Source organism: Caloenas nicobarica, chromosome Z, assembly GCF_036013445.1.
Source record: "Caloenas nicobarica isolate bCalNic1 chromosome Z, bCalNic1.hap1, whole genome shotgun sequence".
Taxonomy (NCBI): domain Eukaryota; kingdom Metazoa; phylum Chordata; class Aves; order Columbiformes; family Columbidae; genus Caloenas; species Caloenas nicobarica.
The window spans coordinates 47,474,468-47,618,646 of record NC_088284.1 but is presented as its reverse complement, the minus strand read 5'-3'; the positions used below and the strand labels follow the sequence as shown (position 1 = coordinate 47,618,646).

The following is a 144,179-nucleotide window of genomic DNA, read 5'->3' as shown; positions in this document are numbered from 1 at the left end:
GAGCTTTATCCTGCAAAACAGGACTAATTCTACTTCAATAAAACTGTCTGCATGAATTCTCACAGCTGGGTGATAAAAAGAGAAGGAAGAGAGGAGATGGAGAGGAGCTCAGCCTTTCTTGAGTTGTTTATGCACCTAATGCAACAACTGGGGGGACTGATCCAGTAAGTACCATATGGGTGCAGCATGTCAGACTGATCTCTGTGCAAAGAGCACTGCACCCCAAACAGCTGGTTTTGCTCTTGTGTTCATGTGCTTCATTGACGCCATTTCAGTGTCTCTCTCTCCCACTAAGCTGAATTTCAGGGACAGAAGATATGACCACAGCACTTTTGTGAGATAATAAATGAATGCCTGGTTATCAAACCACAGACCACCTAACTAGTTCTAAAGTTTATAGTGAAAGGAGAGTGGATTTTTTTTTAATTGCCCCATTATTTATGTATTTTGGTAAATATTATTTCTTATTATTGTTGGAAGTTGATAACATCACTGCTGTTCCCCCACTGATGGCCTTGGAAGTCAGGGACACCACAGAAATGAGCAGTATATGAATTGATTTTCTTCTAACACACATATAAAATTTGAAAAGGTAATGAAACAGATGTTATGGATGGGTATTTAGGTTCCTTCATACTTCACATGTCATGTTCTGATAGTCTTTCATAATATGACAGACATAGAAACTTCACTGCATTTCTCCAGATTTTTCCAGAAAACAAAAAAACAAACAAACAAACATAAAACAAACCAAACCAGAAAGAATGTGGATTAACTAATTTTTGGAGGATCTTAGCAAGTACAGCACTAAACAGAATGAAACTAAATGCTTCACCTAAGAAAAATCCTTGCAAGCAATAAATATGTTTAAACAATATTCATTGCAGATTTTTTTCTTTACTAAATAGGAAACATCATTCATTGACTTCATACCAGAGAACTTCTTGGCCTTAGGCCTCTCCTGATTTGTCCTCTGCCGGGAGGTACAGATGACCTCCATGTGAAAACACTCACTATGTCTCTTCACTCAGTACACAACATCTGTACACCTTTACAGATGTATAGGTGTACCCTGTCTAACAGGAAGGCAGAAAACTGGCTGCACTAAAGCAGTCACAAGATAAGGGCTTTGCCCTTTGGAGGCAGCCATGACAGAAACTGCAAAAGGAATCAAAGACCAGTAAAACAGCTTCTTCTCATATGGAAGAGAGAAAACAGTATACCACTTATAGCACCAGAGAAATACAATCAGTTTGAAAGACTGCGGATGTATGTACAACTATGCATGTGGGACACAGGAAGGTCCAACCTAGACACAGCAAGTCAGGAACCAAAAGTTGTGGAATACTGTCTCCTGTGAAAGAAACTTGAGGTTTTCAGGACTCCCAATTGTATCTGTACGGGCCCAGGTGTCCATTTTCAGGCACTTGGAATAATTTTTGAAATCTAGCCATGTCAATGCAGGAGATTATAGTCCCCTGCTGCAGACTCCCTCAAGCAACACAACCCTTCGGTTGTGGTGATAGAGATATTCATCTGGTATGTCTTCTCCTGTTTCTTTTTTTGTTAAAATAAGTGGATTCAAGGCACATCCAGTACCTAGTCAGTTTACAATAGCACATCAGATTTCAAATGAGGCAGGTTAAGTAGCTGTTGTATGAGCAACGCAGCAGCTTTAAGCAAATGGTACTCTCTGGTATGAATGTAGTGATGAACATCCTTTTTCACAATAAGAGAACATGAGAACGTGGATGTGAGCATAGTGCTTTGTTCTTCCTTCAGGAATAACAGTGGATTAAAAGTATTTACAGTAAAAACTCTTTGAATGACAGCAGGACTAATTAAAAATAAATAAATAAAATCAAGAAACTACCATCTTCCCTGGGATGTCTCCAGAATTTAAGTGTGCAAAAGTTACAAAACAGGGCTGTGTGATTCTACAGTGACATATAAGAAGTAAAAGCTGGAAAGAGAAAAGTCTTAATATAATCGTAAGCAGCTACAGAAACTATGTGTCCCAGCTGTGATCTCAGGAGAGCCATATTAACATAGGGGTATTGCTAAATGTATAATGTGTCCCAAATAGTTGAGACCCATGGAGACCAGCATGAGACAATGAGCAGAAGAAGGTTAGCAATTGCTGAATACAAGTAGAAGTAGCACAGCCCTCCGTGTATCTATCTGCATACCACCTATAAAACTTGAAGTACATTGAACATAACATTTAACTTTGGCTGAACTTGACAAACAACTTGAACAGGGCAAGAAATGCTTAAGTAGCCTCTCCTGCTTTCTGTGTTAACCCACTAATAATTCAAACATATTTAGGCAGTTTCAACTGCAAGGCATCTTCAATATGTCCTTAACCATTCCAGTGCTAAATACTATGGCTCAGCTTTATGACAGTATTTATGCATGCAACTCCCACTGGAGTCAGGGCTGTACATCTCTGGGTGTCTAGCTACCTAGGTATTTGTATTGATTTTTAGGCCCAAATTTCTTTTTAGAACAGACTTTTTCACAAAAGAGGAATGATGTATAATACAGTGGTAAAATCAGAAAGAAATCAATATAGTTTGCTTTTGGCTAATGGCACATTGTATTTATATATATATATATAAAATGTAAAGGTTATTTCACCTTGGTTTTCAGCTCCTCCCTCATCCACATACCATTTTGCCTTTTCCTCTGCATTTGCATATCTTTCATTATCTCCTTGAGGGGGAAAGAGAGGAAGGCAGTAACTGGGAGCATTCTGGTGAGCATGGAAGACAGCAGAACCCTGTGCAGAACCATGTCTCAGAAGTAAGAGGATCCATGTACTGCTTAAGTGCTTTTTCAGGAAATATTGCAACGGAGGTGTGCCTTTGAATTTTCAGTCCAGATTTGTTATTAAATTGCCCGTTCATCCATTTTTAACTTGCTAACACATACCTAAGCCCTTTCACAAAAGTACAGTTTTTTCTGGGCTGAAATAAGGGACAGTAAATGATAAGCATGAGATGGTTGCTTCTAAACCAGTTTTTCAAAACTTTTGAACTTTTAAAACTTCTGTTTCTTTCCAGTCAAACAGATGAGGTTAAGCAGTTTTAAAATACTTTGTTCAGTTTTGTACTAGGAAGAAGCTGAAGAAGAGGTAAATGCAGACAGAAACAGATTTCACCTGTGTGCCAGGTGACTCCTGCACTAGCTACAAGCAGGCAACCTGCAGCTGAAATCAATATCCAGACTCTATTTACTACAGCTGATTAAAGTGAGTAACCTTCATTTTTCCCCCAAAGCACACAAATGAGGACTGCTAAGGCAATCTCATCTGTCTTCACACTTGGTGAAGTGAGTGACAATTTTTTTTCCTTACACTTCAGAGCTTTCAGTGGGGATGTGATAAATCACTGTCACTTTTAGACACTTCAAAAGCATAATCTAGCAGATCTGTCTTGACCAGAGGTCCAGGCTACGTTTTAGTAGACTGAAAATTACGAAATTATTTTTATAAAACTAGTTACCTTAGTTGCATTGTTCCTTAAAAATTTGATGAATTTTGGTCTCATAAAGTAAGGGTGTCTTCTCTTTCAGTTGCAGCAGTTCCTGGAATACAGGTCTACATAAATTCACTGAAGCAGGGGCTTAAACGTTTTATGTTACTAGTAGCTTTTTTTTTATGGTGTCACTGAGAAGAGGGGAAAACAGTTTAGAAAAAAATAAGGAACCCATTTTACCTCCATGACCTGAACATTCATTCTTTTCTCTCATGCCAGACCGAACTCTCTCGCAAACTTGGATATATTCGTTTTCCTGCCATTATTTTTCATTGTTGTATGCTTCTGCACTGAGCCAGCTGAGAATTTAGTGACAGATGAAGCAGAAACAACTGTGAAACTACAATAAATATATTGTATGTCAAAGTTTTCCAGGGAGAAGGAAGGCACCAACAGGCAAGGTAAGCTTTAGTGGTGAGCAAAACCATCAATTAATATACAGTGACTTTAAGACATTAAACAGTTATATTTTTTAAAACTGTTTGTTTACAAAAACCATGTTAAATAGCTTTGAAATATATGACACAGCAGAAGCTCTTAACTCATTAAGATCAGGAGAGATTTCTTCAGCATAAACCAAATCTAATAGTGTGATTTGTATTGATCCAGCTAAAAAGACAAGAAATAATTGAATTCTTTAAGAGGAATAAATCAGTCTTTATGTAATTATTTATTAAACCTTGTCTTCTGTTTTGTTTTATTTTCTCAGAATTCCTTACAGAGGAACACAATATTTTAATATTTTTTTAATATCTAAAACTGTTTATCCATTTTTATCCATGAAAAATGGGTGAAATGATCCACTCAGAGTTAAAAATTTGGAAGTAAAATCATACCCTTCGTGATACCAGTTATGGTTTTTTCCCTCTGAGTTCGTTTTATCCTAGACGTGGAATTTTTCTGTTTTCTGAGCCCAGTTGTCTGTAACTGAGCACACATTGCAGGATGCTGTGTGTTATAGGTAAGTTATTTATGAAAAATATCCGCCACTTACCTTTCTTACTCAGAATAAATTCATTCAGAGGAGGACATTTTATGGAGTTTTATTGTCTTCTATTTTGTTATTTATCTTTAAACTAGCTGCCTAGAGGCTTGGGGCTCTGCTTGTGCTGTTCCAGACTCAGAATCAGGACCACCAATGCACTTTTTTTTTCCTTACAATAGCAATGCTAATAAAGAGGTAAATCATGGACTAGAATACAAGAACTGAGAAAATAACTTTTGATACAGTAACAGTGAAGACTAAAAGAGAAGACTACCCAAGGACACTATTAATGGCAAGACAAAAAAAATGATGCTATTGATGAAAACAAGATAGTAGGGGTGAATAGTTTCACCTCAGGTAGGAGGAGGGAGTCAAGTGCAGTGCTGTAAGATGAACACAGAAATACCAGTAAGTTGGATGGAACAATACCAAAAAATGAAAACAGTTATTGTCTATGCTCTGGATTACTGGGTAAACCCAAATTCCCCAGTCACCATTCTCCCAACACAGACATTTTCCTGAAATTAGAGGAGGAGAGCTAAACTCTTTCATCTTCCCTTTAAGTGAAATCTGGATGCAAAGATGAAAAAAATGGCTTAACAAGAAGTTCACTTTACTGTATAATGAGTCATATATATATATATACACACACACATACATACAGCCCTGCATTATATACAGACGTAATTACTGGTTTTGTATCTTGTTCCAACATGCAGGCCATTTGCTGAAATGAAACACCTAGGAGAATGATTGTAATTCATTTCATTGGTTAAATTTTTTTATATTTTGGTGAGTTGGTAGCCACCTTCATATCTCAGGCTGAAGCCCACAGAGCAGACTGAAGAGATGCTTCTTAAATCATGTGTCTTATTTTCCATTATCTTACAATTCTAAAAATTCTTTGCAAAAGTATCAGGAGATTAAAGAGAGAATTTCTTGTTTGTAAATTATACTTGCATTTATGGCCAAAATCACAGCCTTTAAATGCAGGTTCACAAATAGGATTCCCATTTGTACATATCAGGTCTTGTTCAGTCAATTCCAAGCTCTTTCAACACGTTGCACCATTTGTTCATTTCATACTTCAATCTCAGTGTTGTTCATTAAATGCTGTCTTAAGGAATTACCAAGTTTAGAAGGCCTTATATTTGATTTAAAACTCGACTTTCTAGTTTCTCATTAAGAAGAGTATTGTAGCCAGTGGGATGTGGTGACACTAGAGCAAGATCTCCTTCAACCTAAGCATTACAAGTAAAATGTTATGTTGCATTTACCCCCATTTTCAGTTTCTGTTCTTTTTCTGGACATGAACATTTCTTCCTAGGTTTAAATGTGGATTCAAGTTATATTGTCAAGAGTTTGCATACATGTATGACAAACAGCTCAAGGAGTAGAAATACTGTCCCATTGAAAATGTAGTCTTCAAAGTACTGTAAAAACAATAAAGCTGCTTTAAAGAATTTCCCTCAAATGCAGTTTGGAGAATATCTGGCATAATAAGGGAAAAAAAATCAGAATGGCAAAAATTGGAAGTATACAGCATCTCTTTAGTACACACAGACCTGAGACAATTCTCTCAAAGACATATTTCCCCTAAAAGCTGAATTTGCCAAAATTTTGACTTATACTTGCCTAGATTTAAATCAGTATCAGAAGATTCTGAAATAATATTAACTGTACTACTGATTTGAAACTGAATTTCTTTCTGCAGAGCTGACAATTTTAATACTTTTAATACTTAACAACTTTAAAGTTCACTCCCAAAATTCACCAGTCATTCTAATTATTTAGGATCTACCCAGTAGATGTTATTAGGTACCTCAGAATTAATAGTGAAAGGAAATTTTCCTTGTCTTCAGAAACAGGAACTGTCGAAGTCCAAAATATTTTGCTGCATTACAGAGAGATTCATTTATTCTTTCACAGTACACATAATAACTGTGAAGCCAAACAGCTGGAAGCCAGGCTGTGTGTATATGTCACACTCCATACGTTATTATTACCATCCCTGTTAACAAAGTACATTCTTTAACTAAGTCCTCCTTCTCTTTGACACAATGGGATCTATGTTCTGCCACCAAAGTTTATAAATGAAAAACAAATGATGAGGGTTTGCAGGATGGTGGCTGGAGAGTAATTTTTTTTGGAACGTTGATCCAAGTTATCTACATTTTAGTTGATCTTGTGCTATCATTTTATCTACATACTCAAAAAGCCTCATGGTAATTTATCACTAATAATACAGTAACGTGCCTGATATCTAAAACTACCCTGCAGTTTACAGGAGGAAATAAATTGTATACAATGTTTCCCTTCAATTTTCTAATTACATCATTGTAAAGGGGGTAAATGCACACACTTTTTTTCAACTGTTTGTATAGTGAGGAACTACTACTACGTTTAAGTGGAGGAAACAGTACAAAATTCCAATAAGAAGACTCAGAGGTTTTGCATTGAATTTGGATGCCTACCTAGATACCAAAAACTTGTCTAGAAATCCAGAAAGTATAGTGTACATCTAGAGACTTTAAGGACTTCCTACTCCTGACTGGGACACAAGCTCCTGGTCTGTTTTGATGGGAACTTTAGATGGATCAACTGTGCTGGGCAATGAAATCTCCAAGACGACCTCCTGCCTCTGATTTTAAGTGCCTTGGAAACTTACTGTCAACATAAAAATAAAAAGAGTTAAGGACAGAGTTTCTTTTTACTGAGTTATATTTTTTGTATGGCTTTTTTGCTATTTTCAATTTAATCATAGAATGATAGAATCATAGAACTGCTCAAGTTGGAAGTGACCTCAAAAGATCATCTGGTCCAACATTTTGTGGGAAAAGAAGCCTGAACGAGATTATATATCAGCCTTTCCAATTATGTTTTGAAAATCTCCAGTGGTGGAGACTGCACCGTGTCCCTGGAGAAGTTGTTGCAGTGACTGATTGTTCTCGCTGTAAAAAGATTATTACTTCTATCAAGTTTATGTAACGGTTTACTGTTTCTAATTTATTCTGTGAGGTCCTATCTGCCTAAAATCGAGATAAACACCATTCAAACTATTACTTATGTAGCTGAAACATAGCCCAAATCTAGACATTTATATGGCTAACACCCAGGAGGCATTACCTACGTCCTGAGAAGCAACATTTCACCTTTGTTAGTAATCGGCTCCTGCATCAGCAATCCAAAGAGAAGAGAAAACATTTTAGTTACCTCTGAGAGTAAAGAAGCAGCAGATTGTTCAGTTGTTTGCTTACAATGATCAAATAATTTATTTAAAATCAAAGTGGAGAAGCAGCATTCCTCATCAATTACATGTGAACTGTTCAGGATTGGATGAGTAATAAATACTTCAGTGGTCATATCATTCAGCTGGAAAGCTCCATCAGGATTTCAGAAGAATGGTGAGAGATGGGAAATGCTCTGAGATAATAACAACCTACTCATTCTTTCTCCACAACCTATTTTGCATTAATTCTCCCATTTCTCTCTGCTATGTTCAAAAGACAGTGTTCCAGAGTGCCCCATGCAGGCAATACTGCAGAGAATGACCATGCTGAGGGTAGACACCAGGCATAAAAGAGTGAAACAAGAGAGAAACTGCTTCAAAGACTGGAGGTGTTCAATGGCCTGGAAGTGTACAACGAAAGAACCTCTAACTTTACTTTTCAGGGAAAAGATATATGAACCACTGGGAAAAAACATTGACATTGTAGACAGTGGGAAAAGTACATTTTACATGTATGAAATTATGATTGCTTATTAATTTCTTTCTACAGACTCATCATCTTTCCTCAACACTTGACCTCAGTAAAGCCCTTGAAAACACAGTAATCCACAGGAAGAGGCCTGGAGATGTTTCCAGTGCCTTGATCCTTTTATTTTATTTCAGCTTGCATTATTTCTTGATTTTACATATGTCTGTTTCAACGTGTGCTGCTAAATTTTACAGCCTTGTTGGTCAGTGTCAACCTTTTTTCTCTAAATGAGTAATTCCTGACCTACCAACCTAAATCTCAACCCACAACAAGTTCGCTTGAAAACTGCTAGTCTGGTATGACCACAGCTCATTAAAAGACTACCATATTCATGGTTTCTTCCTCACTTCATCAGTGAGAGAATAACACAGCACAGTTCAATAAATAAATATGAAAAAAAAAATATCAAGTCCTTGTATCATGATCTAAGGCTTACACTATTTTATATGGTTCACATCCAGGTAAATTACAAGCTAAATTTTCAATACAGCAAATGCAAAAATAGCAGCTGTTTTCATGCTGTCTGCCTGCAGCTATCTAGAAGAGGAACACAAATAACAGCCATGGGGGAAAACATGAGTTGGAGAATACAAGTAATTGCAAATCCCAAATCTTAAGCTCAAAGTAGAAGTCCACTTTGGAGAGCTGTCCTTACAGGACTGGGTTATATGATATTTTGCTATGATCTTTAAAACAACAACAACAAAAATGATTAATAATTTTCAGTACAAAAGGATGCTGCTAATATTATTTACAGATCCAGTAGCAAAGGGTTTTGTTTCTATTTTCTTCTTTAGTCTTGCTCTCCTTGCAATCCCATATCAACCATTATGTAAAAGGTTCATATTCTTTTGCTAGCTTCCACATTCTCACTTCAGTTTGGTTATAGCATTACCCTATGCATTTTCATCTCACTATACAATCAAGGACATTGCATGGAGGATCTGTGCGTGGGATTGGAATGGTTATATTAAAAAATACTTAATTCAACATTGACAACTTCACCACATGAGGTCAAGAAGTGCTGACATAATATCCCCACAGGGCTTTTCGAAATAAAAAAGGTGAAGACAAGAGAATAGAAACAGTATGTCAGGCAGATAGACTGAACAAAAAGAAAAAGAGACTGTTTTGTAGAACTGATTTCCAGGGTTCAAACAATTACTGCACATCTAACTAGAATCCAATTGTTCTCATCCGTGATCTTTCAAGCATTTTTGCTTCTCACAAAAAGTTACCCAGCATATTTTTGTTTTCTGTTTTATAATCCTTGAAATCAAAAACACATGAATGAGGTTTATGCAATGACATATGGAAGTCATTAATGCTGCTTTAGTTCTCCAGTAAGTACCCAATCCTGTACTCCTTAAGTAAAAAAAGCTCTTACCGAGGTCTCTGAGAGTTTTTCTTGCATAAAACGGGCAAAAAACCCCCAAACAAACAAAAAACCCAAACCCACAAACAACTGAGTGCTAAACATAATTATCTGTAGGCTACTAAAATTGCCCAGTGATGCCCATATCAGTCCCTTACAATAGACACTCTTTTTTGCAGGATATAAATTCTCGCTATACAGTGAGTGACTGTTTTCTGTTCAACCGGGGACCAATTTAGCTTCCACAAAGTCAGATGCAAAACTCTCACTGACCTCTGTAGGAAGCAGGATTAAGACTTTTACATAGTTCCTTCATAACAAATCTTCTGTCTCAACAGGCTGTCACCTTCTCAGTTAGCTGTAGATATGAGTAAGCTGTTTTGTCAGTGTCAGTCACGTTTCTTGACGAAGAGAGTGCAGAAAAGCTTACCTGAACATTGTAAAGTGAAAACTGCAAAAATGAGAGACACTCAAACCGCCATATATTGTCTACATAAAGGCCCCTATCAACCTTTTAAGGAAATGAGCAAACAAAAAAAATCATCAGATACTTTTTTTTTTTCCAATTAACAAATGCTTCAAAGTACTATTCATCTCAACCTCAAACTCAAGCTCATGGAAATCAATGGCAAAATAAACCTCTCACAGCAGCAAATGGGAGTGGATTCAGAAGTATTTTTGCCTTCATGAAGTAAAACATATAGATAAGAAATTTCATTATCATTTCCAAGCAAAGACAGAAATACTGTTATGTGAAATCCCAGAATTCAATTATTCTGCATCAAATTCTGCTCACATTCTCTGTTATTCTAGCTTTTTATATTTGTATATTATTCTTCCACAAATAGGTCACCTTGATGATTTCTCCAAGCCATAAAATCTTTGACACTGGAAAGTAAAGATGGAAACTGAAGACTGGAAATAATTTTCAGTAAAAAGGATTAAAGAGAAACATGAGATGTCTTGACCTCCATGCATTCCCTGCTCAGCTGAACAACTGCATCTATGTATTTGTGATATAACACTGTATGTATGTGCAAAAGACAAATTTATAGACTTACATGGTCTCTATAGTCCATTAGAGTATTTAAACCTGTTTATTTTAAAAGATAAAGTATGTTCTTAGAAATTGGAAAGGGGAATTTAGATAACGCTGTGTTGCAGTACAATGATTACTTGTTCCAGTATTTTTCTTGGAACCGACTGACAATTCAAATCTCTGTGCAATCATTATCAGCTTTCTAGTACTTCAGAAATTCATTATAAGATTTTACAGAAATCAAGAGAGAGAAAAGAAAGAGAGGCAGAAAAATGGAGAGGAGAGGAGAGGAGAGGAGAGGAGAGGGGAGGGGAGGGGAGGGGAGGGGAGGGGAGGAGAGGGGAGGAGAGGGGAGGAGAGGAGAGGGGAGGAGAGGGGAGGGGAGGGGAGGGGAGGGGAGGGGAGGGGAGGGGAGGGGAGGGGAGGGGAGGGGAGGGGAGGGGAGGGGAGGGGAGGGGAGGCAAGTGACAACTAATTGCTATCTAATTATCTTTTATGATGTGTGACAGGAACTCAATCAGGTAACATACTGCATATCACTGCCACTGTAAGTATGGCCAAAAGCAAGCTAATAAAAAAAGTCAGTTTTCAATAGAATGTAATATATAATCTGGCTGGCAGTGAAAGAAAACAGCTGTGGGGGGGAGCAGAGCTATTATTCTAAGTGGAATGTAATGAATCATCACCAAGTTTGAAATAAACTCACTTGCTTCAACTTAATGAAAAGTGATTTTGTAGGTTACTTCATAATATACTGATTATATTCTTAGGAAATTCAATACTGAATGTCAGAATTTCATGGAGAATTAGATTTTCTGTATTCGCTAGTAGAGCAGTACACCACAAATTACACCAATTCCAATGTGCATTTCTGTTGAAATTTTAGTTTACTGAATTCCTCATAGTCGTTTGTCGTACAAATAATTCAATACATGTTCTTCTACAATTTGTCCTGGTTTGCGAGAATCAGATTCTGTCTAGGCAATATTTTGTAGGGTTCTGAGAATCTGAATGAACCAGCAATCCTTCTAAGGGGCCATAAATGGCTTGTCTTCTCCTCTTTGCTCTCTTCAAATATCTCCCAAGTGTGAAAAGGCAAGGCTATCAAGCAGAAATCCTCAGAAATTCTTGTGTTTAGCCTTACTGAGCACAATTCTTGACAGCGATATTTCTAGCTCAGGTTATCTGGTCTAATCTCCAAGCTCTCAATTAATTTATTGCCTACAGAAATTTTTTTGTTATACTGAGTTCAATCGTTCTGGTTTAGAATATTCTGATAGTAAAGCAGGGAAAAATACAATTAGTTTTTTCCAGATCAAATAATGCTGAACAATAACAACCCTTCATAGAAGAAAAATAGTCTGATTTATGATATTAACCTCCCAATATGTGTGAAGGCCACACATGTGCTATGAAGTCAATGATTAATCAAAATAAATTCTTTATATTTTTCTGAGCAGGAAAGGAGGAAGAAAGCCAATTTTGATTTTGTTTTCACTTTTACCTTCATCCAGCTTTAACAAGTCAAGCTACATAATAACACACATTTCAAAATTAAAGTGCCAATTAGCATTACAACAAAAAATATTTCTGGGCACTTTGACAAAACCACTAAATCTTTTAGTATTCTAGAGTCAGATTTTAACATAATTGTATACTGTTCTGATTGCATATTTGCTTAGATGTGAACTACACAGAAATCACTGGATAGGAAAAGGCCAACTCAAACAGTTTTCCAGCAACCTTTCCAAGTTAAATCAAAGGCAGTGTTTAGGTGACAAAGAGCTCTTTACTTTAGTAACCAATGCTTAACTACCTTAGGGACTACTGACTAAGATTCCTGTTTCCTGGTAGGTTTCTTGTAGATTTTGGACAGATGTTTCTGAAAGGTCACGAGAATGGTCATTACTAGCATGTGGATCTTTCAGAGATGTGAGCATGAAATGTCTGTAACTCCTACCATCTTCTCACTGTAATGAAAGGATTTTTTTTTTTTTAAGAATACAACTAAGTAGCAAATTAGTTATCAATTAACTTATTGTTAATGGTCTGTCAGTGGCATCTAAGAGATAGCATTTTATCTGCAACTAACAGTGATAGAAAACAAACCACATTTCTGACACTATGGAAGTCAAAGAGCTAATGTTTCCTCGATTTTAATTTTACTATGTGGTGAGAAACAGGAGGGGGTTTCCTACCCCAGCAGGTAGAATGGCAAACCTCAGCTGCTTGCAGTGGTGCCAGAAGTTTACCCAAGAAGTTCAATCAGAGGGGCAAGGATTGCTGGATGTATAGACTCCTTGTAACATTTCATAAGAAAATGCTATTGAACAAAGCTTACTTCTACTTTACTTAAGGTTTGCTAATGCATTGGAACTCTAACCTATGTTAAATGTGAATACAAGGTATAAAAAAATGTTCTTTCCATGCAGTCATTTTGTTTGCCTCATACATATGAAACCATTTCATGAAAAGTGAGTAAGTATAAATATTGAAAGAGAAGGTCTGGAGATCTCAGAGTGGATGTCCTGTTGTAGCTTAGGAAAACAGATACACTTACTGATTAAAACAGCACAAGATTTGTAGCACCACAAGTTCCCTTGGTCCTCTTGCAGATAAACCTTATCACCACTTTGTGGAAATAGAGTCCCATGATTGTTACCCAGGTGTAACTGGAGAATCCCTATCTGATGAAACTGGAGGTCAAAATATCTCAGGGGGAACTGGCCCACTGTTCAAGTCTGTAGTTATCTTTAAATTTCTATACATATGTATAAAAACATACGTGTATGAGTGTATGTATCTATATTCATATACATGCATAAATGTACATGTGCGTGTGTGTGCATGCTCCATGAAGCCCTAAGAAACTAAACTGCTATTTTCAATAATTCATCTCTTTTTCTTGCATTGCCAGGATAAAGTCTTCAAAAATATAATTGTGTTGTGCTCTTTTACAGACTCAAGTACTGAGATTGTGTTTTCCACTGCCAATTTAAGTAGAGGACTAAAACAATTTAGTACCCGGAAAGTGAGTAAAGATCATCATATCCCATGCATCACCTCTCTACTTCTACTTCTTAAATTAGATTATATCCAGTGTCTTTTCTCAGATTTCTTTTTCCTAAAATATAACAAAAGGAAGAGTCATAGCGAATACTTTGTGACAGTAGCTTCTACTACAAACATGAGAAGCATCCTATTTCTCATAGTTAAAACAGAGTTTTTAATGAGTTTTATTAGATTAAAAATTATAACAGGGGAAGGCAGATAGCATGTTCTATGTACTAGCAAATAAACAAGGTGAATATTCTAACGTGCAATTAGAGACAGTCATATTTTATATGACACATTCTGTAGAATTACCATGGACAAATATCATAGGAATAGATACATATGTATATTCTATATACAGAATGATAAAATATTTGTCATGGCTCTTGGAATACATGGCACACCCATAAAAAGATGGATTCAGCCATAAACAAACGGTTCCAGTTCTCATAAATTTAGCTCTGTGCATGTGTTCAGCTCAACTAGTGGTGTGTCATCATGGTAGCTTATCCCAAGAAAAATCAGTTCATGCCTACTCTCAGAATCACACAAAAGCTATTTAGGGACTGTAAAAGGAAAGGTTCTAGCTGATAAGCTATATATGATACACAGACGTCAAGAACTGACAGAAAATTTTAAAGATTTTCAGTAAATGCAAAAATACGCTTAAACCCATTTTTAGTATCCTGGGCAAAAGCATCTGTGCTGTAGCAATGAATCTATATAGATTATGGCAGACAGTTTATGGGACATATGTTTTAAATTGCTGTCAATACTTACTGTAAATGACTGGAATTATTCTGTATAGATTAAATCTAATGTAATGCAGATGTTGGATGTGTTAAAATTAGTGGTTTAGGCACAACGGTTTCTGAACACATTCTGTCAATGAACTTAATGCTCAATGAAGAGTTTCTACTGCTTGTCAAAAGAAATGGCATCAAATGTAACATCAGTATCCAGCAACAGATAGTTTAATATGAAGATTTATTAAAAAAATAAACTGTAACTGGTCAAAATGTTACACCTAATGGAAGTCTTATTTGAAAAGACATACTGTTTAGGCCTAAAAAATCTTCTTTATCAATGGAAGTAATATAAAATATTTTGTCTATCAGAGTTGTTTTGTTTGTTGAACTTTATCAGTTCAACATTTTCTTAGCAGTGTGGTGCACCATAAGACCTGTAATTCAAGGTGCTACTCTTTTTTTTCTGAGCCAAGATCCATTGAAAATTTGGTCTCCTGCAGTGCAGTGCATCCTTCCCTCCTACCAAGCCTTATCAAGGGTCTCATCTAGGAAGTATCATCTGCCAAGTACCTGCAGAATCGAGAAATGTTCCTCCATTAAATCTCTACAAAGGAGGAAAGGTGGTTCAGCAAGCCAAACAAAAACATTTGTAGATGCTACACACTTTTATTTAAATAGGAAGTCCATCAAGAGACATATAATGAATGGAAAGCTTCTGACACTTTTTCTAGGATTAGCATCCTGCGAGTTCAATTTTTCAACTTCGCTCTGCATGAGAACAAAACTATGGTACCTCAGAAGTCCCAGGTGAAATAAAAAATTCAAATTTTATGCCAGTTCTAGGTTTGGGCAAGCCAGTAAGAGTAGGTATTTTAACAAGCCTCCCATATTAAGCATAGTTAGTAAAAAATATAAAGCTTAAGGAAACCCACTTTCTCATATTATGTATAATATTTTAAGAGTTAAAAGCAAACTTTGGTCAATTGCTTCCATTAAACTTTTCACTCTAGAGAGGCAAATGTCTCAAACCCAATATCTCAGACCAACTTAATTTCCACTCCTCTTAGTGCTGTCACATCACCCTGTTGTTAATTTAGAGTCTTATTTTCTTCTTCGTAAGAGTATTCATTCACAGTTTACTTCCCTACCAAACGATCCCATTAAATATAATCCCATTTATTGAATCTCCTTTCTGAACAACCATTTTATCCATTGCCCTCTCTGCCAGTGTCCTGGAAGCCTTGCCTTGCCTGGCAGGGGTTGCAGTGTAGGTTAGAGCTTTCCACATGTGCTACTGCTGGAAATTTCTCCAAGGTAAAAATTGGGATTTGCTGTTCTTTCCTCCAGATATTGAGAGAGTCTGTCAGTAGGTAATGACAATTTTCCTGGACATAGGAGAAAGGAGTATTCTACTTTTATAGTTTTGATTACATTTGCTTTTATTTTTGTGCTGTTAGGAGAAACAATTAAAACTTGAGGCATTTAAAATAAGCCTGATAACTGAAAAGTACAGGGATCAATACTCCACTCTCTAATTCAAAAGTGATGGAGTTAGAGGAAAAGATCACCTGCTCTCAAGGTCATACCCTGTTAAATCCTTAAATCCACTTAAATCTATGGATATGTTTTCACTAGTCTAAGGATATATCCCACCATGGATAAAATACAGACAAAAGAAACCATTAGCATTCCTATAAATTATTCTTTAAAAACATACACCCTTTCACTGTAGCAAACTAAACTTCTAAAATAATTGATGTCTGCTGCCAAATGCAGCCAGATGACTCCCACCAAGTAGCAGGAAGTTTGTGCTCCTGATGAGAGCCCTTAGTGTGGAATTATAGCACCCTCGCCTGTGCTCAGTCTCTCCTCTGTGAGTTGGGATCTATGAGCTGTGAAACTATTAGTTTTGTGATCCATTGTGTTTCCCTCAATGCTGTTAAAAATTCATGAACCATTCAACAAAATTGACGTGTTCACTGTCTAAGACTCTGATCCTTGCAAATAAATCCATGCAGAATGGGTTAGCTTTATGCCTCTGTGAGTCCTGATGGTATCAGTGGGATCCTGCAGGGCTCCAACAGAGCAAATTCATGTACAGGACTGAGCATCCTGCAGCCTCTCTCTAACATAAGTCTTTATGTAATACCATGAGTTGTTCACATGCTCAGAAAGCTGTCTGGCAGGAGTAATTCTGAGGCCAAATCCTTTTTTTTTGTTTTTTTTTGCCTTATAATTACCTTCCTTAGAATGAGACAAATATTTGGAAAGACTTCTTTGATTATTTTCCAAAACAAAGGGTTTTATATATTATTGTAGCACATTTTGATGTTTTTATGGCAAAAAGCAATAAATTAAAGTAGTTCCCTGAATATTTTTGTAGTCAGGGAACCTTACCTCTAGATGCCTAGAAGACTGTCTTGTGTCTTAATTCTTTTGTGATATCTACAGATAAAAAATAAAGAATCAAATGCAAAAAATAAAACGGAAGTACTACAGTCAAACTACAGCTTCAGAGGTATCACTATCCATTTATCTGAATTCTCCTGTATTTAATATGCTGTCATCTGGGCATCTATTGTCAAGGCCTTGCAAGACTCAGTTTCAGTATACAACATTCAGATATTCTGATAGGAGGTGGGAACATCACAGAGACTAGATACCAATGAAGAACACAGGACAATAATATTTATTGTATCTATCCAACAGATTGGTGGAGTGACCTTTCACATCTGTCAAACCAAAAACAAATTCAATAAAGCATTTGAAATAATAAAATACTGTTATTCTCATAATTCAGTATACCAGGCCAAAGTGCTTTCAGCAAAAACAAGGAAGGAAGAAAGATGAGTGTTACAGGGATTTAACAGGTATTGCATAATGAGTAAAGGGTAGTAGAAGTTGACCAAAGATATGCAGGACTAATTCCCTTGAAATCACTGAAGTTTGTTCCTTTTGCAATGAGATTTTATTTAATCCCAGGTGCATTATTATGGCCAGTCTGAAATGACACTATAGCTAGAATGAATTCTGCTTTGGTACAGGTTGTCATTATTAGAAAAGAATAGCTTTTTGTCATAGTTTAGCCCCAACCCCACCCAGCTGGCAACTAAAACCACGTGCATCTCGCTCACCCATCCTCCACCCCCAGTGGGATGGAGAGGAGAATCAGAAAACGAAGGCAAAACTTGTGGCTTGGAATAAGAACAATTTAACAGAATAGAGAAGAAAAAAAATTAAGAAATGAACGAACCATAACAACAACAATAAAAGAACCTATAAAAGTGATGGGCATACAACCTGATCTGTGTGGCAGCACCCCCCTGGCAGTGTAGAAATTAACCCTATCTCAGCCAGCCCATCACATTCCACCCCTTATGCTATACCATTTATATAGTGCTCAGATCTTACACTTACCAATACATTCCAACTAACTACTACCACCTTAAATATACATATATACACACAGATATTTTATCCCTTAGTTCATGGCATAATCTCATTCCTTTGAAATGTTCACTGAGTCCACGACTTTTGACTTTATCAGGACAGTCTCCTGGGGCAGGAAAGATGGTGTGTCACGCTGGAGTGTATTGCTGCATGCATTTGGAACACATAGCTTGTGCTCATGGTTTGCATGTCAAAGGCATTCATCTCAGGGAGGTGGCTGGATATCAGTTGTTAGAGCCAGCTTTGGTTCCATCATTGCCACACTTGCTGAACTTTTTGAAGTTCATTCTTCATTAATCTGAAAGACACTCATTGAATATATTGTTAGTCCAGTGTATAATATGCAGCAATTACCATCATAAAATTCACATCATGGGAGTGTTCTCACTCAGAATCAAATCTCCCTGAGGTACACATCGGACTCCTCCATCTTTCAGCATTACCTACCAAGAGCACCCAGATCCCTGAGCAAAAGTAATCCAATGGATGGGTTTGCCTTTGCCCACGGCAGGAGTAACCCAGACTGTTTTCTCCAACACATTCTTCATGCACACCACAGGGACTTTATCCCCTTCTACAGCGTGTGGAAGCTTCAGCTGGGCAGGGCCAGCTCAATTGGTAGATCTCCTGGTGTTAACTAACTAGGTGGCCTTTGCTAAATTTGAATCCTGATATCTAAAAGTTCCATCACCCTTTGCTCTTAGTGTAGTCTTTAACAGTCGATTGTACCGTTCAATTTTTCTGAAGGCTGGTGCATGATAGAGGATGTGATATACCCACTCAATGCCATGCTCTTTGGCCCAAGTGTCTATGAGGTTGTTCCAGAAATTAGTCCCGTTGTCTGACTCAATTCTCATGCAGGGGCAAGGGGTACGGCATGTGTTTCCAGCCATCCAGTGTTTGTTTCCACGATGGTAAGCACAAAGTGCTTGCCATGTTGGGTTTATGGGAGTGTAATACGGTCAATTTGCCAGTCCTCCCTGTATTTATACTTCAGCCATCACCACCCAATCCACAAAGGCTTTAATCGCTTGACTTGCTTGATTGTAGTGCATGTTTCACAATCACAAATAACCTGTGCAAGAGTGTCCATGGTCAAGTCCACCCCTTGATCACGAGCCCATCTGTATGTTGCATCCCTTCCTTGATGACCTGATGGTCATGGGCTCACTGAGCTGTAAATAATTCACCTTTGTGTTGCCAGTCCAAATCTACCTGAGATACTTTAATCTCAACAGATTAATCTGCCTGCTGGTTGTTTTGACATTCTTCAGTGGACCGACATTCAGGTACATGGGCACCTATGTGGCATACTCTTACAGGCAGGTTCTCTAGTTGGGCAGCAATGTCTCGCCACAATTCAGCAGCCCAGGTGGATTTGCTTCTGTGCTGCCAGTTGCTCCTCTTCCATTGCTGTAACCACCTCCACAGGGCATTTGCCACCATCCACATCCATGGAGTCAGTATGGAATTAAAGCACCGGCCATTTTTCTTGTTCAGCAATGTCTAAAGCCAGCTGGATCACTTTTACCTCCACAAACTGACTCAATTCACCTAGTCCTTCAGTGGCTTCTGTGACTCGTCATGTGGGACTCCACACAGCAGCTTTCCACCTCCAATGTTTTCCCACAGGACCCATCAGTGAAAAGGGCATATTGCTTCTCATTCTTGGATAGCTTATTATGCAGTGGGGCCTCTTCAGCATGTGTCACCTCCTTTTCTGGCAATACCCCCAAATCCTTACCCTCTGGCCAGTCTGTGATCACTTAAAAGATGCCTGAGTGATCACAGTTCCCCATTTGAGCCCATTGTGTGATCAATGCAACGCACTTACTCCATGTGGTATTAGTTCAATGCTGAGCAGAGGACACCTTCCCTTTGAACATCCAGCCCAACACCAGCAATCGAGGTATCAGGAGAAGCTGTGCATCAGTACCAACCACTTCAGAAACAACTTGAACCCCTTCGTATGTTGCCAACATCCCGTTTTCAGTTGGAGTGTAGCAGGCCTTGGATCTTCTGTATGTGCATTTTTAACATCTTGTCCTGCCCAGAGTGTCCCAAGAGCTATGGCATGGGCTGTCTCCAGCTTAATTCATTCAAAGGCTTGCTGTTGCTCAGGGCCCCACCCAAAATCACTTTTCTTCTGAGTCACTTGATAAAGAGGACTCACAATCTGATTGTAGCTTGGAATGTGAATTCTCCACAACCCCACAACCCCCAAATAAAGTCTATGCTTCCTTTTCACTAGTTGGTGCAGACATAGCTACCATTTCATTGATCACATCCATCAGAATCGGACGACGTCCATCCTGCCATCTTACTCCTAAAAACTGGATCTCCTGTGCAGGTCCCTTGACTTGACTTTGTTTTATAGCAAACACGGCTTGCAGAAGAATTTGAATTATCGTCTCAGCTTTCTCAAAAGCTTCCTCTGCTGTGTTGCCCCACACAATGATGTTGGCAATGTACTGCAGGTGTTCCAGTGCTCTGCCCTGCTCCAGTGCAGTCTGGATCAGTCCATGGCAAATGGTGGAGCTGTATTTCTTTCCACCACTGGGGCAGTTGATTCCGGGTGGACTGGACCCCCCTCCAGAAGAAAGCAAACTGTTGGCTGCACTCTCCTGCCAAACAAATAGAGAAAAATGCATTAGCAATGTCAATTGTTACATACCACTTGGCTGCCTTTGACTCCAGTTCATATTGCAGCTCTAGCATGTCCAGCACAGCAGTACTTGATGGTGGTGTGACTTCATTCAGGCCACGATATTCTACTGCAAGTCTCCACTCTCCACTGTGCTTCCGCACTGGCCATATGGAACTATTAAAGGGTGAGTGAGTCTTGCTGATCACTCCTTGGCTCTCCAGTTGACCAATCAACTTATGGATGGGAATCAAAGATTCTCGGTTAGTGTGATATTGCCACAATATACTGTCATGGTAGCAACCAGAACCTGCTGGTCTTTGCCGTCAGCAATCCCACAACAGAAGGCTTCTCTGAGAGACAAGGTAGACAGCTGTTCAATACTCTCAGTGTCCACAGTTGCTATGCCAAAAGCCCACCAGTACCCTTTTGTGTCCTTAAAATACCCTCTTCTGTGGTAGTCTATACCTAGGGTTCACGGAGCATCTGGGCCAGTCACAATGGGGCGCTTTTGCCAGTCCTTTCCAGTCAGGGTCCCTTCAGCATCTAAACCAGTCAACTGTTGGGATCTACCCCAGTCACTCCAGAAATGCTGATGGGTTCTGCCCCTTCATAGTTTGATGGAATTAGAATACATTGGGCCCTGGTGTCCACTAGAGCCTTGTACTCCTGTGGTTCTGACATTCCAGATCATCAAATCCACACTGTTCAATAAACCCAGTTATCTCTTTCCTCCACCGCACTGAAGGCGGGGCCCCTCTAGTCTTGGTCATGGTACTCATGGCTTCTTTTCTGCAAGAATGAATCAGAACTCACTTTAAGAGGGTCGGAAGCAAGATCAGCTCTTCTACTGTCTCTGGGAAACTGCCTGCTGGAAAGCGGAGCGGCATTTTTCCTGGCAGAATCCCCTCTTGTGGTTGTCTTTCCTTGCAACTCACGTACCCATGCCTCTAGGACTGAGGTAGGTTTCCTACCGCACCTTCTCATATCTTCTCCATGGTCATGCAGGACAAACCGCAGGGTGCCCCATTTTGGTATACCCTTTATATTGTCTCTCTTGATTGGAGAGACACTCATTCCGAGTAGCTGAGACCCTAAGCCATGCAGGTAGGGAGCAGAACTAGTCTTCAAAATGCTGGAACTCTCAGGATAATTTTTCAGCTAGCACATCTGGAAGTTTTTCCACAGTCAAGACGCAGGCCTGGAAGGAGGAAGACAGACAACCCTCCTATCGTCTGAGCTGGCCAGCGAATTCATCCACCGTTCATTCCTTGCCATCTTTGCAGGCCACCACTGCCAATGAGCTGGCATAGGACAATGGTGCACTCTGCAGGAACTCCTGCCACGTGGGTTGTGTGCACTGGATTTCCTTGGGATCTGTGGGTAAATTCTCATTATTGAGGTCATTATAAATCAGCTCCAGGACAGCTAATTCCATCAAGTACTGGATACCTTTCTTCATGGTGGTCCACTTGCCTGGGTGAGAGGTAACATCTTCCTTGGAGTGGTATCTTTCCTTCACACTTGACAGAAGTCACCTCCAGAGGCTGAAGGTTTCTGTCTGTTGTCCAATCGCCATGTCAATGCCCCCTTCTCTAGACAGGGATCCTAGTTGCTTGGCTTCCCTATCCTCTAATTCCAAACTACCGGCCCCATTATCCCAGTATCAGAGCAGCCAAGTAACAACATGCTCACCATCCAAGCAGCTGAAATCCTTTTGAGTATCCCACAGCTCACCTGGGGATAGAGATTGGGTGATTATCTCTGGTTCTGCCTTCTCCTGTTCTTGTGATGGGACTGGGTCATCATCTTCCCTTGTATATTTCTTTTTCTATACAGGGGAAACTGATAAAGACACAAGTTGGTTCTCTGATTCAGCTGCAGCACGTGGTGCCTGGGTCTGGGTGGCCACAGTGCCTGTCACTGGGGTTTGAGCAACTGCGCATTTGTCGTGAGAGTGGGAGCAGTCATAGTGCCTTTTGGTTTCTTGTTCCTCTCTTTGCCCTGAGTGTGCTGCATGGTGTTGAGCAATGTTTGGTGGATACTGGCCAGAGCTCAGCACAGTGCAAGAAGTTGTGCTTCTTTGGAATAGCCAGAGTATTTTCCTTTTAAATATTCCGTCATCTCATCAGGGTCCCATAGTTGTTCAGGAGTGAAACTCCAAACCATTAGAGGTGAGAAATTCTCTAGATACCTGCCCATGTTTTCCCATATGCCATTTCACCCATGACTATCCAACCTCCGGGCAAGTCTATCTATGTGTGATATTCTTAACACAACCTTTTGTAACCCTGTATATGACCTGACACACATTCAGGAGGCATAGCAACAAGAGCACACTAGCTTGAATATCCCCAGGGTGTTCAAAATCTTCAAAAGCTGTTGCACCTAAGCTGAAGGAGAAAAGGGAGGTGAAGAAATGAGAGAAAATTCATGCCCCATCAGTTTCCTCCATAGAGTGGGTGTGATTACTAACCAGTTCCGAGAGATGGCGCTCGAGGTATGGAAATACCAAAAATATCTTCTAAAAATACCAATAAAGACATGTAAGACATGAAATTACGATCTCATATGTTGACATCCCACAGGGCAGGAAGATGATAAACCTAGTTCTGTTCCCAGATGTAATAAACAGTGCCACATGGGGCACACAACACATATAGGAATTCAAATGGCACAGCCACGTGGATGAACAAAGAAACATCATGACAACTTAACTAATACAGTTAAACATTAACACTCTGGTCAGCTCTGTCCTTATCCCAACCGTTTGTTTCTCCTGCCTGGCTTGCCAAAAAGGACTGTGGTAGTTTAGCCACAGACCTTCCCATCTGGCAACTGTGCCACTCGCTCTCCCCTCCCTCACCCCGATGGGATGGGAAGAAGAACCAGAAAACAAAAACAAAACTCATGAGTTAGGATGAGAACAATTTAATGGAAAAGGAAAGGAAAGGAAAGGAAAGGAAAGGAAAGGAAAGGAAAGGAAAGGAAAGGAAAGGAAAGGAAAGGAAAGGAAAGGAAAGGAAAGGAAAGGAAAGGAAAGGAAAGGAAAGGAAAGGAAAGGAAAGGAAAGGAAAGGAAAGGAAAGGAAAGGAAAGGAAAGGAAAGGAAAACAAACATACAACACACCAGAAAGAACACACAGTAACAACGACAATAACGAAAGAATCTGCAAAAGCAATGGACGCACAACGCAAGTTGCGCTGCACAGTGGTCCCACCATGCCACAGCACTGCAGGTCCCGCCCCCACCGAGGTGTTAAGCAGGCTCCCGCTGCAGCTCGCACTGAAACTCTCCCATCACCCCATCAACATTTTTGACCTTTTACTTCACAAATACAAATATTTGTTAATACATAACCTGACATTACAATGTTTTCATCTCTCAGATATGAGTAATTAATTATTGTGAAGCAAATTAATTTGTTCTGCATTTCAGTTAATGTTCTGAGATAATTACTTGGTAATTATTCTGCTACTAACAGCTCCATCTTTTGAGTCTCTGCTGAATATTGGAAGTAAGGCAGAAAAAGAGTCCTGCTCCTTCTTTGGGGCCTAAATCTTTGCTAAACACATGGTGTCTTGTCATAGAACATAGAACTTCCTATAACAGCTTTGGTGTTATGCTTACTATCTCTTATAAAGAAAATATTAAAAATTATTTCTTTGGATAATTTCTTCCAGTTTTCCTAAAATTCATTTTGCTTACCCTGCATTAACAACTTCAGCTCCTACCAGCTCTTAAAACTGTGATAGCATCTCCTGCATATGCCAATTTTTAAGTTTTAAAATTAATCACATAAGGAGTTGATCATTCTTTGTAACTTAATAGGATTTTGCCAAGATTTCCTGGTGGGACCACTCAAATTAACCATCTACTTCTGTTTTGCAGTTTCACGAGCCCTTTGTCCTGCCTAAAAGCGAAATTTATGAGAAAAATAAAAATGAAAATAATTCAGAATATTAGTTTCTGTTTTTCCTCAGGATGTCAAATTTGACCAGCTGTGCTTTCTGCATGGCTCTGAGGAGAAGACACAGAGCTACAGGAACATCTGAGGTGTTGATCTCATCCGATAAGATGAAGGCTAAAGGATGCTGGGATTCAACAAAGAGTTTGACATCAGAAGTCCATGAACTCTGTAGTGAGATGAAGACCGCATTTCCACTCTGAGCCAGGCAAAATAAAACAAATTACTGCTTGTATAAATTGTGTCACTTCCGTCGAAGATGTCAGCCCAGTCTCATAGTTCAAAAGATAATATATTTGCAGCTTTGCAACACTTGTAATCAAATGAGCCTGTTACTTCAGCACAGTGATTACTCTGATGAGTCTTAAAAATCATGTTGTAAATTTCTTTCCCTCATTTAACCTGCCATATTTCAGGGAAAAGGTCTCCTCAGGCAGTGCAGAGCTGTGTGGCCTCCAGGGCTGCATTGGAGACTAAAGGTTTTTGTCTCCGCACGTTGAAGACTGATAGCAGTAAATTGCGTTCAAAGTAACTAAAAGAAAACAGCTGTTAACCTTACTACCTTTGAAAAAACTTATTTCTGCAAGCACACAAAGGAACTTTATAGGTGCAATTATTCCCAGAGTTCAAGCAGATTCCTCTATATTTATCTGTAAATAGATACTAAAAAATGGACATCAACATTATGTCTGTCTTATCCACTGCAAAATTACTTACTGACATGATTTGAATTTTATTTATTACGCTTTTTTCTTAATATTTAGACATGCTGTCCTTAATACAAGCCAAGAAGAATATGTCCTGTAATGCTATATGTAAGACCTAATATAATAGAAGAAGCAAGGTATTGTGCTATATTCCTGCATTGCAAAGCATATAAGCAAAGGAGCAACACTCACCTGACACTTCCTGACAGAAGTGATACTTAAACAATGTTAAGTGTTTCTTAATTTTCACAACTGACTTAATTTTGAGTTACTATAAATGGAAAGCAAATATCAGTAAGTCTAGAACTAGTGAAAGGAGCAGGCACAGCTACCCAGCACTCTTAATAATATGGACCTTATCTAGGTAATATACTTTAAAAGGCAACTTTTTCTTCCTTATCTTGGATCGACATCAATATTAGTTAGAAGCTGAAGACAAAGGGAAGTCATCTAGATTGTCTATTTGAAGCAAAGTGATCAATGATCTTTTTTTTTCTTTTAAATTATTGTGCCAGATCCAAGAAAGTTGAAGAATACAATATTATTAATATAGGACAGGTGGATCAAATACAGCCATATTCAGATTTGCATCTGAACCTTTCTCATATCTAGAAAGAGCTTTTTTTACTTACAATACTGTTTATTCAAAGATATCGGGTGGTTTTATAAATCTCAGTATTATAACCTGAAAAGTAGTTAAAGATGTGGAATGCATTTGGAAAGATGAGAAAGTGATTTACATGGAACAATATAACAAACCATTGAAAGAACTAGAGATAAAAGCTAACAACCCTTATTTGTTATATCCTATACTCTGTACTAAATCCTGTAACAAATTAGTGCTGCTTTCTAATGGAAAAAAAGTCCATTACTATTTATAAAAAGTCAAATAGTTATGCTTCTATACTGAAATAAATCAGTTTACAGAAATAACTAAACACCTTCAGTTTTAAAGCTGAAATAGTCTAGTTTGTAGTTCACATACAGTAGGTGAAGAGCTAATGGGTCATTTTCCAGACTAGAAAGGAAAATAACATTAGTATTTTTGAAATCTATCCATGCTCTAAGTGTTTATATAATAGTTGGTAAACTGTAACAGCTGGTCTACTGCTGAACTGAACAGGATACCTGGTCTAGACACAGAGACAAAGATGACAGGATCCTAAATTATGCACTGCTAGTATGTATGTCGCACATTTCATACACTTAAACTGCCTAAGTAGACTTCCATGAGCAAAAATGCTAGGACAATTAATATATTTTTTTCATAGTAATCTGTCTTCATAGAACTCTGTTCTAAAATTTCTTTTTACAATCTTTTGTTTAAAGGAGTAAGCCTCAAACACTGCACTACAAAACTTCAGAGGGCAAGTCATTTTTATTTTACATTAATACCTTGTGACCTCTACTAAATCTAGTCCTTCCCTCTTGCAGCACAAAACACTTCATATTCAGCTGAGGATCTTCACCAAGGTCAGGGAGCCCTGAGCACAAATCTGTGTTCTCCAGCAGAGACAGAGCAGAGAAAGAGTAGCTTTGGGATGCCCTTCGTCTCAGGGAACTTCATTTGTGGGCTACAGGGTATTATCACACTCTTTCAGCTAGTTTGGTGATACTGAGTATTATATCAGATGTTTAATATACATAACAGCTGAGTAAAGAGTTCAGAATGGAGGTCGTTTGGGGCATTCATTTTTGATGGGATATCTAAAATATATGTAATGAGGATTGAATTAGACAGAAAACAGATTATTTCAAAACATCTGTAGTCTGATGGCCAGAACACTTTTCCTAAGGACATATGATAAAGGCCAATTTTTGTACTGAAAAGAAAGGGAGATATATGAATATTATCCTCTGTGCACTCAGTCAACCATTAGATCAAACAGTGGGGGTGATGGCAGCAGCAATAGCACCAACCTGGGTATTGTAGATTTGGTCCCAACAGGTGGAGTGGTGTGGTGATACCATGGCCAAGCTCTGCATAAAAGGTGGGTACAGGAACCAGGTGGAACCATACACAGAGCTGCTGTCAATTAAAGAGATACATATTCCATTCCATCCAAATGATAGTTGCAGAGCTAGCAGATGTGTTGAAACTTGTCCTGTGAATGAACTTTGCTCATTATGACCTCATTATAATACCAAAACACACCTCCATCCCAAAAGATACCCTTCTCCATCATGCCTCTATTCTGCCTTGAGCATGCTCTGTGCATTCTTTTAAGTAAAATCAAAGTGAGAGAACTTTACACCAATCAATAACAAAGGTATATAAATCTGGAGTCACTCAAGCTCCACCTAAATGTAGAAAATAGTGTAAAATACCCTAACAATAGGATAAAGTTAGGGAAGACATCATCACTGAGAAGTCAAGGAAATAGCATTGCAGACATCTGGGATCGGTAGACGAGCTGAGCCTATATTCTCCTGCCGAAAAGGACACTTTTGGGCAAGATTTGCGAATTTGTTTATATCAGGTGTTTCCCTGGGACATTTAGACTTTAAGCTTGTATTTTTAATCACATTAGTAGCACTATATAGTCATGTTAGAATATATATACTTGGTACCAATATGTATTTTTTGCAATTAAACTGTGTTTTTGCAACTGAAGTGTATTTTTGCACAGTTTATTTTATCAATGGCAAGCTATTATAAAATCACATGTACCAGTATCTTTAATAAACCTCATTAGTTGTGGATCTATTGGTGAGAATTTCTCATTGGATGGGCTTAGACTTAAAGTATATATTATACTATTTCTGAATCTGTGCAAACATATAAATTCAATGACCATGAACCAACTCTGCACTATTAGTGAATCTGTAATCGTGTGAATTCGTAGAATCATAGAATCATTTCAGCTGGAAGAGACCCTCAAGATCATCGAGTCCAACCGTAACCTAACCTAACTCTAACTCTAAACCATGTCCCTAAGAACCTCATCTAAACGCCTTTTAAACACCTCCAGGGATGGTGACTCCTCCACTTCTCTGGGCAGCCTGTTCCAGTGCTTTGCAACCCTTTCTGTAAATAAGTTTTTCCTTATCTTGAATCTGAACCTTCCCCAGTGCAACTTGAGGCCATTTCCTCTTGTCCTATCACTTGCTATTTGGGAGAAGAGACCAACAACCTCCACGCTACGACCTCCTTTCAGGTAGTTGTAGACAGCGATAGGGTCTCCCCTCAGCCTCCTTTTCTTCAGGTTAAACAGCCCCAGTTCCCTCAACTGCTCCTCTTCAGACTTCTGCTCCAGGCCCCTCACCAGCTCCATCGCCTCCCCTGCACTCTCTAGTACTTCAATGTCCTTCTTGTGATGAATGGCCCAAAACTGAATACAGGATTCAGGGTGGGGCATCACCATTGCCACATACAGTGGCACGATCTCTTGTCTAGTTCTGCTGGTCAGCGTAATGCTGGACTGGCTATTGAGCACAATCAGACTTCTAGTGCTGACTTGAGGCCATGTGGTGTAATTGGGCATCATTCAGGAGTTAAGCTCAGCTGCACCCAACCCCCAGAGAAACACTGAGGACAAGCTGGAATACAAGGGAGTTTAACTTCTGCTAAATTCTCCCTCTTAACACAACAGCTGCAAGTGCATATTGCTGGCTCATGTCCAGTCTTTCTTCCACCAGTACCCCCAAGTCCTTCTTGTTAGGGCTGCTCTCAATGCCTTCATCCCTAAGCAACTGGGGGTTGCCCTGACCCAGGTGCAGTACTGGACTGTATTGAAAGAAGTGTGACCAGCAGGTCAAGGGAGGTGATTGTGCTCCTTTACTCTGCTCCTGTGAGACCTCACCTGGAGTATTGTGTTCAGCTCTGGGACCTCTGACATAAGAAAGACATGGATCTGTTGGAGTGAGTCCAGAGGACACCATGAACATGACCCGAGGGCTGGACCACCTCTCCTATGAGGACAGGCTGAGAGAGCTGGAGAAGAGGAGGCTCTGGCGATACCTTATAGCAGCCTTCCAGTACCTAAAGGGGACCTACAAGAAAGCTAGAGAGGGACAAGGGCATGTAGTGATAGGACAAAGGGTAAAGGCTTAAACTGAAAGAGGGTAGATCTACATAAGGTATAAGGAAAAAATTCTTCACTGTGAGGGTGGTGAGGCACTGGAACAGGTTGGCTAGAGAAGTTTTGGATGACCCATTCCTGGAAGTGTTTAAGGCCAGGCTGGATGGGGTTTTGAGCAACCTGGTCTAGTGGAAGGTGTCCCTGGACATGGCAGGGGGGCTGGAACTAGTTGATCCTTAAGGTTCTTCCAATCCAAACCATTCCATGATTCTATGATATGCATATGCGTGTGTGTATCTGTGTATGTATACTTATATATCAGCTGAGACAGGTGATTGATTTGAAAACAGAGATGTCATGGATAAGGTTCCCCCAGAGAAGAAGAGTGATTATTCAATGCTATGTGATTGTTAGGGAATAGACTGCCTTATCTTAATTGAATTATTGAGTGTACTGCTTCTTATAGAACTCAGTTAGAAACTGCTTATATAGAGTTTGCTTGGCATAAGTAAGTTTGCTTAGTGTAACTTCTGCAAGATGTGAATCTTTGAAATTTCTGCCTCATTAATTAAAAAAAGCCTCAGAGTCTTCAAGCTACAAGATAAGGAAAGCTGTGTCCCTGGCGATTAGTATAGGAACAGAACAGTGCCTAACAGAAGACAAAAGTGTGCTTTGACTATTGCCAAGAACCTATTTCTCTCTAGCTGCAGGTAGAAAATAACAGCTGAAGGTCAGGATTTCGATTGACAACCTGCCTGACAAAAATTAAGAGATCCAATGAAGAACGGGGAGACCCCAGACTCTAATTTTGCAGCTGTCCTGGAATGACACACTGGGGTCTGGGGGCTTGGATTGTGGGGGTATAGTTGTCCAAGTTTTTTTCCACAGAGAGTCCCTCTTCAAGAGTCACCCAGATCAAGCTGCTCTACAGTGTACTTTGCAAATAAATTATTTATTTTAGGAGAATTTCTGGAATCCATGCCCGAGTCTCTGCTACAGGAAACCTAGAGAGAAGGAACTTCCCTAAGAGTAATCTTCTAAAGAGAAGTTGGATCAACACTGTTGAAATTTTGGCCAATTCTGCAAGGTTCCTTAATTGAGTTATTAGCAGGAAAGGTTATGATAGATCTAGTAGGCATTTGACCTTTCTACTGAACAGATCATTACTATCAAGTAAGATTAAGCATGGTTTCCTGTTCTAGTCTGACTTGACGCTTAAGCACACTGGGGAAAGCATCCAAGATCTGCTGCAGGAACTGATTTACCATTGGAAACGAAAACACACTGGAAACAGTGATGTAGAACAAACCTGATTGCCCCCATTGAAAGAAAAAAAAAGAAGGAAGTGTTCGTGAACATATATGCATCATTTTCTTAGCCATAAACTAGCTAAATAAAAAGCATTTATAAAATAATATATTTAAATAGTTTACTAGCTACACGTCTTGGTAAAGATATTTCCAAATAATTTTTCCTGATTTTCATAAATCCCAGCACAACTATTCTCCCAGACTAGCCTCTTGCAACAAAGTGCATAGCCACTCCCTAGAATTAAGTTCTGTCAGAAAAAAAGCAAAATGAAACAAAACAAAACAACCCAAACAAACAATACCAAAACAAAACAAAAAAACTGGGATTAAATCAAAATATTACTAAACCAAAATATAGTCTGTGTTCCTCTGTTGTTTCTAGTTTGCAGAACTTTGCTCATTATTGTTATCCAAAGCTTTGTAATAATCAGTTTAATTCTTCATGAGAGAAAAGAGAGTGTGCATTTTCAAAGGGCAACAAGCAGCAGCAGACATGCAAACACAAGGCAACTTTGCTAGCTGATTACAGCTGATTAGCTCTTCATATTATAGTCACTGTAAGTAATCTAACAAGGAAATTGGAGAGGTTATCCAGAATGGCAGAATTATTGAATAAAGTTTTGCCAATTTACACATTTAAATGATATTTAGACGGTGACACTAGCAAAGGGAAGTGAAGTAACATGTCATGATATCACAGAGCTTGAGGGACAGTGTGGGTGGTTATTGGAGAGGAGATTGATCCTTTTCCAGCGTTCTCAGTTTATACTCTAAATAAATAACTTGTGGGATTAATTTTAAATGTAGTTCAGCTACTTCAGTTTTCTTCTTCTTTCTAGTGCCCTAAATTATGAAACATACTAAATCATTTTTCATGGCTGATTCATCCATGAATCAACCCTATAATAGCAAAATGACATGCACAGACTGACTGCACCACCTGCAGCATCTGATAAGCTTCCTTAGGCTGTCTGTGAACATGACATCCCTTCCTTAAACAAGTCCAGGTGTTATACCACAGAAACAAGGCACTTGATTATTCCCAGCATATTTTTAGGACTATGCTAACAATCAGTGCCCGGTGAGAAGGCAGGTCAGTTGGACAAATGCTGCAATTTCTTCATGTTACTGTATGTCCTTGGATTCCTTTCCCATGAATCAGTACAATAAGCAGATCACATTATCTTCCTTGCTTCTTAGTATCTCAATATCCCTTTCACCCAGAAAGGTAATCACCTCTTACATAGATGAAAATTATTTAAAAATATATGGAAGAATATTTTACAATGTTCAAAACCACAAACAAGTCCTAACTTTACCTTAGTAAGACAGCTATCATACAGACTAAAAGGTTTAGCAATACCTGGCAAGCCTAGTGTATAAAAGTGCACTCAGCCTTTCAAGAGGAGGAAGTTATGGCAGGAAATTAAAAGAAAACCTCAGACAAGATGGCCTTATTATGCTCAACAGGGAATATCAGTACAGCATTACTAATTTTTATTTAGTCACAGTAGAACACGCTACTGAGAGGAATGCTCACAGTGGGGGCTTCTGATAGGTAAAAATGTAAGAAGGGCTTAAGTATTTTCACAGAAGTGTAGAAATATTGTGAATTAGCCAAATGCTTAAGAGCTCAGCTGTTGCAGATGTCTATCTTCTGCAAGATGTTTTCTCAGCAATACTTTAGCACAAGAGTGTTCTGCTTGACTGAAAAAAGAGTGCTTGGAGTTGCTTACTGGCTGGCGGTGTAACGTAGTTCTAAGTATGTATGAGACACAACCAAAACAAATAATAAACCATGATATTCAAGTACGGCAGACTTCTAATCATTACTATGATTCTTTTTGCAAAGTGAGTACCAAAATGACTTATTAAATGTCTAATACATTGCTTGTTAAATGTGTAATACAGGCAAGGTACAGATTTTCATAAACCAAGCATTGATATGAAAGGCATCTATAAGTTAGGAAAGAGGGATAGCCGAAATAAAAGCAAATGAAAGACTATATATAAAATCCTACTTGTCATTCCAGATGTTTACAACCTGAAAACCAAGAAGTACCAAATGACCAAACTTTTCAAGTAGCAAAAAGAAAAAGCCTACTCAAGGAATGGATTAAGTTCTTATTAAGAATACAGTCCATAAACAAATTTAAGCTATGTTTCTTTGTGCACTGGCATGGAAAATCTGATGAAATGCTTTCAGAAATTAACAGGGAACAAGTGTGATTCATTATGCAGTGGGATAAAATTGCTGTTACTTTTTTCATCAGTAATTCAGAGAATGAGGCTATGCACTCCTTATGAAGAAATTAAGTCGAATTCCACATAAAAGAGCAAACTTTTGACAATCATGAAGCCAGTGTACATAAGCAATATTTCATATTCACATTCTATTCTATTTAAAGACAAAAGGAGTCTTTCCACCTATTGAGTGGGATTCAGATTAGACTATCAGTGGATAATGAAAAAATGAATAGTGGTGTTGAGAAGTGGAAAAACCATAAATGATTAGTTTTACAATAATTAACACTGACAGTTTGTGCTCAACCTATCCTTTAAAAATTGCTTATATGTCTTATGTGCCCACTAAAGGCATGTACAACCTTCTTCATGCTGCAAGCCATAGATTTGCTCGTGGCTGAGAGCCATATAATATATATATGAAACACAGCGAGTGACTTGGATGTTTCTCCATTATGAGCAGGACAAAGCCAGTCTAAGCACACTCTGGCTAACCTTAACACACATCACAGCCCAGGGGAAAATAGTCTTAGGGGAGAAACTTTTTTGCAGCCCACCCCTTCCTTTAGCAGTCTCTTTGCAGACCCACACCTAGGGATCTCTAGGCTTTGTCTCTCTCCCAAGGCTAACCCTACCCCTAATCCAGGACCATGGATGGAGTTGATATGTGTTACCATACATATAATTTATTTTCTGAAACTAATGTGTAATAAGTCAGAAATTCTGAACAAGCATCAGAATGTCTGAAACGGGGTCACAAGCTGAGGTATACCATTCATGCTAACTTGGCAACCTCCACTATAGAGAATACCAGTGTGAAAAATTTGTAGCAAACACAGGGAAAAGAAAGTGAACAGCAGACTGTAATGAGACACCCAAATTCTCAAGGTAAAGCTACACAGGCAGCTGCAGGGAGATGCAAGATCAGTTTCTCTAGCCATAGACGGTTCAAAGAAGCCATATCTGGTCTGGAAGCTGCACAAATGTGGTGTTCAACCCACTTAACTTCAGACGTGATGAGCTGACACATTTCTATAACTTCTAGGCAACTGCCGAATTGCACCTGGTTACTGATGAGAAAGAGCAAAGCTTTTCTAGTCTACTTGCCACTGAATTCTTAATAAGTCAGGAAGGGTAATACATGATAATTCATGAATGGCTTAGTTAAGCAACTGCCTACATTCACAGTTTTAAGGACACCCTGTGAAGTTGTATGTGCAGCCAAAAATTTAACTAAATTCTAGACTAATTATTAGATTTTTTTTCCAAAAACCTGTAGTTATCTATTCTTCATACTGTTAACAGGTGCAAGACAATAAATGATGTTTTACTAGGACCACTCACAATCAAGTTGTGAAAGAGAAAATGTTATTAACGACATCTGGGGAGTTCCTTGAATCAAGGGTCAATAGATTACAACACATTCATCAAAGATAAATATATAAGAAAAACAACTTGAAGAAATAAAATAATTTCCATAAAATTACTAGCAGTAGATGGAAGAGAGGAAGTTAGGTTCCCAGAAATGTGGTTGACCTTGCCAAGAGGAACAGCTCTTGGCAGCCATATTAGATTTGTGCATTGCAACTACCTCTGAAGTACCAAGGACACAAGATCTCTGTTTCTTAAAAGATGTAGCAAGTTAAGGCACTGAGAGAAGCTATACGTCCCTGGCTGGGAATTGCAATATGCTGCTATACCGGCATAGATTTCTGATAGTTCTAAAGGTAAATGCACATTATATGTGCATTCTCTTCTGCTATATTTAAAGAATCACCCTAAAATCATATGCTTAATTCATTTTAATGCCAGAATAACTGCAATAGTTAAAGTATTCTGGATGCAATGCCTGTGCAGGGCAGCTGTATCAATGTAGCTGAAGCAGAGTCCATTTGTATAAATAAGTGAATACATCTTGTCATACAGATTGATCTTATTAACTGACAAATGAAGTCACTAGGAACATCATAGCAGACAACCTCAGCCAAAATAGTTGTTTTGAGACCCTTTTGTCTGCTGATCATCTGCATTACTTTACCATGGCTGTGTTTACATAGCATTAAGTTACGACTAAATCACTCTATGTTTCTAACTTGTGACTCTGATCTCCTCTTTTCTTCTTGCATCTTCCTGATTACCACTCTTCTTTTTTTTTCTCCCCTCTAAAATTAGAAGGTACAGACTACAAAAACAAGTATTTTGCAGTATCCTGTAAGTTGTCTTCTATTTCTGTCATAACTATATCCTAACAGTCATATTTTGCCTTCCCATTTAGTGAGAGTTTTGGTAGCCTGATATGGAGAAGAGCAATGAATATACCATACATGCAAAAGACAAGCCCTGATATGACCACAAAGTTGAATGTTGTGCAATGCCCAATATATTTTGTTGACAGAGTCTTCTTGATAATATTTACATGAATGTAGGCAATTGTTGAAATGATCTTAAATGTAATTTGAACGTGTCAGTAGTAACCTCTTTAAATTGAGGTCTGGGGACGTATACTTCTCCTCTATTTATCAGCTGGGAAAGTCTGTGCCTAAATGGATCGGCACTTTCAACATAATTATGCTGTTGTTAGTGATTGTCTGGTATGGATCAAAATTTCCTCCTCAAACAGGATCACCTATTCAAGTACAGCTACCTTGCTACAGTGTTGATATCACACTTGTCCATGCTCATTAACAGGCATCTGCCTCAGGCATTTTTCAGAAATGAAGTAGCCATTCACAGAGACTGCATGTATCGTGCCTCTGAATAGAAAAATTCTCCTGTTAAAATCAAATTTTGTTTGTGCTACATCATCCAGACATCTCATATTGTTTGCAATTAGTTATCTTAGGTAACAAAAGTAATTACAAAGAAACGATAGCATGTAGTGCATTTTTTCCCATTTACTTTAATGACTACAATAAAGGAAGCCAAATAGAATGAAAGGATAGAGCCGAAATGTGCTAGTATTGAAGTGGATATGAAAAAAAATAATGATATTAACTCTTTCGAACAATTTCTGTGTTTTGTGGATGCAGAGGAAACCATGGTGAAATGAGGACTACACTGAGAACGAATAGTTAGGCTAATAATTCACCTCTTGCCAAAAGCCCAAACAAAACAAAACAGAACAAAACAAACAAAACACACACACACAAAGCAAACCCTATTTTACCCTTACCCTGCATATTAAATAATCTTTGAAATGTCTTAAAAGTGACAAGTGTCTGTCCATCATCAACAAAGATGGAAGAAACTGGCCATAAAAATAAACTTGCAGAGGCATTGACTGTGTGGTATCTCTGAAATATTTTCCCTGTATATAAACTAGTAACTTACATGAGTTCTATATCAGTTCTAGAAATCTTAAACACTGCTACCACCTGCTGGTTAGTTTACACTTGAGTCTACTAGCTCATCAGCAAAGTAAGAAAGGGAAAATAAAGGAAAAACATACTCTAAAATGCTTTTTGAAAATGATTTAACTTTGGTATTCCCTCAGTATATTTTAATTCAGCTCTTTCTGTTTTGAAAGATGAACAATCTTAGTGTCATCATATTAAGAATTATTTTATTTCAGAATTCTTTGCAAGAGGAGCCACTGATAGAAAGAGTAGCCTGTGATATTACTTTCCTCCATTTTCATTTTTATTTTCTATTGTAACTAGGTCAGTGTTGTCTGCTGCATAGAATCCTGCATGTTCAAAGAGGAAAAATGCCAGTGCTCCGTATTACTGTTTTAGCAGCAGATTTGGTGTTGAATTTGCTTTTATGGTATCTGTGGTTCAGAAAAGAACAGAAAAAAAAAAAAGTCTCCTGGAAAGATACATTAAGCAGCAGCAATAGTTTCTCTGCATTAAAAGGTATACTACAGTAGCTGTCATGACAACTGAAGCTTGTAGGTTTATGGTAGAAAAAGTTCTTACCCCTTGATGTTAATTAAAACTAATGCTAATAATATAATTCCATGTTTAGAAAATGATTGTTAACTACCTTAGCAATTAATATTTCATATATACAGGAAAACACTACCACCACTGAAAAGTATATAGTTTAACAAGAAAACTGCGGAAAACAAGAGAACACCATTCCTAAAAAGATTTATAACAAAGTTGTGGTATTGAGCAGTTCCATTAAATAACCACATAAAAGCAGCAGAAGTCCCTGTTAAACTATCTGCTTGGAAAACAATCAGCCAGTACTGTCTGGCAGTGAAATGGATGGGCGGAAGAACAACAATGAGTCTAAGCCAGGATGTTTGGATGAGGATCTACACTCTTTCACATTTCCTCCATTTTCAAATCTAGAACCACGATCCAACCCAGACTTCAGGTTCAGATCAGAATGTCTCTAAAGTACAGGTGCTCTTTGCTGATTCTAACCATCTCTAAATGTGGTAGTTGGTCAAAAACTAGGAAAATAATGACCAAGGCTGGTGATGCATGTTTGTCTTATTCATCACTGAAGAACTGATTCATTGCATATAGTAATTCATTGGTAACATTAGTTCTTCTGTAACCTTTTCTGGAATTCTGTAAAAACTTACTGATTTTGGCATTTTCATCAGGTAGAAATGAGATGCTTATAGAGATGTTAGACTAGTTCTAAAGTAGAGTTATCAGGAAGGAACAGTTTTTGAGTTCTTATTCTCTATGTATTGTAATGCTAGCTTTTGGGACCAAAAAAAAAAAAAATCTGTGTGCTAAATCCTAATTTGTTTAGTGCTTACGTAAGACGATAGTGAAAAGTCACTGATAAGTACTACCACAGTCTTGCTGTAGTGTATCCGAGAAGAGAATACGAGCCTTCGATTTTAGATCAGATTTAAAGCGGAAAATTGTGTCATTACACTCTTTTTAAATTTATGATCCCATTAAAAACCTCAGACCTGAGCTTGCAGACAAAGGTGCACTTAAACTTTACATGTTCGGACTATTTCAATACGTTTTATTTTACCTCTTTAACTTTTAGGTGAGAAGATAAACAGACAAACTATTAGCCAACCAAAAATAAAAAGAAAAGAAAAAAAGAAGTTTGTTGCTGTGATCCTTCCAGTTAGGCTAAAACCGAGATATGTTAGCAACTATGTAAATGCCTCACAACTTTTGCAAGATTTCTAGACCATTTTGTAGACGAGAGACCTCTGACCAATCATCCACTTTTTTTATGTTTGTCTTAACAGAACTCCCAGATTCTTGTTGCATTAGTCACATGGATAGCTACTGAAATTGCATACATTTGTCCTACATTCCCTAAAAGCAGCAAGACTTTTTTAAGGATGAAATATCAAACCAGACTTTAACTATTGACTATTCCTGGGTAACCAATTTGAAGAGTAAATGAATTAAAACAGAACATTAATTAGAAGAGAGAACAGAGGAATAATGTGGGGGCACATGGGGTGCAAATTCTACTATAGAACATGTTAAGGTAGCGTTGTCAGCATTGCCTTATTTCTGCTTCTGTTGATGTCAGCAGGGGCAAAGAAAGGACAGCGCTAAGCAGTTTCAAAAATCCTGCCCTAAGGGTTCAAATACACTTTTAACATAGTAACACAGCCTTTTGTTTTCTCTTTCGTCTATGCTAGTTCCAAAACAATGGAATCAAGAAACAAGTTGGGGTATGCAGTTACCATGTTAAAAATATTTTTGTTATTATTTTATGCTCTGTGGCTTTTTTTTTCATCTGGCAGTGGCTGAATCTGAAACTGGAAGTTTCCTGCCTTATATTCACACATCTGTACTACTGAGGAATCCAGCAACACGTGGACTACATGGAAACACAAATCACTCAGTCACTTTGCATGCTGAACAGAACAAGCTCTGAGAAGGGAACCCTTAAGACTTTCAAAGAGGTTGTTCCACTGAATCTGTTGTTCCACATTTGGCTCTTCTCAACTTAATTCCTGGGGTTGCTAGTACGCATGCTACTAACAAATCATTTCTCAGCTGAGCCTGGTCAATGTGGAGTGTGGTTCTCTTATTTTATGACTGAAAAAAAACCAAAACACAACCAAAAACCAAAAAACAACACCAGACAACACTTTAACAAAAGTGGGACTGTTTAGATTTACATATCAAAGGAGACTTCATAAATCAGTTCAGCATTAAAGTGGTGCTATTTTACTTATAACAACATCTCAACAACTGATTCATTTCTTCAAATAAATCTTTCTTTGGCACGATATGCACATATCTGAAAACCGCCACGTAATTTGGCACAATGCAATATAGTTGGCAGCCTCTGCTCAAGAGAGATCCAGGACTGGAACCAAGAGGGACACTGCAAGCCAGCACTGAGGTGCATTAAAAGAATTACATGGGCAGGATTTCACAGTATTGCCCACACCATGTCTGATCCAAGCCATTGCTATTAGGTTCTCACTTTCAGGATCATTGAAGTCATGCAGAAAAAATATGTGTATGTGTATCTAAGCCTTTTTCACTTCACTCAGAGGTCTTTTGCCCCTCTCTACCTCAAGCTCACTTAAGAATTAGAACTTTTCATTTCCTAGAAGACATTTTCAGAATTCTAACCTCCAGAATATAGAACTGTAAAAGTATTTTTGTTTCCATGTAGTCAATACTGACATTTGGCAGATTCAGGCATTTGACATTTTGCTTGAGCATTCATCACAGCCTATAGGAATAAAGTTCTATCTCATACTCCTTGCTGGAGTTATGTCCAGCAAAAGTTTGAAGCTGTAAAACAAATTCCATTTCTATTTGGGGAAAAAAACCAAAACAAAACAAACAGCCTTGTGTGTTTTTATTACCTTGATATGCAGAGGGGGAAGGAAATCACAGCCATTCACAACCATTTAAATTCTACAAACGATTAACAGTTCTGCTGAATAACTTCGTTTTCCACTCTGAGGAAAGAGTATTGCCGTGATCCAATTGGTTGGCCCTAACTTGCTTATTTTTGAGGAAAGCGCAGAGAAGAAAGTGAGTAGTCGTGAAAATTCCAACATCAGTGCTGCAGCACCACCTGTTGTCACTGTGTGGCTGCAGAGATGTGCTGGTCGAGCTTTGACTCGTACAAAAAGTGGCACTGCGATTGTAGTAAGAGTATTTTTGTTCTCTAAATTGCGTCCCAAATGTCAAAACATTGCTTGTTTTACAATAATCAGAGGAAAAAAACAGATAACATCCCAAGTCTTATTTAATATTAAATCATTTTATATTTGTTCGTTGATATTTATTAAAACATCCTGTAACATTCAAAATAGTAGCAAATAAACTTCTTATAGGAGCATTGTAATTTGTTTATTGTTAGCTCTTAACATGATTACTTCATCTTCACTTTGATACTGTGGCCCGTGGCAGCATTACAGAGAATTTTAAGACCTTTAAAAACAGAGAGGATTTTGAAAACAGTAGGCAAAAGACAAGGAAATAAACCCTTCTATCAGTGGCTTCATGGTGGCCCTGGAGGCTGCGAAGATCAGGGAGCAGTGGTGGCCCTGGGCACATCCCGCAGCCATGACTGCTGGAGCAGAGCCTTCCCAAAATGCTGTCAGCCCTGTTGCCAACAAGGGCACTCTCATGCAAACCTTGTCCCAGGAGAGCTGTGCTGTTGGTGGTAAGACTTGAGGATCCCTCCCAAATGCTGTGGTAGGTGATTTGATTTCAATCATGTGACATTTTTATTTCCAGTTGTGTTTTGGGGAAGGGATGTTACGTATCCTTGAAATATGAGAATTCCTCTGAAGGCCAATTGGATGAGCCTGAAACTGTAGTATTCACCTGGAAAAGTTGAATGAAACGTTTATATTTTGTTTGGTTGGATTTTTACTTGAAAACAAGAACAGAGAAAGCAAAAATGTTTCAGATGACATGAAAACGAACATATTTTCTATGTTACAGACTCTCTATTGGTATTCTCTACTGGTGCTTCAGTGGAAAGACTAAGATTAGCCCATCGTAAGCCATGTAAAATCAGGGATCTGTATGTTTCTTGAACCTTTGGAAATACAGTTTCAAGTCCTGACAGAGAAATGCAGGAAACGGAATTGTGCCAAAGACAGTGGGACTCAATGTGAAAGGCTCTGTCACCTCCTCACTTCATGGGAACTAATGAAAAAAAGAAAAAAATGTCAAAAAATTTAAGGTGAGGTGGGGACCTGTTTCTACTTCATTTAAATTCTATTCCTCTTGGAAAATGTTAAGCACAAAAACACACATCTGTCAAGACATTTCTGCTTTTCCTCCAGAAAATAAATCTTGCCAGTAATAGACCTCTGAGGAGAAAGTGACACACAGTGAGGAAGAAGAAAAGGCACATGGATGCCCATTCCTGCCCCTTCTGCATATTCTTCAGAAGGTGCTTTATATTCCATGGGCTTTCTGACAAGTTGGAATTTCTACTCCATTGACCACACAGTTTTTATGGGAAAGAATTTCTTACCTTTCTCAATAAATCAGTATGGAATGAAAAGATGAGCTTCTTAAACGCATCTGGGCAAGCCGTTTGCTTGTGATAATTAGTAAGTAGCTCCTTGTCAGTGAAGGGAATTGGAAAGCAGCTTACATTAATCCAACTCAATAATTGCATATCTTCAGGGGAATTTTTTCTTAAGAAAAATAAAAAATAAAAAAATAAGGCATTCTGTAAAAGAAAAAAATATACGAAACTGTCCAGGTTTGGTTTTTTAATGTTTACCTGGCCAAGCAGGACTATTTTGATGAATTATGTTAATTTGTTCACCACTTCTCATCTTTACTAGCAAATCAGCTCCCATCCTGTTCTTCCTAACTCTAATCTTACCAACCACCTTTAAAATAATTTTTCTCTTACACCATTTCATTTCTGAATCTTTTTATCAGCATCTACAAGCTTTCTGCCACAACTTTGCAACTTCTCTCAAAAAATCTAGGTTAAATGCGTGTTTGTCTTACTCCTATCATTACTCCATCAACACCTTCCATGCTGTTGTTTTGGTTTTTTAATTCTTAAATCCTGGGCATATCCTCTGTCTGCTGAAGTACCATAGAGATGTCTTTTCCATCAAACACCCACAGACCCTGTCACTGAAGGAAGACATGTCATATAAGTTGTTGCATAAGTCACTTTATTTCAAAAAGTCACCTTCCAGATAGTATTTGCTTCTTGGATATTGCCATGTTTGGGGACTCGGGGGTTTTATTTAAACACATTTGAAATATAAATTCATAGTTCAGGAATCATGTCTTTCTTTAAGTTTTAAAACTTGTTCAGCCCTGTGTTTTCAGTAGTTAAGAAGAGCAAATCAATGAGAGTTCACACCAAAATATGCCTCGCCATGGATCCCTTTTACAGTAAAAGAAGGTTGCTTTTGGCAGTGGGGGGGTGTGGGAAAGGACCTTTTGTAATAAGGTAAAGTCATGAGAAAAAACAACTAGCCTGTGTTGTGTAACTAAAACGACCTGAAGAAAACCAAAACAAAACAAATCAAACCAAACCCCAAAAAACTGTATAAGGTGATAAATTGCTGAATAACTTAGTAAATCTGTAAGGAAAAGGGCCAACTGAAGAATGGTAAAAAAACCTTACTAGATCCAGTGAGAGCAGAATGAAACACAAGGTGATTGAAAGCCGGTGTCAGTAAACACAAGGTGATGTCTACTGGCAAAAGCAATCCCAACTCCACTTACAAAAAGGGAGGCTAAGAAATTATCATTACCACTCCTGGAGAAGGGCTTTGGGGCTACAAACTCAGCAAAAGCATTATCTTCTGCTCAGGGCTCAAAACAAACAAATAAAACAGAAAACATAATGGTGCAACTGTATAAAGCCCTAATTCACTGCCTCTTTGAACACCATATGTGGTTGTGGTCCCCTCACTCGAAGCAGAATATGTTAATGCTGAAAAATGATCAAGATGCTGTAAGGGCTATCGAAGGCATGGAGCAGCTTCTGTTTGAAGAACTCTGGAGTAGTTTAGAACACCTCAGATGGGAAAAGGGACCTTTGGGGATGATAGAATGTTACAGATGTCTGCAAAAATCAAGGCAGCCTAGGGAGCATGTTTAGGGACCCACTGTTTACTGTCCTTGATACAAGAAGTGTCTGGCAAATAAAACAGTAAGAGGTCAAAACTACACAAGGATTTGGTTCTTCCCAGTACAGAAGGAAAAAAGAAAAAGACTTTTTGGATGCTATAATTTCTATAGGATGAAAGGAAATCTGGACAAGCACTTGGAGGAAAATCTACTGAAGCTATAATAAAGACAGAAAACCACATCCACCTCAGGAAGTGCATTAACCTGAGGAAAGTTGAAGATTGGGAAAGGATGACAAATACCTGCGTTATTCTTTTCTTAGTCTCCTAAGCATCTGCTTATGGTGACTGTTGGAGACTGGTTACCTGCCTAGATAGGCCTGTGGTCTGGCTCAGTACGGAATGTTTTTATATTTTGTCTGCGGGGCGGTAGATGCCAGTACCAAAGTGCCCCACCTCTCATAAGCCAGGAGACACTTTTCTATCTGAACGCTTTCTCACCCCATTTGATGGCACACAAGGGCAACTGATGTGTTTTATTGTTAAGAAAAGAACACAGCTTCCTGTTTTCACTTTCAAGCAAGGATACAAGCAGGTGCATTGGCAAGTGTGCTACTGTCTTACGTATTAGAGGTGGTATGTTGCGTTTTGGATTACAAATGAAAAGTTTGTAAGATTTTGTAAGATGTAAAATGAAAAACTGAAAAATTTACAGTTTTACAAAAAGTGACAGAAATAACCTGGAAAGGATTTGAATTTAAGATTAAAAGAGAGTTTTAGAAGCTGGAATATGAGTTTCATCACCCAGTTTGGAGAGGGTTGGAGTGTATGGAAATAACATTTCTTAAACTTAGCAGAAGCAGATCATACTGAGGCATGTATTAAGATGGAAAAGCAGCTTATTTTATACTTTCATCAAGTAGATGGGTTTGCTTATATTTTTTTCAGTTTTCAATATTTAATGTAATTAAATGATGTAGAAAGAATCTTCTCATGAGAGAGAGATGTATATCATTCTCAGAGTTCTAAATCCCCAAACCTTCGATGTTGCATTTGAAGTATATGAATTAAGCAGCCTTTCTAGTCTCTTGTGGTAATTGACTCTTCCTGATAAACCAGCAGAAGTGAGAGATCTTAGTGAAGACTGAGAACGTAAATCCGTGTACTGCTCATGTGCAGTTGAACCAAATAATGAAACCAAACATTTTGTAGGTTTTCCATTTGTATTTCAGTGGGGCAAAAGAGTCTGGTATGGATTTCTTCCTTGCAACACTTTGGTAGAGGATACAGTTACAGTCTTAAGACAGATCATTCAGCATATGGTAAGACCTAGCTTAACATCAAACATTCTTTAGAAAGTAGGTAAATATTCTTCATACTAGTTTTGTTCCTTGTACAACATGAAGGGGACTTATTCCTGTGTTCTTGCAAGCACCGGCATACTCTCTTGACAGAAGGCTTCAATGGAAGGTGACCTAATTTTTCTGAATAGCAGCGCCTGCCTTCCACTTCCCAAGTTAAGTGAAATTTATTATCAGATTCTACTAGAACACCTTTTTTATGACAAGTTACAATAATTATTCAGATATTAAATTGGATCTTGGCTTACAAATGAAGAATGAATAGCTCTCTAAAGGAAGAAATTGAAAAGAAATTGAAAATAAATTTAAAAGTAGCAGAGCTCAGGATAAACTTTTGAAATAACTCTAAGATCTCCTACTCCTTTAACTGCATTCCTTAGGGTACCCTTGAAAGCCACTCTGAAAGAGCACAGTTCTTATTTCAGCATAACATATAGCCAGTTACTGAATACTAAAAAAACAACAACAATAAAACAAAACCAACCCAACCCAACCAAACAAAAACAAAACAAAACACAAACAAAACAAAACAAAAACAGCCCCCACACCAAAAAATAAAAACACCTTCTGGATATATTTCTCCCCAAACAAGAAGAAGTATCAGATTATTACTGGAATAGCATGCATCAAGTTTACTAGAAATTATTCAAAAAACAAAGCCATGGGAAGTTTGGTTAACTTTGTGCCAATTTGTCCTTGGTAGATACCATTAGGAAACTGTTAATAATACAAAGCAGCAACAACTGATGCTCAAATATTTCTATGACTTGTTATCTCATGTTCCTAAAAATATACTTCTACATTACAGATTCCATTCTTTAGCCATTGAAAAACATGTGATTTGCATTGGTCCCCTATAACACTGCCTCTTTTTCATGTGTGCCTTTGGTTTAAACAGATCTCCAGATCTGTCTTGCTGAAAACATTCAAGTATTTGATTTGACTATATCAAGAAGTCACACCAGGGAAAGGCAAGACAAAGCTCTTACTTAATGTAGTGAAATATATCTGAATGGAATAGCTTCTTACCTAGCAGGAGCTCTGCAAATGCAAAATTTAAGTGTACTCAGTATCTCCATCTAAATTTGGAGGATAATTTAAGCCTCTTTAAATGTAAAAGTTAATTTTTTGCAGCAAAGTTTGCAGACAAAATTTTATGTCAAATCACTTTTTTTACCAAAACCCATAGTGGAAGAGTTAGAACACTCCCCTTTCAGCAACCCTTGGAGAAAACAAGAAAACCCTCTTTCTCTGCTAGAAAATCTGTCTTAGGCTTCCGTCAAGCCCATCTGTGTCACCATGAAAGTATGGATAAGGCTGTTGTTAGTTTGTTTGTTTGTTTTCCTAGACAACATTAAAAGAGGAGTTGCTATTGCAGTGTGGCCAGCCTGAGCTTTGGCAGTGATTGCCAAGGAAATAGGTGCTATAAGACCTACTACCCAAATGTCAAAGCTGTGGCTGGCAGTGCAAGGTGCACTGCTAATCAGGTCTCTCATTGAACAGAGACCAGATACATAAATACACATTGCACAACACACATTAGAAATGTCATGCCTTAGAGGATTTGTAGTATCTGATTGTTTCCCTCATACCTTTATTATTCTCACAAAAACTCAAGCATAGTTGGCACTAGTGTATCCATTCAGGCACTATTCAAACAGAAAAACTTCACAGACTTTTGAAACTTATTTTGAAAACACAGAGGAAGTAATCATTACAGTAGTTTGCTTTTATATGCTAGCTTTTCTTTAGGGGATATCTCTACAGGGTCAGTAAACCATGGTACACAAGTAGAATATTTATTTTAAACTGTTACAAAGATTTTATGGTCTCTGAAATAGAGAGAAATCAAAGTGCTTCACATTCCTCCAGCCTGTGTTTACTGATACACTGTAAACTGACATCATCTTAGCAATAAGTATGTTGTTTTCTGCTGGTATTTCTTTGCCAGGTTACAACTTAAACTCTTCTCGGCTCTATTTCCTTGTAACAAATTTCCCAGAGAGAACACGAGTAAATTTCTAGTGAAGGGCACACATGGCGGTAAGAAAAAGTGGAGTTTTTTTCTGACTTTTTAAATTTCCAACATTCAATAGGAAAAAGATAGTATTTTTTGATAGTTTTTTCAAAAAAGAAGTAACAGAAAACCAAATCAGCACAAGATTATATAATAGAGCTCTTAAAAAATTTTAAAGCAGGATTTTCTTCGAAGGTTAATCAAATCCTATTTCTTCAAATGAAGATATGCTACCATATTATCCACCTTTTCTCAGGGGAAAAGTATTTAAAAATTCTAACATTACAGGGTAGAATTTAAGGATGTTTCTTGTCTATGTGTACTCATTGTTTGACTGTGGATCCTCTAGTCCTTAACCATAGAACATCAGAAATCATACTATTACATCAAAAACACTTGCATTTTGACTACTGCACCTTACATCAGAGCTACAAATCTGGCCTTTCCAGCAGGGTCAGTTACAAAGATGACGAAACTGAGCTCCTAATGAGAATCTCCAGAAATCACACTGGTTCATATGTAAACAGAGATGCTTTGTAAAGTCTGGGCTGTTTCTACATCTGAGGGTTAAATATATCCTACCAAAGCATTGTCCTTTGAATAAAAATTTATCTCTGAAGCATTGCCTGAATTAACTGTCTTGTACTTTGCTCCATCTCCTCACCTTTTTCAGCATTTAATGTTTTCCAAAGTACTGCATGTGTCTGTTCCCACAGCGATTGCTGTACCATTCACATGATTACTGATTAACCCGTGAGTAGAGTATGGGGATTATCCTGAGAAAAGATATTTTCAAGGCACTTGTGGTTCTTTAAACCGACTGCAGTCTTCCTTTGAGTATCAGAAACCAACTGTACTTAATTATGCAGCTCTGAGCATGTTGTGGGTTTTGTTGTTGTTGGATTTTTTTCTTTTTTAAAAAATTTTTCCTTTTTAAAAAATTTTTTCCTTTTTTTCCTACTTCTGTAAGAGGAATAACTTCCTGGTTGTCTAGTATATATATAGATTTCACTGTAGCAGAGTAACTACACAGAAACTATTTGTTGAAGTAAGTTCTATTATCTTATTTTTAAGCACAGACCACCTGCTTTTTAGATGCGTGGGCAGCCTACATTTTCTTGATGAAGAGAACATCAAGTGCTCACTAAATCTTAATGTCAAACTCTGTGAATTACAGATGCAGCACATACAATATTTGTAATTAAAAAGTGTTCCTTGAATTGCTGTTTATGACCACTCCATATGAATCTGGAGACATAAAGTTACTTAACAACTTGTTGAGCATCTATTAATCAGTGGCTTTGAAATCCTCCAGAGCACTGTCAAATATATCAATAAAAACAGATATCACCCTTAAATTCAAGAAGTTATGGTGAGTTGCAATGACTAGCTGGAGAATTAACACAGTTTTTTGGTAGTGAGTTCTAGTGACTGTTTACAAAGTAATGAGCACAGTAACAAAATTGTGATCGTAAGTCCCCTCTTCATTATTGTACTTATCCATATTTTGTCAAGTGGCAGCCCCATGGCCACTGGTCTGCTAAACTGCGACTTAAACAAAACAGCTGTCTCCCCCACATTAACTCCTCACATGCTCCCTCCGGCTAGCTGCTGATTTTCCAGTGCAGCACGCTGTGGGAGCTGGCAACAGGGGCAACTGTGCATTCCTTGGTTTGCTTCTGCTATCCGATGCCCTTAAAAGATCATGTTTTCTTCAGGGTCAACCCCAAAGCAAACCTCATGCAGCCTGGTACATATCTATGTCTTCCAGCTGCTACGCATCTGACTCAGAAGTATCTCCCCCATGTTGCTCTCTAGTGAAGACAGTCAGAATGAGCTATTGTTAAAGCCAGGCTGCAGAGACTCACATTTTCCTTGCTGTCACATTTTCCAATCAGTTATTCTTCTGTAAAGTCAGTGGAAAATACTGTCATCCTCCATGAGACCACAAAGGATTCATTAGTGTGGAGGCTGCAGGCTATAAGTGTGCACAGGGGGTGAACTACTGTGAGGCACCCAGCTGTAAATTGTCCCCACACTGTCTGCTGTCGTAGTGATCCATGTAGTGCAATACCACAACAGAACAGAACAAAGATGTGGTGAACTTGAAGAGGATACGGAAAACAGAATGTGTGCATGTATTTGAACATGAAGATTTATAACAGACATTGAGGTTTTTAAAAGGTACTAAAGGCTGTATGATTAAGGTAAGTTGTTAAGACATAATTATCACTCTCAAGATACTGTAATTGAAAGCTAAGCAATGCTAATGGGACCATCAATCACACAAGTTTAGAGCAAACTACACCAGGAATTTGCAGCATCAAGGTCTTTGTGCGAAAAGCTATAAAGTTAAATGAATAATCTATAAGTTGTTGGTATACTTGTGGAGGGACAGCAGCTTCTGTTCCTGAGACATTCTAGAAGAAATAAAATGCTATGATGTCAGCAAAACCCCACAGTTAAGGTATGTATGTGCATGTGCTTGTGTGTGTGACTGGGAAGATCAAAAAATAGAAAAACACAGGATTTTTGTATTTAATCTTGAACACTCAGAGGTTTCAATTCAGACTCCCACAGCAAATAGTTTCAGCACTAAAGCAGGTTTTACCTATGCCAAGTATGCAAGCAAGTTAAGAATGAAAGAATAAATTAAGTTTACACTTTCCTGTGTGATAAATCACACTTGTCATGAGACGTCCTGAAGAAACTCTAGTGCTTTTTCTAAGTATTCAAGAGCACGTTATTTTGGAATACAGGGGGGAGGAAAAAAAAGGCTGAAAAGCAGAATACCTAAAATTTAATTCACTTGCTTTAACATGACTGAGGCCATATTCTATTGAAAAAGAACACTTTTATCTAAGACCTCAAAATGTGATACCTTGATTTTAGGATTACATCTAAGATGTTTATATTTACATATGAAAAAATCAAATATGTATAACTCTACAAAATATACTCCAGAGACAACGTCATGGGAAAGAACATATTCAATATAACTCATTACTGTTGCTGAAATACAGCTTTACTTTCAAAGACAACAGTGTCTAACGTAGTTTAAAGGTCATAATTTAAACATTAATTAAAAGGCTTCATTACAAAGCAAGCACCAAGCAAGGAAGCAAATTCCTCTTTTTATCTCAGATGCTTATAAAATAGAAGAAAAATTGAATGGAACAGAACTGGTTTTTGTTTTCCTTCATAGGCGCCGATGTGACTGAATTTGTCAGATGTCATTGTACTTTAATGCTATGCTTCAGCCTTCCATTTTAACCCAATTTTTCCAGTCTGTAATTTGCTGTCATGCAGACATTTTTTCCCCAGGTTGAATATTTATTAAATTCCATTTTCTTTTTCTCAGACAAAGCTAAATGATGCCGGGAGACTCAATCATTAATAATCAGTAATGGGACAGTATGGGGGAACTAATAGTGATTTACTAGGGCTAATGAACTGACCCTGGGAAAATGAAAGCATTGCCTCTTTCTTTTGCTATCATTACTTGCTTTCTCACAAACAAAGATGAGAAATTGCAAGGCAAGGAGTCCTTTGCCTGCACTACTATGTGGCTGTTCAAAGACATGTGAGTTGAAAGGTAAGACAATTTGTCATCAAAATCCTTGTGTTTGGCACTTGATTTCTTTATGTATGTTATGTTGCAAATATCTGGTTACTCAACTGGTTTTGCTAGGTTATGTGATAAAGCTCATCTGCACACCCACCAAGGAGCACAGACCAACAATAGCAGGAGGGGGACTCCAAATAACTCCCTGCCCTTGCTGCTTTCAGGCTCACTCCAGGGCCACCAGCTCATCAAAGGCCCATCGCACAAGCCCCAGGGAGTCCAGGGGCAGGACAGCAGGCAGAAACTCGAGTCAAAGGCTCCTGAGGAACAAACCGCCCTGCCATGGCCCTCCCAAGGCTGTTCCAGGAGAGCCCCAGCCCATGCCCAGCATGAATCCCACCACCACCAGCCATTGGAACCACCCTTGGGTCTTGCTTCTGACTGAAGGCAGTTGCTGCCCAGGGCAGGGGGACACACTGTGGGTGCAGGCAAAGAGCAGCTTGGGAGCCCATAGGATTTATTATGGCATGTTTTGGGAGGAATCAAAGGTGAGAAAAGGGGATTGAGGTGATCTGAGGAGGAACAGGAGTAGCAAAATGAGGGGCAAGGGAGCAAAAAGGGCCAGTGGTAGGTAGGGAGCTGGCTGGTGGGCTTGCCTGTCACCTGTGCCCTGTGCCCAGCCAGTACAGCCTGTGCAGTAGCTGGGGTCAGAGTGTGGGTGGGTGGGAGATCCGTGTCCATGGTCCAACCACCGCAGTGGGTGTGGGTGTGTAAATGTGTGTGCAAACAGCAGTGAGGATTGTGCTGGATGGGGCACTGGGCCAGTGAAGTTGCTGGGAGTAAGTGGATGTGGGGATCTCTGAAGGCAAGAGCACCAGGGGTTTGGCTGTAGGGACAGGAGGTCCCAGCCAGCTCTCAGTGTGTGTTTGTGTTTGTGTGTGTGTTTTTTGTGTGCAACAGTCTGTCTCAGTAGCTGGCGTGGGGCTGCAACCTCAGGGGTTGTGTGTCTGGGGAGGCAGGGGGATGCAGGGGCAGCTGCTGGGCAGGTGGAGGGTCTGAGCCGGCTGCCAGAGGGTCTCACCTCACCCATACGATGTGTGTATTTTGTCACTTGTGGACCCCCATCCTGCTCCTCTTGAGGGGGGCACAGAGTGAGGCCCTCAGTGCTGCCTGTGTGCTCTGATACATGAGTGCGGACACTCGTATAGGTAGCTGCATAGGTACATATGTGGTCTATACGTGTGGTTTTTGTGCCACAAGAGTTTATTTATAACTTTAATATTTATTCAAGGATAAATACTGAGCCTATTAGGGGACTTGGATTCAGGTCCTGGGCTGATTTTTTTCTTCTAAAAGTCTTACAGCTTGTTGGCAGTTTTGTCTGAAACAGCACTGGCTGAGGACTATGGTCTTCACCCACAGACGATCTCAGTGCCACTGCGAGGAGGCCTGCCAGGCTCAGCTGGTCTGTGCAGATGCAAAGTGCTCATCTCCGTGAAGCGGCAAATATTCAGTTTGGCTCACCATTTACATTTCAACCAGCTTCCTACAACTGAAAGACACTATATCTGATATTCCTTTTTATTAACAGGACTTGATATGAAGGTTACACAGGCAGATTCTATCTGAACCTGGTCAGGGTTTGTTCCACTGGAGGAATATCTCAGAAAGACATTTTTCTGATGTTTTGCAATTGCCTTTAATTTCCAGTCTGAAGCTATTTGCGGCTTAGCCCTTTTTCTTTTGTCATTATAACTCTTAAGCTCTGATTATTTTTTTCTTCCCTAGCACTTCTCTCACAATGCTCATACACAGAGCAAATATACCATTTCATTCCATCAATTTAAACAAGCCAACCATTTAAAAAATATGTTCACACTGCATATTTGGCCTGTGACTGAGACTCCTGAATTTTTACTGCATCCAAAATAACATACGGCCAGGCACTGACCTCTCAGTTTGAAAAGAACAGCTAACAATCGGGAAGCAGTACGGAACAGCTACCTAAACTGTCTCTCACCTTTGGCTGACTGAGCTCTCCATTTTGATACAGTTAAACCTAGCCAGACTGGATCCTTTACTATACTGTTGCATACAGGAAGGCAATAATGTCTGTCCACCAATTTCCTGGGTTCCCTTTTCACTGATCCTTGATTTTGTTTTCAAGGATGGGATCAAATGCAGTGTGGTAATGCAGATGTGACCTTTCTATCTTAGATAGCAACAAGAGGTAGCATTGTGCACAGAAGAATTTACCTGATCAGATATTGAAAAAGACTAAAAGTATAATCAAGTCCTTGCAAGGCTGCAATGTAACAATGAAAATAAAGCAACTACCACTTTCAGAAAAAATGCTTTTAGTATTTATAATAATGACTAAATATAAATTATTATTCTGGTGGTGAGAATGTGCTTGTTTGTGTTTACTCCCTTATTCAGGCATGTAAGGATTATTTACAATGCCTAGGAAAAAAATTAAAAGCCATATGTAATTTATTATAAACTGTGGAAATGATGGAAGACCTCAAGGATTTGTGACGAGCAGTAATAGAGAGTATTTTAGCTTTCGTTACAGAACATATGTTGAAACTTATTGCATCCTCTAAAACTGTTAATCTCTTTGTAATCAGTGGAATTACTCATGAGTTTATAAGATCATTAACCTAAATAAACTGGGATGATAATCTGGATTTCACAATATAATCTGCAAAGAAACTAAGTACCAGACTAGCTATGCACAGCAGTTTCAATGGGAGGTAAGTGGCCAACAGGAAGACATCTTAACTGCCTCTTAGCTGCAGAACAAAAGAGAACATGAAGTCTACTTTACCATACAGACACATACTTGTGAAAGGGCAAAGATTACAAAAAACGTTTGTTGTGCGCACATGCTGGTAATAGCTTTACAAGGTTTTTCAAAGATGGACCCAATCTGAAATCTTTGAAAATTTTGAAATTTTCTTTGAAATTTCTTTGAAAATATCTTTGAAATTTTGTCCATCTTTCTGAAACATACTGTATAATACTGATGACCAAGACAGGATCAATCCCAAACTGAATAGTTTGAAATATTCCATGTTTTTTAAACTACTGATGGAATTTTTTAAAGCATGTAAGTGAAATTACTTTCCTCATCCGTGGAGACTTTTAGTAAGTTCTAGTATGTATTTGAATTCAAGTTACATTTGAAAATACTATCCTAATTATCTTTCACTGCATTTTTTCCATTGATATTCAGAAATAGGAAATAGGTTGTGGCATGTGGTAAAGCAATGGGATGTTGTCCCATACTTTATCTGAATGCCTGCAAAAACCCTGCTGGGAAGAACTAGTCTCTGTGCACTTTCGCATTGTTTCCAAAATACCTTTTTATGCACTCTGCATTTTTTTTTAATTCCAATAAAGAGTAATATCTTACTGTTCCCTGCACACACAAAGGGAAGACACATTCATTGAAAGTATTTTGGGGGGCAGGGAGTTGCATCAGGCACCAACAATATTATGGTGGGGTTTCCTTAAGAATCTTTATTTTGTCTGAATGCCCCTGTAAAGTCACCTTTTCTTCATATTTTTCCTCACTTCAGTTTCTTTCTGTGGACAAATTAGTCAACTATGTACGTAGTGCACTATACTGCTAATGGCTGTAAGACACCACCGGTACTTGGCCTTGAATCTTGCACTGCCCCTGCTCTACTCTATTTGATGTGTACTTCATATGCTGGATTTCTGACACTCGATGACAAAATTCCATTTCAGAATTAAAATGTAAAATAAATAGCTGCATCGTACCAGAAATTCTTACCATTTTGATGCTGATATATACTCTTAAGTTTTGGCTACAGCAATTTCCACTGAGTATACTTGTGCCACACGACCAGAAATGGCAGCAATTTCCTCTTCTGTATAACACTGAAGCTTTGAAGGAGCAGCTTAAAATAGCACAACAAAAAACCAACCTTGGTGCTGTGCCCTGCTTGACATACAAAATTCCACTTTGCCAGCAGACCCCATTTGGGAACCAAACATGGTTTTTTAAATGTATAATGTCAAGATGTAAGAAATGTGTTTAGCAGTCATCTCCTACGTATCAGCCTGGGACAACAGATGAGAAATTTTAGAGCAAGAGTCAGAAATTCAGCCCCTAACTATCTTTTTCTATAGGCATGTAATTGAGAGAAGCTCAATTGCTGTCTCTTCTCAGCCAGCAGGATATCAACTGTGTCAATTCAGAAGCTGCTCAGATGTCATACCTTGGTCCACTTTACAGGGCATCTGTCACAGACATGCTTCTGCACCAGCAGCTGGACCAGAGCTCCCGGGCTCAGCTGCAGTGCTGGCGCAGGACCACCTGCCTCTCACTGTGCCCTCAGCAGTGCATCACATAAAGCTGTGATACCCTCTGGTACAAAGAAGTGGGAACAAACAACCCAGAGCCAAGCACTCAGGGACTGGGAAATCTGTCTGTCTCAAATCACAGCTGACCTTTGGGATGCTCATCGGTACACCAGTATAAAAGCATACTGAAGGCACATGTTGAGAAAATCCAAAGTTTCTATTCAAGTCTGGTGATGTTAAAAAACATGGTTTACATTCTAGTTGGAGCACAAGTTATAAATAATGCAGAAATTATTTCCCAAATAACAGAAATTATTGATGATGAGCAATGGAAATATAGATTATCTACTTGAGCCAACCTCTTGGAGAAAAAATACCAATCACTTTCAAACTATTGTACCTTCATCACTGCAATGTGTATCCCTGTAGGGTGTTGTATTTTGTTACACACTCTAAACTGTTTCTGTCACAATGCATTACAAAAAATATGTTGTCTTCACACTTTGCATGCTTAGAACGGTTTTTCCACAGAAGAGATTACTTTAGCACAGCACTTCAGCTTCTGTTAGTCAGTTTTGCACTAGGAATGCATGGATTTTAAAGAATAATGTGGAACACAGCTACTGGCACTCCTCTTACCATATGCAAAGTATGAAATACAGAGGTTTTATAAGATGAAAATATATTTTTATAAGGAGACCACATTAGCTATCATCAGCAGAAAATCCACTATGTAAACCTGCTATAGATTACCTAATTGTTTGAAACTAATTATAATAGGAACATGACTTTTAATATTCAGAAATTTTTAAAATATACTAAAATATGCCACTCTGAAATAAATTATGACACTATTTATAGGAGAAAGCATGTTTCATGGATATATTATTAAGGACAAGCAACTAATAGAACACAGTGACCCTTGCAAATCACGGCTTTTCAGGGAAATTGTCTAAACCTATCTCATTTTACAGACTGGAATCTGGTAAATCTTCAATATTTCTCTAGCGTGGGACTTTGAATTGTCATGCACTGCTGGTCTCAACCCCTCCTGCAGGTTGCTTGACTATCCTCCTGGGTACTCATTAAAATCACATAACTGTCTGAAACAATAAACTTCTTTAGCTTTTCGTTTTCAGCCTTTTGCTCAACCTCCACGTAATTGTGAGATGTTTTCAACTGAGGAGGGAAGAGTGGTTCCTTGACAGACTTTAGGTTCTCTTCCCTTTAATATTGCCCAGGTAGAGAGATACACATCTAAGCGTTCAGCTACTGCTGCTTCCTAGGAGGAAATCTGCTGTTTTGCTCTCACAGGCTCCTTGCAATTTTTCCCTAGAGCAGCTGAAACTGTGCATTGCAAGGTCTGTCTCCTGGAGCTGGCAAAGCCTGCCCTGAGCCTTTGGATTGTCACAGCACTGATACTACTTGTCACAGCCACCCACGGATGCCGTTGAGCAGCTCCCTTTACTGGAGCAGGTTTTCAAGATATACTATTCAGTGGTAACAGCAATGTAACACATACATGGCCTGAATATGACCATGATGCAGATTAAATCAGGTTCTCCTTCCTCTCCTGGCACGCTTTAAGCAAAACTCTTCTACTTCTTACTTTGGGAGAGAAAAGGGCTACTGTCAAAGTGGAAGGGGCAGGGGGAAGGAAAATCCTTAACTCTAGAGATTTACTTTTCATTCTCAGCTTGTATTTGAAGCATACCCCATCTAGTTTAGTAATAACAGGCACTACCTGGCAGCTGCTTCCATGTGGCAGGACACTGATTGCCTTTTAATTGTATGAAAACTTAAAACTTATGCCGTGTAATACCTGTTTGCAACCCACCTCATCATTATTCACAGTTAATGACTTGTCAGAGAGACCAGACCACAGACGAAATAGCACCACCAGAGCAGGTTGCGTTCAGCAGTGTGCAGAACTCTGCCCAGGGCTTCAACTCCATGCTGCTATGCCAAAGCTCAGTAAATTGCTCATTTCCAATCACAGAAACTGACACCCTGGCCCTTTGAATTAAACAGTAAAACTCCAGTACACAAGAGTGAAATTTTACCCATTTAATGATTTACTTACCTCGGAATTTTTAATATACTAATTCTTGCAGTAGAAGCTGCAGAAATCATAGAATACCAGGCTGGAAGGGACCACACGGATCATCTGGTCCAATGTTTCTTGTCAAAAGCACAGTCTAGACTAGACAGCCCAGCACTCTGTCCAGCTGAACCTTAAAAGTGTCCAGCGCTGGGGAATCCATCACTTCCCTGGGGAGATGATTCCAATGACTGATTGTTCTCATTGTGCCTGATAGGAATTTCCCTAGGAGTAACTCATATCCATTATCTCTCAATTTTTCCATGTGACTTCTTGTGAAAAGGAAGTCTCCATCTTCTTTGCAGCCACCCATTAAACATGGAACATGGTGATTAGGCATCTCCTAAGCCTTCTTTTCTCAAGGCTGAACAAGCCCAGTTCTCCCAGCCTTTCCTCATGTGGCAGCTTCCCAGTCCTTTGATCCTCTGTGTGGCCCTGAGTGGGATAATGATGTCTTTGTCTCTGCTGATGAGGCTCTTGTTGATACAGCCCAGCATCCTGTTGGTCTTCTTTGTCACAACAGCACACTGTTCACTCATACTGAGTTACAATCTTTAAAATGGGTTCTCTTTTGTATAAAAGAATTTTATACAGTAAGAAATAGTCTGGTCTACCTGGTTAGCATGGTCTTACTAGATTATGAGTAATACATCTCCTATGATGTGTTGTTTCAGGTGATTTTAGTAATTTTAGTGAAACTGCTTGTTTTAATCATACTTGCCAGCCCAAACGCATCTACTAAACACTAATGGAATTGTGTGGTTATGTTATGGTATTTAGGACATGGGATCTGCAAGTGATGCTGTCTTAAGTATTGAGTCAGCAGACATCAAGAGCCTAAATCTGTATTTACCATGTTTCAGTGATTACACTTTCCTGTTTGGCATTGTTCACCCAACTTCAGATTGTCCAGTAAGCATCTTGAAATAGCCTTCAAGGTGCTAGCAGCTGACATGGTAATCCTTTGATTGCTTAGATAAAAGGATTTTGACTAGGAAGACCCAGCAGGATTACTCAACATGACAAATGCCCCAAGATTTTCAGATTCACACAAATATACCAAAACTAAACAATGCCACTATGCATATACACACACACAAAGACAATGAAAGGATTCTAAGTTTGCCTTTCTTAAGTTAGCCAGAGTCATAAAGTAGAAACACTGATGCCATGAGTTGTTTAAACACTCTGGTGAACAGTCTGACAGCTTATTCCCTGGTTCTTCCCATCAGCAGTGTTTCCTACTTCATGACTTGGGAGGAAATTCGGATGGAGTCTCCCCTGTCCGCAGTACCTAAATTCAAATACCATTGAAATTACTAATATACCAAATGAAATCTTTAAATTATGGATTAAAATCTGAAGGACAGAATGCCTAATTGTGTTTTATTGGGACACAAATCACACAAACACGTACATATTGGAACTTCAAATTAATAGCAGGCCTACTCTTCATTTTAATAAGCTCTTACAAACTATGGAAACAACATGTGAGCCAAACACTTGCTTTTCCAGATGCCTGAATGATATTTTAAAATCCAGTTTCAAGAGTTCAACTGAACTAAGGTATTGTCAAGAGCTTTGTGAACCTAAACAGACAAATCTTTCAAAGCAATAGATCAAATATTCTCATTTGGATTAACAGTGAACGTTTGCTTTCCTGTGGCAGCACAGCGAGAAGCCACCTCTAATGAATATGGGCTCAATCTAACAATCCAGGCCCCTCCCGATGGTGCGAGATGAGTTGCACCAACTTAGTTCTAACTCACTTTATCCACGTACACAAAAATCTTTTAGCTGTAAAAATCTATGTCCTGAACAGGTAAAATAATTCCAATTATGACAAGCTACATTTGTTTTCAGAAAGCTTTTAGTGTGTCCAAGTCTCATTTGTACATATTCCTGCTCTCAAAACCACAGTGCAGGTAACAATAGTTCATACCTGCCCCAGGGATGTCAGGGCCGAGTATGGGGTGATCTTCAGTCTTTGCTCCAACACCTTCTCCTTCTTTTTTATTTTTAATCCAGTTGGCAGTTTTTGCAATACTCAAGAGCCAAAATGCTTAGCAGGGTCTGTTTTTTGGACAGTTGTAATGAAAACGAGCTAAAAACAGTCCAGGAAGGGAATAAAGTGCACAGCAAGACAGAGGCAAGGACTGCTGTGACCTACTCAGTTTTTGCAAACTTAAGGTATGTAATTCTATGTTAATAAGTGTTCCAGCTTCTTAACATCCCCATGGGGAAAAAAAAAAACCAACACAAAAATAAACGACACACACACCCCACACACACAAAAATACAGTAATGAGAAAACAAGGGTTTTTCAAGCTTTCTTTCCCATTTTGCCTTTGCACTTCACCATCTACTCTCTATTAACTGCTCTCTTAATTTGTTTGCTCAAGCTTCTCTCTTGAGCAGATAAAAGGGTTTCATTAAAGCCAAGTCTAATGCTGTCAGTAGCAGGAGAGCTGCCAACCCAGGCGGTTTTAGTAAGTCTATTAAGCTGACCTAAGCATGCTAATACTTAATAAATTCCTTCTATTCACAGCAGTCCTTTGCAAATATTTCTTTATCTCATATGAAAAACTAAATTATGCAATTCGAGTAACAAAAGACCAGATCCCGCACTCTACCTTATCTTGATATATAGTTCTGTCCTGAAAGAAGCAGCAGCATACTATCAGTCATAACCTCTGCTGTACCAGAAGCACTTCCTGAGACTACAGAAATGTCTAACAACAGCTTAATAAAAATATTCTGTTTCAGAGATTATTAAGAAACAACCAGCACTGAACAATCAAAACACAACCTTTTTTTCCAAGGATTTCCTTCCATAGCCCATTCGCAGAGCAGATGTTCTAAACCTATTTGAAGGCCATCTGTTATACGCAACTACTACAGTTTATTTCTAATTTATCCAGAGGTGGAGAAAAAACCAAGCAAACCAACCAAAACCAAATAGATTCTACAAATCACTGATATCTTCCAGCACTGCCATGGCACATCATATGGTAGAAAATACTCCAAAGAATAACAAGTGAAGTACATATCAGTACTAGTCAGCATCACTGCTTATCAAAGTAAAAGTCTCCTTAATATCATCTGCCTTTCTTCAGGGCTCCAGCTATTACTTCACGTTCAATTGAAACAGAGTTCTGGAAGAAACAAACACTGAATGTTCACCTCTTACATAAGAGAACAAATCTGTAGCATTAGAAGAGTTTCAGTTCAACAAAAATCTTGACCCTACCCAAAATCTATGAGGCTTCTAAAAGAAAAAAAATCAGAGTGCTCAGGTCAAAAAGCGGAGATTGATCTTAATTCTTCTCTCCTGAAATATTAATGTAATTGTTTGGGTAATGTAATAAATATGTGGTGGGGTGGGATGGAGAGGGCTGATGTGTACCATCCTGATGTCTAATATGAAACATACTCAATAAGCAGCATGATTTATTTAAGTGCACATTTACCTGAGAACTACTGTCAGGCAAGTGCGGAAATGATGGTGGAGCAGTCTCACAGCATCATTTCTTCAACCATTTGTGATGACCATAATAGAAAACATTGGCTAGCAACACCTGATTTTTTACTCATTCTCCATTTTCAGGTTTTGCAAAGGATATCAGAGACCTTAATTTTTTTAATTCATAAAAAATCATCATACAGGTGGAAAAATAAAAGGACCATAGCTCTGTGAAGAGACAGGATCATATTTTAAACTCAAAACCTAAACTTTCCCAATAAGAAAAAGACTAGCCATCTCTGTAAGGGTTCAGCAGAGAAAAACTAATCACACACACACACCTTTTACTATATTTAGTGTAGAATTTATACACCAGCTATTCCAGTCAGGCTAACAACACATCAGCAACTTTGCACGGAACCAGAATACCTACTGAGGAAAATTAACCAGCCTTCTCCATCAAGGAGAAGGTCTTTCTGCATCCCCAAGGAAAGAGAAATTACGAAGAAGCCACCTACGGCAGGTGGCAATTTGTGTTGCTTCACCATAGCTGTGGTAAAGCTCTCAAATAAAGGACAGCTTGGCATTTAGTGATAAATTACATTTCTTCACAATCACCTGACTATACTCCTAAGAATTCTCCTCTGTGTTATTTAATTAATTTATCCCATATCCTTGCAGGGAAAAACAGTATTTACACTAGGTAATAAAACATTCTGCTGTTTTACTGCATGGGAACACCCACATTTCAGAGAAGAGAAAATACAGATGAGTTAGAGCATGAAGAAGGAAAGGAAATTCTCTCCTGTGAATAAACTTACTTTTTGCAGGAAAAATATGGCAACCAATTTTTCTGTTCCTTTTAAACAAACACTCTCAGAATCTCATCTGAATGATCGATGTGATGCTGATTAGCGCACTCATCTAATGAAGGAGAAAGACTTCAATCATCCTGGCCCTAAATTCCCATCTAACAGCTCAGTTTTACAGAGTAACCATGGGTAGTTCTGCACTCTTATTGTTTAAGCTTATGAAAAAAAAAAACACACACACATTAAGGACCTTCACAAAAATCTAGATCGCCACAGAAGGCTACACAAATACCAAAAAAAAAAAAAAAAGGAAGAAAATAATCACAGAGAATATCAATGTATTTTATAGATTCTTTTCTAGTGCCATCTTGCTACCAAATGAGTCTCCTTTTGGTACAAGCCTTAGTTAGGAAACGACTGCACTAAGGAACTTGTGACATCTGTCCTTCAACTTAAGCTTATATAAAAATTGTAAACTTTCAATAACAAATACAATTATCTCCTAAAAACTCATGTAGTTGTTATTGAGGAAATTTATACTATTGCAAAAATAAAGGTGTAAAATACCTGTTATCATTTTTCCTTCAATTACTAACTCTAGGTACCATCAACACATAAAGGTAAGAAAGCAATGAAGCTATTATTTCGTAAGAAATTGATAGAGTTTTTGTGCATAGCTGCTGATTTATAGAAGTGGACTTTATACTGCTAGGCAACATGATTAATATACCAGAAAAGAAGGTAAAAAGTAGGTCAGTGATAGAGGACAATGGTTCTTCAACTCACCTCCCTGTCTCCAACTTGAAGCATAATGATCATTCCTCATACATTGGAGCACTAAATAACACCATAACTAGATGCAGAAGATAAGAATTATTAGACATTATCCACCCTTGATCTTTACACAAAATTCCCATGACATGTATAGAAATTCCACAGCTGCACAAAGCAGAATAAGGTCCATAGCAAACACAGCTTTCAGAATTTGCTCTCCAATAAATATCACAAGCGTAAGAGAGACAGCAAATGTTAATGTTTTATTTGTTTTGAACATATAAAGGTTATAATTCTCCGAAACAATTCTTTTAGAGCCATCTTGTGGGGAAACTATGCAATTTAAAACAATGCATGTACTGTAATTCGTTTTCTACCAAAAAGATCAGTGTTCAGTAGTACTAGTCTCATCTAGTACTCTTTTAAAAAAAATGTATGTTTCGGTCACACTGTAAACTTTATACATCATCGTTTAAACCACTGGAAAATGAAGAAAGTGCCTTTATGAAATCATGTGTTAAAAGATTGGTTCTGGATAGAAAATATATATATCTATCATTAAATTAAAGATGCTCTTTTTCTGAAGAATGCTTTTAGGCCAGATTCCATTCAAACTCCACCCAACTGCAGCCCACAAAAAAGAGCAAAAACCTAGAAAAGCTGAGATATCTTTCAGAGATCACTTGGCCAAATTAGTAAGTTAGATGGAATTATTCAATCTAACCAAAATGGGAGGAAGGGGGTAAATCTAAATATAGTAGTAGGTTCAGCACTCAAAGTTGAAAAGCTTTTGTTCTTTAACATTCTTAGCATTGCAAATGTATTTAAAGTTTTGGTAATCTTCTGCTAGTTCTGAAGGACTTTACACCAGTTGTTCATACCTCATTAAATGCTAGTTTTCTGTTTGTGTACCCTTAAGTGAAGTACAGCGTTGGGCAATCAATTTCACAATAATCAAAAGTCACGATGCAGGCTTCAGTGACCTAGAGCAATCAAACATTAGCTGCTGCCTGATCTATGTGTCATGTCTACGAAGCAAAGCGCTTAGATTTTGTCCTAGAGAAAAAAGCGCACATGTAGTCCAAATACCTTACTTGGTTTTAACTTACACCTTATTAAAATACTTCATTTACATAGAACATTGAAGGGTATCACATCACATTTATGCAATATGTAAATATCCCCTATTAATACAAAAGTAAAACAGAACATCACAGAATGCTTTTATGAAGCGCACAATCAAGAGATGTCACAGAAATATGCATTTTTGGAGCTGTTACAATTACTGTGTAGTATAGACTAGCAGGCATCTCTGTTAAGGTTTTTTAAATAAATACAAAAATTTGAACACAAAAAAGCTCTACAGTATCCAAAGTCTCTTGACAGTTTTAACTAAACAGAACATACTGGCGCCCAGATGTACAATCAGACAATTTAGCTAAGGCAAGCACGAATATTTTGAATTTTAATTTTACTTTTCTACCAAACTTTGAGTGAAAGGTGTATATGTGCGCTTACAGCCTTCCTTCCTCCTTAAAGATGACAGTGGTCTGCTTCCTCTACATCCTCTTTAAACTTTGGAAAGGAGCCCTGACTCAGGGGCACTCGCCTTAATGAGATTTTGGATTTCTTTGAATTTTGGATGTTCTTTATCAGCTACCAGCTGCAGCAATATAGCTTCACTAGTAGTAACTATAATTCCAGTACGAGCAAGACGCTGAAAGAAAAAAAGAGAAGAGAGGTAATAATGTGAGATACTTGCAAATGTGAATGAGTATACATTTTATAAAAAAGATTAACGGTATTTTTAAAAACATCTCCCATTAACAAAATCATTGCCAATTCCATTACAGCATTTCTTAGCGGTGCCATTTATAAAGCTAGAATGGAAAGTGATGGTTTTTAGACTTTACTGAGGAAAAAGGCTGCCTTCGATTACAAATAAGACTTCCTACTTGGACTGGATTCTTTCCTCATGTCAGATTAAATACGTAGAAGACCCATCCCCTCTTATATTAACAATCCTTTCCCCTGCATGGTCCCAAGGATAGCTTTCTTCACTCTCATGCAGATTTGAAAGGCTTGGGGAAAAAGAAAATAGTGAGGTCCAAGCTAAAGGCCTTAAACAAGAAACTTAATTGTACCAATTTCTCTTCCAGGGCTTGTTCTGTACTAGTACTTCAGTCTTTGGACTACACAGCAAGCTAGTACTAATAGTCTCAGGAGACAGAACAAAAAGCTCTTCTACAAACCTTATAAATCATACTGGCACAACAACAGCTCCTTTTAACCGACATCTCATCATAGCCTCAGTTACTCCCAAGTTAGTTCTCACAGGCTACAAAATAAAAAGCACTGCTGCATAGAAACCAAAACTGAAAGAGGTCCGCTAGATCTTATAAGTGTGCAACTAAACAGAACAATGCTTTGTGCAGCCCAAGCCACAGAACTTATTGCAAGGTTTTTGGACTTTTAAGACTGTGGCTGTTGCTTACATAGCAAAGTAATCTTTAACTAAAGGCTCCGTATGCTCCCCATCAGCTTCCTAGCAATCATACAGATGCTTTGGTAGCAAAACTCTTAATGGATTCGGCTTTCTGTTCATCATCCTCTACTCAGCTGCATGCTCCACCAAATCTAATCAGGCCCTGAATGAGCCAAGGGAGGGAAAGAGGCAGAAAATACAGATTTGTACACCTTCATACAGGTTTCAATTGTAATTACTAAAGGAAAGACAAGCTCCAAACTTTCTAGGGCAGACATAGACCACTACTGTTTAGAGTTGTTCAATTACAAAGCAATTGAAGGAGGAAGGTTATTAATTTTAGGGGACCAGTAACTACATATATGTAACTACAGGCTATATAATGATAAACTAACTAGGCTAGATTTACTGAAGTCAATACTTCCTGCTTGCAATAATGGCAGAAAGCCTTGTGACATTCTTAAGTTGAGCCAAAGAAAACAGCTTCCCCAGCTCTCCTACTCTGTACAATGACGCACTTGTTTAAACCACATACACATAAAAAAGAGAAAAACAGGAAAATCAGAAAGAAATATTATGGTAATGTTTTCAACATGTTCTTCTCCAGGAATACAAAGGTTTTGCTTTTAACTAGTATGAATGAGAGAAGAAACAGAAGGTTAAAGAGCCTTGCATTCTGAGAAGGGTTGATTAAAAAAAAAAGAATGTCTTGTCTTTAGAAGTAAAACACACCATAACACATCAAAGAGGCTGTCATTGGCTTTTACTCTACTTCTAGGATTAAGTATAATTTATATAGTTTTGAGATTAGTAGGAATGCAGATATGCACATGCTAAAGATACTGGACAATTTTCAAGAAAAGGAAAAGAAAGGAGGAAGAGGAGGAGTTACTGGCTCATCACAGCAAGCCAGCAAACAGTCTCCGAATCATATTTTAACAATGACCAGTTAAGGGATCACAGCAAAACATTCTCTTTGTGCTTGGTGAGAAAACATTGCCAAGACATACTAAAACGTTACCCAAAACTGACCAAATTGCCTGGATCACAGCTTTTGCAACCAAACACACTTTTAAGATGATCGATACATTTCTTACAAGAAAGAAAAGCAAAGCTAGGTACTGCTTTAACCTCTCTTACACTGAACCAACTTCTCTGCTTGCAGACATTGTGTAAGTGATAATCAAATGTACAAAGACTTACACAGCAAGGCAAACAGATTTCAGTTTTTCTATGTTTGTTTTGTCTACTACTGCTGCTGCACCACATTGACTTGGTAAGTCCATGATTTCAGTCATTCCTGCAGTCTGCGTGCATCACTATCTTTTACATGACAGATGACTTTAAGCTTCCGCTTAATCAGTCATGAGTTTCATCAAATGCTATATGCTGGTAATTTCCCTCTAGCCCTTAATTCTCTTATTCATGAGAAACAGAAGAAATTAAATCTTCTCCAAATCTATGAAAAAAAGTATAAAATGCTGTTGTTGCTATTAGTTGCAATTACCAAATAATTCTTAGGGCCTAAGGCAAAAAATGCAATACTTAATGTATACATTAGTTTTGGCTTTCCAACAGTGATGCCTGTAGGCAAATTACAGTACATTATCAAAAAAATCATTTGCATGAATTTGCTACCATATAGCTGTACATGCTTTTAAATCTTCCTGTTACACTTATTCCACTTTCTCAACATTTAGTTAGTAAAAGCTCCTAGAAAGGCCCCACAAAAAAATTTACCCCTAAATCTTTATTATAATTACAATCTTTAGATTAAGCTTTAATTTGCACTGATGAGGAAGACCAGAAGGAGAGACAGACATGCAAGAAGGAGCTTTGAACAGGATCACTTAAAATATTTCATTGCGTTTCAAGGAATTTCAACAGCAGAACAAATACTGTTCAGAACAACAAAACCAAAAGCTCTGTAGCACTTTCACTGTGCTGTACAGGTAACACCCCATAAGAAAATATCCTAAAAGGCTAAGCGTTATACAGAGTAACCTAGGTTGCACGAAACAATCACTTTTAAAATCCAAGTGTCCCAAATGGGGTTCCACACATTAAATCGTAATTTAGGGAGGAAAAATAAGGCAGCAATCCTCCTCCATCCTGGAAGCTATTCTGAGAATCAGAGCGTTCACCTCTTCTCAAGTCTACATTTGTCCACTGCTTACTGCCCTTCGAAATTCCTTGTTAGTTTACAATAAGCAAGGACATTAACATACAGACCCATGGTGGAGAAAGCCTTAACTAAGAAACTTACCTCAAGCGCAAACATTCTGTCCATCATACTTCTTGATGAGGTGGCATCAGCTACAATATGAACTTCCAGACCTCTGCCAATTAATTCCAATGCTGTTTGCTGGATGCAGACATGAGTCTACAGGGGAGAAATCAAAGGCAAAAACCCCACCAACAAACCATTATTATAAAATATCAGTAGTGCAATGCCAAATTAGAATACATAATTAATTAGAGTTCAAACATATTTTTCTACCCCTGACATTACTAGGGCACTCAACGTGGGTTTTAAGTCTCAACCACAACTGAGACAAAAGCCTGTAGTTTACAAATATCTCATTTCAAATTTTATTATGAGATAATATCTCAAACAAATAACACAAGAACAGTTTAATCTGTAGAGGATGTCTGAGCTCTAAGCAATATAAATTGACTATTTTTTTTAATTACAGAAAGCAATGCTTAATACTACTGTGCCCCAACAGACATAACCATAAAACAGCACAAGAACGGTAAAGCACATACTTCTACTCCAAACAGGACAACGCTGCGGACTCCAGGGATCTCTGCTAAGGCTGCTTCAACTTCTGGCAACACCATTGAAAATTTTGTTTTGGGAAGCACAAGTTTAGCTCCTGTTAAATCAATTTCTTGCACAGTGCTGCCAAGACCTTTGGGATACTGTTCGGTTACAATAACTGGGATTCCTAAGAGCCGTGCGCCTTGGAGCTGCACGGGGACAAAGTGCAAAAGAAAATAAATTATTAAAGAACAATAATAACAAAGACATTGTTATTACATGGAACTGAATAACCAGTAAACTGGCTGTGTATAAACTAATAATTTATACGTGTGATCAAAACTCATTATAAGAAAAAAGTGCAAAACCTTACCAGTCGCTGGCCCACACTGATGATATCACCGAAGTACTTGATGGCAGGCCGGAATCGCTCTTGCATATCACAACAGAAAAACACAGTGCTTGAGGGTGTCAGGTTGCCCAAAGTAGTCATCTGAAAAACAAAATCAAGATAATGTTTTCCGAGGAAGCGAAGACCCTTTCAGAAAAGCAGCAGAACTAGAAAGTCTGCAACACCTCTGAAAAGTGACAGAATTATGTTATTTAAAGTCAAAATTGGAGAAATTACTTCAAGCCGGATTTTGGTATGGTTCTAAATTCAAATGAACAGTTGATACTGAGCAGCAGAGTACAGTCATCAATAGGTAATCAAGAATTTGTTAGGTGGAAGACACAAGTCAGTGTAAACATACATGGAAAATTCTGAACCCTGAAGAGGGGTGGAGGAGCTTGTACTAAAGCACTGTTATTAAAAAAAAAATACCAACAGCAAAATTACATTCCTCAAATTCATTTTTAAATACATAACTCTTGGAACTGACACAAAATCAAGATAAAATAAAGTTTTTAAAAAAGCAGACTGCCACTTGCTTTCAATACTACATGTACACATATTTTCAATAGTTTTATTCTGTAGTCTGTCTTGTCTATGACATCTTTTAGCACGAGTCTGATGAAAGTCCAAAGGCTAAAATGAAAACAGAGAGGCTTGTCAGTATTATGACCAGAAACTGAACTGAATACATTTTAAGAATAAAAATAATCTCCCAGAGTTTCCTTTGTACACGCTACCAAGTACGGTAGAAAGGGGGGTAAGAAAAAAATAAATCGAAAATTGCATTTTCTCATACTTCGAAAGAGTGCTTTGTGTTTGTATGAAATTACTTACACTACCTACAGAAGCAAAAGATAAGTCTTCAGCTGGAGGCTACAGAAAGAAAGCAGATACATATAGTTGTAAGGCAACTCAAGAGAAATTACTTCTATTCAGAAGCTTTTCAGCAGACTGATAAACTTAATAAAATGCTTCTGGGAAGCAGCCATTAATTGTATGCACTTCATTTTCTGCACACTGAGGTAGTGATGTTTTAAACTAAGACAAAATTACAGAATCTGTAGAATACTATACTTTGGAAGAGCAGGGACGTATTTGTTTTACATGGCAAGGTTTTGGTAGTGGGTGAGACTGCAAGGGTGGCTTTTGTGAGAAGATGCCAGAAGCTGCCCCATGTCAGACAGAGTCGATGCCAGCTGGCTCCAGGGTGGATCTGCTGCTGATCAAAGCTGAGCCCATCAGTGATGCTGGTGGCATCTCTATGATAACATCTTTAAGAAAGGCTAAAAAAACTGCTGTGCGACAGCAGCTGGGACAGAAGAGTCAGAACATGTGAGACAGCTCTGCAGACACCAAGGCCAGTGATGAAGGAGGGCACAAGGTGCTCCAGGCACCAGAGCAGAGATTCCCCTGCTGCCCGTGGTGCAGCCCACGGCCAGGCCGGCTGTCCCCCTGCAGCCCATGGAGGTCCACAGTGCAGCAGAAATCCACCTGCAGCCCAGGGAGGACCCCACGCCAGAGCAGGTGGATGCCCGAAGGAGCCTCTGGAGCTGCAGCAGGCTCCTGGCAGGACCTGTGGCCCCGTGGAGAGAGGAGACCACGCTGGAGCAGGTCTGCTGGCAGGACCCATGACCCTGTGATGGGCCCATGCTGGAGCAATCTGTTCCTGAAGGACTGCACCCCATGGAAGGGACCCACGCTGGAGCAGTTCGTGAACTACAGTCTGTGGGAAGGACCCACATGGGAGAAGTTCCTGGAGTACTGTCTCGTGTAGGAGGGACCTCACACTGGAGCAGGGAAAGAGTGGAGAGGAAGGAGCAGAAGAAATGAAGTGTTATGGACTGACTGCAATCTTCATTCCCTGTCTCCCTGCACCACTTGAAGGGAAGAGGTAGAGAAGTCAGAAATGAAGCTGAGCCTGGGAAGAAGTAGGGGGTGAGAGGAAGGTGTTTTCACATTTGTTCTTATTTTTCATTGTTCTACTCTGTTATTGATTGGCAATAAATTAAATTAATTTCCCCAAGTTCAGTCTGTCTTGCTTGTGATGTTAATTGGTAAGTGATCTCCCTCTCCTTACCTTGATCCAGCAGCTTTTTATCTTATTTTCTTCCTCTGTCCTGTTGAGGACAGAGGCAGCCAGCCAAGGTCAACTGGCCACAAATAAATTGGGAACCCTTAAATATGACTCTCAAATCTTTTGTTGATTCACCATGTCTCCTGAGCAAAACACTTTTGATCTCAATTTCCAAGGTTAAAAAACTATAGTAATGGCCAAGCTCAACCATATGGAATGGTGTCTTCATACTGTTGTGAAAATTACTTTTGCATTCTAACTGTAAATGCTAAATTCCCACACCTCTTGGATTCAGTACACCACTACTGCCAAAACCACAAACATTTATAATGGCAGTTCCTCCAGTCCTTATAAGCGAAACAGCAATACTGTTAATACAAGCAGCTACGAAGTCAAATGCAGTAACAACCATAAAGCAGATGCTCTAACACTAGACCCACTGATGCCACAGGAAGACAGAAGAACATGACAATCGGCATTAGGGAAATCTTTTTTACTAGGAAGGTATAGCTGCACTGAAAATGGGTGGTGAGATCTCTATCCTCGGAGGTATAGGAACACCTACAGCCATATCTCAAGACTGAGATCTGGTCTCCCTTTAGTCCTTTCCATTCCCTTGCTTATTCTAAAACTTATATAGTACTTTCAATCTTTCCTCCTACGAATAAATTCATTTTCATTGCCCCCCGAGGTGCTTCTTAAATTGCAGTCTACAGTGAGGCGCTCAATACCACTGTAACAGTAGTATTTCTCTGCCCAGAATACCTCTCAGCACTAGTAGAGCTTCATAGAACAGTCAATTCACAGCCCTTGCAGGCCCTGTTCAATTTGTACTTTCCAGTACACTATGTGCTCTTTTAATAATTGATGATACTTAGAGTCCTGAGGTGCATCTTAACCTCGAAATCATCCCTTGAACTCTCCCTCGTCTTTTATTTGCATAGTTGATTATTTCTAACTTAGTGTAGGAATTATTTCTACCTTTGTTGCTTCCATTTTGAACTGCATCTCATTTCACCTTGTTTCTGCAACTTGTCATGAAAAGCCTGAATTCTGCTCTCAGATGCTTGCAGCTCCTCTCAGTTTGAACCTTCTGTAGAAAAAGTATTTACCTTAAGTTTTGGCACTGACATGGATAATGGAGTATTTACAAACAGCAGATGCGGAACAGATCTTATACAGCCCAGTTCAATATTATTCTGATTTGACAGTGAAGCATAGATGAAAGCCTACTGCCTTTCCAGCCAGGGAGCATCCTCATCACAGACTTTCACTGAATCCTTAATCCCATGTGCTTATGACAAACATTACAGGGAGCTGGAGCAAAGCCTTCTATCTGCGGTCCTCTATTATCAAGTTGGTGTAATATGATTTAATTTATGCCTTCAGTTTAATACCAGTGGCACTCTAAAATAAAGTTGGGTCAAATATATTTGCTAAATAAAAGCTTTTACTACGTCTAACACAAGTAATTCCTATATTGATTTTCATATTTATGTCTGATTAACTTGCAGTCTGAATTGAACCATGCAACACAAGGTAGAACAAGAAGAAACCACAAGAAATACATGGCAACAAATCAACACTTGCTGGTGCTACTTGGAAACGCACATGTAGGAAGCACAAAGCATAGCAGAAAGCAGACTGAAATTAAGTTTCATAAGTAGTAGCTAATGCAGTCCACAAATAAATTCACAGAAGTATCTGTTATGTATAAATGAAAGTTTCCACTCACTGGTTCTTCAATGTGCCATGCAAATCCTACCACTCACTTGCTCTCAAAGCTATCCTCCCCTTCCACAGCCATACCACATCAGGTACACGGGACACCACCAGCTTGTACACCCCCAACAGCAAAAAACATGACCAGCTGCACTGCCCCAGTGCTGCACCCTGCCCCTGAACTGGGGTGGCGTCAAGCCCACATCCAAACCCCAAACCCTGGGCCAGCACGTCAGCACCTGTGTGCATCAACCCTGAGGAAAGGCAGGCTGGACAAGGATGGCGAGCCACTGCAGCCACACGTTACCTGTCCAAGTCCACCCCATATATAATGTCTACTCAGCTGCAATACCATTAAACAACCTACATTTAAAGGGGGGGAGGGGAAACAAACAAACCCACAAAAAAAAATCCAACAAAAAAACCACACCACACACCAAAAAAACCCCAAACCAAATGAACAAACTAAGCAAACAAAAAACCCCACACAACCCATATCACCTGAAGATTGCCTCCCCACCCTCCATAGTACATAAGCTTTTCTATTTGTTTCGCTTCATCCCTCTCAGCCACCAGGACTTCCTTCCCCCCAGCTGGAAGTTATCCACAGCACAACCAGAATAGGTGCCTCAGATGAACACGTAACCTGATGCAGCTCTCTGACCCAGCTAGAGAAGTCATCTCTAGGACCTTGTCCAGGCCAGGATTTAAAGGTATGCTGTCACGAGTTACACATAACTTTAAATCCCACACTAGAAAAGGCCTAGGTGGGAAAGGACAGGTGTTTTTCCATGTTTCATCTCTGCTGATTATTATTAATCATACAAAATTTGACTGTGATGAAGTACTGTAATTACAGAATCTACCTTACAAAAATATTCACATATACTGTCTCTTCATCTGTACTTTCCCTGTTCAAACTTCAGGGAACCATTTCACACACAAAATGCAATTTTCACCCAGTATTTGTAATGAACAAGAATATGGAAGCTGAGAAACAATTCCATGTGACATCACTAGTCACCTCATAAATCTCTTGCCAAGGTTACCCACTAAAAGGGCAGAGTGGAGGACCCTGCAGCCTTGGTATTTCAAGGGTAGCATAAAAAGATAAGAAAAAAAAGATGCTGGCTATCATATTTTGTTCCTCTTTATTTCTAAAAGGCAATTTGTAAGATTCAGTTTTGCTGCTTGTCTTTCAAAGGAAAAAAAATTGAAGAAATTCAGTTACTTGTATTTCAAAGGAAAAACTGGTTACAAGTTTTTCAATGTATGAATATAAATACTTATTTTAGGCTAAGCCAAAGTGCAGCCTTTTATACACAATTCAGCATTTAAAAAGGACAGATTCAGTTAGATAAGCACATGATATTTATAAAATTAAGACAATATAAAAGTCCTCATCAAAATAAAAAATGATCAAAATGCTTGCTGCAGAGTAAGGATAAACACGGAGTCTGGATGTGAAGAAACCTCTCCAAGATTTTCGGTCCCTTTTTGCCCTTCAAGTGCTGCTTTTTAAAAAATGTATTTATTTAGAAACATTGCATTTAATTGTAGCACTGATGTAGCAGAACTTAAAATTGCATCTTTCGGAAAAAAAAAAAAAAGCAAATGACACCCCTCACCGGATTCATATCCTGCAATCTATGCTTTGGCTTTTCCTGGTCTTCAGAAATTGGACTTAGGCTCCTGAGTTACTTCTATTTCCAAAGCATCCAAATGTAGCAATATTAGATATGTGTAGAAAGAGTTAAAACCTGTGTATAAATAGTTCTTTTTTATTTACCGTATCTTGCAGCAACAATTAAGTATCATTCTGCAAGCAGTTTTCTGCAAGGAAGATGTGTGTGAGACATCAATATCTTTTTAAAAAACCTCTTGAAGTAAAGGTGCTTGACACAATTATTTCAATAATAATTTCACCCTTTTAGCTCTAGCATCTTAAGGTTACAAGTTTGTAAACGCATAGCACAAGTACTGCTGAAGAGAAGTCACCTTGAAGTTATGACAGCGACTGTGAAATAGCCTCTCTTGGGCACACACGTGAACACTGCCTGAACTCCCCTATTACAGGGCCGTAATGAGCATAGCTGTCTTCTCTTCCGATATCTCCGAAGTGGTTTTCCTTACTGCTTCTCTCCTCCTAAGGAAGCTACAACAGTTACAGCAAAACTCAACAGTTTTAGTAGCACTCTTTAACTGCATTTAGAGTTAGAAGACATTAAAGTGGCCCTGCATTCCCCCACCCTGACTACAATTACTATTCTGTTAAACTTTTAGAACATGTAAAAATCCATGAAAAACAGGCGGCTCCTTTCTACCAGCATTCAGTCCCTCAAGTTGCAAGTAAATGTCCTCCTCACTAGTTGATAGAGGCCAAAGAAAAGTGTCCCTCCTCACCATCAGTCTGTGGTTGAAGAGTTTCAAGAGTGGGACACAGGCTGAAGATCAGGGCTCACTGCACCACACCAGGACAGCTAAACCAAACAAACGTACATATATGAACAAAGAGTACAAAGGCATGAATTCAACTGGAGAGCAAATGTCTCTATACAAATCAAGCTTTGAATTGAGCTGCGTGGAGTGGCTTTCCAAAGGCAGCATATGGTGACTTTTTTGTGAGATTACTGTCCTCCTCAACTGCAGGGACAGGAAATTGAAAGAGCCCAGTCAAACACCATTTGGTGCTGACATTTCTTGAGCTACTCCAACGAAAGGCATCCCCATCCCTTCCATGACAGGTCTGCACAGGAATCAAAACAGGAGGATATCGTTCCAGAGCTCATGGGCACTACCACCTTAGGGGTTAAAATGCCATCCCTAACTAAATACATACATATATTTTATAAAGCACGCACATAAATATACTGAAATTATTGTCTAGGGATACAGACGCTAGTATCTGTGAATCTTAATTTTAAAGCAAATATATCTTTCCAAACATGCAAGTCTAATCACATCAGTGAGCAAAGGCTGTCCCTCTTGAAAGACAAATTCAGAATGGTATTTCAACTGACTATGCCACCTGCAGAGTTGATAAACCTATGTCATGTGTAACTGCAGATAAAACATCAGGGGTGAAGGAAAAAAGGGCACACAATAGCGGCAGTGCCTGAATCAACATACGGAACGAAAGTATAATCTTCCCATCAGTAAATCCTAAAGGTCTTAAAAAGCGCAGCTGTGAATGTATCAGACCAAATGTTCCCCAAACGAGTGATCCCTGAGCACCTGCTGGTGGCTTAAGGCGAGCTGACTGACATCATTGTGATGTCTCCAGCTCATTCTCAGCTGCTGAAGCGCATCAAGGAGGCAACTAAAATAATAGACAAGTACCATCCTTTTTCGTATCAACAGTTGCTATTATCACAGAATTGCAACAGTATCAGTGAAAGCACCTAATCAATTATGCAATTAATGCACTAAATATTGGTTCATCCTGAATCCCTGCAGTCAGTTAAAGCTGCGTAGTGCATCTGCATCCTGGGAATGACATATCTTTCCATGTCTCAACACTGACCTTTTATACTGAGATGTCCTGCTATGAATACTTAGGCTGCATTTATATTTTCAGTGCAGAAGCCATCTGCAAGAGAGTCTTTGCAGAGCAGCGATCTGCGTGCACAAGAAATGAAATTCTGACCTGCACCTGCACCACGGTTACAGGCCCAGATTATACAAATTCTGTTTTTAAAATCTTTGCTTGAATTAACACCCATACCAATTCTTCTTGCAAGCTGGAGAGACTCTGAAGAGTTTCTCTGGCTGGGTCCCCATCCGTTCTGTTTCCAACACAAAAAGGAGAAAGGTTTTAAACTGAATATAATGAGCGATGAATGACAAAATGAATGATGAATGACAAAATGAATAATAAATGACAAAATAAGTTGTCAAACCAGTTTGGTCTTCTTAACCACTCTTTCCAAACGTAAGGTTAAGGAAAGGACAAAAGACTCCAAAGAAATCTTTGATGTAAAGTGTAAGAAAATAGGCCACCTTGAGAGTTTATGGGTTCAAGAGACTCTGATTAAGCAGGGTTTATAAACAGTGTGAATTAGATTGTTCCCAGAAACAGAAGATGATCAATGTTTCAATTTTTATGACATCACTTTTTCAGCTTATAAGTAATGTTGGCTCGATAAACTAAAACGTCTTAATTATAAATTAAGCAGAATGTTCTGAACTGAAACAATAACTATGTGTGGGGTGTTTGTTTAATTGGTTTTTGTTTGGGGTTTTGTTGTTGTTGTTGCTTTTTTTGGTTGTTTATCAGTTGACTTCTTTGAGGCTGGAGGAAGGAAAAAGCAATTTTGCTTCAAGTGCAACTATTGCAGCATGACTGGTACAAATCTCCAGTGTGCATAAAGATATCTTAGTATGAAACACACGTACTATATCTGTCTGGCAGTCTGGTTTCCTGGTTTACAGCCACGAAACTATTGAGTTATGAACCTTTATATCAAGAAAGAGCTTTTGGGGGCAAAAGTGATACAGAAATCCCAGGGACCTAGAAGCCATGAGACTGAGTTTTGGCAGAGCCCTCTTTACCAGGACCCTTTGAGTTTCCACCCAGCAGCATTACTTCCGATCAAGGCTGGATAGCACCAGCCACCTGCTTTAATGGAGAAGTACAGATTACTTCAGCCACCAGGCTATTTTCCCATTCATGGGGGCAAGTAAGTTCTGACTCACTGAAGGCAAAGCCCGGCTGTCAAAAGCATCTGGCGCAGAGCACACCTGTCTTAGTAAAACAAAAGTTTCCACGGAAAAACAAGTCCACGCGGGCTTGGCGAGGCTCTGCCCACGGCTCCAGCCCGCCCCGGGCTCCCCGGCCGCCGCCGCTGTCCCAGCTCGCTGCCGCTTCTCCCCGCAAGGGCCCGGGGGAGGCCGGGCAGCGGCAGCCGCCGGCTGGACGGGGCTGCCCGCCCACAACCCCGCCCACACCTGTGGCCGCCGGCACTGCCCCGCCGTCGGGTCTCACCTGTATCTGCAGCGGCACCAGGCGCAGCTTGCAGCGCTCGCTGACCACGAAGCCCTTGGGCAGGTCTATGTACTGGCTCCACTCCTCGGCGAAGAGCTGCACCACGAACTTGCGGTGCATGTCTATTTGGTCCCCGTAGAGGCTGAGGAACTTCTGGATCAGCAGCTCGTAGCCGGCGCCGTGGGGCACGCTGGAGGGCCGCGCGAAGACAGAGAAGCAGAACAGGACGGGCACCGAGCCGCCGCCCGCCGGCGAACAGCCCCCGCTGCCCGGAGCAGCGGCCGCCTCCGCCGCCGCCATCTTCAGGGGCAGCCGCTCCGAACCCAGCCAGCTCGCTGCGGCCCGCGCCGCCGCTCCTCCTCCCGCCGCCTCCTCCCCTCGGCCGGGCGGGCGGCGCCGGCGGCCCCCAATCCCGGCCGTGGCTGCTCCTGCTCCTCCTCCTCACCATGGGGCCCGGCCCTGCCCCGCGAGCCCTCGGGGGTGGGCGCGTCGCCGGGGCGCCTCGGCGCGGCGGGTACCGGCTGGTCCGCCGCCGCTGCTCCCCCTCGGAGGGCGGGTGGCACCCGCTCAGCGGGCGGCGGGAGGAGCAGCCCCTCAGCCAAACGTCTGCCCTCGTCCGGGCCGACGGGGAGAGCCCGGGTGCCCCGGAGAGGGGCAGGAGGCAATGCACCTCCCGCTGGAGCGGCCCCGTCGTGGCCTCGGCACGGCCGGCAAGCAGCTCCTCCCTCGCCGGGGCGCACCCCAGCGCCACCAGGCTGGCGGCAGAGCCCGCTGCCCTGAAGGGCCGTGAGGGCGGGAGCCGCGGCGCCCCGTCGGGCGAGCGCGGCGGAGGCAGCGGCGGGCAGCGCCGTGCCGAGCGGGGCAGGCAGCGCCGTGCCGAGCGGGGCAGGCAGCGCCGTGCCGAGCGGGGCAGGCAGCGCCGTGCCGAGCGGGGCAGGCAGCGCCGTGCCGAGCGGGGCAGGCAGCGCTGTGCCGAGCGGGGCAGGCGGGCGCGGCTGGCAGGGAGGGATGGGGGAGAGCGGAGAGCTGCCTGGGGCCGCGCCGGTCCGCAATGGGGTCGGGCGCGGCCGGGGCCCGCGGGAGCTGGGGAGGAGCATCTTGGTAGAGCCTGGTAAATGCCCGGGTTCTTTCGCGCCTGATTCAGCCCGATCTTAGATCTAGACGGGAAACAGTCGTTCATTCTCCCGCTACTGAAGCGCGTTGCTGAGTTTTCTTCAGAAATGTCAGTTTCTGAATAGCGGGAGGTACCTGAGCTGCCTCACGCCGAGGCTCTGAACCTGCAATTGCATCCACAGAGGAGAAGAAGTGAGGAGGATGCAATGCATCCACACAATTTAGCCTTCTTAACTTTGTTTTCTCTGTAACATTTCCAGATTCATTAACTGCTTGTTTGTTTGTTCGTTTCCAGGAGTGACTGGCAGCTGGAAATGTTGCCCATATTTTTGCCATAATTATCAGATTTCCCACTGCGCTTCAGTGTGCTTGGGGGGAAAGGGGCTGACTAATGTGTTACACTGGTGGAAAGAAAATATACTTTGTTAAAACCAAGTGGATGTTTTCACATGCTATCCAATGCAGTGGCATCACCATCAAGGTAAATGCACGTCTGCCCAGCTGAATAACACCACGCTGAAGCTCAAAGTTGTTCTCATATTTTACTGAAGTCAGAAATCCGGAGCTGTTGTGTTAAATGACAAAGTTATATTTTCACTAGATGTTTGGTTTTTTTTTTTCAGAAAGCACATTGCTTATATGAATTGATTTTAAACTTGCAAGTGTAAGGAGCCTTTCAGTGTTATTAATACATATTTACACAGTTGTATACTCACTAGGCACTGAAGCAGCTCAAAGTGATTATTTTATACACTACCCAAGAAGGAAATGTGCAGTGGCTTCTGCATATTCGTGCAGAGTTTGCACCTTCTTTCCGAAGGAGGTAGTGTCAATCTGATCATATTCAGCCTAACTGAACACATCTCTGTGATTAAAAAATACTTTTTAAAGAGTGAAAACACAAGAGGGCCTTTCCATCTGGGTTCTGTTTTAACTTTTGATCCCGCCCCATGTGTGATAGTATTTGGCTGGGAAAAAAAGCAATTTTCACCTCTAGAAATACATATATAAGAGTGTTTATTGAAGTATATACAACTCTGTTCCACCTGCCAAGTATAAAAATAGCCAGCAGCCAGGGTTCAGGCTTTATTTTAATTATCCATGCTTACTGTTCTGCAGATTTAATTTATGAATACAGCCGGTCATTAATGCTGTTACAGTAGAGACATACAGGATGAACAGTGTTATGGCCCAGTCATTAGCTGACTTGAATCTGTTCCAATTTTCCAAAAGAAAAGGTGACAAATTGAATACTCAGTAAATTCTATTTCTTTTCTGTGACTTAAATTGGTTTCCAGTTCTTAATTTGTACTTTTTTCTAATTGAATGCAGTTCTAAGATTCAAAATATTTTTCAAATGTAGCGTGGGTAGTGGTTTTGTTGATTAATGATGTCTTAGATGGGCTTCCTTTTTCCATTATAGCAAGATAGGGCTACCTGTATTAACAAAATATGCCATAGCAAGTATTTACCTTTTTACAATTGCTGTCTTCAATGAATATATTTGAATACAAATTACTTAGTTATTATGCAGAATACATAACTGGTATTTTGGTAAGCTGGCTAGATTCAAGCTTATTTAAATAACGTAAAACTTTTTGCTAACAGGGCTAGATTTATGCAATGGCAAGGAAGCAGTACCCAGAATCATCCAAAATCTGGATTGGGAGGGTGAGGGGCCTCTCCTGCAGCTGACCAGTGACCCCCTCTGCCTCAGGGCAAGGAACAAGCAGGTAAGTGGATCCAGACATGCAGAGCAGGGGCCACTCCTCCCTCCCTCCATCCCTGTCCTAGGTCTCAGAGGCAGAAGAGCATAACCACCAGATCCCTGCACATATGTGAAGTTAAAGGCTGATAGCTCCTTTCTTTACCGTGCAACCCATCTGTCCTTACAAAGTGACATCTAACCTTGGCCTTTATCTGCATCTTCACTCCACTCATATCATACTGTACCACCTTGGATCTTTTGCATTTCGAATTCTCTCCCCTCAGCAAACCTACAGTCAGTCTTTTCATGCGTAGTTTATGTTTTCTTCTGAAAGCACTGAAGTTTTTTTGAGTAGCTGCCTGTGCTTGGATGGTACTGTCCCCACAGAGGAAAACACTTCTGATGGAAGCAGAACTCCGACTATGAATTTTTCCTCTCTTGACTGTGGTCATCTTCAGTTTTACATGTATCACCCTGAAACACAAACTTGGGAAGGAACACTGGCCAAGCCTCACCAGCTGGATGTAAGTTAGATTCACTGACCTTTCATGTATTTTTTAATCATACAGCTCCTGTGGCAGTGACAGATCAGACTGCTTTTAATTAAGTTGTAGAGATATGGCACCATGACAAGTACAAGGATCTAGCCCATCTAGAAAACCCAGCATAGCATGTTTTGGTTCACAGAAAGATAAGGGTATGATGCGCAATACAGGGGGAATGTCCAATGATCCACATTACATTGGCCTAAAAAAAGGTTGTATTTTTGACCCAATTTGAACTACAGAAGTGTGTAAGATCATTAGTAACACATCTCTTTGGTGCTTTGTATTGCTAGTATCATAGAATCATACAAAGTCCCGAGTTGGAAGGGACCTACAAGGATCATGGAGTCCAACTCCCGTCCCTGCACAGGACAACCCCACAGTTCACACCATGTGTCTGAGGGCCTTGTCCAGTCTCTTCTTGAACACTGCCAGGCTTGGGGCTGTGACACCTCCCTGGGGAGCCTGTTCCAGTGCTCCAGCACCCTCTGGGTGAAAAACCTTGTCCTAATGTCCAACGTAAACCTCCCCTGGCACATCTTCCTGACATTCCCTCGGGTTCTCTCATTGGTCACCAGGAAGAAGAGATCAGTGCCTGCTCCTCCTCCTCCCCTTGTGAGGAAGCTGGAGCCCCATGAGGTCTCCCCTCAGTCTCCTCCAGGCTGAACAAACCAAGTGACTTTAGCCACTGCTCATACGGCTTCCCCTCCAAACCATTCACCAGCTTCTTAGCCCTCTTCTGGACACTCTCCAGTAGCTTTATATCCTTTTTATCCTGTGTTGCCCAGAACTGCACACAGAGCTCCAGGTGAGGCTGCACCAGTGCAGAGCAGAGCGGGACAATCACCTCCCTGCCCGGCTGACAATGCTGTGCTGGATGCACCCAGGACACGGGTGGCCCTCTTGCCTGACAGGGACACTGTTGGCTCATGTTCAACTTGCCATCAACCAGAACCCCAAGATCCCAGTAATGCATGATCGGTGCTCATACACACTAAAGAAAAATATAACTTCTACTAGAAAGTCAGTGTTACTGATTTCCAACCCCATTTTTTTAAGATGCTGTCAATCTCATACTTACAAGCTCAGGATATGACAAAATCATAAAGAAGGTGGTATAATCACAGCAAATATTCCTCTTGGGTGGTACATACAGCATCACACTATAAAAAAAATGTTGAAAACTACTGAAGCATCAAAGATTTTAAGTGAAGGCTGAAATTTCTTAAACCAATTCTGAAACATTTCTATCTATATCCAGTCTTCCTACTAACAAGTCCATTGGCATTCTGCTCAGACGCAAGGCTTTGCCTGCCACATGGGATCTTTATTTCCTGCAGCAGAACTGAAGAAGGTCATCTGGTCATCTGTAGCCTCAGGAAAGCATTTTTTTGTTTGCTTTTGGCAGTTAAGGAGCACTTCCATAAAGAGCTAGGATGGCTAAGGTGAGAGAGATGAAGCTCATGCTATGTCCACTTTTAAAAGAGAGTCATGTGCTAGGTTTCAGATCTAAGGTTGGAATACAGGGCATTAAAATGCAAACTTCTTAGTATGTAAAGAGAAAAGAATTTACATTTTTGAAAGACACAGCCAGTTCAGTATTCTAACTTTTGGATGAGGGTTTATCAGTTTCTCAATTCAAAGTTTCAGAGGTATATTTTCTGCCTCATTCATTTCATTTGTTTATTTCAATCTGCCTGGAAGCCTATTATACAGTCATCTTCTGTAGAACAAAACACAATGTCAAAATGAACGTACTAATGTTATACACTCCCCAAAGTACTCTGTTGAAAAGTACAGTAAAATAATGTATAGAGTAAGACTTAGAGAAAAATGTTTACTGCTCTGGTGATGCCCTCTCTATCAGTGATAAAAATATGTATGGTGAGGTATGTGTGGGAACGGCAGGATGTGCAGTTCCAGCTAAAGGGCCTTGGACAGATTATACAAAAGTATGTTTTTTATGAGTGTAAGAAGTGATAGCCCAGGCCAGTGAGAATGATATCTCGGGTCGGAAAACCGCCTCCATATGTATGATGTGTGAATGTTGGGCCTGGGCATGTGAATGAGTGGGCTGGAATGCCGCCCACAAGATATGCATGGGAACGTGACTGAAAACAGTCACAACCTGAGTGTGGTGTGTTTAGAATAACATTTTTTTTAAAAACTGTCTAACCTCTTGGTCCAGCCCTGTATCTGTAAACATATAAATTGAGAACTGTTAATAAAAGAGAGCTCAGCTCTGCCTGGCTCTGTTCTCGCTGCTAACAAGAAATCTGTGCCTGTGCATCTCTGTCTGCGTCTGTATGAATCGTTCTCATCGCCGCAGTATGCCCTGCAGTTAACAGTTTTGTGCTTTGAAAGTCCAAAGTAAGCAGGTAGCTTTAAAATCAGGGAGGGCTGATGTATTTCTTATAGTTCAAAATCCTCCTTGGCATAGCAACTGCCTGAAATTTAGCCAGCTGGAACAGAAAGAAAGTCAAGGAAACAGGTACAGCCATGTTACTATACTTCATAAACTAGCATACAAAAATACACAGCCTTTCTGTGCAGTTTCATTGATTTTCTATTATTTCAGTGTTACTCAGTTCCCCCTGAGGTATTTTAGAATTATTTTCATCAGATGTCCAAATTACAGCCTTTATTTCCTATGAGGGCATGTCACAGATTACACTGTTAAAGCAATAGTGTTGCCAAAAAAGTGTTTGTAGATCTCACATCTTGTCCTGCAAACCTGTATTAAGCTACCTTGCTGTAGCTATGTAACTGTATTATCATGCAGCTCAGCACAAATAGCTTAGTTTTGCAGTCCTGGCTTTGCAGTCCCAGCTGAACTCTCTCTTGACTTTAATATATCTGGCTAGATCTGCATTGTGTTTTCAAACTGCCCTTGACACTGGGCTTATAGCCAGATTTACTTGTTATCTATGCTACATACCTGAGATAGTGTCCCTTGCATCAGCTCTGTAGTAATTCTGCTGATACTGCTGGGGGGAGGACTTTGCAGGTGTGTACTTTGCACTTCAGAGTTGTGACAACTGCGATGTGGACTTGCCTAAACACCTCGTACTTGGCACAGCCACTTCCATTTGTCTCATCTGCAAGAATATTCTATTAACATCACACAAAATCCTTTCCAAGAGATGTCTGTATTTCTGCTGCAGCTACCTATAATGGTAATCTGTGTATGGAGCAGTGGAGTCTTTGGCCATTCTGGATGTCAAACGGACACTGAGGTCAGACAACCCAAGCATTGCCCATACGTGAGCTAATTAGCTGGCAATGGTGGTGATGGTTTATGTTTGAATGGCAGAGAGTGTTTTGGTGCAGTGTGAATGGAAATAAGTGTGACTGGCAGTGTTCCTGGACGAATAAAGCACTCTTCACCTTGTCAGTTTTGTTTCCTTGCAAGGTTTGGAAATGAGTTAATATTGATAATGTGTTTAGTTTTTCTTCTAAAACATCTGCTCATGTCACCCCTTTTTGTCAAGTATTATCAGACTATTTTATTTCTTTATTTTTAAGATTGCCCACTACATAATGATGCTTCAAAGTAAAAAACACATCACTGGGACAAATCTCTGTCCACCATCTGATTTTACAGCTTGGTAGGTGTTTTAAAGCTCCACTGTTAATAATCAATTCAATACCATGTCACTTGGGCTGTATTTTGAATTCCTAAATTAGTTTCATGTATAACAGCAGTTGGGACAGGATAGTAAAATGTGACAGTAGTAACTATATTGATAAAATATATAAACATTGTGCTGGTTTGACTGAAAATGGATTTGTTTGCTTTGTGCAGTTAGAAACCTTTCTTTTTCAGTTTTTCAGTTAACATAAAAAACAAAATACAAAAAAATAAAGTGCTTGCTTACTTACTAAGTAATCATATGATTTTTTCACCATGATATGTGAAAATAAAATGTCTTAGATCTTTTTCAGATGTGGTAGCCCTCACATTTCTACCGATATGAATAATGACATCCTTCTTTATAACTGGCATTAAGTATGGTATTTTAATTATCTTAAAGCTCATTCTTAATGATCTGACTATCTTTTACCTTTGTCTGAATCACAAAGTACAACAGACAAAGTTGCCAATATTTAGCAATTATTTCTTCAAGATCAGATATTGCCGCCGTATCTTTTCAGGGTACAGAATTACTTGGAATTACACCAGCTGATGAAAATTGCAGTTAAGTTTCCTTTTGAGACAAATTTATTATAAAAATCTTTTAAAAAATGTTAATGTAAATGTACACACATATGCTTTGACAGTCAGATGGAATCTCACCACATAACAGAGGGCTTTTTTCATCCCCTGGCTTCAAGCTGGCTAATGACAGTAGTAGAGATGTTAAGTTGTACCTGGTAGAATCCATTTTGCTGACTGAAGGTTGATGAACCTGAAAACTTACAGCATTTCCTTTATGGATCTGCATTGATCTGCATCTCTTGCAGTCACTCTTCCATCATCTTTATATGCATTAGATTTTGTGGGTTACTTGAAGTTTCTACTTACTTTTTACTTTGACTCAATAATGTTTGGTCCCACGGGACACCAGTTGCCATAGGGAATATTGTTTTGACCGTGCCTTTTGATTGACCCACAGTATATTTTTACACTTTCGGTGACCTGCACATTTTTGGATCAAATAAGCATTAGTCACAAAGTACCGTTGAAATAATTCTCTATGCAAGTCCTTCTTTGGATTGTGTAGTTTCTCTCTAGTTGAACAGAACTCTCCTAGTTCCTGTAATCCTGTTGTATATTCAGAAGCCACTTCATTTGGGTTTTTGTTTTGTTTATAAGGCAGAATTTTTTTCTAAACAATTGCATCTGGGGGAGCTGTAGCATTTCCAAAACCTCAACAAACCCTTTGCACTCATAATTGGAAGTTCATACACTACCCAGCAGGCAATATCTTTTCATGCAGTCACATGTCTAATGTGCCACCTTTTTGTTTTCATTCATGTTGTTAGCAGTTATTGGCCTTTTCCAGTTTGTCTAAATGGCTGGATAAAGGTCTGGGAAGCTAACAGACAAGTCTAGGTTCCCCACGTAACCAGGTTTTTCAAAGTTTGAACATTTTTTCTCCTGCAAATGGGTTGTTTATTCACAAATAAGTGGCTGCCAGTTCAGCTCGCTTCCCAGTTTTGTTGCCTTGTCTGCAGTTACACTCTACTTCATTGACTTCATGCTTTGGCACCCTGTCTGTGTCCCCAGCTACCATGGCTTTTGCTTTTTTGCACAATAGTTGTAATATATGTATACATGTGTATACCAATATCTAATGTATACATGTGTATACTAATATCTAATATTACGCACTTGGTGTAATATTATATACATAGCCATTGATTGTAGCTGTGGTAGCATGGGCAAGATTTTCTGGGCAGTTGTGTGTGTGGAGTGTGCACAAACTTCATTAGCATGATGCAGTTCACTTGTGACTCACAGGGGTACTAAAGCATGGCCCTGGAAGAAGGGCTTCCCCTGCCAGGAGGATTTCAGAGAGAGCAGGTCACATTTAGGAGTGGAAGAGAAGACTTATGGTGAGATGCCTGGTTCCTAGCAGAAGGACAGGCCCCTCCTCATCAGTACACTGTGGTAGCCTTTTCCACGCTGGAAGATGTGAATTGAGCTCAAAGACTTTTGGTAGGATGTGACACTTCTTCCACAAATGGGAATAGTTGCATTTTTTGAACTGTACTCTCTGGTTTATTCTTTGTAACTGATGTGCATGGAATCACAGGTGCTATTCATTTTCTCAGGCAATTACGGTTTTATTATGTTAAGACCTATTTTGCTTCTAATTGTAAACTGTATGACCTTCTTGTAATAACCAAAGCAGTAGTTTACATTTACTAATAAAAAAGGAAAGTGTTTGTTGCATTTTAATAGTCAGGACAATGCAAGACTTCTTCAGCTATCAAAGATAAGTTGAAATCATCCCTGTTGTCACATTCTGAGAACAGAACTGAGCTTTCAGTAACTGTTTCTTTTCTCTTGGGTTCTGCATAGTTGTTCTTAGTCAGCTCCTTGAAGACTTTAAATTCAGCTAATGGCAATATTTAAATCAAAAGAAGCCTCAAGGAATAGTGACTAGCATTATTTTTCTTAATGCACCTGTCTTTATGAGCTGCAAAACCCTCTGAGCTGTGTGTTTCAGCATCCTATAAATAACTGAAGGATTTCCTCCATACAAGTGGGCTATTCCACCAGGGAAATATTGCTTGGGAGCTGCGGGTGGTTGCAAGCCAGCCGGCGGCGAAGCTTTCAGTAGCAAGGACACGGTCCTGCAGCAGTCAGACCAGAAAAGCGGAGCAGTTCAGGAACAGACGAGTCTCGTGTGATGAGGCAGATCTAAGGTCAAGTCAGGAAAGCTGCTGCGGCAGATCAGGATTGGGATCAGCCAGGTACCTGTCTGCGCTCAGCGATACCTGTGACACAGCTCAAAGGCCTGAGGCTGGAAGCAGCTCCCTGGCACCGGCAGCCAGGCCTCGGGCAGGGGGGGCAGCCTCCAGAGCCTGGGGGTGCCGGCAGCGTTCTGACACGGGGCCCCCGACTGTGTAGCATGAAGTACGAAACCTAACTTTGGCTGATATGTCATCAGGGGAGCAAGTTAGCCCTAAGCTTTTAAAAATACTAAGAGATTGTTTAGGGCTTGTCCTGGTTTTGTTAAAAACAAGTTTCTCTTTTAGTGAATTTCCCTGTCAGCTAAAGTCTTCTTACTGCGGTTTTCCTGAAAGTTAGGTACATGTTTTGGTAGACATAGCAATGGAATGCAAGGTCATTGATAATCATTGATGCATCCTGCGAGATGTGCAAGCAGGCGGTGAACTGAAAATTGACCAACTAAAGTATTCCATCCCATTCACGTCATACTTCATATAAAAGTGGGGCATCACGAGGATCTCGTCCCTTTTCCTTATGGCCGACACTGGGAGAGGACCTTGCGAGTTGTCCCTGTGAACTGAGGCCCAGTGACAGACTGAATCCAGCTCCAGCTGGCTGCGGAGTCCAGTCCAGGACTTCGGGTGCCAGCCCCACATCTGCCGGAGCCGTTGCCGGGACTTTCAAGATTGGTTTTGTGTATTTTGTATTATTTTCTCTATTTTTATTGGTAGCATTAGTAAAACCTTTTTAATTTTTTCCACCTCTCTTCTCTTTGTCCTTCTTTCCCTCCCAATCGCCTGTCCTTAGTGGGAAGGGGGGAGAGGGAGGGGCTGAAGGGGAAAATCAGGGGAGAGGGGGTCAACAATACATCTGCCACGGTTTTATTGTCACCCCGCAATCAAACCACGACAGGCTACACTTTGTAGTGTTAGTTTAAAACCAACTGAATTCTTGCCCTCTCTGTTCCTTTCTCTGAGCGAATAACTATCCAAACCAACAAGGTGCTTCTATCATATTTTGCCTTTGCATTTTCTTTTGACGTGCTTTCCTCTTTGACATGCTTTCTGACCTACATTGGAGAGCATAGTTCCACTCTTAGGAGTTTTATCAGCAAACTGTAACACAGAAGAAACTATAGGAGATTTTTAAGGACAAAATATAACTTCTGTCTGCTCTTTCACTGTTGGCATTAATCTCCATTGTATCTATTTTTAAACCAATAACCCAAATCCTCAGTTTCCCAGTTCTAAATATTTTATTCTGAGGATGTAATTTACTAACTCAAGAGCACTTTCAAAAGCTTTCTAACTTGATTACTGTCATTTGGAACATCTGCCTGACAAACTTCTGCATTAGCAGCTACTGAATGAAATGTGGTTTTCATTCCTCAGGAGATTCATAGGTTTAATTCCAGGAATCCTTAATCCATGAGTCATTTTGCATTAACTTGCCTCCTATTTTCCTGTTTCCTTAATATTAACAACTTCCCCCCCCCCCCCCCCCCCCCAGCTAGAATAACAGAACATAGGAGAAAGAAGAGGTCCAGAGCACAGATATTTTTAGTTAGTATCTTCATAACAACAAAGCTGAGTGGCAATTGGCCCATTTTGCAAACAAAACCATAAATGTGTCTGAGACATTTAGTAGTTACAAAATTGTTTCCTGAGTCAAGCTTTAGTGCTGTAACATCCAAAGAAAAGCCAAAGATGAAAATAGCTGAAGAAAAAACCTGAAAATGTGCTTTATTTTTTACTTGAAGTTCTTCGTCTTTTTCAGGGATTCCTACTGCTAGGAGTAGGGTTTGTGTGGCTGTTTGTTCAATGGTGGGCTGTAGAATGAATAGTTGTTGAAAGTTAGAGCTAAAAAATCAGCAATCTGAACGGGGTTTTATTAATAAAGAATGATGCAATGGAATATTCAGGACCAAAATTATTCCCTGTGTGTTTGCAGTTTATTCAACTGAATGGCATTGGTGGTGTTACTAAGAGTTCAATAGCTGAAATCCTTTCCCTTCTTTGTAATAATCTTTGGGGGTTTCTTCAAAGAGTAATTATTATATGTGTTACTTGGGGTTTAGAAAAGGAAAAGGAAAGCAGAACTTCAGTGCTGACCACAGGATTGTGGCTTTGAGCTGCCCGTGTTGCTAGGCATGATGCTCTGTCCTCTGTAAGGATTTACAGTGAGAGAAGCTCCGTGAGGACCAGCAGCTGCTAGATGTGTGAATTAGCAGCTGTAATACAAATCCTAGCTGTTCAGAAAAACATGTAGTAAGGCTGAAAAAACCCTGCAGTTTTGGAAACCTGACATAAATTTTTCAAATAACTGCTTCTGGGTGACTCCAGTCTTAAAGTCACAGCAAATATGGTTTTTTGCAGCTCAAGAAACAACTATATAGAACTATTGTTTCATCACAATGACCTCAAAATGAGTCATACATCTGTGGTTAAATATTTTATTAAATGCGGTGGGCCCTGTGCTATCTGGTGTAGGGCTTCAGTTGATTTCACTGTACAGTTTCAAGGTCCTGCTGACCCCTGTACTGAGAATACATAACAGCTTTATGTATTAAACAGAGACACAATGGCAGTGACACTAGGCGAGATACTGTGTTTTATGGTATATGGAAAGAATTATTTCAATTTAAATTCTGCAGATCCCTGATTATACAGGTTTTGAACGTGATTGTGAGAGTTGTGAACAGAACATGTGCAGTGCAGCTATCACGAGGGTAATTATCATCCACAGCCTGGCTGTGTAAATAAAGACTCATCTAAAAAAGGTACTGGTAAATCACTGATGGTCCTCACTCAGTCCTGGAAACTGTTTTTCTCTAGAAACTGTTTTTAGAAACTCCATTTCTGACGCTGGTCTTTATCTACCAAAGCAAGGCAAAGATTATCTTAACTAGGTCACATGTTGTCTAAGAAGAACCATACTTATACTGAACATCATATGGAGAGGTTCAAGAAAAATACAGACTATAGGATCAACATTTTAGTTAGGGAGAGACTTCTTTTGTTTAATGTTATGAGCTAGCTGAACAAAGTGAGTGATCTCAAAAATATTTAACAATATTTTGCTTTCTTGTATGCCACATTTCTCTTTTAAAAATTTAGTTTGAATATAGCACAAGAGGAAGCCAAAAGGCTTTTTAAAATAATCTGTACATCTGGACAGAGTTTACTACCCCAAACTAGTTCAGGATATACCTGAAAAATGGCATAGGGACTCTTCATTGTAGCAGAGATAGGCTATATGGACAAGAATTAAGGCAAAGGTGAGTCATACCTAATGTTTTGAACTATGAATTTTCCAACAAAACTAGTTTTTTAATGGCAGGTTACAGGTATTTGGGTAGATGTAAGCTTCTTTTCATAAAAATTGTATTTTTGTGTCAGGAAAATGGAGATTGAGTCATACTGCTTATACTGTGAAAGAGGTTTTCCTCATCTTACGACAGAATATGGCTTTGTTACTGCAGTGATATATGACTGATTACAGTGCTTTTACATGCCATCAATTTTTAAGCAATTTCCTCTCCTATCTAATTTATATTTCTAATGAAATGCTTGGGTCAAAACTGAACTGAATACATATGACTATTTTTTTGCTGACAATTTGTGGAATTACAAGCATTTGAAAAAAACGTGGTTTTGTGTAATTCCAGGAGAGACCTCAAATATCTCTGCTCCCAGCACATGAGAATTAAATTTCTGTGTGCTGGCAGGAGACGGATTTAAGACATAATCCTCCTCTCACTGTTCCCTACTAGTTGATTTAGGCAGTTCTTGCTCTTTGAGCTGACTTTTGTGGATGTTGTTTTCAGGCATATCACTCTCCCCTTACATTTTTTAAGGCACTATTATCCAGCATGATGTCTGTGAAGCATTTTGAGCTCTTGAGCTAGGCACTGAAACAATGCCTGTAGCCACTCTATTTCCTTCAGCTATTCAGCTTCAAAGATGAGCAACGTTTGCTCGTAAGCGTGATGGCTTCTAATGGAGCAGGAACTTAAATCTCTCTTGCTTTATATATAGATAAATAGATAAATATATAAGTACATATGTATTTGTAAAGATATAGATATGCTTAAAACAGTAAAAAAGATAGAAAAGGTGGAAGGTTATAAGTAGAAAGGCTCCAAGTAGGAGGACTTCAACATGTGCTATCATTTCCAAAATGATAGTCTCTTAGTCTGTCTGTATCCAAGACCTTGGTTTGGATTATTACAGAGATAAGGATTCACTTACAAATCTGAAGTACAGTCCAAATCTTCATAGCTAATGTTTGATTCTTAGTTTTAAAGAATTTTCACAGGTTAAGGACTTCATCCCACCTTCTTATGAAACCTTACACAGCCAGGAGTAAGTGCTACTATCTACCAGGAAATTGTAAGGGGTTAGAAACCTTCACTTTCCTTCCTGTATCTCACTCTGTCTGATTGGCTTAATCACCTCCAGTTCCGTAAATTGCAGTGGCTAATTTGGGATATACCATGTTTACTGACGATTTGCAGTTTCTTTAACAACTTTATTTTTAAAAATGTAAGAAAGGTATCAAAAATTTGCACCATGAAATGCAGCTAATGGAGATATTTAGGAGGTACCTTTTTCAGCTACACACATGATGTTCATTTAATTAGAGCCACAACAGAATTACACTTTAGAAGTATTAAATGTAATTGTAATGTTAGTGAAGTGGAAAGCAATCTACAGTTCACACATGCCATTTTTTAGAAGCTGACAGACATAAATACCTTTTAATTTTAAAGCTCTAGTTTGACATTTGAATGAATGACATAACTAGCTTTTTATGCATCCACTAAAGACAATAGCTGGTAGTTTTCCTTGATAAAAAAGTTAAATGTCAGAAGACAATTTCGATGTTAATGTCAGTTTTGCTGTCTATGAATATTCTTAACTTACCAAGAAGCCTAATGATTCAAAATTAGCTGAAAACTAGATCTGCGAGGGCTCTTATTTACTAATGCAAATGTGTATGCATAGCATCCTGTTCCTACATGGTTTTATGTCAAGAAACTGGTAGAACAAGCTAATGCTCAGGCATTCCTCTCCAGAGATCTGTGTTTAAATTCACGCTTTTACAATACTGGTAAAAATGCATCTTCATACATAAAGAATACAATCCATCTTCACAGCTTGCTCATGAACTAGGACTGGAATAGCACAGCTGTTACTGCCTGAGCTGGAAAATATGTGTAGAAAAGAATATCCAGTGAAAAAAAAAAACAGTAGTATAGTCTCTTACTATTAAAGTGCAGTCCACTCAGTGGAGAAAACTATTAGCATATAATAGAAGACAGGTGTGTTAATACAGAATAGTATTAACACAGTTAATAGAAAAGTACTCAAGGTGTCTAGTAGCGGTAACTTCAGGGAAAAAAAAAAACAACAGGGTAGCTAGGCAAGTGTTTAATGATCTTATAGCTAACTATATTTTATTTAATTATGTTGGCATTCTATATAATTTTTGAAATTTGTGTTGTTATGTCCTGCATTTGGAGAAAAATTGAAGTAATTCACCAGAATTTCTAAGGCAGCTACCTGGTAAAGTCTGCGTGTTTAATTTCTGTAGTTTCAGTAAGGCCACGAACATAACTAGTCCAATGGTTTTTTAGAAAGCTCTGAGTACATTTTCACATATCTAGTACAAAAATGTGTCCAGATTACGGAAGTCAGTACTATTGCGTTCAACAGAATTCCCTTGTAACATGTCCAGTTTCAACATGGCTATATTCTGTTCCTAACTTATTATTACGAATTCTTTAAAAAATTAAGAATGCAAGTATATTTTGTTATTAGCAAGGAGAAGGAGAAAAGAATGAATGAGAAAGGAAAGAAAAAAAAAAAAGAATACTGAATGAAAATTGTGCTGATCAGTACAACAAAGTCACAAAGTCATCAGTTAGTTTGGCCAGTCCTATAACGGCAATACTGTCTGTACATACTTGCAAGAACAATTAGTTTTGTGAGCATAACATTATCAGTTACTTGAAGAAGACAACAACAATAAAAACAACAACAACAAAGTGGGGGATTTGCCAGTCGAAGTGCCCTTTTCATTATCCCTGTATATGGTACAGCTGACATACAAAACCCTCCACTTCTAACGCAGAACTATGTACTAATGGGAACTATGCAAACCTCATGGTGCCAGGAACAGCTCCAGAAGGAAACAGGTCTGTGTGTATTTGTTGTATTGCAAATGCGATTCCTGACCATTTGACTGTGTCTGATGCAGTCTTTGGAGAAACTGAATGAAGACTGTTTTGGTAAAAGATTCTCAGGCTGTGGACAACCTGTGGATTTGTTAGTGATACTGGAATTTCATGTCACTCTGATAATGACCTCATGTATTTAAAATTAGCATTTCCACCTACACCATATAATCTATTTGTCAAATTAAGGGTATGATGTGTAAGGTACAACATATCCTTAATTTGACAAATAGATTATATGATTCTGGGGTATTCTTTAAGGTGTTATGTCTAGAATAACAGGACACAATATGATGATCTTCTAATGTTACCCTTACGGTGAAAGTAATTAGCAGACTATGCTGTCAGTTATTGACAGTACTGCTAATAATACACGTCACACTAAATTTATTCCTAAAATTACTACTATTCATGCGAAACTTTCTTTGGCTGTCTGCTGAGTCTTTGCACCTAATTTTACTGCAAGTAACATTTTTTGAGATAGCAAATTTTAAACAGGACACTATTTGCTTGAAATTATTTTTGACTTAATGAAGTTTCATAAATACTAGTACATGTCTTATAATTTCTGCTGTGTGTGAAGATGCATATCAGCTTACTGGTGGCGTTGTTAGCTGGTGACTGGCTACTGAAAATGTATTATCACTTTTTTTTTTTAAGTAGAAGGTCTTTTTTGTCTTCCACCCATAGTCATCCAGTATTTTTCAATTTTAAACATGTGAACAATACTGCTCCTCCCTTTACCTCTTTTTTTCCCTCCACAAAAAAAAAAAAGTAAAACCAATGGTAAAGACATTTTCTGTATGTCACTTGCAAGGAATTTGTAGGCCAATTGACATACATTCTTTACAGTGGCAACTATACCTATGGGAACGCAGCTGGCAGTGTGAGGGCCATTTTAGACGCTTCATCTCTTGAAAAGCTGTATCTACCTGACTTGGGTGAGGAGAATATAATTCAGGCCATGATCTGCTTAGAAACTTTGCATTTTTTTACCATTTCCTGGAGATCCTGGGAAAGATTCATGAAAATTAATCCAGACTATAACTATTAACTGTACCAGACTCACTGGGACAAGAGAGTGGTTATGTCTTTACCCTCATAGAATTTTACCTTCCCTAAATGATCATTCCAATCTTGGTTTTTTAAACATAAACAACATCATTGACCATCCATATTTGCAGAAGAAAACTTCAAGATATATGTGCTAAATCTCAAAAATAATTACCTTTATTTATTTTAGTCTCCCTCCTTTTTTTATATGTGAGGTTAGCAGTCCAGTTTTCCATCCACAACTCAGCCACTCTCAGCTGCTTCTTTACCCCTGCTACATGAAATGAAACTTCCCAGGCAAATACTGAGGCATAATTTTGCAGGGACACTCAAGCCCCATCCCTCAGCCATTCCACATGTTAATCTGGGTGTGAGGGTAGGAAACTAAGAGCTTAGCCCAAATATTTTCTCATTCTGAAAAGAAAGCCCTTCCTGGTGTTTGACATAATTATGATTCAGCCTAACTTCAGTGCCTGTTGAACAATCACATATCCATGGGAAATGTGACATTTTGCTGAAACGTGCTTCAGAAACATGAAACTGCTGGCACCTAACCTACCAGCTAAAAGAAAGAAAACTATTGGCTTGAAAATAATATACTGTTTTCCTCTTAGGAAATATGGAGCCTATGGTTCTGTAGATTCTGCTTTTATGATTTTCTTCATGTCATAAGCATCCTATTTCTTGAGATATTGCATGGGGCAGGATTCTTTTATTAGCCTTTTAAAAGAGGCAGATTGCCCAGGCTGTCTTGGTTACACTAAGGAACATGGAGGAATTCTGCTGGAATTCTGTATTTCTTTAGTGGGCACAGCTGGGAAACAAACACCTGTAGGCTGCTCAAGCCAGCTAACTACTGCTGAAATACACCGCAGAGCTCCAAAACACCAATTGGCTGCCCTCATGATGGACAGAGCATGAAAGAAAAACATGATTTGGAAGAACAAACTAGAAAGAAACAAGAAAAATATAGTTTTTTATGTATGTTACATCCTACTCTTTTATAAGAGCCTGGGTTCATACCACGGTTATGACAGAAGAGAGACTTACGATGCCCAGTGTTGAAGATAGTTGCCTTTTCAGTATTCTGTGATACTGCTTCTCGCTCATCAAAGCTGTATCATGATCCATTAAAGGAAGACACCATGCAAGTAGTGTATCAAAACAGGCTACAAAACAGACTTTATGCAATCAGACTTAAATCAAACTGAGACAGTATGAAATCTGGTTAAAATAATCTGATACTTTATTTTAAAAATTTTAAAAGCAATGCATTAGAACATATGATTTAGAGTTTTAAAATTTCTGCTATATTTTATACACATGAAGTAATAATCTCTGGCAATCATTAATAATGTTAAGCAAACTACCTTTTAGTCAGTATGTCTAACATAAAGTGCTGTAATAATTCTTTTTATGCTATATAAGTGATTATCCCCATAAAGTGTGCATATTTTCTCTGCCTGTTGTTGATCTGCTGCTAATCATTTAACACAAGTTTGCTCTGTCTTCAGAATTTGACACTCCAAACAACCCATTTAGCAAATGAAAGAGTATGGATAACAACAGAAATCTCAGCATCGATATTAGTATAAACCTTTCAGGTTTGGGTTTGTTTGGAGGGCTTTCTTCTGTTTCACTCTCTTTATCTTACATTCTATTAGAAAAGTCCTCTGCAGAAGAGTTGTTTTTTCTTCCAACCACTGTCAAGCCTTTATTTCTTAAAATATATATTCAGAAGTATACATGAAATATAAACCACATTTAAAAAAAGATGTTACTGGCCTATTTTCTCTCTCTAGAAGCAACAACTTGTGTCACAATATGTTTATATGTTGAATCTTTTTTTTACTATGTTTCATAGCACCTATCACTCATGTTCATTTAGTACTGAGAAAAACTATCAGATTCAGCATTTAGATTCCAAAATTAAAATAGATTTCAGTCACATTTTATAGGTCATTTACCTAGAAAGTGGTCTCAAGAGGTAAAAATTTATTAGTGAACAATAATGATCAAGTGAGGAAAGATACAAGATATATCTGAATGTAAATATCAAGTATTTAAAATATTATTCTGGATAAATATGTATAAATACTGGTAATTAATATTACTGTTTTTTCATTCAGTAGCTCATATAGGTTGTCCCTTAATAGCCTGTTATTAGGTTAATTACAGTTTCATTTTCCCAGATAAGATCATCTCATGTACTTCTTTGGATAACAAGACATATGCTTTCTTAGAACTATCTAAAAAATAGAGAGGATCAGTAATCGTAGATGGATTAAAACCTTCATCCACCAGTCTAACTTTCTGTTGTTTGAATGTTCCAGTCATTTCCATTTTTTCCTAGAGAAGAGAGAAAGATTTATTTTACAATAGAAGGGCTTCTTCCTTTTGCTTACATTCAAGTTGGGTTTTGAAAATCTTACTTAATGTAAGTTTAATACGGTTTATTCTCATTATGCTAGAAAACTAGAACTTCCGTGCTGCTATCGGCCAACACCCAGAGACATGGCAGAAGAAAGTTACTGCCCATTGCTTTTTGCACTGTTATGCAGTGTCTCATTAGTGTCTCATTTGGTGTAGCCACAGCCTGCCACAGACAATCTATCTTCTTCATTTGTATGCATTATAAAACTACACATCCTAAAGAATGCGAGAGTAAAAGCTGTCATTATCAAGAACTTTTTACTGATAATGCTAAGGATATTCTTTATGATTATTGTCACCTTAAATAAAGGGTTGAAAGAATCACATACTAAATCAGCCATACTCATACTCAGCCAGGTCCAAATAAAAGTTGGCCTTCAGCATAAATTTTATGTTTCCAACTTCTTTTCAGTGTCACTGTGTCCTTTGGAAAAAGCAGTGGGAGGCATCTGTAGTGAGACTGTTTTCTCTATCCTCCCTACCTCTTATCAGCCCCTCCTTATGACCTCTCTCCATTATCTTCTCTTCTGTCTTTATTTTTTTATGTAGATGCAAAAAATATCCAAAACGAAAAATGAAGTATTATCTCCAACAACTCAGAGAGCTATCATATCTACTCCAGATCTACCTCCTGATGGTATCTACCTGATTTTGCTGGTCTAAGAAACATTCTGCCATCTTCTAAAGTGTGATTACATGTCAGATCAAGCCCGATAGGTTTTTAATTTTTTCCCTTGAAGTTCCACCCACTACCTTCTTTCTTGGTTAACAGCAGCAGTACCAACAGCAACTCATCTGTAATGCAGGCATTTAACTACTAATCAAAGTTCCAGATACTTGATATAGGCTACATCCAAGATTCAGATTCCTTCTACCCAGCATAAAGGCTTTTTTTGTACATCTATATAGCAATAAATTTAGACTGAGTTCCCATAATTTCTTACACTGACTACTGCAACACCCTGAAGTGTAATCTTGCTTGTATCAGAATGCTGCTGCAAAGGGTATCTTCCTGGACTTATGAGACAGATACATATACATATATATTTCAATTTCAAGGTTCTTCACAGTCTTTTTCTTTTCCCCTCTTTGTTCTGAATCAGTATGCGATCTCTGATTGGCCCAGGGAATGAACTTCCATAACTCTTCTTTTCAAACAATGATTTTTTTTTTTCATCTTCTCCTCAGCCTTAGGAGACTTCTTTCATAAATATCTTCAAAAATATTTTTCTGTTTGCCCTTGCCATGATGTTTTCAAAACACCAGAAATGAAGATGCTGATCAGACTTCACTTATTGTGATGATCAGTATTGTATGTTTTCTGTACCCTCCTTTTTTTTTCTACACATATTTAGTCTATTGTATTACATTTACATTTTAACTCTTTGCAGGAGGAACTATTTTTTTTCCCAAGTTGGACAGTTATGACAGCAAAGTACTAGCACACAAACAGGGATCATTTTAGTGATTATGGTGGTGACAATAATAACGTACATTTTTAATTCACCTTTTCAATTTACCTAGTATCTTTTCAAATGCTTTAACTTTTGCCATTATATTACATAGCAAATAACATTTCATTTATTGTGCACAATCAGTGCCTCTTGCTTTAGGTTTACTTCTCTCTTCTCTCATTTCCACTGAATAAAATGGATTTTAGATTATTTTCTCCAAATGTAATTGTTCACATTTTACTATCTGAATCTTTTTATTTTCCCATGTCCATGCTTCTAATCTCCTTAAATCCTTTTGTATGATCTCTTTCCTTACTCATTTGTACAATTCCTCCCATTTTAACATAATCTGCAAATTTTATTGACTTTTTGTGTAATTCCTTTCCCAGGAACCCATTAATGAAGACGGCAAATGGGACCAGTTCTAAAACTAATCAAGTTATATATGAACAAGCACTTTCTGTTATTTGTTTAGCCTTTTCTATGTTCAAATGATAGAGATGTCCATATGCACTGTGCAATAATTCAGCTTACCTGGACTCTTAAAAAAAGAGGACAAGCATAACTTGGTAGATAGGTCACTACTTGCTTATACATTTGCTCCAAGTCTAATGATGTGTTCTGCTTTAAAATAAGAGAGGCCATTCCTGCTTTTCCTTCATGATCTGGGGGAAAGGAAGTGAGACGAGAATTTTGAAACATGAATGAAGTTGACATTTTAGTGAGAAACCTTACAAAACAGAACTGTAGTGCCTTAATAAACTGATAGCCGTATCTTCCCAGTTTCAGTAAAACTGGAAGATTACATTCTCATTTTATATGGTATTACATGTATTTGGAGATCGCTCAAGTGATCAATTAAACAATAATGCTGAAAAAGAATGAGACATTCAAAACCACCTGCACACATTCCTGTGCAATCTACTCTAGGTGAACCTGCTTTAGCAGGTGGGTTGGACTAGATGATCTTCAGAGGTCCCTTCCAACCCCAACCATTCTGTGATTCTGTATTTCTCTGACTATTCATGTTGTTCTTGGTTTTGTAGTACACCTGTGGTTTATGAGGCTAAGTGAAAACAAGACAGAAGAATGTCTTCATACTTTTTAGAGTTATTTTGATCTTTACCTTATTGACATTTTATTTTGACACACAGATGTGTGGATTTTCCACAAATGCCAATTTAATAAATCTTTAAACTTTTATTTAGGTTATGTAGCTACCAAATTCATGAAAGATAACTTTTCAAAAATATGCATCACTGCATACATATAAAAATGCATGATTCACTGGCTCACTCACAATCTGGTGATATTTTCACTATCTACATCTACATTGTAGCTATGAATTGAACAGATGAATCAATCAGAAGTGATTCATAGGTTTAAAACATGAAATAAAGGAGCTATGAGGGTTAACAACTAACCTAGGTGAAGAAAAACATACAGCTAAAGCTTCCTTTACCTGGCACAGACACACCATACACATTTGCTTCTTGTATGAAGTCCAACATTACGATGATGTCAGAAACTTCTGTAGTTGCAACATTCTCCCCTTTCCATCTAAAACGTGCAAAAATAGTTTAATCCCATGAAAACATATGGAAACCTCCTCTTTAAAAACATTCACTTTAGTAGGAACTCCCTTCGTTTCAGATTAACAACACCTCAAATTTGTTCCCACGTGTCATGTTGGTATATTGATCTGATTACCAGAAGACAATGCTTGCAATTCAAATGGTACTGGATATTAGCTATCAGTATAAAGCACAATGAAAGCTTATCATAACCTGATATAATGTTTTTTAACATTTTGATGTATCTAAATGTATCAAATGTGACCAGTCTTTACTATTTCATACATTTTTCTCCACTTCCCTATCCATCTTCCTTGCTTTAAGCAAAACCATCGCTAGTCACTGTGCTCATTGGAAGGACTGTTCTAAGAGCTGCAATTCATATAAAACATTCTGGAAATTAGCTATGAGGCTCCACGGGAACACTTTTTACAAAATTAAGCCCCTATCATGTACTTCAAGGTCATTATAAACTACATCACAGTAGTAATAAACCGAACAATTTTGGTTGAGAACAAATATTAAAGAACAGTATTCTATTCTGCAAGTTCATGTTTTTCTTGAAGAAATGTGAAAAGAAACAATAATTATACCTGAAGGTATCTCCAATCCTGTCCCAAAAATAAAGAAAATTCTCATGGTCTTGAACCATTAGGTCTCCAGTATTAAAATAAACATCTCCCTTCTTAAATACCTCACAGAGTAATTTCTTTTCTGTGTGTCTCTTATTACCAGCGTAACCAAAGAAGGGGTTCTTCGCATTGACTTTGGAAATGAGAAGACCAGCCTCACCTACACGGAGAAGTTGAAAGAATGTAAACCTAAGGTATCATTTCACATTTCCTGTACTTTACATTAATATTCATTTGGTACATATGATTTTACAGGACCAGGAATCAAGTTTGGCAGGCTTCAGTACATGAGACCCAATAATAAAAACTTACCTGTTTCTACTGCTTCGTGATTCTTGGGGTCACGTCTACATGCAAAGTGACCACAGAGACACAGTACAACTGAAAGTATCAGCCTTTTGTATTTCTTTCTGATGACTTATCAAACAGTTTTCTCCCAGAACTGCCACCTTTCAGTTGTGAGTTTACCAGTAGGTCTATTATCCTCTCAAAGTGAACACTTCAAGTGAATATTACCCACTCCCCACACCTTAAGAATTTTTATTAACGTGGTATAGCCTCACTGCTTTCTCTTTGCAGTGAAATATAAAAATTTTAATATAGTTTTTTTTTTTCTAAAAAATAGGAAGAGATGGGGATAGGATTATCCTGTTATGCATGCAAAGTATCAGGGTAGTAGTTTGCTGAAAGTGGAGTAGTTGTATGAACTAACCTTTTTGGAAGCACATTCTGAACAATAAAGCTTAAGAGTTACATTACTTTGCATCAGAGATAAGAATTATAAAAATAAAAATATATAAAACTAAAAATGTGTCCAAAGGGTATGCACAATTTTTAATTTAAGACTGCCTCCTCATAAAAGTTGTGCCTTTTTTTCCATAAATCAGTAGGGTCTAAGGTGAAAGCATTTTGTTCTCTGGTAGTGTAACTGCAGCCATGATGCTCTGAAGATATAGGGCATGGGTAAGAGAAAGACTATAGATAAAGATAATACTTTTTATCAGACTGACTGGTGTTAACTGGAGAAAAAATTAGACCAAGTGTCTAATTAGAGTATGTGTACCCATCACACATTGGTCCAAAATCCCTACAGATAATTTCCTATAAAATTTCATGTTTTGGGAACAGTATCTTCCTGAAAGTGACCGTCTTTGATTAAGACCTGTTAGAGAATCTCTTAACTCCTTTGAAAAGTCTGCTTCAGCTCCTTGTTAAAGCTGTCTACTTGATCTTTAATATGAGAATTTTTCGCTTCAGTTTCCGGACTTAAATTACAGCTGTTACCTTCCTACATTATAACAGAGATGCTTCAGTACCTGATAAACACTTTGAAAATACGTATAACCTAGAGATACCAGGTATTCGATAAGTATTTTGAAGAAAGCTATAAGCAAGCAACCTATTTATTAAAAAAAAAAAAAAACAAAAAGAAAAAAAAAGAAAAAAAGGAAAAAAGAAAAAAGATAAGCTTTATCAACTCAGTCAGGAACACTTAATCTCTCAACAAAACACATTGTTCTAATCCACCAGTCTTGTAGATCCCATAGGCAACCATCTCACTATGTTAACTTCCTTAAAAAAAACACAGAGGTCATTATCTACAGATTCAGAGATAATATCACATCATCACATTTGAACATTGCTCTTCTGTGAATATGTCCAGGGATCTCTTATGTTCTTCTGGTGTCAGCACTGGCATGTTTAATAATGTTCTGTCTTAGATCAAAAATCATACTGCTTTTGTTAGAGCAAAGAGTAATAGTTGATGTTGGCATAGTACTGTAACACAATAGCAAGGCTCCTTAAAAATTCTCTGGAGTATTTGTATTACAGTCAAAAGACTGTTATAGCCTATTACAATACATACTTACCTTTCTTAACTTTTTCACACCAACCATGCTTATTCCTAATTGGTTCATCTTTTTCGAAATCATACTTGATTAAATCAAATGGGAAAAAAAGCTAAAAAAGAGAAAAAACGGTCATCAGTTATTAATCTACACAGTGACATCTGGTGGTAGCAAATATAAGCAAGGAAACCTTTACTCCACTCTTGCTCATCTACAAGTAGAATGTAGCTGCATTTAAAACTAAAAGTACTCTGTATGGAAACTTGCATCATTTCCTAGAGGTAAGAAACATCAAAACATTTTTATAATCTTGTAACTTTCAAAAGTACTTGGTGAAGACACAGAACTGTAATTTTGTTAATTTTCTTACAAGTAAGTTACAGGACCCATATATCAGTGGAACAGCCTACACAAGTCTGGATAATAGAAGCATATCTGGCATTTAATTGACATTTAATGGTGGTGGCTGATATGAAAAGTGCTCTTGGGGTCTTCTGGCACCTAAAACAACTGGCAAAAACAAAGGCCTAAATCAGATCAACTTGAGTGCCATCACACGGCACACACAAGACAAACAAGTGATCAGGCCCAGTCAGTATGGGTTTACGAAAGGCAGGTCCTGCTTGACCAACCTGATCTTGTTCTATGACAAAGTGACCCGCTTAGTGGATGAGGGAAAGACTGTGGATGTTGTGTACTTAGAGTCCTGAAAGGAGGTTGTAGTGTCGAGGGTCTCTTCTCCCAAGTAGCAAGTGATAGCACAAGAGAAAATGGCCTCAAGCTGTGCCAGGGAAGGTTCAGATTCGAGATTAAGAAAAACTTATTTACAGAAAGGGTTGGAAAGCACTGGAACAGGCTGCCCAGGTAAGTGGTGGAGTCACCATCCCTGGAGGTGTTTAAAAGATGTGTAGATGAGGCTCTTAGGGACAAGGTTTAGTGCTAGATGTAGGTATGGTTGGACTCAATGATCTCAAGGGTCTCTTCCAACCAAACCATTCTACGATTCTGTGATCTCTTTACAAAGGGAAATCTGCTTCATCTAGGGCTTCAGTCTTGCTTACCTAGCCTCAGTTCTTCCCTCAAGCTTTTGCAGGCTGGTTTACAGTGGAAAGTCTTGGCGTGAGCACCAGCAGAAGGATATGTACTTTGATGTTGTTTGACATGGTTATGTAGTTGTCTATGCTCCACAGTTATGTCAGGGTTAGTTCTGCATTTTTCTGAAATACTGTGAACCCTGGAGTTCTGTCACTGCTGACCTAACTGACCTGCCAGTTATGTTTTACAGCTAACCTTCCTCTTATATAAGGATCACAGAGAATGTGGCTCTGAGTAAGGTGAAGGAGAGGGCAAGATGTTCTTGTCAACATCAGGAACTGCAATACTTTTTTCTCCAGTATCCAAAGTCTAATTCTTATTTCATTTTTCTGCTGTGATATAAATCCAAATTAGGCCTTTGAGAGACACTGACATCTTATCATATGCCTGACACTACATGGACCACTGTGTTTGCAGTTTTTATCCCAAGGCTTCAGTTTGCCCAGCTTGGCATTCTGGTTTTCCTTTTCTTATAGAAGTATATGAGCAATCTATTTAAGAACTAGTCAAACCAAGGATATAGAATTATCTTCACAGCACACAGAGAAAACTATTTTAAAAAATATGAATACATACCAGCAATTCTTCACAATAAAGAAATGCAATATAATTTAAGGATGGTGTTATGAAATTGACTGAAGCAAATGGTAGAACGCTAAAACATATACCCATTTGCTTTTCTGCAACTAATTTGAAACATTGCTGTAGTGATACCACATCATTTTATTTTCAAGGAAGTCTGAATAAATAGCAACTTGAATCAAACATCAAGCACACAATTTCAGCCTCATATGGACAAACTTGTTTCACTGAGTCTTTTCAGTGTTCACCACTGCGTTTTCCTTCTACTCTTAAGTCTGAAACGAATAGGTCTTTTTAACAAAGGGACAAGGTCATAACATTCAAAATAAAGTCATGAACCAAGAATTGGACACTTTCTGAATAAAGTGAAGGGTATATTTTTTTTTAAGAATTACAGACTATCGCATTTACCAAAGTCAAGAATTTGAGAGCCGAAAAGTTCACCTTAATTAGAAAATAATTGTATTATTATTGATGAAGAGAAAGGGAGGTCTTAATAATAAACAGAACTCATTTTTTCTTAGAGTCTTTTCTTTTGGCTGTCTAATTGCTCTTCTTTTTCACTTTCTTTTTTACATTGATATTTACTACTTTAATAGGTTTCAATATGACAGACCAGATGCAGTGAATAATATAAATAATAAGAATGAAGTTATATAAAACAAAACATTCTGATATTCTTGTGTTTGTTTAGAACAGCAGTTTGCCCTGTTCCGTTTCATTTTTATGTGTTCATACCTTCAGAGGTCAATAGCTGTGTCTTTTCAAAATATTGGTCTGTACAATGCATAATTTTAAGTTGTTATAAATACTCAGAAATTTTAATTCAGTATCTGAGATAATTTAAAAACTGTTAAGAACTTTACTATTATTTTGCTGCATACATGTTTTAGTACCTGCAACTTTATACTATTTACTATGCCTATTCCAGCCAGTTTTTTGAAATGATAGTCATGCTAATACATAATTAAAAGGAGAAACCACCACATATTGCCTTAGACATGCATAACGAAACTATGCCAATATACATTCTGTGCAAAAACCTGTCTCTGTGCAAAACATAGTCTGGGTACAGGCCTACATTTGTTTTATTTCATTATTTAAAATTTATTGGAGAAGAGCACCTGAGCTATTGACGCATTACCATATACTTTTTACATAGTACTCCATGCAGCCTTCAACATTTTAATCTACAATTTACTCTGTAAAGCACCACATAAATGTACTGAACAAAAAGCATAGTTCATCTGGTTGAAACTTAAAATGAGTTGACCTGTAACATTATTGGCTGTTACTATGCTGCCTGGATGTTATCTAATAACAGCATCCCCCCTCCCTCTCTTTTTTTAATTGACTGGAAATATGCAAGTTTAAATATTGTTTTGAAAATAGTTTTAAAATTCCTTAAGTTTTGGCTTACAGTGAATGCTCACAGAACCTTCATCAGAGAACAAAGATAACAAGCTATTGCTTTTTATTTAGTTATTTGTCTTAGAAATGAGATATTGCTGAATTCTCTAAGAGCAGATCTGTTTATAAAACAAAGCATTACATTTACTAGATATAGTCCCAAGCATCTTAAAATAAGTGAAATCTAAGAAAAAAAAGTCTGGAGCATAGTATCATTATCGTTTACAAATTTTTTACAAATATACTTGTAATGCCTTACTTATCCAGTAAAGAGTAGATGTATAGGTCCTCTGAATAGTTTTATTAGCCAAAGTAAACAAAACCAATAAAAAACCCATTTAAAGCTATGCTTGATATTAACTGAATCATCACATATTTAAAAAAATAGCATCAAATACATTTGAAGTACCTTAGATTATTTTAGCTCAAAACTAGTCAGAAGAGCAGAAACAACATTAATTTTCATTGGCGAATGAACTTAAGAGCTTCCATTGCTTGCATCAACACAGGCCAATGTTCTTGCTGTGAATCCACTGTTACAGGGTTTTAAGATTTGCTTAAACCTAACTTTATTTACTTTGAAACTTAGAAGTATCTCTTCTGCCACTTAAGCTCTATGACTGTGTGAAAAAAGTGCACAATAGTAATTCTGTGTTGCTGTGTGAAAGACAAAATTTTGTATATGTTGAAATGATTTATGATTTGTTATAAGATTTAAATATTTCTCACCTCAAAGCTGAATTTGATCTATACAGTTTTGAGTAAGATAGATTGTAAGATCATAATGTAAGATAGTAATATAAGAAAATAAGTAATAGTTGGAATACTTGTGCTTAAAATAATAAAAATTACATTTATAGATAAATTTTGGAATTTTTTTTTACATGCCAGGGTTTTTTAGGTGTACTTGCTATGGGCTACAACTTCTTAAAACCTTCCTTGGATCTCATTAGTCTCTCCCACTGCAAGTTCTCCGGCATCACTCAGAATTTATTTCAGTGTAAGAAAGAGATTTATATATGTATTTCATAGACATGACTGAGTGTCTCACGGATTTTTCCCATTTACATAAATACACACACACAATATATATATCATATATAATAAAATTAATTGTTAATATTAACTACATATGTATGCCAGATGAAAATATTAAACGGTATTTTATTATATTACTATGTTAATCTATACACTACCTTATTTTTAAAACATTTTAAGTTTTACCATCTAGAAAGCTATTCAGAGGCTTCTACTTTTCTGTTCATTTGCTCTACATGAATATCATTATTGAAAGATTTATTCATATACCACAACGATGCTTTCTAATACATGAGTATAGTGTGAAAATGAAGAAGTACAAAAAAGAGCTCTGCCTCGACTTAACATATCACACACAGTGGCTTCTTGGATGTCTGGGAACTGCTATAACATTCATCCGTTTCTTCCTGTTAACTTGTGTCTTCCAAATTATGAAAATAAATGTGTTAGGTAGAACTTTAATATTGATCACAAGTATTTGTATTTTTATTGGCAATTACTGTTAGAAAAGGTACTTTGCTTATTCTGAGAGCTTAATTTGTCTTTTAAAGCTGTAACCTTTGTCTGCATTTCACATTTAGAAACTGTGCCATTGCCATTACCTACAATAGATACGCCTTCCTATTTCTTTTCCTTTTTCCCTGCTAAAAATATTATACTTTGAACCTACCTGCTCAATGCCTGTATGCATGGGTTTTTATACTGCCTGTACTTCATTCTGACTGTGCAAATATGCCAGTAGAGAGTAAGTTTCTTCTTTCCCCTTTACGGTACCACATGCATGAACACACAAGCCTCTTTTCCCTTTTCTCAGTTCTCTTTCTATTCCTAGTTTAATAAATAAGTGTTTAGGAAATCTCTGGAGAGTATGTCTAAAGGTATCTCCTCATATCATCCCATATGTCAAAAGAATAATGTTTCAAAAGTTGTTGTAGCATTTCTTTGAAGAAAGAAAAAAAATTAGGAATTGTATGGCTGGGCTTTGTCTGTGCCATCCTCTGCTTTCCGGCAGATACAGTCTCCCTTTCCAATTTCAGATCATTAATGGGTCAGCAAATTAGAAATAAAGCTGCTCTCCTTTACATTTTGCTAGATATCCAGTGGGTGCCATTCAGACTGAAGTAAACCAAACACAACAGCTACACTTTAGAATGCATTGTTTAATAATCTGTAACCTGTAAAATGTATTTAAAAACATGCAACAAATGCCTGAAATAAGCAAAAATGAACTTTTCTATTGCATTAAAATAGTGTCGTGGTACTTACAGATTGCAGAGTAATCAAAAATACATATAAAAGGTCCCCACACTTAAGCATTTCACAGAATCAAAGAACCATTTTGGTTGGAAGAGATGAATATTTTATATATGTACTTTTATAAAAAAGGGAAAGTAACTGAAAGTGTGTCTCGTGATGTTTTAAACACTCCTTCTCTCTCTTAAACTCTTACAGACTTATCTGAAACTGCACTATATCTAAATCCTTGTTCATGTCAACACTACTCTGCTTCAGCATACGAGGGAGCTAGCTGCTCCTGCAAACATGCGCCGTGAAGCAGACTGCAGGAACTGCCAGCCCGAGGAGCTGCACTGGTGACAGAAGCAGAGCCCCAGCAGTTAACAGATCGCAGAACTGTTAATGTGAGACATGTAACTATTGTAATATTAATATGCCATGTTGTTCCACGGACACAAATTCTTTCAGAGAGAGACAGTCTGTGTTGCACAACCATAAATGCTATGGATCAAAACATACTATTCATGAAAAATCTCGTGATGGAGCTTTGGAGCAGTCTCTGAAACCTCCTTGATTTGGAAGAGATTTGGGGCAGTTCTATTTCCGCATAAAATGGGTCATATAATCCACCCACTGACCTGGCTAGACAAACCATGCCTGTGAAACAAAGGTGAGGCAGTTTGTCTCTGCACTGAATTTGGTTTTCAGTGATAACCTTCATTTTTCCCTCAAACTCTACAGTCATAGAATGCCAAATCTATATACACTGGGGAAGGTCTGAGAGTCAGTACATCTCAGGCCCCTTGAAGCATGGCAGTAGCTAAATATTGAGGCTGCTCACAAATAATGTGCTTTAGCTACTTTCCTTATGACAGAAACTACAGAAATAACTGAAGACTTACTATAGATTTATTTCTAGGGAAAAGAGAGTACTGAAAAAGACAGAATAAAATTGATTTCAAGCCAAGCCAAATGGAATTAATGGCTTTTTCTGGTTCATAAAATATCTTATGGTCTTTCCATATTCATACTGAGTAAACAAAGAGACAATCCATAATTATCTTAGCAGACTATACTGATGTTTCCACAGACTCTAACAGTTCCAACTTGGAAGAGTATATAAATCACAGAAAAGACGTCTAGTGAGATCAAGTATTCAGTTACAGCTTCATTTATTTTTTAATTGCAGTTTGCATGAGCTATTTTTTCTCTCAGTCTGCAGTGACTGACTCAAATCATGAATCCAATTATTAAAGAGGAAAAGGTAGCATGTTTCATGTGAAAAAAAAAAAAACAAATTCTACTTCATCTTGGAAATGCAAACAGAATATGTTAATGACATATGAAGTGCCACTATTAATACATGCAAAACCCCCACACTACTTGATTAAAAATAAAGATAATTAAATCAATAAATAGGTAATTTCAAGTCTAATCCTTTATCTGCTGTAACCTTTACATGGTATTTCCAAAAGGTTAATGACTTATGACAATACTCTGTCAAAAGTTTTGAAATACTGAAAACAAGTTTCAGTACTTTCAGGTTTGGAATAAATATATAATTTATTAAGACCAAAAAAAAATAAAGCACATAGCTTAAAAAACTCTGAAACAAAAATTAACTCTGAGGTTCCTGTTCGACCTACTGCTCTCTAAATTCCAGATTCCTGATTTCCTGTAGTGGATCTGTATCCTTCTAGAGACATCCACCAGCACCAGATGTCCACCGTGCATCCTACAGAGCATCAGTCATGCAGAACAGAGAATCAGCAGAGTCGGTCTGCTTGAATTCCTGAGCTCTCGACAGGAATTCTGTCTCGAATTCTGAAAAAGACACTAGCTTTTGTGGTGTTTTTCTGAGTGTTTCCAGCCTCCTTCCTGAAGTCTGGGTTCCTATCCCAGAAACGAAGAATGTCAAGTAGTCTGTGATGATCGTAATGTGGTGATGCTGTGCCGAAGTTGTGGACCTTGGAACGTACACTGCCTAGAAACCTACTTGCACATCACCAGAAGATACCTCTGATGTATTTCCAAACAATATTTTAACATCATTCTCTGAAAAAAAGTTTTGTCAGGACATTTTACTATCGGTTCTACTCAGGAGAACAAATGACACTTAAGTCAGCAGGATTTATATATACAGACAGGTATCTCAGTATAGATAGGTATCTCAGTTAATTTGCAAATTCTAGGCAATGCATGTAGTCATCTTTATTTCAAGAACAATAAAAATTGGTGTAAATAACAACATCTTAAATATCTAGTCTCCTTGCTGGAAAACCTAGCTAAATAATCTTTCATATTATTAGCTAAAGCTTGCGACACGTTACTTACTGACTTCTCGAACCATTTAGGAGATGGAATTAATAGGATCCAAAGAAAAAAAAATCCTATCTGTGAATTTCAAGGTGAGATAAATTCTTCTTCATTTACTCAGAAGGATGTCACACAGCCACCCTGTGTGATATAAATAATATGTATTCCTCTTCCCCAAGAAATACAGCTTTGTTGACATTGTCAAAGCTGATTAAATACAACACAGAGACAATCGAATAAGCAGTGAAAAAAAAGCTTGTTTTTTCTAGTTTAAGTAACCTAGAACAAACCAAATAAATACAGTAGACTTAGTAGAAAAGGGGCATAGAATTTTTAAATTAATACCCTTGGCAAGTATTGTCCGTCACAATTACTCAACAGTGATTATATTTGTATTGTATTATCTTTGAAATTTGTGAGTAATGATACAGATTAGATGTAAAGTCATTTGAGTTAATTATGTTTAGTCGCCGCTAGGTATAAAATATCTCTTACAGTTATATCTGCCTATATGTTATTTTAATTACCATTAATTCCCATTTGTGTCAAATATTTACATAGTAAAATGCAATCTAAATATACTGTTTGAAAAAAAGCTCTAAACAGAAACTGTAGAACACTGTCAGAACAAGACACTTGCATGTTTATTTCATGATGATGAGTTCTTAGGTATTAAAACAAACCCAGCTTCCTCTTTTGTCCTTTAATATAGTAGAGATTTGAAATAATACTTGGAACTTCCTCAAAACTGTCAGAAGAGAGGCAAGGCCTTTTTGACTCTTGTGTACTTTAAGAAAAATCTGTGTGCTACTGCTGAAAATATAACTGGTTTGGGTGCTAAGCACAAGCTGTAATACTTTGGCAGCCAAGATTTTACAGAGGGTCAATTAAACTTGCAGTAGCTAAGCTAGAAATTTTACCCTGGACTTATGACTGCAGCCCCACGTCCTGTGGTCAAGCTGAGAGACACTTTTACCTTCAGCACGCCCTTTTACAAAGTACAATGTAAATAAATAGTCACCTTATAAAAGAAATTGGTGCGTCCAACAGATCCAATTTTTCCTGTGTGGTTCATGAAACAAATGTTTCCTTCAGTAGCACCATAAAACTCACAGATCTTAATAGCACCAAATCTGTCTAAAAATTCTCTCCATACATCATTTCTTACTCCATTTCCAACTGCCAGTCGGACTTTGTGATTCTTCTCTCCTTCCTTCTGTTAAAAAAAGAAAATAATAATTTAAAGTATAATCTACTGATAACCGCATTTGATTGTTGTATCTACTGTGGGAAAAATGTACTTTCTTTAAATACATCAAGTATAAACAACAGAAAAAATGAAAAACTACCACCACCACCACCAATTAAGAAGTTCAAAAAAGCTGGCAGAGGTGCCTACAGATAGACTGTAGCAAACTGCAATCAAAACCTTATTATCTTGTTGAGCAAGCAAATTATTTCCTAAATAATGACTAAATTAATTTATATAAATGCTTCCAAATTGTAAAAGTTGTATCATCTCAGTTTGTTTCCACTCAGAGAAATTAGAAAACTGGGAAGAATAGAGAAAGACAGGAATTATTTCTGAAAGGTATTAAAGTCAGCATAGATTAATTGTTACTTTCTTGTGTCTTCAGACTGATTATAAGAAAAAATCAGATTTCATACACTTGTAATATCTGTTCCTTCCCACACATTGCATATGTGTCATCTTCTGTATTTCTTTCAATATTAAGACTTTTACAATTTTGTTCATTGTTACTTGGAATACATTATTCCTTGGTGATCTTGAGTCTTAACTGTTGTCAACTCCCATGTTTTATTACAAGAAACACAATAGTATGTATTCACCCCATTCAGTGAGACTCTAATTTTATGAATCTGTTCTCAAACCTTGTGATCGCATGGAGCGCCTTTAAAATACAATCAGATTTAAGCATTAGAATGCAGAAGATCTAAAATGTTGTTTAGTTTCTAATTTCACCTATTTTAAAATAGACTTCCTTTTTAATCATTGCAAGTGGCAATACAGAATGTCTTAGAAGTGAGACAGCACAAAATAAACAAAGGTGCCGTTTGTTACCACTTACATTTAGAACCCCATAGCACTCTGGTATCACAACACTGTATATACCTCTATATATGTGCACTTACACAAATGTATACAAACACCTCTACATATATGTATGCACATATTCACACTCTTTATATATATGTGTGTGTGCATAGATATCCATATATATACACATATATTATATAGATATACACCAAAGAAAGCAGATAGTCCTTATTTTCTGTTCTTCTATCCTAGTTTCCTTTTCCCCTCCCAACTCTAATCCAGTATGAATTAGGTATGTCTTTATAGTGAAAAACCATTTTAGCACCTTTAATCTGGCTTAAAAGCACAGCAGATCATTTCTGTGAAGAGATCTGGTCAGCCAACTGAAACAAGAATCTTTAAATATTTTGTATGTTAAAAACAGTTAACCTTCTACTGCATACATAGACAGGAGTGTTCCTCAGAGGCTTATGTCATGGCAAAATTCAATTTTCCATGCAGATCATGAAACCTCATTTCTATAACAAAAACTGCAAACACAGTGAAATTTTAAGCTCCTCCTCTAAATCACAAAGAAAGACCAGCCTTTTTTCTTCCCTCTTCAAAAGCGGTAACTCATAGAATGATAAAAAATTCCTTTACTGAGCGTCAGATTCTTTCTGCTGGAAATCAACTTCTTTTGCTGAAATTATTCAGCAAGGAACTCACGTATTTCACTAGATGCAGATAGGTCTTGGCACATTACAATATAAGGCATTATTCTGTTATTTTACCTCAAAACTACATCACTCAGCAGCCTCCCTTGGTCACTAACCATTCTGTTTCTGCAACAACCCAATTCTTTCCTTTTCACTTCTCCTCTCCTACCTTACTTTAGATGCAAAAGTCATTTTGAAACACACAAGCACATACTTCACTAATTTAATGACAAATCATTATTAACAAGTGCTGCATTACATAGTACAACAAAACTGACTGTGGACATAGCCTGGAACAAAGTGCGTAAAAATTGCCCATAGGTGTAACTTTTGGAGTGGTTTGTTTTTTCAGTTTCAGATGCAATGTCACAATGCAACAGTGCAGATTTTCATATATCTGAAATAATAATGTCTGTTATACTACACATTCAAAATCATTATACTGTCAACAAACAACAAAAGCATTCCTTTTTTTAAGAGAAAGTGTTTCAGTGCTACTTTGAACTTTGTCAGGAAAGATTTTTACTCGTTTTTTTTCCCCTAGAAAATTGTCCTCCATCTTCAGTCAGCTCGACTTAAAATCCTTTCAAAGTGGGTTATTTTGCTTACAGTTTCATTGCTAAACTGAAATTAAAATGTCAGTAACTGAACTGCAGTTACCCCTTGCTGACAGCCCTGAATTATTCAAATATACTGCCTCTACTAAGATATGAAAAATACCATATGAGATTCTTTCACAGAAATCCTTTGTTCCACAACGAACGGAAGAAACAAACACATGCGTGTATATATACAAACACTAAATCGGTCATTCATCAGAATAGGAACATCCAAAATCTCTAGAGATCAAGCTAATAAGTAGGCAAGTTTGCTTCCATTATTTATACTTCAAGAAAAATAAAAGCATTGATGGCTGTTTGCTGAAAAGACACAAACTAGGAAACAATGACCTATATGGATTATGGGGGTTTTTGTTTGTTTGTTGGTTGGGTTTTTGTTTTTTTCCAAAAGGACAAATATAGCTACTTCACTACCTTCAATTACTCATGTTATTTTGGCTGATTTATACTACTACAGCACAAAGTTGTTTCTCTAGTGGAAAAGATGGCAGCTGGCAGCTCATGGCCTGGATAAAGAACTGGCTGGATGGCTGGGCCCAAGGAGTTGTGGTGAATGGAGTCAAATCCAATTGGTGGCTGCTCACGAGTGTTGTTCCCCAGGGCCCAGTAGTGAGGCCAGTTCTGTTTAATCTCTTTATCAATGATCTGGATGAGGGGATTGAATGCACCCTCAGTAAATTTGCAGACGAGGCCAAACTGGGTGGGAGTGTTGATCTGCTGGAGGGTAGCAAGGCTCTGCAGAGGGATCAGGACCAGCCGGATCATTGGGCTGAGGCCAATTGCATGAGGTTCAACAAGGCCAAGTGCCGGGTCCTGCGCTTGGGTCACAACAACCCCAGGCAGTGCTACAGGCTTGGGGAAGAGTGGCTGGAAAGCTGCCTGGCGGAAAGGGATCTAGGGGTGTTGACTGACAGGTGGCTGAACATGAGCCAGCAGCGTGCCCTGGTGGCCAAAAAGGCCAACAGCATCCTGGCTGGTATCAGGAATAGTGCGGCCAGCAGGACTAGGCAAGTGATCGTGCAGCTGTACTCAGCACTGGTGAGGTTGCATCTTGAATACTGTGTTCAGTGTTGGGCCCCTCATCATAAGAAGGGCTTTGAAATACTAGAGAGAGTTCAGAGAAGGGCAATGAAGCTGCTGAGGGGTCTGGAGCACAAGTCTTATGAAGGGCAGCTGAGGGAACTGGGGCTGTTTAGCCTGGAGAAAAGGAGGCTGAGGGGAGACCTTATTGCCGTCTACAACTACCTGACAGGAGGTTGTAGCATGGAGGGTGTTGGTCTCTTCTCCCAAGTAGCAAGTGATAGGTAGAGAGGAAATGGCCTCAGGTTGCTCCAGGGGAGGTTTAGATTGGATATTAGGAAAAAGTTATTCACGGAAAGGGTTGTCAGGCATTGGAACAGTTGTCTGCATGTGTATTCTTAGTCTGCTTCGACAGCATAGTTCCTAGATAACATTTCCTTCACTAAAAGCTGTATTTCCTCACAGTATCTCATTTATGAAGGACTCAGTGCTTTGCTCTACTCAACTATCACAAAGAAGTGCAAATAATGTGTGTTCTGTGATAATTTGCTCATGTTTTGTGTTTCTGAATGTGATTAATAGTTTTTGATACATAATTAGGAGGACAGATTTTACAATAACAGAATGGTAGAACTCTTTTCCAAGGTTTTAAAAAAAATGTCTATTTATTCATTTTCCTGAACTGTGGTTTTCTTTTCTTAGAGAGTGTTTCTGAAATAAAATGGAAATTGAATCTGTATACACTTATTTCTTATAGTAAAGGTGAAACATTTTTTTCAATGCCTTTTTGAAGCATTAACAAGCAAGAATTGTTCTTACCTCACACCTGGACTTTTCTTCAGTTCATTCTGCCAAGATCTTTGAACCATATACCAAATATCTGCATACTTCATAAATCAGCTTCTGGCACACTATTTCTCCATTTTGAGTGCTTTCTTCATTTGTATAGTAATTAGTTGACAAGTCAAGATCTGCCTTATCACACTGAATACCACATACTTGGGATTCTTCATCTGCCAGTCTTTTCTCCTTAAGTGTTCTTTGGAAACTATGTGGATTATCTACATGATTAAGTGGTTGATGAAAGAAATGCCTTTTAAAGTGCCATCAACAGTATATTAATTGGTGCAGGAAGGATTCATGACTGTGGCTATATAAAAATTTACTTAGCAGCTGCTTTAAAAGAATACAAAAAACCCCATGGTCATTGTCCCACTTTCACCATTTCTGCAGCAGGAAAAGCTAAATAGAGAGAAGTAAAGGCAACTCCAAGCAAAGGAGGCATGAAGTGTTTCTTGTATTATGGTCTTGGTGAAACTAAAAGCAATCTCAGGACTTCAGAAATGCAAACATCTGTTAAATATAAAATATGATGGACAGACCACACAGGATTTACATTAATGTATTTACAAGGAATGTGTGTAACAACACATTCACCAGGTCTCTATTGACACATTAGCCCTGAAAAGAAGGGCATAAGGTAATTAGTAGAGAGGCTATAAGATGAGAGATATCCTACTGCCATTATGATGACAGACATAATAAATTATTCAAGATGCATGCTTATGTTTACTTTTCAGTAATGCCTAATTATAAATTGCGAATAGATTTTTTGAGCAAAATACATACACCAATCTAAAAATACAAGTAAAAGAAAACAGGAAGAGTACTGACGAGGTCCACTGTAAGAAAGGAACAGGAATTCTAGGAACCAGACACTTCCTTCCAGTTCTGGAACTGGTTGTTTGCTATTTAGTATAGCTCACTCTCACCACACTTTCATTATTAATCAATCTCCTGATAATCTAATAGGATTAGATTCTAAAAGGAGTTTTCTTCCTTTAGCTCTTCTAATAGGAAATATTTTCTTTAGCTGTACTTCTACTCCCTCAGAAAATATCTACCAAAAAAAAAGTCACTTTTGTCTGTGTTCCACCCAGTAACACGAAGTAGATAGTTGTATTTTTGGTGATTGCCCCAAGAGCCCACTAGTCAAAACAAATTACAGAAAACTTTCTAAAGGTCAATTCAGAGAATTAAAGCACACACAGGTGATTTCTTGCACTTATTATTGCATGCAGTATTCTGTGACCAATATGATGCTTCTCTTTGTAAAAGTACGATTGCAATTTCTAGGTTTCACTATCAGGACATTTGTTGCATCACTCCACTAGCTTAACCCAAAAGATAAGTATCTAGGAAAAAAAGCTGGAAGGAAGGAAGGAAATTGGTCAAGTTATATGACCTCTTAAAGACTCAGAAAAGTTTTGAGCCACCATGCTACAACCAGTAGGTGACATTGCAACTAGTCTTCAGTGCTGTTTGGGGTATGTAAAACCAACACTTCCCAAGGCCAAAGGAACCCTACAAACATTACAGAAGACTTCTTCAGTAAGAAAACCTGAAAACGTTTACCATTATTAGTGGGTAGAATGAGGAAACAGGCACAGAATCATCCTGTGGATGGAGTCCTAGAGAGGTATGCCAGTACCTTTAAACATCAGAAAGTAGTAGCAAAAATGGATGGGATTATAATCTGCTCTTAAACCTACTTTTAAAAATAGTGCTGTTTTTGTAGTCATGGCAGTTTAAAGCACAGAGAAAGTTTGTTGTGATATGTTTTAATTAAATCAACTGATATAGTTGGGAGGGAAAAAATACAAGCTTCGAAATCCCGGGTCCATTTTTAAGCTTTGTTTCAGATGTGCCAAATACATTATTAGTCTAAAAATTCTATTTTCTCTAACTGCATGTACAAACAGTGTTTAATTCTCCTTTTAGGCACTGTTGATACTGTAGTAAATCAGCAACAACTTGGGTTAATAATTATGTCTGCTTACAACATACACGGGTGGCTACTTTTTTTTTTTGAACAGGTTACTAGAAGAATAAATAAATTGCTAAATTTGCCTCAGTAAATAAAATTTCAATGACATACAGAGATTTTTCAGAGACTTCAAATGGAAGGTACAGATGTGGTTGTCTGTAACTGTGACACATTACTGGTTTGGGGTATTTAATAAAATGTTTATGCTGAAAACCTACAAGGGGCTTGACAAATTTCCATTAGTGAACAGTTTCCATTACTGAATATAAATTGAGCTAAACTTTAAGGAGAATAAAATGTAATGTCAAGTAAAACCTGCACTGCAAATAAATGCCTCTGGATTCCTTTTTCCTTCCTTACCTGAGTATCAAAACCTGCTTCTAGGTGGGAGACAGTGGGACACATATAAACCGTGCTCTTACACCCCTTCCCACAACACTTCAGTCAACAGCTCGGAAAGAACTGTTCACTCTGTCTGCCCATCCCAGCAGCATTGACCTGCTTGTTTTCTCCTTCTAAGTTACTATTGTTCTGACACAGAAGAGTTTTAATAAAATAAATCCTTAAGCATAAGCATCTTTTCTAGAGTCACTTCAGAGAGCTTAATCCCATCCAAAGAAGCCTGGGCCAAACTGGATCTAGTAGAGAGATTGGCTTGCTTCAGTTTAACAAAATAAAGTCTGAAAGCTGATATACATGGTCTTACACCCAAGTATAAGGCATACCTTACTTATACCCAAGTAATAGTACCCTTAATATCCTCAAGGAAAGAGGAAACGTCACTGGTGTCAAAGGATAACATTGTCTCAAAACCAAATGGACATACAACAGGACAGATATTGAAATAAAATTTCTAAGCAACAATATAATTAATTGTGAAACAGACTTTGAATACAAGTAGACATGAACTCTGGTTTTAATAGAGACCTTACCAAGCTCATGAAAGGTTCAAACAATTAATGTCATAATGCATGACAGCTTATGAGAGTAGAAGACAAGACATAACTATCAAGAAAACATTTCTAGCCTCTGTTTGTAAACCACTTCAGTATTCAGGTCTCCTTTACAGGAAAGCAGGAAAGAAATGCTGTATTACCATTCATATATTTCCAAACACTTCAGGACGCAACAGATATTTTTAAATAGCTCATTTGTTCAAATTTGAAATAAATCTGCAATTGCATTATGAAGATTTTGTATACACTTTACATGTTAAATTTTAAATGTGTTGCAACCCTCCAAGGAAAACATATCCACAGATTAGTAGAGAAGTATTTCCAAGGCCTTTGCTTAGAGAGGAAATAGGTAGCTATGCTATGCCATACTTCTGAAATGTGATAGATCACTGTTAACAGAGACTTCGAGCAATGTCAGCCAGCAAGAACAAATTATTAATTTCTTGAACATTCTCTTTCACTGGAGTAGTCATGCCAATATTTTAGAGTAGGATCCACTTTGTAGCTACTGATGACTACTAGCCATCCATGCTGGCTCTCATACTTTCACTATGATTAAAAGAATGCAGAAAAAGGGCTTGAAAGAGGACAGGCACGAGGATTACTCATTTATTTAGGAGCCCAGCAAATTCTATGAACATCAGATAATGCAAGGTCTTTGTACTTATACTTAAGGAAAAAAAGACAACTTCCTTTTCTAACAAATGTTATTTCCAGACAATGGATTACTAAACCAAACTGGATGGAGAACAGGCTTCAGAAAAATTCTACTGTAAAAGAGTCTTCGAGAGCTGTTGCAGGTGTCAGTGGGAGGCAAAATGATCAAACAAGACAAAGCCAATAAGGAAAGCTAAGCCAAGAGTCTATGCTACCACAGAGACTTGCCAAAAGTTCTGTTCAAAATCTATGACATAAAAGACCTCAATCCACCTTTCAACTATTAGAAACATACGATTTATTTCAAGTTTAGTGTTAAAGAAACATGAAGCACTTAAGATAATTGCTATGGTTTTAAAATATGTTCACTAGAAGGGCTTAATAGCACTCTAGCCTTGAGAACACTGCCCACATAATACCTTCACAGAGCTCTAAAACTTGTATTAGCCATATCTTTCTCATGCTGTCAGTATATATAGTAGTACTAAGTTAATGAAACATAGATAACAATTTGGAAAATTCCTTCACCTACTTGAAAAATAATGGATTGTGTAACATATTTTAAAGCCTTTCATTTATTTGTGTGAACATGTTTATCTTCCAGTTTTAACATGACAAATAATTGCTATTTTTCTTCAAGTACCTAACTGTCAAACTGATCTATTTCATAATTTCAATTTTTGTTGATAAGTTACATGAGGTTTGTCTTTAGCCACCTAGCAAAAAAAAGCCAAAATCAAAAAACCCTGAAGCCTCACCAGGCAAAGAGTTTAGACATGCCAGCTCCTAGAAAGTACGCACTTAAATTAATAAATAGAAAAGTTATATAGTTAATGATGGTATAAGCATAGTATATAAATAGTTAATGATAGCATAAATAACTTTACTTGGAAAACTTAAAACTTCTTTAACTTTATGATGGCTTGGTAAGGATTTAAAAATAAGTCTGTTTTACAAAGTGAAGTATATTAATCTATAATTTTTGCTTTAAGATACTGGGAGTAAAATGGTAAAAGAAAATGCCATGCTCTAACTGTACAGTTGTTAAAGTAGAGAAAGCAGAACAATTAATATCTGAGGCTTCAGATACAGCAAAAATTGTGAAGTGTTGGAGAGAAGGGAGATAATTTTGGGGAAATCACATTAGCCTACAATGAAGAAAAATCAAAATGTATAATATAAAAGCTAGGCCCTTCATTTGTTTTGTTTCTCTTTATAGTCTTTAACTCAATTTTTCATTATTCTGTAACTTTTTGTTTATTGTATGATAAAGTTAAAAAGCAAACAAACAAAACCAAACCAACAAAAAACCAAAAAACACCAAATAAAAAAGAAACAGAGACAGAAAGGTATAGTTATTCTGGTTTGACACCACAGCCAGTGGTGGTCACTGGGACATAAGCCACGGCCTCTTTTATTGAAGAATATTCTCCTTCTGAGGCATGCATGGATAGTGCTGTAGGACCTATGACTCCCTGCTACATTACTAACACATCCCTTTTTTTCAGGAGGAAAAAAAAAAAATCCAATGTCTTATGAACACTGACCTTTCCCATTCTTTGGTCAGCAACTTGAGATATTAATGAAGATTGTTATTCTGCTGGAAAACAAGACTGATTTGCATTCTCTTTGAATTATTAGAACACTGCTTAAGGAACAGGTTATTCTAGAAAATCGTAAAATTAAGAGATGGATTAGAATTTTCAGATTAATTAATTAGAATTATTGGCACCATTTCCTAAGAGATGACTCACTTCAATAAAATTCAATGAAAAGGAAATAAATCACTTATTCTTGTTGCTTTTTTTTTAAATCACAAAATGAAATTATCATAGACACAAAGGAAGAATGTTTAAAAAGGTAACAGTTGCATGGCATCCAACTTCTGTACTTTTTCACAAATCTCTTTGTGTTCCAAACATTTTCTTAAATTAAAAGAGGATACAGTTCTTTTTGCTCAATGTTGCACAGGTACTTGGAATCTGTTATCTTTTTTTTTTATTTAGCATTCAAAATAAAAGCTGTTTCTGATCATAATTGGCTGTGTAAAGTCATGTATGAAAATGCTTAACCAGGTAAGATAATGTGTGGTGTAATCTTTAGGATTTATTATTGAAACAAAATAGGACAACCTGCAGCTCATAAATGGATGGAAGTTGCCAGCATTAGCAAGATGAATTTTAGTTTTTACTAGACTATGAATGTTTGCTTCATATTAATTTTGACACAGCACAAGCATTTGAGGACAGAAAGTCAGTTGGGTTTGCTATGCAACAGTTTATATCCATTCTGTCTATTTTATTACATAGACCTTCAATTTATTCCAACAAATCTCAGGCATTTAGCTTAGCCTAAACATCTCGAGCTCTCACTGTCATCAATGGGTAAATACAGAAACACAGCAGAAAACAGCCAGATCAGAAGTTAATTTAGGTAACCAGAGTCAGCTATACTTGGTAATTACAGCAGGTTCGGCATACATCTTACTTGATACCATGTAGACAGACACCACAGACCGCCAAGGCAAAAGAAGTATTTTCAAGTTGGGGCTAAGACAGTTTCAGAGAGGAATGTCACTTTTACAAAAGTCGCTTTGTTGTCTGGAACAGCTCTCTAATTGAAGCAAAAGGCATTCTGCCTTTGAGCTGCTAACCTGGATCAAAACAATTCCAAACTTTAAAATGTGGTTTAGTTGTTCTCAAAACAAGCACATTCCACAAGCCAAAACAGTGCTAAAACATGACCTACACAACTTGAGATTTCTCATATACTTATGTACCAAGAAACAAAGTTCTGAAAATTCCGAAAATATATTGAACAGTAACCTTGGTTTTCTAAGATTACATTGTGAAACTCTGTGAAATAATATTTTTTCACCAAATGATGCTGAATCAGTTTTTCAGTCCTGAAATCTTTTAATGTTTCAACATCTGATTCAAGCCATTTGTTTCTTTTACAGCCTAGAGACCACCAAATATTGGAAGAACCTCAAATAAAAAAGCAGAGGGACAGGTTCAGTACAGTTTTATTTCCCTTTTAACATAACCACAGTAAGAACAATAAATGTACATATCAGATGAACAGCCATCATTTTGGGTCCACTTACCACTGGCTGGCTGCAAAGGTAACGGCAAAGTTCTCCAATATACTGGATGACAGTCACATTGTACTTTTTACAGTCACTCCAAAACTGACTAGCTGAGAACTTCTTTTTTAACACACAGGTTGCACCTTTGTGGAAACAGCAGAGAAAGAAATTAAGCATTTTCTCTGCATCACAGCTTTGCTAGCTGTGTTCACTCTTTCTACAAAATAGAACATAAGAGGAACTAAGAGCAGCTGTATTCAGAGAACCATATGGTATTTAAGCTGTTTTATTAGAAGACGTGTTCAAACCTGGTAGACAAAGAAGGGAGATGAACCCAGTTTCCTCCTTGGTGAGACAGTACGCCAATAGGTAAGAGGTTGAAAGCCAGAAGACAGCTTCTCTTTGTTAGTGTTGTAACATTACTCAAAAGTGTCTAACTAAAAATTACCATGCTCAGTCTGTACATACACTAATGCATTATAGACATTGACAAAATATTACGTATGTCCTTAAATTCCTTTTTACCTAAATATAAAAGAAACTGAAAATATTTGTGACACAAATGTCTATAACTAATTCTTCTCCAGTACCACAAAAATAGGTTGCAAGAGATCTTTAGCTATTTACAACAGTCCCCATTCCAAAATACAGAAATATAAAGCTATTCCAAAGAGACTATTCATGTGGTTTCAGCAAAGCATTAGTCTTCCTAATAGCAGTGAACTTTAGTGTGTTTTATAAATTTTTATAATAATTCTTTATTAACAACACAATTAAATGAAACGAGCCCTACCCAATTCAATGCATCCACCAATGCCGAGAAGAGATGCTGAACTGTGATAAAGAGGCAGAGTAATATAAACTACATCTTCTGCAGTAGCACCAAAAGCCCACAGTCCAGCAGCTCCTTTAAGAACCTGCATGTGACTGATGACTGCGGCCTTTGGAAGACCTGTAATGAAAACACAAAACAATGCATAAAGCTTCTCTTAAAAATAATACTTTCCCCCCCCCCGCCGTTTAAGGTCTCTAAAATCATAAAAGAATCAATTATTTCTTCCATAACTAAATTTTCAGTGACCTGTTTAGACACTCATTATTCGACAATTGGCTGTTTAGTGCATTATTGCATGTTTGTTCTCTACACATAAAGAAACACAGGCCACTTTGTAACATCATCTGTTATTTATTTAATCTGATAGCAAGTCAATTCAAAGGGGTGGAAGCATGAATAAACTCCATGGTTAGCATGCTATCTAATTATGTAGAGCCAACAAGGGGCTTGTACATACGGACCTCCTTCAACATAAAGAGACACCACACTAGATCTCTTTCAGGCAAGAGTCACAGTAACTGTAACTTAGCTAAGAAAGGTATGAGATCTACACAAAGTAGATCATGTAGTGGGTGGATGCGTACATCTACATCCACTTATTTGTTTTAGAATGCTATGAAGACTACGTAGAATAATTTAAAAAAAAATCCAGCCAAAAGCCCATTCCAGTTAGGTTCTTCTTAATTAATTTCTTCAGGTTCAGTACATAATTTCTGTTCAGCAACATGCAGACTCGCATGCAAGATCTTCTTTGGCTGCTAGTCTGGTACCCATTATTTTGAGTAAGGGAGGTGTTCTTGCTTCATATATGTTCTCAAATACACACAAATTTCAGACTGAGTCCTTATGAATAACAGGGAAAACTGCTAAAAATTTCAAAAAATTTAATGGTTCAGAAAGTGTTCTCGCCTGTCCTAGCAAAGCTACCGTTCCTTTGAAGACTTAACTAGAGCTGTTAGATGGATATACAATCTGTGGAGATTCTAGCTACACTTCAAAGCTGTTCCATAACTCATCACACTGAAGAGAAAAGGCAATACACTTATGTTGCCAATGAATGGTAAGAAGTGCTCTACAGAGTCTTGAATATTTTTTTCCTTCTGCCTTTACAGACAGCTGACTACAGACTGTGCAAGATACTTCTTTTTTTTTTAATTAAGTTTACCAGTCATTTAGGAGCAACACTATGCTCTTGCTTTGTCAAAAACTGTGAAAATGTTTAGTTACTTTAGATTAGGATTAGTTATTCCATACTCTTCCAGACCAAATAAACCTTATCCTTTTAGTTACATGGTACATAAAAGAAATCCCTTGTAAATTAATGTAATACATACAAGCATTCAAATAATTTTTGAATTCTACATAACTAAAATTTGAGACTTAACACAGATATTCTGAATGCTGTTACTAGAACTAAACCCTCCTACCTGGAGAATTCTATAGTAGTTTTTAGCTAAAACTCCTTACTTTTAACCAGCCAACTCAAATGTATTCAGATTATTAGTATTACAAACATACCTGACCTCATGACAATATTTATGCTTGCCTATTTTTTTTTATTCTAGATTGACAGTTTTATTTTCTAATTTTTGGCCAGAACCCAAAGCAAATAAATCAAATAATTATTTGTATGAGGGAACAAAGACATAAAACACATCTTCATTTTAAATCTTTTTATGGCTAAAACTGTTGTGTTCAACTGAATGAGAATGCCAATCTGCTTATCTTAACAACATCATGCTGCTTTTCATGTCATGATCATGATCAGTTTTTTTAAAGTCTTAGCTTCTTAGCTGCTGGAGCACTGGTAATAAATTCAGCCATCTGTTTCTAAACTGAAAGGCTAGTAACTTAATCCTATTTTCTTTCTCTACGGTGACCTGCATAGAACATGACTTAATGAAGAAAACCCAAATGCCTATTTGCTTGGTTTTTGAAGTTCTAGATAAAATGTTAGCCCTGTTAGCTAGGCAGTGGTGTGTGATCACAAAATAAATGTTTATTATCATTGTAAACCCATCAAAAAAGAAAAATGTTTTATAAATGTCTTAGCTTTGAAGTAATAAGAGGTAAAGCTTCTCATAGTATTTGCACAATATGGCAGTAAAAAAAATGAAAAGAAGCCCACAAACCACTGAATTTCAATAGTTATTGACAAGAAACATGCTTATTTTCTACCATAATGCTTCTACATAAGAAAGGTGATATTCTACTATGATATGATGAACCAAAAATTAGAGTTTCAGAAAATCAAGTCAATGAAAGCTGAAGGAAAATACAGACTCTTTAGGAGACCTGTACCTGTTGTTCCTGAAGTAAATATATATAAAACAGATGACTTGAGGTTGTTGGTAGACCGTCGATTAACTGGAACGGGGTCTTCAGATGCAGCCTCTATTTTGTCTAAAAGGGTATGCACACTTGGAAAAGTGGAGTCTTTGGTCATTATCCAAACACTGAGATCTTTTTCAAGATTAGGAAGAATTTCTTCCAGTGTCCCAAGCAAGTCTTGAAAATTAACATACAATAATGTTACTTACATTATGTTTTCACAAAACTAGCAAATAAAGTATTTGTCTTCTAAACATTAGGCTTTTTATAATATAAGGAGGAATGAAAGTAACCACAATGGACATCAATACATTCAATAAAATAATGATGAATTAGAATGAAAATTCACTGAAAACAGGATATAATGTGGTAATAATAGTGCTGACTCCACAAGGTCTAATTCTCAACTAGCCCTCAGGGCAAAATCTCGAGCCTTAATTACTAGCTCCTGCTTCCCACCTCATTTTGAATAACCCTTTGTCATTGCGAAGATCAAAATGAAGTGCAGTTAAGCTTCAACTTAACTAAATCCTGAAGAAAGATGTTGAAGATGCAAGGCAAATGCCCTTAACAGCAATCTCTTCAAGCAGTATTTTTTGCAAAAGCACAGAAGTGACTAATTTAAAAACACACAAAAAACTATATCATGTATGCAGGTATCTCAATTTCACAGAACAGAAGTATGATACAGGCCCATGGTTTATTCAGACACTGCCAGGGAACGATGTCACTATTTATGTAGTGCTTTACATGCATTAGATACCTTAATCAATCTGATTTTAGGTACAGCAGACAATTTTATTCTCTTACAATCAGATGTTCATTCACTGAAAGCCATTCCTTCTATTGGCTTTCACCTGAATAAAAGCAAAAACTCACTTTTATTAAATAAAAACTGCAGCATAACTAAGATCTATTTGGTTGGCTAATCAGGAAAGAAACTATGAGAGAGAGTTCTAGATTAAACAAAAAGAAAAAACCAAGTAATACATTTGGTAATTACATTTATATTTCTAAGCATTTTTACCATCTATCACTTTCTCAGAAAACTGCACAGGCATTAAAATACTAATCCCGGAAAATTCTCAAGAATAGGAAAAATACTGCTTTCAATAGAACTACTCATATGCTTAAAGACTCATTTATACTTAAGTGCTTTGCTGGATCTCAGCCTATGTAATTAATCTTGCAAATATCCCTGTGGGTATAAATTTATGTTATTATATCAGTTTTTATAGAGGAGTAAACAAAGTTGACATGACTCACCCAGAACCTCATAATGAGGCATTGCCACAGCCAGCATTTGAAATCCTGATATCAACTCCAAGCTTATTTCACGAAAAATTAAATATGGATACCATTAATAGAACCTCCTTGAATAAATTTTACACCAAAATAACAGAAGATTTTTAATCCTTCAGAAAACTACTTTCCTAATGACAGACTGTTGTATATATTTTAATGAATGACATACTAATCTCTATTACTGTAAGAGATACAGCCTACTGTTGCCAACTAAACATACGTCTTACAAACCTAAAGCCTACAGAGTACAAGTTCTATATATTTTATGAATGTTTAACAAATAGATCTGATGGACTGTGACATTCAGTTTTCTGTGTTCTAACTTCTTTGCACTGCAGAATGATATCAGGAAAGAATCAACCAAATAATTATGAAAATCTAAAAGACAGTTAGCCTCCTGTTTGAATCACTGGAGTACAGTCCCCTTCCACTACACATAGCAACAGAATGAAAAAATGTGAATAAAAAAAAATGTTAAGAACAATAGTGTTAACTGCAGGAAACTCAATGCACTGAAATCAAGGTTCATTGGCATATTAATTCTGTTTTGCTGTCATATTGTAAAATCAGGATATATTTTTAAAGTAATAAATATGAAAATACAGCAAGTATTATTTCCAATGAAAAACACCTATTAATAAACCAAGTGTGACAGAATAACTGTATACTTATTACCTTCAAATACTGACTTCTGTCTTCCTATTATACATATACGGAGATACATGGTCTTCTAAATATACTAATGATAGTTTGTGTAGGTGTAAGTTAGGCTGAGAACACAGTAAAAGACACACAGTGGCTGGTGCTCCATTTCTGTTCTGAAAAATAGTAAAATAATATAGCACACTGGCTACAACTATAGTGCCAGCAAAGATGTTAAGGATTGTTAATTGTTAAGAATTTTTATTAATTTCTTGGCTCGTCCAGCTTCCAGTAGACATTTGAACCAGACTCAGCTGTCTATCTTGTGTAGTGTTCTTATCAGATAAAAAATCTGATGTAGAAATATTGAGAAAACTGCCCAATAAAAAGTCGTTGTGCAAAATGACCCTGTGTAACTAAAGCGTAATTGTAAGTGATATTTCACCTATTTTTTAACTGAAAACTATCTTCTTGCAAAAGGCCTGGAAAAAACCAAACCAAAACAATCACACAAAAAACCAAACCAACCAACAAACAAAAAACCCAACCAACCAACCAAAAAACAGAAAAACCAAACAAACAAAAAAACCCACAAAAAAACAACCAAAAAACCCCAACTCCGTGAGTATCACCTTTTTAAAGTATTGCAGATACCAAAGGGATTTCCTTATTTTCCATAGATAAATTCATTCCTTCTTGCATTTCCTTGAATTATTTTGCTTTTTACATTTCTGAATGTGATGAAGGTGAAGTCGTGTTACTTACCAACTTTTAACTTCTCTACAGAAGATACTATTGTTTAGGACTGCAGGACACGAAGAAATTCAGAAGTATTACTAACTTTTTGGTATTCAGAAGTTCTGGGTAAGACGTGCACCAAGTTCTTTGTGTATTTGAGTAACATGAAGTGCAAGTTGTAAAAATAAGATGACTTTTTTTTTCTTTTTCTCTCTTTCCTTCCTTCAAAGGAAGAAAGATGGCAACTCTACAGACACAATCATTTAAGATTCAAGAATGTCAGGAGGACATAGCTCCCTTTCAGCAGACTGAAAGATATTTACTGTAAATAATTTAGATCAATCTTCAGATTAAACATATAAACTGTTTATTGTTTCTTTAAATACTCATAAAGCCTACAGGTTTTGTTGTTGCACAGAGGCTTGCTTGTTTTTTTAACTACTATCAGACTATGAATCAACTATAGAATAGAATTTTTCTTCTATGCTCAGGAATCTAGTACTTGGAACAATATGTGAGCAGCTTGTAATTATACATTATCTTGAAAGAAATTTCTAGTGAGATAGCAGAGAACAGCAGAAGCAATTTCCTGAATAAGAAAGGATAATTTAAAACAGCTGTATTCAAAGCGCCAGAAACTGAAAATTACTTCTGGAACACACAGGAGCATGGAGCTTTTGAAGATAAGTCACAGTTGTACCAATATATTTCCAAAGAATAATTCTGATGATAGTCAACTAATGTTCTCTTCCACTAACAAAAAACTTGTGTGCCAGACTTTGTGTAGGGCTCACTGGTCTTACATATCATCTTGTCCAACTGTTAGGAAAAAACAGCCCTCTTGGAGTAACTACAGTTTGATTATTTCTAGAGGTATCTAGTATGTGTACTTTACCATAGAATCATATAGAAAAGCAACTACAGTAAAGCAATTTGGCTATTTAAGCTTGTGGTTTCTCTCAAGTACTTGTTTGGTTTTTTACACAAGTATATTTAAGTTTTGGTTTATTTGTTTTGGAAGAAAAGACTGCTTATCTAAAGTTTGGCAGTGTAGTCAGCAGTTCTGTGTGCATAGTTTACATAGTTTGTATACAAATATTCACCATTTGCTAACCATTTGGCTTCTACAGGGAAAAAAAAAAAATCTATAACTGATCAAGATGAATATACTTCTCTACTTCTTTGGGTTTTTTCCCCTCTTGCTTTTAAAGCATTTCATTATTCAATAAAAAGTTTGTGAAACTGTTACATGAAATTCACATGAATACGTAATTGTTACATCTTTTGAGAAAGCAAGGAAAATATGTTTTGGTTCTGAACTATTGTCCTAGGCTTCAAGTTGCACAAAAGGTTTTTATGTTATTTTCTGGCAAAGAAACAATGCAGCCTGCTGGCAAGGACATAGTCCTACACTGATGAAAGGAATAAATCAGTTTATGAGATCAACTTGTACTGAACAGAAAGTTACTCAGAAGGAAAGCTGTATGAAATGGTTCTTACATTTTGATGTGTACCCTGGTCGATATGCTCAGTAAGCTATGGCAAGTCCAAACTCTTCTCCACACTGTTTGGCCTCAAAAAATAATTGTTACTCGTACTTGATCCCCCAAGTGACTCTTTACACTGAGCACTTACTCTCGCTAAGCAATAATAACAGAAATTACAAGTCAGTTGTGGCTCATGATCAGTGCTGGTATTTTGAAACATCACTGAAGCCAGTAAAGGCAGTAAAACAAAAATCAGCTTGGGAATCACTGTTTTTCACTCCAAGGCCACCGGGGACAGAGGCACAGACTAAGTAAAAGCAAGTAATCAAAGAGTTATGGTGTCTAACAGAGTGGATGTCTTCTGCAGGTCATCTGTGGTTTCCTTGTCCTAAATGTTTAGGTCTAAATAGCTTTTTATTCCAAATAGTTTAAAAAAAAGGTTTTCATAAAATACTTGAATATAATTCCCTGTGACCTTAATTAACAAATACTAAAAAAGACTTTGTTTACTCTCTTTCTTCAGGATGTAGACATACTTCTTTCTGAACTTCACTCCTGCCAGCATAAACCCTGGTTCTGAGCTCAGATGATGAGAAGTTCAGAAAACACTCTGCAGCAGCAGAAAGCACTGCTGGTGCCTCAAGAGTAAATAATCCTGGCCAGGAAAATGCTATACTTGCACAGCTAGGAGATGCAATTCTGTACAGAATCGAAGAATCACAGAGTGGCTGTGGTTGGAAGGGACCTTGGGAGGTCACCTTGGTCCCACACCCCTGCTCAAGCGGGGCCACATAAAGCAGGCTGCCCACAAGTGTCCATGTACACTCCCTGAAGAGTCTTTTCTGTCAAGACTGATGTAAACCCAGCTCATGGAGTTTAGTAATGCAATCCTTTCATAGTTGAATCCTTGTATCAGAAATCATAATGCTGATCTGGGATGTCCTACTAAGAGCTGAACTCCTTTGAGTAGCAACATATTATAAATGCACTGGAAAATTCCATTTTTAGCTTTCTGGTGGGTCACTAGATTGTAAGTATTGTTTACTAGCTGTTACACAGGTACTGTCCAAAGGTAAAATCTAATCCCTTGTTAAAGCAACACTCCAATGAGTACAAATATTCCCTAGAAAGGACACAGTGCCTTAAAAGGTGCCTCCATTTTAAGCAGTACCTTATTCCTCTGTTTAACCAGTAGTTTTTAAATGAATAAAGGTAGCATAATCTGGTAACAAATGTAGTAAGGGCAAATATGTTTTTAACAGGTCAGATTGCTGTTCAAGTAAGTTAATGCTGGCAGTCTGACAGAGAGAAAGGCGTAGGTTTTTTTTCCTCCTTTAGAAGTTCCTCATTTACTTATATGTTAGTTAACTGCTGTTTTATTAAAAATGCAGTTTTAAACTCCAACTTTTGAATCTCTTTCAACAAACATCTCCCAAAATGGGTGTGGTGGTAGACACTGCTGCTGGGAATGGAAGTGTGAGAATGTTACACAACAAATGAAAGCAAGAGCTAAATGCTCTGGGAACCCAGCAGACAAATGAAAGTAGCTAAAGCAAAAACTCTCTCTGCCACAATGGTAAGTGGAAATACGGAAAGGAACACAAAGTCTAAATACTGGCAAATGAGAGAATCTATATTTGCCTTACAGCCTGTGGTTGCATGAGAAGGAAAAACCTAAGTTACTAGATTGTGCTCAACGAAATTAAAAGAACATCGCTGTCACAGAAAAAAAAATCAATCATTTAGAGATATCCATTTCATATAAGAAATCAACAAGAGGGAGAAATCTTGACTTTTTATAATAATATCTGAGACTTAAGAGTAAAACATTCAATTGCAGAGTTCGTAGAATATGTAAGTCAAAACCAAACCCCTCAAACTTAGGTACTGTTGGAAGCCTTCCCTCTAAAGTTAGAACATACCCAGTCAAAACAGCAGAGAACTGTCAGCCCAGAAGATAGTCTGATTGCAAGCACTGAAGGAAAGACAAGACGATACTAATTGGACCAGGTTATCCAACCACAACCTCTGTAAAACATGCAAGCACAAAACTGAAGACTACAAATTCCACAAATAAGAGTGATCTTGCAAGAGGTAGTAGGAAACGCTGAACAAAGCATCAAAGAAAATGCAAACATAAACAGTACTCGTCCTATTTGGATAGAGGTATCACATTTGTGAAAAAATGTCAAGAAGTACCAGAAGTTGCAAGATACAATTGTGTCATGCAGGGGAATGCTACACCACCATTCTGAACACGGAAGATTTTGCAATAAACAGTTATCTGTGGGCACTGTCTCAGGTATCAGTAGAAGGTGGAAGGTTCCCTTCAGTACAAACGAAAACTTAAAATTAAATGGATTTGAATACAGGTTCTTGATTTCATGTGCCATTACAGACAAGAATTTCAAGAGCAAATTTGGTGTTGCTGGGCACAGACAGTTAATGGTCAAATTGTTAAGGGGATGATTTCTGCTGTGCTGTAGTATATGAACAAGACTGAAGGCCATCCAAAATATTTAGAAGATAGTTTTGTAACTGTTACAAAATTGGAATTGCTAAGTCAAGCCTATATTTATTTATGGAGGGTAAAAAACCTACATATTTTTGAAAATTAGAATTTCTACTATCCAGAAATAATACCATTACATACTAATCTCTCATTAAAAAAAACCCAATCTTAGTTGCCAAACATGATGCCTGATTATGACAATGATAGATATTGGACCCCGGGTTAATTTTTTTTAGGGTAAAAATTTTTCAAAAAAATAGACTATGTTCAACCTGTGCACAATCCTGTGGAAAATGGTGCCACAAGAGCAAAACACACAAGGAAGTTGAACTCACGTACTGGTAAGGAAGAATTCCTTGAAACACACACTAACGCTGGACAAAAATATGTTTGACAGACTTCTGGAATTATCTGACTGTGTAACCTCAGTGTTAAATACTGCTCTGAAATTTTTAGAAACATTAGGAGGAAATTATTATGTACAATAATTATGTAAAATATGTTTTTTGTTTCAAGAGTGGTATGAATTAGTCTTCACAGTCACTGAACAGTATATGAAACTTCAATTATGAAACCTGGACTGCTTTGGAGAGTCTCCTTTTGGAGCCAATAAACAAGGACATTAACGGAACTTCAACTTCTTTCACAGATACAGATTAAAAAGAGCCTCTCGGTCCCAAAAAAGAATACTGTGAAGCCTTGCAGGCTCAAGGTACTGACAAACTTAATGCAGAGGCTAAAACTGATGAATAAAATAAGAAGATCAATACATAAAAGACCAGCTCAGAGACTACTTTGTTGGTATCTCTGTTGTATTATCTGTCTGCGCATAGCTCTTCTTTTGTGAGCAGCAGCAGAGTCCTAGAAGAAGTCAGTTTAACATAGTTCCTCTTGCTATTAGCTGCTGGTAACAAATTAAGAGCAGAGAAACCTGGACCTTGATCCTGCTTTGCAAATACTCTTTTCATTCATTAGTTAACCTCTCATTTTAATAAAGACTACTCATAGATAAAAGTTTTGATCCAAAGTTCTCCTTCATCAATCAGCAAGAATTTCCTGAACATTAATTCCATTCCTCAATCGATACAATCAAAAGCACATATTGCTGAGTGGGTGTTAAATGAGATATTATTATTATTATTATTATTATTATTATTATTATTATTATTATTATTATTATTATTATTATTAGGCAAAATTAAAAACTCTCAGTTCAGAAGCATTGTTATCATGTGTTTTGGGATTACATTTACATTGGCTTTTGTTACATTAGCTTGTTTTAATTACCAGCATTCTTAAACCAGCATACTATATACAATCAGAATGACAAAATTTATAATTAAAAATATGCAAGGGAAAAATCTTAAATACATTTTTGAAATCATAAATTTTGCAGCAGCAGAGAACACATGGAAGGAAATCCACATTTAGGTGTCATGGATGCAAAAGCCCACAACCCGTGTAATTGGAATAAGGCAAGAACTTCTGAAATAGAAATAAGGCAGAGCAGACTTGAACTAACAGCGAGGCAGAACAAGATTAATATATTATATTTTGAAATATCCTCCTCCAACCAAATGCCAAGGTTCTGTGTGATCTTTTAGCACTGCAGGTTCACTTGCACTTGATCATAAATGCTGAGGCAAGTTTAAGTTTTGGATCCGTCTTCAGTTTATACATCTCTATAACTGAAACCCAATTTGAATATACAACGCACAGTATGCCTACATCAAGATTTAAAATTTTTTTGAAACACTTAATAAAAATGCAATGCTTTGTAAACTTACACAATTATCTCCAATTCAAATACAGCAACATCTTCTATAATCAAACACCAACAGTAAGGTAGTTATTACAAAACAACCTCCTATGTGCTACACCTGTAAAAAAAACCTCTCGAATTTTGGTTCCTGGAAGACTATCATACCTCTGCAAATAGTTGTGCAGCAGAGGTTGCACAGTCTGAGCTTAGAACTTCTGCTTTACTGTGGTTTTGTTCACTAGAAGGACAGGGAGATAGCACAGGAGAAGAAAGTACTGACTTAAGATTAAAATTGACTATTTAAAATGAATGGGAAATTATTCTTAATAGATCATTTTAATCTTTTCTGAGATACATTAAGCAACTATTGAAGTGATTAAATGTTTGGAACAGGCTGTACTTAGATGTTGCAAACTTTCCTGCAATGTACACTTTTTAAGAAAAGGTTAAATGGATGTCTCCAAAGCATGGATATACTTGATTCTGCCTGAGAGGCTTAAGCTTTATGATCTCTTGAACCCCTTTAGTCCTAGATTTCCTTCATTCTGTGAACATCTGAAAATCAGGCTTTCAATAAAGGAGTTAGAGAGACATACACATGGGAGATGTGACATTAAAAGTTCTGGATGTATGAATCGGACGTATACTCTACCTGCTCCCACAACCAGCATCTTGGGCTCACAGCTACTGATACAGTGCAGGAGAGATCTGGAGCGGACATTGAAGTTGAGGAAAGCCACCACGCAGCCCAGCTTGGCCAGTCCGAACCACACATGGATGAAGTCTGGCTCGTTGCCCATCAGCAAGGCCACCGTGTCACCCTTCTTCAGATCCCCATGGTGCAGGAAGACCTGTGCTACCCTGTTACTCCTCCTGTCCACATCCCGGTAGGTGTGCACCTTCCCCTCGTAGATGAGGAACGGCTTGTGGGGCTGCTTCTCAGCCAGCTTCACAAACTTGTCCAGGATGGTGACAATCTTCCCTTGCAGCTGGTACATCTCCACTTTCAGCCCATACATCAATACTTTCAGCAGGTATCTCAGGTCAGCCCAGAAGTACGGGAAGAGGAGTTTCTGAATGAGGTGCAAGGAGACAATCCCGGCGGCAGCGCCCGGTACCCAGGAGGGCGGCATTGCGAGTGGATAAAGCTCGTCCCAGCCGCTCATATCACCGCAGCCAGGCGGCTTCACACACGGAGCCGGGACGCGGGGAGCAGCCAGGCAAGGTGCGGAGCCTGAGGAGAAGGCAGGTGGGGACTGATGCTTTTCCCGCCCTCTCCTGCTCCAGAGAGGTCCGCCGCCCTGGGAAGCCCGCACCAACCCCCGCTCAGGCAGGGCAGGGGGAGCCGAGCAACAGGCGGCGACCGCCGGGCGCGCACCTCAGCCCCGCCGCCCGCCTCAGCGCCGGCACGGCGGCCGCCCGGAGCCGCCCGTGCGCCTCAGCCTCCCCCGGCTGCGGCGGGTCCCGCACCTGCGGGCCGGCACGCCCCGGCGGGCGAGGCGAGGGCAGGCAGGGCCGGAGCTGCGGCCCTCAGCACGCACTGCTGAGGCGTGCGCTCCCCGCCCCCGGGACTCACGGACGGCACCGAGCTGCTGGCGGGCCGGCGCGGCTGCTCCCTGAGCCTGTTGCATAAGGCGCGATCCGCTTCCTCACCCCACCCGCGGCCGCGGGAGCCCGGGACTTTGGATCCTGCCTAAGGCGGTGGCCGAGCGCAGGAAGTCTGGCCCCGGCACGGCCCCCGCCCCGGCGGGCGGCGGCAGAGCGAGTGCCGGGGCCCCGGGCCCTGGGAGGGCGGCGGGGAAGCACCGGGAGGGCAGGTGCCCTCGGGCTGTGCCCTCGCTACTTGCAGCAGTTCGGCCCCGGGGTGTGAGTTACTGGCGCTGGTCCCTGGGGCTCGGCTCCCTGCGGAGGCGTCGAGCGGGGCTCAGCCTCCAGGCCCTGTCACCACAGGGGCCCAGGCCAGCCTGCGGCCCACGCTCACACACCACCGGTGCCTCTGGGGCACTTTTGGGCCGAGGAGACCAGCGTTGCGACAAGCCCAGCTACAGGAAATACCTTCAGGAGTGGTTCAGTCCTGGAGGCTGGCGGCTGGGTCAAGGCCGTGGGTCAGTGTACCACGCAGATGTGTCTCGTTTGTGCTGAAGGGACGCTGCGGAAAGCAGCAGTCACACCAGGGGACAGTGGTGATCCTGCTGCTGCTGAGGTCTGTGACCCCAAGCACTTCAACACACTGATGGCTCCCTGCGATCTAAAGGCATCCACTGCTGTCGCCCTTGATGAGACACGTGTCAGGGTGTTCATGTGTTTTTGTGTGGCTGAGTGTGGAATTATGTGAGCCATGAGAAGCTGAGGTCATTTTGTGAGTGACACATTTTCTGCCCTTCTGTTGGCCATAAACAATTTGAACTCATAACTCCAATGCATCATGACAAAAAACAGAAGGTACTTACTTCTTTTAAAACTGCAGCCTATAGTAAATACATTTTTTTACAGCATGGGAATGTGCTTTGAAACAATTCTGAATTTTCTTCTCTTCTTCCCCTCCCCTCCCGTCCCCTCCCCTCCCGTCCCCTCCCCTCCCCTCCCCTCCCCTCCCCTCCCCTCCCCTCCCCTCCCCTCCCCTCCCCTCCCCTCCCCTCCCCTCCCCTCCCCTCCCCTCCCCTGTGTACTATCTATACTATACATACTATACTATTCTTCCTAGGACAGAGGCAGTTTGCACATTGCAATTTAGAATGTTTAATTATTGCAAATACGTGTGAAAGTTTTAGTTTAAACATTTCATAAATTAAGCAAATGGCCTAAATTTGTCCAGAGTCCTCCTTACAAAACTTATGCTTACTCTGAACCATGGCATATTTCCTGCAAAGCTTGCTTTGTCTAACTTTGGTGTATTTCTCAGCTAACCAAGGTCACCTCAGCAAGAAAGGCCTGTCAGCTTCTTCCTCTCTTTTGCCAAAGTCTTCCTCTTTAAGTCTAAGGATCTCCTTAGCCTCTTTTAGCCTTGTGACAAAAGCAAAAAAATTACTGAAGTGTGAATGTAAATGTTTATGGATGAGGAAGTAACAGCTGCAAAAGATCTGAAAGGGTGATCTATACTGATAATGAAGAACACAGTTTCCAGATAATCAAATTCAAGATTGTATTGTTTCTGGCAAACCTACGCAGCCTGCCTTCTGATTAAACCACAACACATTAAGGGACAAACCAGCCCTCTCACAGAGCAGGATGACAAGAAGGTTGCAGCAGATCACATATGCCATTGCTCTCCCGTTACCCAATAGGTGGTAGGAAAACAAGGAACTACTAAAGAACTCAAGACATAATTCAAATGCTACAAATAAATTCCTTAAATTTTCATGTCATTACAAGAAGACTTTTCCCTCCACAATAAATGTCACACAGATTTCTGTTAAAAAAACTCAAAAACCTGTAAATTACTCTAAATCAAAGTGCATACTGCCTTCCTCAATGTTTGAAAAAATGATTGCAGACACATAACAGAAACAATAGATCATTGATTTCTTAGGGTTTTGGGCATATGTTCCACATCATGCAGTCAGAGGGAAAAGACTTGATTTACAGAGCTTTTGCAGGCAGATTTCGTACCAATCCTCCACTAACCTTAACAGGAAAATGTCAGTTTATTCTGTTTCGGGTTTGGGGGTTTTTTTGGTTTTGTTTTGGTTTTGGTTTTTGTTGTTGTTATTGCTGTTTGTTTCATGGGGTTTTGGTGTTTGTTTGTTTGTTTTCTTTGTGTTTGTGTTTTGTTTATTTGGGGTTTTGTGGGGGGTTTTTGTCTTTGTTTGTTTGTTTGTTTGTTTGTTTTTCTGGCCTTGAAACTGAGGAACACCAGAAATAATGGAAATTTAATTCTGGCCATTTGACTCAAGCCAAAGCTCAGCTTCATGCTCATTTTGTCATGTTTTTTGATAAAATTTTTAGCTCTTGCCCTAAAACCCTGGGAATCATATGAACTGTCTTTCTTGTGGTCTCCTGTGCGTTGACAATTGAATGAGAGGATCAAGGAAAAAGATGGGCTGACGCAGCAACAAACACATTGAGAAGTGGCAGGCAACAGCTTCTTACGCTGCTTTTCAGTCCTAAGAATGCTGCTTAATACTTGGGACATCTCTTCTGTAGGTCATTGCACGGTCAAACTATGTTAAATCATGTGTGGTCTTTGTCAACTCCAACTGCAGAGACAATCATTTCATCTCAAAACTCTATGGTTTTGACTAATTTTTATAATAAAATTTTTAGTCTGTGCTAACTCATTTGGCTTTGCCCCAGAGAAATGGAGGAGAACAGACACTTGAAGAGTTGAGCTGTGTTCTCAGCTGGCTCTAGTGCTGTTAGCATCTGGTTTGCCACTAGGACCGAGGCCTGATTAGATTAAGAATATACAGACAGCTTTGTTGTGTGAGGGCTGTCTGGACATCCATTGGAAGCTATTGTAATTCAAGCAAATTAAATAGTGCAAAACTAGATGACAAATAGATTTCATAGATCTTTAAAAGTGACAGTAGCAGTAGGCTGATAGTTTTTTATTGATACGGTAGTGTTCCTTACTTGTAAGATCTGCATATGTTGTATCCCACATAGGTGTACATTTACAGGAAGACAAAAGTATTTAGTTTTTCTGCTGGTGAGCATCACATCTTCCAGAAGGTCATTTTGTGAGGAGATAAAATTTTAGCTTGCTTTTCTTAGGTGAAAATAACTTAATGGGCCTATGTTCCAATTTTTTTTCTTTAATGAATTATAAGTAAATCAAATGCTACCTACAGTAACTTATGCTTAAAGTAATGTAAAAAAACCCGACTGTACAGTTATTTGGTTGACCACAGTTTGGCATGGTTAACTGCTGCATACATGTGCATAAATAATGAAGAAAGAGAAAGACTGTGAGCTTTAAGGAAGATGTACACTTACATGTTGGTTTGAAAGAAGATAGAGGGCAGTTGAAAGATACTCTTGTTTACAAGGAGGCAGAAAGAAAAACGCAGAAAGAAAGCAAAAGAGGAGGCATTCTGCTGCATAGTGCAGGCATTACACGAAATGAGAACAAAAATACTTGAAGAGTCAGATCTATGAAAATCTCTGGGAATAATGAAGAGACTGAAAGGAAAAGCAGTAAGTGATAGCTAATTGGCAGAGCAGAAAAGGAAGATAAATACAGAATGGCTTTTAAAGATACTGTTCTGTGAGCTGAAAATCAGACAGGCAAGTGAGCAGGAGATTGCTTTTACTAAGGTTACTAATGATTAGTACATCACCAAAGACATTAGTCATAAGAACAAAGAAGAAGAATTTTGTGCTTTAGATGTTGTCGGTGCTGCTAGTCTCAAATAACAGAACAAGATCTACCCTAAAGACTCTGATACTCTGAAATACTTAGTTTCAAAGGAAAATTGTGGGTTTGTAATCTCTGAATTGTCCCTGTTCCTCTCAATGGTGCACAGAAATTATGTAAATCCTCTGTAGTCATTATCCAAGTTTCTTTGTAAAGCTAACACTACTTTGCTTCTTGTCATCCTCCACAAGGGAGGAAGGCAACTTCTGTAGTGTATGAGCTATTTTTCAGTATTTTTCTCATTTGTCATGAAAATGGATAAGCCAAGGCAAGAAATTTAGGTAGACAAAAGAGTCACAGAATCCAGGTGAAGCAATACTGGAATTGGATTTGATCCATCTGTGCCAGAATTCCTGTGTAATACTGGATTAATCACTTATGCCTTGCCCAGACTGGGTGATTTAGCCACGCTATATGCCTAACCTTAGACATTAAGACCCTCTTAGACTCTTGATTTGGTGCTTACTCAAACAACTACAGATTAAGACATGAGGAACTATGCTTTGTATGCTGTGCTAAATGGAATGGTGAAAAATTGAACCCTTGAAAGTTACCAGACACATTTGACTAACTTTTCTAAGTTGGATTCAGCTCATAGGTATCTGTGAGTTAGGTGGGTGTCTACTTGTGACCATTGGTTATAGTGCGATCTTGCACCAAAAAAGACTGAATATGATTAAGGGAATTTAGAATCGCTTGTCTGACCAAATGGTGATGTGTAATTTGGGATGAGTTAAATTGCTTGCTTGACTATCCTGGCAAGGGCTCAACTGTAACAGCAGTGTAAGAATGTGGCTTATACACAGGCATTGTCTGTGCCTTGGGCTTGAATCAGTTGCCCATGATTAGATATCTAGTGGTATTCTAGGTTCCTTGGGCGTAAAAACCTGACCTTTAGCTGCTTATGCAGAAGGTGCTGAGCTTCTGAGTCATGGTTGCTCATGCACCCCAAGTGGCACTTACATGGCTCAGTTGAAGTAGCCGGTCTAGGACTTAAAGTTAGGAGAGCTAAATTCACCTTTGCTATTTTGACTCTCTACAGTTTCAGTTTTTTATCCAATGGAGATATGTGCAGATTTATTACTATTTTTGAAGTAAATAGCATAGGATTTGAAAGGCTTAGAAAGAAATTAATGATGTTATTTCATATTAAGTAGTTAATAATGAAGAAAAAATTTTCTGCATTTAATCATATAATCACAGAATGTCATGAGTTGGAAGGGACCCACAAGGATCGTCGAGTCCAACTCCTGTCCCTGCACAGGACAACCCCACAGTTCACACCATGTGTCTGAGGGCCTTGTCCAGTCTCTTCTTGAACACTGTCAGGCTTGGGGCTGTGACACCTCCCTGGGGAGCCTGTTCCAGTGCTCCAGCACCCTCTGGGTGAAGAACCTTTTCCTAATGTCCAACCTAAACCTCTGCTGGCACATCTTCCTGACATTCCCTCGGGTTCTCTCATTGGTCACTAAAGAGAAGAGCTCAGCGCCTGCCCCTCCTCCTCCCCTTGTGAGGAAGCTGGAGCCCCATGAGGTCTCCCCTCAGTCTCCTCTTCTCCAGGCTGAACAAACCAAGTGACTTTAGCCGCTCCTCATACGGCTTCCTCTCCAAACCCTTCACCAGCTTCTTAGCCCTCTTCTGGACACTCTCCAGTAGGTTTATATCCTTTTTATCCTGTGTTGCCCAGAACTGCACACAGCGCTCCAGGTGAGGCCGCACCAGTGCAGAGCAGAGCAGGACAATCACCTCCCTGCCCGGCTGGCAATGCTGTGCTTGATGTGCCCAGGACACGGGTGGCCCTCTTGGCTGCCAGGGACACTGCTGGCTCATGTTCAACTTGCCATCGACCAGAACCCCCAGATCTCCCTCTGCAGAGCTGCTCTCCAGCATCTTGTCCCCCAGTCTGTATGTACAGCTGGGATTGCCATGTCCCAGGTGCCAAATCCAGCACTTGCCCTTGTTGAATTTCATGCATGCATGGGACAATGAGTGTAACACAAATTACTGAACTGTTGTTAAGTAAATATAAGTTGCTGTGTGCATCGAGGAAAGCAATAGTTGTCTGGGAAAACTGTATGTTATTATAAGATTAACACATACTGGCAAGTGGTTAATTCATATTGTGAATAAACCTTAGTTAAGACTACACCGAAGATTAACTCTAAAAACTTATATTTTAAAAGTAGTGATATTTAAGTAAATAAAAGCTCCAAAATATAGCAAGAAATTTATCCATTAGTTGACTTCTTGTTACATGCCATGAGCTGGAATCTATTTTGCTCTTGACATTATGTAGAACTCGTAAATTCTTACCGCAGACAAAGCACTGAGCCCCAAATTATTTAGTACGCTGTAATTATTCTGCTCAATTTCCCTTCAAAAGAAAACATTTTGATGCCCGGGAGTATGGTATGACCCAATAATGAAATATAGAGGAGTTTAATTGTCTTCTGGTGGAAATCGGAAGAAAAAATTCATTTTGAAATATGTGGTTAGATAAAACTGAAACATTTCCTTGTAACATCTCATTGTAGCAAGAAAGTCTACACAAATTACTGAAATGCCTCTGTAGTGTAAAAAACATGTAGTTTAAATGTTTTCATTTTGACACATTATGTCTTTTTATATCCAGGTAACACAACATAGTGCTGCATGTATATTTGCATTAACTCTTAACCTGGCTAATATGCCTAAAGTGATTAGCTTGTACCGTTTTAGAAGCATAACCATCAACAAAGTGAAATACTTCATTTTTCCATCAAACGTAGTACCATAAATTTTGAACTGTCAGCAATGTATTTCAATTTTTTATTTAAGTAATTTTAAATTAGTGACTTTTCTTCTGGAATAGAAGTTTTGAATTTTACAGTAGAAAAAAGTGAAATAGAAATTCCTAGAATAAAAGAGTGAATGTCTATGACTTAAAAATAGACAGCTAGCTTTTCAGATTGTCAGAGAATGCTCTAGTGAGGAAAAGGAAGAACACAGCTTCACAGTCTGAAGATTATCTTCCGGATTGAATTCTTCCTTATTTGAATCTTTTTCTATATTTAAAAAAAATAGAAAGATATAATCTCGAAAATCTATATAAAAATAAACGTGCCTTGAAAATACAGTTCCCAACTCTTCACATCTCACTGTTCAACTACATCCCTGTTAATCTAAAGTATCTAAATAATAGTGTCTATCAATCTCCACATCTTATATATGCAACTTATGTCTAGCAAAGCCTAAAATCTTAAATCTAAAACCAGGCCAGTAATAAGCAAACCAGGAATGCATGGGTGAGTGACCAGTCCATTAGTCATAGCGCTGAAATAGCCACACAAAACTAACTCTTGACTAATAATGTCACATGGGGATTCAGGGAAAGAGTGGTGTCATACTGGAGTTATTGCAGGGACATGAGATAACAACTAAAGGTGTTGTGGTGGCAGGAACAGGATATTATGGAAGTTTATGATAATTGGAAAGCATTTAGGACTCAAATCCATGGCAAATTAAAAAATGTTTTTATAATATTTTGTAATGCTTCTTTCTTCTGTAGTTTTGTGAAGACATTAATTTAAAATACATTACATGAAATGTCTTGTTTCAATTCATTCATTACAGCATGTCAACACTACAGATTTGTGACAACCTGTCAAGGTTGTAGAGAAATATCATTTCTGGTAGACATAATTTTATTAACAGAAAGCTTTACTGTTAACGTAGTAGACCATTAATAAAGAAAAAAAAAAAGAAAAAAAAAAAGCCCAACTTTATTGTTGTCTGTTAATTTGCTTTGAGTAAGCTCTATGGCTAAATCTAGTTTTGCCTGAGTTCATTAAACTGTGTTCATACTAGGAGCCATTTGCCTATATATTATGCCAATGTATTAGTACTCAGTAATATTTGGCTATAAACTCCAGATAAGTAAATTGAAATATTCTGATTTTCTCTACTCCGCGAACAACTTTGTTGACTGCTGCTGGAGTAAGCTCACAACAGTGAGTTTTTTGGGTCCCACAAAGATGGAGTTGGAGTTCAGTCTCACTGACATCCAGAAGTGATTTGAATTAAGAACGAATAGCAATCTGCAAATATAAACAAAATGTTTCTATTTATTTTTTAAAAAATTATTTAGTTGCTAGTTTATGCATTTAAGATGAAATATAATAATGATGTGGAAGAGTTTCGCATTGTACTCTGATAGACTCAAGCCAATATTTTTGATTTAACTCCTTACACAGTATAGGAAATGTCAAAGGGACTCTTGCCTTCCTTGACTCTTGGGGATAACTGATCATTTCTAGACAAACATCAGAAGCACCTGTTAAATAAGAGTCCAATGAAGATTTGAATCTGAATATAAATCTTTAGAAAGGATATTCTGGTGCGGTCTCAAGTGTAAGGTATACAAGAAGGCTAAGTCTTTACAGCATGGGGAAACCAAGACAGGATGTGAAGTGAATGGATATGGAAACAAACATCTTCTTAGTATGAAGTGCCATCATGTTCACATCCTTTAAATAAGTATTTTATTGACTGCTAGTTTAACTTGACATAAGTTATGGGTTATTTGAAAGCACCTAACATGTAGGCATTCCATGCCTTAATTTTTGGTTATTCTTATTGTTGTTCTAGACTACTAATGGAGAACATAGTATCCAAATTCCTTTTTAAGACATGTCAAGTAAGAAAAATATACTTCTGTGTAATCTTATCTTGGCTTGGAATAGGATAACAGGAGTCTAGCAGAAAGTCCTCCAGTGGTTGCCAGGGAAATCTTCTGGCGTGTTGGTCTGTATCAAAATAGTGCAGAGCACATCTGAGGCATGAAGATCATGAGCAAAACTGCAGCAATGAATAAATGTGACAAAATGGCTCTAAGAGATAATGTCTGAGCTACATGTCTGGCATTTCCATTTGGTTTGCTTCTGCTTTGTGTGTATGTGCCAGGGAGACAGAGGTTAATTAAAAAAAAAAAATCTGGTCAGGGTGTTTTGAATAGCTACCATCTCAAAGTATTCAGTCTTTTTATTATGCTGTTGAATTTTGAGGTGAAAGGGCTTCTGGAGTCATCCTTCAAAGGATTAGAACAGGGTGTTTGCCTTCTGTGCCTTCAGGCATGCCTAAGATGGTTTTCAACTTGCCTCTATGTTCTGAGCTTTTGAGTTTCCATCACAGAGTTAAACAGTATGCCAGACAACATCCATCCCTTATTTGTGCTTTCATTATTTTGTACTTTGATTGCATTAGAAATTTTACCTGATGATTCTGAAGATAGTATTATCAATGTTAGCTGATACGACAGTTCATTACTGTGGCCTCTTCTTGCTAGCAGCACTTCCCTGTATTTGTATTCCTATTTCTGAATCTGTCCCTATGTTTTAAAAAATAGTGTCTTCTATATGGAACACCACTTTCAGAAATACTTTGTCATCTGGTACAGTAGTTGCTTCAAATTTAATTGCAAAAACATTTGCTCATTTTCTTAGTTTTCTCCTCACGTGCTCCTTTTCTGTTGTGTGGAAATGAAGAGGGGAAACCACTCTCTTGAAAGCCCAAGAACTAACTTACAACAGACAAGGGAGAAAAGAATTGTAGATGCTTAAGAGTTACGGGTACTTGTACTTCTCTGCACATGTTTGGACCATTTCTTCTGAATCCTGAAACCACAGTCATTTTGCGGTGCAAGAGACTCATTCCTCAAGCATCTTCTACCTGGATTCTGGTAAATGCGATTATAAAGCAAATCGTTCTTGTATTAAGTCTCCTGAATTAAGTTGGTGTGTTTTTTTACAGCCAGTAAGTTTCTGGCACACACGAATTTCAGGCTTGCTTGAAGCAATGTTTGACATGCTTTCTGTGCTCCCTTTTTTCCCCCTGGTATTCTCCTTTCCCCCTTCACAAGGCAGCTTTCTCTGAGAGATGACTGAAGAGAAAACTCTCACTTCATATTACCGTGGCTCCATGTGATGTAGTCAGTGTCACCAATCAGCAGCAGCAGCAGGGCTACGCAACAAGCTGGGGGACAAAACATGGTGAGAATGCCCACAACACAGGCAGTAGTGCCCTTCTTGACCAGAGGGTAGTCCTGCTGCACCAGAACACACCAGGGTCTGGGGAACTTCAGCATAGGAGCTGTCAGCAGTTCCAGATAAGGCACAGGGATGAATCAGGTCCAGGGTCCATCCACTGAGTCCAGACAGGAGATGAGGCCAGAGGGAGAACTAGAGACAAGGATACAGCAAGGTCCATCCTCTAGAGAGAACAATATCATCCAACGTAGGCATGGCTGCCCAGGCCTGAGCTTAAATAGAGCTCTTGCGGCCTTGGGGTGGAGGGGACAAGATTGAAGGTGACTGTTAGTCAGGACCATTAAGGCCAATAGTGACACATGCCCATGGATACAGTGCCTGGGACTTGATTCTCACATGTTCTAAGAAACTGCAATGCCATCTGACTCCAGCTGAAGCCTCCTGTCTTTAGCAGGTTTCTGAAAAATACATCTGAAAGAAATAATAATCTATGTTCATTCAGGTAACTTGTCATATCAAATGTAGATGAGATATGTCATATTCAACCACCTTGATTGATAAACCTCATGAAGTTAATGAGGAACAAATAAAGTGACTCAATCAGGTATTTTGATGTCATTATCTTTGCGTTTATTTGATCTAGTCAGTACTATTAATACTTGCACAGAAAATATTTTTTGTATGTGTCATTTTATGGTGTTTCAAAGGTATAAGCCATGAACATTTCAGACAAATTGGCTATTTTCTTAGTTTCTAACTGCCTGGGGTGTGTCTATGTTATTAAGTGGTTATCTTAAAAATGAGGAGGTAAATATGTAGCTACCTTCAAATGCTAGCCTAGTAATAAAATTTTTTTAAAAAAGTGGTAACAAGGCAAGTATAGACACTTATAAAAAAACCAGCATTATGTGAGCAA

At 38.4% G+C, this 144,179-nt stretch overlaps 2 protein-coding genes across 2 annotated transcripts; both read right to left on the bottom strand.

Annotated features, from left to right (window-relative positions):
* Positions 1–61,490: 61,490 nt before the first annotated feature.
* Positions 61,491–76,118, bottom strand: ISOC1 (isochorismatase domain containing 1). The gene is made up of 5 exons (XM_065656505.1): positions 75,668–76,118; positions 66,867–66,986; positions 66,499–66,702; positions 65,996–66,112; positions 61,491–62,961 (listed from the first exon to the last, which is right to left on the bottom strand). Exons 1-5 carry the CDS (start codon positions 75,965–75,967, stop codon positions 62,815–62,817), a joined length of 888 nt encoding a protein of 295 aa, XP_065512577.1. The 5' UTR covers positions 75,968–76,118; the 3' UTR covers positions 61,491–62,814.
* A 17,924-nt stretch (positions 76,119–94,042) lies between these two features.
* LOC136001661 (long-chain fatty acid transport protein 6-like) lies at positions 94,043–133,206 on the bottom strand. Its single transcript, XM_065656216.1, has 10 exons — positions 132,537–133,206; positions 123,409–123,615; positions 121,066–121,224; positions 120,291–120,415; positions 109,369–109,563; positions 100,692–100,782; positions 98,782–98,980; positions 98,077–98,174; positions 97,149–97,279; positions 94,043–95,076 (listed from the first exon to the last, which is right to left on the bottom strand). The coding sequence occupies exons 1-10, from the start codon at positions 133,048–133,050 to the stop codon at positions 94,900–94,902; spliced, it is 1,896 nt and encodes a 631-aa protein (XP_065512288.1). The 5' UTR covers positions 133,051–133,206; the 3' UTR covers positions 94,043–94,899.
* Between the last annotated feature and the right edge of the window lie 10,973 nt (positions 133,207–144,179).

Excerpts from the sequence above, each read along its gene's own strand:
- ISOC1 (XM_065656505.1), bottom strand. The coding sequence starts at position 75,967 with ATGGCGGCGGCGGAGGCGGCCGCTGCTCCGGGCAGCGGGGGCTGTTCG. Across the intron at positions 66,113-66,498 it reads TTGTCCTGTTTGGAGTAGAA|ACTCATGTCTGCATCCAGCA; the intron begins GTATGTGCTTTA and ends TCTCCCCTGTAG. Across the intron at positions 62,962-65,995 it reads ACAGAATGTTTGCGCTTGAG|CGTCTTGCTCGTACTGGAAT; the intron begins GTAAGTTTCTTA and ends TTTTTCTTTCAG.
- LOC136001661 (XM_065656216.1), bottom strand. The coding sequence starts at position 133,050 with ATGAGCGGCTGGGACGAGCTTTATCCACTCGCAATGCCGCCCTCCTGG. Across the intron at positions 120,416-121,065 it reads TGGTGGATGCATTGAATTGG|GTGCAACCTGTGTGTTAAAA; the intron begins GTAGGGCTCGTT and ends GTTTCCACAAAG. Across the intron at positions 100,783-109,368 it reads GCACCAATTTCTTTTATAAG|CTTTTTTTCCCATTTGATTT; the intron begins GTGACTATTTAT and ends TCTCTTTTTTAG.